The 138394-nt window shown below is 35.7% G+C and overlaps 1 protein-coding gene across 5 annotated transcripts; it reads left to right on the top strand.

Moving 5' to 3' along the window:
* Positions 1-42229: 42229 nt before the first annotated feature.
* GK (glycerol kinase) lies at positions 42230-125593 on the top strand. Of its 5 annotated transcripts, none has more exons than XM_020980053.2 (21): positions 42230-42464; positions 60393-60466; positions 64223-64329; positions 65951-66028; positions 75323-75399; positions 77448-77585; positions 87365-87474; positions 88361-88427; positions 91758-91775; positions 93326-93361; positions 93658-93725; positions 95195-95237; positions 95735-95815; positions 105658-105736; positions 107000-107096; positions 107576-107660; positions 108013-108133; positions 108241-108384; positions 111695-111775; positions 121520-121606; positions 123316-125593. In XM_020980053.2, the coding sequence occupies exons 1-21, from the start codon at positions 42387-42389 to the stop codon at positions 123324-123326; spliced, it is 1680 nt and encodes a 559-aa protein (XP_020835712.1). In that variant the 5' UTR covers positions 42230-42386; the 3' UTR covers positions 123327-125593. The 5 variants fall into 5 exon arrangements, with proteins under 5 accessions (XP_020835712.1, XP_020835711.1, XP_020835715.1 ...); XM_020980052.2 differs by having other exon boundaries at positions 121517-121606; XM_020980056.2 differs by lacking the exon at positions 91758-91775.
* Positions 125594-138394: the final 12801 nt, after the last annotated feature.

Below are 138394 nucleotides of genomic sequence, written 5' to 3'. Positions count from 1 at the left end.
AGGGGTTAAACAAGGATATAAGTGAGGGCCAGTCCATGGGTGTGCTTGTAAAACCATACCAGGAAATTTAGAACTAGGCACTAGGGGCTTTCAGCCCCATCCAAGTCTGAGGTATCTTCCAAAGCCCCTCTTGCATTTGAATCATTCAGGGGAGGTTACAGAGGGCAGTTCATTGAAGGAAGATGTGCTATATGCTTGGTATTTTTATGCAAGCCCTTTCAGAAACTTCTAGGAATGTTACTGTGTTTAGGGTCAAATGGAAACACTTAGGATTAACTGAACCATCTCGTGGAGTTAACCATACAGTATCAGGTCTCCTGGGGGGATGAAACATATTTCTTCTCTAGTGATGGAGATGAAGGAGGCTGGAGTACTCCATTATACCAGATTCCCTTAAAACAACCCACTGTTACCTATGACGAAGAAGAAGATACCTGGGAAATGTCAGGATCCCCATTGCGAGGCCACCCCTCTCTTTTTACGATTAGGAAACACCCTGTTTTCCAAAGATAAGGCCCAGCAAGCACGCTGTGCCCTGAGATCATCAATCCTTTGTGCTCACCCTCTGGATGAACTCAGCTGCAGCAAAATCCCAGAATTGTTTTGTACCAGCACCAGGTGATCCCTAAGCTCAGACAAGCACCTCCAGGAACCATGTTCTGGTCATGAAGCCCTGTTATGAATCAAACTTGTCTCATTGTTGCTTTTACCCCTCCTTGTCATGGCTCCAGCTCACTATGTAGCCATTGCTACGCATATCAAGGTTTGGCCTTACTAAAGCAGGGTCTCTTCCTAGGAGGCTGTGGCCCATGTGTCTAGTTTCCCTCCCCCAATGGAATAAAGAAAGCTTTTTGCTTATGATCACTGTTATCTCTTTGATTTTATTTTGTTCTTATTCTATTTTATTTCTTAGAGTTAGATGTGGTTATGATAACCTGTGTGAGTCCTTTGGTATTTTCAGAGTTAACAGCAGGTGCATAACCTCTATGACTCTGGTCATTTGTTTTCAGACTGAACAGAGCTTACAGTAGACTACAGGGAACTAAAGAAAGTCTTCAGCTCTATCACTACAGTTATTCCTGATCTTGTCAGTATTGTAGACCAGGTATTCTGGCCCAGGGGCTATCAATCTTGTCAATGCTAGTTTTTTTGTTTTGTTTTGTTTTGTTTTCCTATTTCTGTGTCTGGGACTAGTCAGGAACATTTGCTTTTACCTAAGGAGTCCAATATACCTTCACTGTCCTTCCCCAGGGCTATCCAAATTCTCTTTCATGGTGCCACATTACATAGCTTATTCCAAATTATGCCTGGAATCCTTTGGGCTTTCCCCATCCATTGTAATCCCCAAAACTTGACTGAGCTGGTTGGACCCAGGATTTTCTTTGGTTTACTTTCTGACCCCTTGTCTCTCATTTAGGTCGCTACATGAGAAAGAGGCCTCCTTTCCTGAGGGCATTGGTGACATAAATGTTGACTAGGTTACAATGGTAGAAGAGGCACCAGATCAGATGGCAACCCATATGAGAGACAAGGGGTGGGAAATCCAGAGTCTGTTCTGCTCAGTCAAGTTTTAGGGAATACACAGGGCAAGGTAAGTCTAGAGAATTCCAGGCAAAATCCAGAATAAGCTACTGACACTTGGTTCCCTATCATATAAGAAGGAAGCTCAAAGACTTATTGGACTCTTTAGATTTTGGAAAACCCAAATTCCTCACCTGGATATCTTGATGGCCCCCATTTACTGAATCACTCACAAGTAAATGTCTTTCAAGTGGGGCCCAGAAGAGGCTACATTCACAGTAGATGTAAAGCCATCTATCAAACAATCTATTCCCTTGCATCCTCACAACCCTTTAAGGCTCATGTTTCTGGAAGTCTTGTCCATAAAGACCAAGTTGGATAGAGCCTTTGGAAGGAACCAAGGAGTAGCCAGAATAGTCAACTATTACACATCTGGAGCTCCAAGTTCACCATAGCTTGCTTATACTCACTACATTGCTTTGAACAGCAGTTACTTGCCTCTTATGGGCCTTAGGTGCTACTAATCAGATGACACAGGATCAAAAATCACACTTTGTCCAGAATAGCCTATTGTGGGTTGAGAGATACAAAATGGTCCCTCTAGCAAGAAATACTATATTAGAAATCACTCTTCCCTGGGTCTCTCTGGTGTTAGTGCTCTGCACAAACAGGTGGTGACTAGGTAAGGGACTGAGGTCTCTACAGTAGAGCCTTGGAACCCTGCTTTCTCTGCTGACCCCATGAGCAACACCATTTTGTCTGGTTATCTAATGGTTCCATCCACTACAAAAGAGGCATACACAACTGGACTTCAACAGCCACTAATCTGGTAACAAGAGATACCCTAGGCATTAAGGGTACTGGCAAGTCCTTCCAGTTTGTTGAGCTTCAAGCTACATGGCTGATATGTGACAGAGCCTTAAGTGATGGGGCAAAGATCTCCATCTATTCTAGTTCCTATACCAATGGCCTTAGGTCTGGCCAAATGGTCTGAGGCCTGGAAACTGTGGGACTGTACAAGCAAAGGCTCTCTCATTTGGGGTCAGAATCAATGAAGGAATTTTGCTGATCCTTCCCATTGTATAGAGTTGTTTTGAATGTATATCAGCATCCATCAGAAACATACGCTGGACAACCAGGTTGGAGCTGTTACTAGAATAGCAGAAGTTGTGGAATAGGTTCAATGTTATTTTGGATGTTTGGGTAGTGAAACCATACTGTGCTGAACTCAAGACCACATGATCTCCCCACTCACTAAGGACAAGACATCTACTCTTAAACCAAGTTGACCTCAACCTGTCCCCAGTTGACAAAATGGAACTTTCTCATCTCAGGGTAAAAGAGTCATTTGACTGTCCATGTCAGTTGTCCAATCTTAGAAGCCTTATCTGTGACAAATCCTCAGAAAGAGGAAAGGCTCTTTTGTACAATGGTTTCTTGGACCCCCAAGAAGACTTACCTGATGAGAATGGGCTGTTTTGGGACATGGTTCTGGCTGATCTACTCTGGCCCTTCCTCATATGTGTTCCCCAGCACAGACTTGCCTTAACCACAAGATCTTTGCCCCCTCAGAGGACTCCATACATCCTGGAAAAGTAATTTATATTTTCCTCAAATGTCAGATTTCCTTTCTTTGGGATGGTTCAGGGAATGCCTTCACAGAAAGGGCTTAGGGGACCAAGAGGTGGTATTGTTGAGAGGAATCTTGCTTCTTAATAGCAAGGGAAAGGTAAAACTATTGTTATATTACTATGACCCTGATGCAGAAAGAATTGTTACCAAAAGTGCCTATGCAGAAATCCTGATGTTCCTGGAACTAGTTCTGCTGATCATCATCACATCATATCAGGAGATGAAATCTCTGACTATACTAGAGTTGTCATCATTTGTTCTGGGGCTCCAATGTTCCTGATGCTATTCTGGTTCATCATCAGCACTTTGCATTAGGAGAAGTGAACCTCAAAGATGTGACATCAGCCATTACATGGACCAGACTATGAAACTGAGAATCTTCTGAAGGAGTAAGGAAAGCCTTAGAACTCCTGGTTTTGTATTCTTCCACATTTTTGTTTCATTCGTTTCTGTTTCTTCTTTCCATCCGAGGACTGACCTATAAAAGATTTGAGATTTGTTCCTTCCAAAAGTGGGAGGGAAAGCCTAGACTTCACATTTTTATTTTGTTTTGTTTTTGGTTTTGTTTATTTATCTTTTCTTCTTTTCCTTCAGTTGTAAAATGGAGAATTTTTCTAGATCAGCAGTTTTCAAACTTTTTAGTCTCAGGACCCCTTCACATTCTTAAAAATTATTGAGGACCTCAAAGAATTTTTGTTTATATGCATTATATTTGTGAATATTTTATCATATTAGAGATTAAAAACTGATAACTATTTATTGATGAGAATTTTTTAAAAATATGTATTAGTTCATTTAGAGCAATAACAAACACCTTACATGCTGAGAACATATTTTATGAAAAATAACTATTTTTTTAAAATTTGGTGAGGAATGGCATCATTTTATGTATTTTTGCAAATCTATTTGATGTCTGACATAATAGAAGACATCTGGATTTCCTATCGCTTCTTCATTCAATCTGTTTTTATATATTGTTATGATTGAAGAACATGAAGAAAATTCTATCTCTTATAGTTATGTAGTTGGAAAAGGAAGGTGTATTAATATTATTATGAAAATATATTTTACTTCACAAGCCCCCAAAGGTCTCAGGGATCCTAGGAGTCCATGGACTACACTTAAAAACGATTATTCCAGATGATCTCCAAATTCCCTTCTAGCTCTTAATGCTATGTTCTAATACAATATTACTTCTGAATAAAGAATACTTTTCTAGATTGATAGTCCAGGCATAAATCTCTTATCAACAAGTTTCAGTCTTTGAGATCAATTTGCCTCCGTTTGTTAGGATATCTTGTTGACTTTACATGTTACTTTTACTTCGGAAATTTTTCAATAATAGTTAAGACCATGGATTTTATTACTGCTTGCTTTCTTAGAATTTTAATCTCCTGTGACCACCTTTACCATTATTTTTTTTCTTATACCCTAACTTGATATTTGCTTTAAAAGATATAAGTAGGCAATGGAAGAGAGAGAGAGAGAAAGAGAGAGAGAGAGAGAGAGAGAGAGAGAGAGAGAGAGAGAGAGAGTGAGAGAGAGGAGAAAACCCAGAAAACTAACTATCATTGGTTCTTAGCTAATGGATAATATATGTGCTGGTATGTATGGCAGCTCAGTTGGTCAGAAGTACCATGTGAATTAATTTATGGCTCCTGACAAAAGAAAAAGTTAAGAAAGAGATTAGAGTTTATGTTGTGTCTATAGGTAATAGTGCAAAAAGAATCTTGTCCCAAAACCATCTTTTTCTTTCTTAAAGACCAGCCTTAACTGTAAATCACTCTGTTTCTCATTAATTGGCCAACAATAGGTCCCTGGACAAGCCCTACTTGGTCATTGTTTGGGCCCTGATTGACTCAGAATGAATGTAAATAGCAATTGTTTTTATTTTGGCCAGAAAACTTCAGTCTTCCCTCTCCCAAATCGGTTTTGTTTTGTTTTGTTTTGTTTTTACTAGGTAAAAAGACTAATGCTGCCTCATTTCTTATTAAACTTTAATGATGGTCTGTTGAGAGCATGATTGAAGTGTTTAGCCCATCTCTCTAAGACCAAGTCTTTATCACTAATCCATGTGGCTCTGTCAGAACTGAATAGTTGAGATTCACTTCAGGTCTTAGGCTCACAAATAGCCTTCAGGGTATCATAAAAGCCCTTTGGTGGTCAGAAGAAGCAATATAAAGACACTCTCAAGGTCTTTCTTAAGAACTTTGGAATTGATTGTGTGACATGGGAGACACTGGTACAGGACTACCCAGCATGGCATGACCACATAAGAGAAGGGGCTATGTTCTATGAGAAAAGTAGAATTGAAATAGTTAAAAATAAATGCAAGACGCACAAATTCAGAGAATCCAACCCAAATATTCACATGGACTCTTTGTGCCTGACCCATGGTAGAACATTCCAAGCTCTTATTGGTCAGATCAGCCACAGTGGGGCGTTGAAACTTGACTCCATATAGTAGTGTTATTTTGGTCCTCTTCCAGAGGAAGGACAATAACAACCATTAAGCCTTCATCACTGAATGGGCATTGCCTCAGTCAAACTGAGACCTGTTAAAGACCTTAGCTTGAAAAGGCCAAGGTTCCCCACAGCATCCCAGGCCTTTGGAGATGTCTTCAATCCTTGCATTGCTGCATTGCTGAGAAGAGTTAAGTTTATCAATATTAGTCATCGCACAACGTGGCTGTTATTGTGTACAATGTTCTCTTGGTTCTGCTCACTTCACTCAGCATCAGACCATACAAGTCTTTCCAGGTTTTTCTGAAGTCAGCCTGTTCATCATTTCTTATAGCACAATAATATTCCATTATATTCATATACCACAACTTGCTCAGCCATTCCCCAATTGATGGGAATCCTCTCAATTTCCAATTCTTTGCCACCACAAAAAGAGCTACTATGAATATTTTTGTACATGTGGGTCCTTTTCCCATTTGTATGATCTCTTTGGGATATAGCCCTAGAAATGCTATTGCTGGGTCAAAGGGTATGCACATTTTTATAACCCTTTGGGCATAATTCCAAATTTTTTTTCAAAATGGTTGGATCATTTCACAACTCCACCAACAATGCATTAGTGTTCCAATTTTCCTACATCTTCTCCAACACTTATTTTCCTGTTTTGTCATGTTGGCTAATCTGATAGGTGTGATGTGGTACCTCAGAGTTGTTTTGATTTGCATTTCTCTAATCAATAATGATTTAGAGCATTTTTCCATATGACTAGAGATGGCTTTAACTTCTTCATCTGAGAGCTATCTGTTCATATCCTTTGACCATTTATCAATTAATAGTGCTCTATTATTGAACAGAGTTACAATGCTAATTAATTGGGGATAAGGGTAGGGAGGATTAGGGCTGTCTCAGTTGAGTAGGGAAAGAAAAATAATTCTGGTCTAGAAAACATTCTGCAACAAACAAGAGACCAATAATGATGTGCCTAGAACGATTATTTGTGACATCAGTTTAAGCTTACACAAGTAAGCTTATGTGTCTACCTATTTATACATAAACACATATACACATATATTCCTGTTGAATGATTCAATTAGTTCAGTATGTTGTATATGCAGAGAGTTGATCAAAAAAAACACACACACACAAAACCTCCCACAAATTTCCATTTAGTAAAGAATAATCCATGCATTTTGAAATGTATACAAAAATGTCTTCCTTCTAACTCTGTTAATGAGAGAGTTGTGCTGCTAATCATAATCGATGAGCAGGTTCATTTTGGTCATTTAATGGAGATTCCCATTAGAAAATGTGAGGTAAATTTTTGTCCAGTAGGTATCCTCGGCATAATATCCTAGAAATGATTAACATATTTTATATGGGTTTATGTCTCCTGTTTTCATAATCTGTAAAATGCGGTAGGAATGGGCCTTCAACATTATGAATAAGGCTCTATGTGGAAAAAAGTATTGTAAAGGATATTAGAAAAGTATCTGACCATGAAATACATGGGCAGCCACGTAGCAAATACAATGGACAGCACTGGGAGCCATGAAGAGACTATGATAATGACCACCAATAGAAATGTATGAGAGGACATGGAAGAGAGTTCTAGATTGCTAGGCATATATTGGATCATGATCTGTACCACTGGAGAGAATTTCCACATTATTGAGATCATATTAGAGCAGACCTGCACAACATAGGGCCCGCGGTACGCCAATGGATTTTGAGCAGCCCATGAAAAATGTAGAGGATATAAAAGAAAGTAAAGATCTAACGAGTGCTTTATCAATGCCCCACTTAACCTGCCTTCCACTAGTCACTATTGTGCCCATCATGTAACTTTGTGGGTGGGTTGCCACTCTGCGCTCTCTCTTGTTTGTCACATGACCTGTGGCAACCAAACATTGTCAGTCTTTCTCTCGTCTGGGAGGAGCAAGAGTTGTATCTTTTTGGCATGTTTTCAGTTGTTACTAAAAGCAAACAGTAAGATAACCTGAAAAATGTATTAAAACTTGTACAGCTTAGGAAAATAATTTTTTAACATTAATGTGATTTCATTATAAATAAAAATCTTAAGCAATAAATGGAATGAATTGATATTAATTGAAATTTTCCTTTTTAAAAATATAGTTTATTTGCAAAATCATTTAATCATTAATTATACTTTTACTTGGAAAGTGAGCCATTAAAAACCTATCTGTGGCCCAACGAAGTTTAGACTTTTTGGCCCTTACCTACTGCCAAGTGGTGCAGGTCCGATCTATAGGAATAAAATGAGGTGAACTGGACCTCACTTCCAAAGCATCATCAGCATTATCATCAACAACTAAATATTTATTATGTATACTATGCAGTAGGTACTGTGAGAGATCTAAAGAGTTATGTAATGCTGTCTCCTGCTTTCAAGTATCTAAACATTTAATTGGGGTTGAAAAGATAGGACGTGTACATAAAAGAGAAATAGCAACATAAAGCAACATAACGTAGGTGTCAGATAAGGTTATGAAAAAAGGCTGCAGAAAAGTTCAGAAGGAGGAGCTATAATTGGGCTAGATTAATAGAAGAAGACTTTCCAGTGGAAATGATACTCAGACCTTAAAGAGAAGCTAAAAATTAGATAAATGGTGAGGAGGGGAAGTATACTTGAAGGGAGAACAGTTTAAGCAGAAATGGCCAGTAAAAGAAAAGTTAGCCTCCAGGCAGTGCTAAGGGAGTATAGAAGACCTTCCGAAAGCTCCTTCCAGAGTTCAGATTCTTGGATTCTCAGTTTAAAAGCTTACAGGTTTTTCAGTGGCAATTGCTTCTGATCCTACAATAAGTTCAAGTGTTTTGGCGGTATTGATCATTTGCTGTTGCTGTTGTTGTTTCATGGTATCAGTCATGTCTGACTCTAATTTTCTTGGCAAGGATATTCGAGTAGTTTGCCATTTCCTTCTCCAGCTCTTTTTACAGATGAGGGAACTAGGGCAAAGAGGGTTAAGGGACTTGCCCAGGATCACAATCTGGATTTGAACTCAGGTCTTCCTGACTTCAGGCCCAGAACTCTATACCCTGCACCACCTAGCTAACATAGAACAAAGCATATTCTGAAAGCAATTCTTAATGTATTTGAGCTTCTTTCCTTGAAACATAAGTAGCCACTGGGCTGCTTTAAATGGAGCTTCCACACTGCCACGGGTGAGCAAAGTGTTTCCTAGATTAAGTGAATTGTGTATGCCATAGGCAGGAAATTATAGTTTTTTAATGACACAATTTTCTTTGCTCAGACAGAAAAAGAACATAGGATTTGAGGATATATCTCACTCTGTTTGGTTTCATTTCTTCACTAGGATTTGCATAAACCACTTCTCCTAGGCTACCTAATCCAAGAATGCTTCTTCCTTTGCTTTGTCTTTACTCTGCCAAATCATCAGAAAAAAAAAAGTTATTTGGTTTGCACATTTTTGTTCCAGGTAAATGATACACAAAGTAAAAAAAGAACTAGCTCTTCCTAGTATGTGTAGCAGGGCTGGTTCTACGGTATGCAGCTGCTCACATGGCATGATTTATCTTAAAAGCTTTTGTATGCTCAAAAATGCTCATGTTAAAATGCAACTACTTGGGGAAACTGTAAGGATTATTACAATTTACACCCTAGTTAAGAGTTCACGAAAAATACAACTGAGATGCGATATAGGCTTCTGAGGGAGGTAGGAGCACTATGAAGAAAGGGAATGCGTGGCTGACGAGGCGACAAAACCTTTATGAAGAACTTACTATGAAAACCACTGTGTTAATCACCAGGGATAGGAATAGAAAAACAAGACAATCTTTGCAATCAAGGAAATCATTCTAGGTGGCAAGGCAACAAAGGATGATTTGGCTTACTTCACAAATTTGTCAGGAGCCAGCCGTTTGGATAAATAGTAATAATTTAAGTTTTAAGAGTGTATACCTGTGTTCAAAAGAAGGAAGTCTTCTGACTAGGATACCTTGTAACCACTTAGCATTGTAAGGGACTGTATACCGTGACCTGATCAGACCAATTATGAAGCACTGTTTTCGATTCAGGAAGTCTTATTTTAGAAAAAACAATGGTCAACTGGAGAACCTTCAGAACAGAAAGACAAAATGGTGAGAAACCTCAAGACCATGCCATGTAAGAACTACTTGAAGGAACTGAGTATGTTTAGGAAGGTTAAGATAAGACTTGGGAGAGAGAGAGAATGATGGTTTCAAGTATTTGAAGTGCTAGTATAGAAAAGAGAGATCAAATTTGCCTGCTTAGCCCTAGAAGGCGCAAAACTAGGTATGGTAAGTGGAGCTTTCAGAAGTGAAGATGGAAGGGACAGCTAGGCAGCACATTGGATAGGGCACCAGTCCTGAAGTCAGGAGGACCTGAGTTCAAATTTGGCCTCAGACCAAACACTTGACACTTCCTAGTTGTGTGACCCTGGGCAAGTCACTTAACCCCAATTGCCTAAAAAAAATAAATAAATAAAATGAAATAAAGAAGTGAAGATATAGTGTACATATGAGACAATGTGAATTAAATGATGAAAAACAAGAGGGAGAGATTGAAAATGTATTTTATGCATTGAAATTAGTGAAATATAAATAGTAAGAAAGTTTAGTTGTTTGTATTGATGATTAATGCTTCTAATATAGCTTTAATTTAAAAAGATTTTAGGTTCAACATAAGTAAAATCCTCCCCAAAGGTCAAATGAAAAGTATAATGAACTACTTTGGGAGATAATGTATGCCTTCCTTCCTGAAGTCTTTAAGGGAAAGCTAAATGACCATAATTGGATATTATGTAAAAGAGATTCAAGTACAAATTGTACTAGAGGTCTCTGAGATCCTTTCCAACTCTAGTATTCTTTGGTTCTATGAACAGAGATATTGCACTTAATTGAGAGAGTTCTCTAAATCCCAGAAATATCTGCACCAAATACTTTTGCTAAATCATATTCTATGCCAAGTCAACAAAAGGTTTTGGTTTCCTCAGTTTTTGTTTTTTAATGTGATATGAAAATTTGTTAAGGGAAAAGACACTTAAGGGTACTGTGTCCCAGATACCAGATTTACTTTGTCGCACCTTGATAGGGGCAAAAGCTATTCACAATAGAATACTATCGAATATTTATTTTATTATTGATAACAACCTAATCAGATATACAGGATAAAAAATTATGGATAATATTTCTTCAAAGTTTTGGAAAATAATGTAGGAAAAAAGTTCAAAAATAACACCAGAACTCTCAAACTGTAGAGAGCTAAAAGAACTCATGTCTAAATTAAAGATGATCAGATTTTCAGGATCAGTAAGTGGCACTATAATATACAGATGGAAAAACTTTAGGGGAGGTTCTGTTGTGGTCAGTGTATGAGAAAATAAAATGTGGTTATGTACTTAGAATTACGCATGAAAGGAAAAATGACACCTGTTAGTGAAAGAAGACAAGGCATTGGAATATGTTCACTGGTACTACAATGAAACCATTTCTGTTCTCTCTTTTTACTTAGCAGGTTTTTAACCAGTCAGAATTAGGAGATTCGCTTCCTCTTTTAAAGGAAACAATGAGTATATATCATGGCTAAATACTACATTAACTGATAAAACAGATATTTTTGTTGTGAGAAATTGTTATTATACCTATTTCTCTAGAAATAAAGTGCTTATGTTGAACATGATTAATTTTTGTGTCTCTTACATACCTGCCCCAGTCATATATAGCATCAGGAAATTCCTTCTCCTTATTATCATTTGGAGTTTCCCTCCCTAAAAAAAAGTAATAGAATCTCAGATTTGGAAGAAGCTATAGAAGTCATCTAGACTACACAGAACCTGAATAGGAACCCATGATGTCCCTGGAAAGTGAACATGCAATCTCCATTTGAAAGCTTACAATGATGGAGAAACATATTACCTCCCAAAGCTCATTCTACTTTTGTATACTTTTTTTCCACTCTTTTCCCCATCACTAATGCCATCCCAATGTTACTTGGGCCCCTCAACTACAGGCTGGGTCCAAATTATCTTAACTCAGTTTATGTCTACAGTGGACTCTGCCATACGTAGGCATAGGGAAGTGGAACCCCTCAACTCCTATGAAGGTTCCTCAACTCTCTTAGCCCTTAACTCCATTCTACACACAAACACAAACCTCAAATTCCTGCCATTCAACCTCTACTCCAGCCCAAATTCTTACCTTTTACTCCCCAGTTGTCCCTGACCAATTCCTCATATCAGAATTCATGTCCCTGCATATTAAGCTCATCTTCCTCCCCAGACCCTGCCCTAGTGATACAAAGAGCCATCCAGTGACTTGGATCCAAAAAGGGTCAGAAGCAACTCTGCCTAATACTCCAGCTGTGTTTCAAATTTGAATCCCAAATGAACTTTCCACATGAAACACTATTATAAATGGTGATAAGCTCTCTCTCTCTCTCTCTCTCTCTCTCTCTCTCTCTCTCTCTCTCTCGCTCGCTCTCTCTCTCTCTCTCTCCCCCTCTCCCTATATATATCAATATGTATGGACATACATATATGTATATATACATGTGTGCATGTGTGTATATTTATATGCATGTATATGTGAACATAAGTATATATGTGTGTGTGCACACATACACATACCTACACATCAAATAGTCTATGGAGCATATGCCTTGCACTAAGTGACTGACTCACTGTCAGTTACATGTTTTCAAAATAATTTCTGAGGTTCAATCAATTTGTAAACTTTCAAGATGCAACTCATCTACAAGATTAATGTGTCTTAAGACAAAGATGAAATTAAGGAAATCATAATTTTTAATAACCATTATGCATTCTCTGTTTCTTTTTTTGTCCCTCCAAATTCTCCAGTCCTTTTCTGTCTGCTCTCTTTCCAGTTATCTTGTTCTACTTCCAAGCTGGAACCAGGTATACAGCCTCTCTACTATTACCTTACTCCTTTGTGATTCCCAATCACCCACAGCTTACTCTTTGCTCCATGTCTTCCACTTTCTGCTCCAGAATTTTGGTGATAGTTAGGTTTGGATCTTTTTGCAGGTATTTCTGGATCCCTATTTTTTCCTCCTTAATTGTTTCTGCCCTCTAGTGACACTATAAAAAATCACAGAGGGGAAAAAAAAAACCTTTTCCGTTCAATTATGTTCAAAGAAAAGAATGAAAATAGGATTTTAAGGAACTTGAAATGTACAAAGGGCAACAAATAAATTCCTATTCAAAGGAATGAGGGATTGTGTTAGAAATACAGTTTTTTATGGTCTAATTCAGAACAAATCCCTCAATAATATGCACAGATATTTTAGGATTTACTTTCTTAGAAAGACAGGCAACATTGTATTGAACAGAGAGCCAGCTATATAAAGCCAAGAAAACCTTGGTTCAAGCCCTACCTGTGACCCCTACTGATTGTATAATTGAGCAAATCACTTATTCACTCAATGTTCTTTCTAATGGAAGTTTCAGAGAAGGTGTCAACTAGTATTAGTAGAGGAAGTTTCTTCACCAAAGAGTTTCCTGTACCAATGAAATCATAGACCCATTCATCTTGCTAGGGCAAATTCTCAGACCCATTCCTCTGGCTAGGGCAAAATCTCAATTCAGGGATTCTCTTAGATGCCCTATTTAAATATATCCATCAGAGTATTCCAGTGCTACCAGAAAATCTCCATGTTTTCCAATTGTCCTCTCTAGTTTTCCCAGAACAACTTCTTCAGTTAAGAGAAAACCTCTTATCTCCCTTCTTATTCTTTATTCACTCTTTTCTTTCCCCTTATTTGCTCTCATTCGGTTGTAACTACATTTAACAAAAAATACCTCCTGTTAACAGAAGTAAGGTTAAAAGTATTTTTCTTGGATAACATTTATGAAGGAATGTTGGAAAAGGTGAATTAATGATAGGTTCCTAAGGCCTAAATGTTTCCTGAAAAGAACTACAGCTTATGAAATATTTAAATGATAAAGAGCATGTCCAAACAGAGAAGTACATACTTAAATATATAGAAACCCTCAATGTAAGGTAATTAGTTGAGAGACAATATTCAAAGAAAAGAGTGTTGGTTTCAAAGCCAGAAGATGATGACAATAGTTAGATGTGTCACCATGAGCAAGTCATTTAACTTCTCATCTGGATTATAATCTCTGTCATACTTACATTATAGTGATGTTGTTGTTGTTATTGAGTCATTTTAGTCGTATCTGACTCCTGGTGACCCTATCTGGGGCTTTCTTGGCAAAAATACTAGAGTGGTTTGCCATTTCCCTCTCCAGCTCATTTTACAGACAAGGAAACTTGAGGATTCAGTGACTTGTCCAGGGTCACACAGCTAAGTGCCTGAGGCCATATTTGAACTCTTAAACTGTTACGTGAGTGTTATATATAATAGGAGAGTATGCTCTCAGGTCAATGCCTGGCACACAGTAGGCACTTAATAATTGCTTATATAATCTTTGACTCTGATTCTCAACATAAGAAGTGAAAGGTTGCTGATAAAAGAAAGAGCTATATGTTGGTGGAGAACTATGTGATGGTGAAGAAATTTGTCTGGCAGGAGCAGGTGGTGCATGCAAAAGTGCAGATGGAAATGAAAACAGGGGAGGGTCCAACTGGCAAAAATCCTTGAAACCCACAATGAAGGGTTTTAATCTACAAAGGAAATTGGGAGATTTGGGTAGTTACTGGAGGTGGAACGCTTCACTGAAAAGGGGATGGATAAGTGATATTTTTTTTTTAAAGAGTTTCTCACAAATAGAAAGAAGTGACCTCAACAAGGTTTGAAGTTCAGCCTTTCAACTAGGTTAACAAAAACAAATGTTCAACTAATTAGCTACAAGCAGAATTTTAGTCAGCAGTATTAACCTGATTGTAAGATTTCAAATCCTATTTAAAACGGTTGATCCCATATTCAATAGGTATTGCTTACCCGTTCAGCAGCAGGTCATTTGTAATACATGTCAAAGAATGGGTTCCACTCCTGCTTCTGCAGCTGGAAGCCTCTGAGATGGTGGCCCGTAGATTTGCAATTTATTGGCATAAGGGCAATGAGATAACTAGGCTCTTTCTGAAAATTTTAGATGGAAGTGTCCATGGGAAAATAGCTAGAGATCTCCCATGCTGCTAGTTTTAGGAAGGAGGACCCTAGAAGAAATCAGCTTTTGAAGTTGCCAGAGCCTGCACAGCATACGGCCCACGGGCCCCCTGTGAACGCCAAAGGATTTCCCTCAGCCCGAGAAAAATGTAGGGCTGCCACTACACACTCTCTTCTCTTAGTTGCATGACCCACAGCAATTAACAATGGCTAGTGTGTCTCTAGTCTAACTTATCTGCAGCTGGAAGAAGTTTAGCCTATTTCATTTTGACCCCTACTTACCGCCAAGTTGTGCAGGTCTGTCTATGCTATTCCTCTAGGTCAAATACCATCTTTATTTTTTTGTTTTATTTTTATTTTGGTTTTGGTGAGGCAATTGGTGTTAAGTGACTTGCTCAGAGTCACACAGCTAGTGAGTGTTATGTGTCTGAGTCTGGATTTGAACTCAGGTCCTTCTGACGCCAGGGCTGGTGCTCTATCCACTGCATCACCTAGCTGCCCCCAAATACCATCTTTAAACATCAGAACAATAGATATTTCCTCTTAGATAGCACCGTGGATAGAACACTGAGCCTAGAATCAAAAAGACCTGAGTTCAAATCCAACCTTAGATACTTGCTAACTGTGTGACCCTGGGCAAGTCACTTAATCCTGTTTGCCTCAGTTTCCTCATCTCTAAAATGGGCTAGAGAAGGAAATAGTAAACCATTCCAGTATCTGCCAAGAAAATCCCAAATGGTTCACAAAGAGTTGGATACAACCAAACAACAAAAAGTCTTGACAAGATTCCTCACCCACTCTAGCCTAGAGTTTGACCTTGGCTTTTTGCTTCTCAGACTTCACTCCATACTTCCTGTTTTGGATTAGTCACCTCAGCTTAGCCCTACATGTTTAGTTCCATCACTTATGGCCAAAATATGTGCTATGTACTCTGACCCTTTCAATCTGGTAGCCCCCATAGGCCTCAATTGGCCAAATGCCTATCTCACACACACACACACACACACACACACACACACACACACACACACACACTCTCTCTCTCTCTCTCTCTCTCTCTCTCTCTTTCTCTCTCTCTCTCTCTCTCCCCAAGTGCTGACCTTAGAATTAGGGTTATGCAACCAGTTTGGCATTGCTCTGTTTTCAACAACTGTACTTGGAAATTATTACCACTGTTGTCTCTCTGACCCAGCCAAGACTTCACTGTCTTCTCAGGTAGTTATAGATTCAAACTCAACTTGAATTAAACCCTGCTTAACCCTATAACTCCTGGCATTCCTACCTAGCAATGGACAAGGGACAGAAATCTGCGTTTATTAGTAAACCAAAAAGTTTTTTTAAAAGCCAAAACCTGAGTATGTGTTGCAAACATGTTCAATTTAGGGACAGGATTACCTGATAATATGGAAAGAACACTAACTCTGGATTCAAAGGACCTAGATTCAAATCCCATATCTGGCACTTACTACTTTTATGACCTTGGACTAGTCACTCAACTTCTCTGAGTTTTCTTATCTGTAAAATGAGGTGGTTGCATCACATAGCATCTGAGGTTTCTTTTAGCTCGAAACCTACTCAAATCTGATTCTATTATCTTAAATTTTTGTCACAATATATTATAATAGATATATAATATAATGTAATATAATGTAATATAATATAATGATATAATATAATATAATATAATATAATATAATATAATATAATATAATATAATATAATATAATATAATATAATATAATATAATAAATATAATTAATATAATATAATTAATATATAATATAATAGATACAAAATGTTATAAATGTTCTTAGAGAGAAGAGACTGTGCCTAGCTCATTCTGCATGGTTACAAATGGATAATAATCATTATAGTAGCTTCTAATTTATGCATTTGTTTTAGTTAAAGAATGAACTATTCAACTCACGTGAATTTTCCAGAGAGCTGAAGCTTATCCTTTAAGTTCTAAAACTTTTTTAAAAAAATCTTAACTACAAGGGCAGCACCCTTGCTGCAACACCCCAAGATCTGGTTTCAGGAATTATCAGAAAGAGATTGATAAAGCCTCTATAGCCTGAGGTTTACATAGAATTTCCCTTGAATTGCTGAGTTTTGTGGTATCCCTCATGGCATTCATTGCCATTTTGTTCATGCTCTTGAAAAGTGGGAAGAATCAAGTACATGACCAAGGGCTCCATGAGTCCTTTCTCTCCCTCCACCCCACCGCACTCCTACCCCAATGCAATATTTCATGGTAGTACAAAGGACTGCCACCGAAAGACTGATCAGGTCTGAGAGAGCTTAATGATGGACTCAAGCAATAGTTGCCATCAACTGGCAGCGTCCTAATATAATGGCTGCTTCTTTTGGAGAATGTGCTTGACATTTCAATGCATCTAGGGATACATATGAGGGTGCTAAAACAGTCCAAGAAATTCAGCTTGGATAGGTAAAGCTTGTTTCACTATGAAGCCCCAAGACAGCCTACAATGAATGGACATGGCCACCTGAATGAAGAAATTAGTAAGCTATGAAGAAAATTTCAACTCAAATTGTCCCTCTAAATCCTACAAATTTCTCCTAGGCACTGAGAAAGACTACTAACAGCAACATCATTAACTCAAGGAATCACTTGCTTTGGCACAGGGAAGGAGCTAGTAAACCTGAAGTGGTCAATCCTTTTGAGTATTGTAGCCATGCAACAAAGTTCTGGAAGTCTTGAACTTGCTGTAGTCCTTCAACTTGATCAAAGAAGGGAGAGGGAAAAACAAGCCATTGCTGATTCTTTAGTCATCATCAGCTGTTTCTCTCATTTCCCTAGACAAATAGGTAATAGTTCTCAAGTTATTCTCAATTCTTCACTAGGTCTATTTCAGTCTTCATGACAAGTTGCCAGTTTTTTTTTGGAGGAGGAAGGAAAACTTCATTAATAGAAGACTAGCCCCCATGGGTTATCCCTCCTACCCACAAGCACCCAGTAGGTCTACAACCCATCCTGTAAGGAATACGTGCAGCTAGGTAATATTCTCCAAATCAATGACCCATCTCTGGACACATAAAACAAAGCTAAAGTTTATCTACACCTACAAAATTAGTGCAAACAAAATCCAGGCTCAGTGCCAACACATTAAGCTGAGAAAGCTCTGATGGCCAAGAACACATAGAAACCACAATTAGAAATTAGTGGTATCCATCTGCTGGTTCATATAGTCCTTGCCTTGAGATGAATGAAGAGATATCACCTCCTTTGTTTCTACTGATAAGTGAAATTGCCTTACCAGCATGACCCCCATAGAGCACTTATTATTACCTGAAGGGTACAGGTGATCCCATCTCCCTAGAACTAGATGATTGGCCAAATTTTTTAAATAATCACAATTCAACAATATTAGTGCTTGAAGAACTGACATCATATAAGAATAAGTCTTCACAAACACTCTCAGCTTAATTCACCAGTTCTCAAATTGTGGTTCAATATGTATGTCTATTTTGTTTCACAAGTAAGAGGATAGTTATTTATTTATTTGAATGAGTAATTATTGATTGTATTGCTTCCAGCCAGTGAAAATGTTGACTGAGTTTGGGCTCTCACAATGAAATTCAAAGATTTTGATTTACTCCTAGTTGCCAAATTGCCTCAATCAAGACAGTCAATCAACTACCGTTTATTAAGTATATATTATGTACCAGGCATTGTGCTAAACTCTGAGAATACAAAGAAGGGGGAGGGGAGTCCTTGCTCTCAAGGAGTTAACAGTCTAATGGGAGAGACATCACACAAACAATTAAGTACAAACAACACACACACACACACACACACACACACACAAAATGTCAGAGAGAAGATACTAAGGCTAGTAAAGTCTTCTTACAAAAGGGGGATTTTGGTTGAAATTTGAAGGAAGCCAAAGAATCTAGGAGGCAGAGATGAGGGAGAGAGTTCCAGACATGGGGGCCAGCTAGTGAAAGTGCAGAGTAAAGAGATGTATTGTCTTTTGCAAGGAGCATCAAGGAGGCCAATACCCCTGGGTTGTAGAGAACATGAAAGGAAATAAGTTGGTAGAAGACAGGAAAAATAAGAGGGGGCCAGGTAATAAAGGGCTTTGAAAGCTCAAAAGATAATTTTATATTTAATCTTGGAGATAACAAAGTTTATTGGAACTTTATTGAATGAGGGCAAGGGTAGCATAATCAGACCTATACTTCAGAAAGATCACTTTGATAGCTAAGTAGAGGATGGACTAGAGTTGGGAGAGACTTGAGATAGGGAGATCAACTAACAGCACACTATTGTAATAGTCTAGATGTGAGGTGATAAGGGCTTAAACCAAGATGATGCCAGTGTCAGGGGGAGAAGGGAGGGTGTATTCAAGAAGTGTTAAGAAAATAGAAAGGGGGGCAGCTAGGTGGCACAGTGGATAGAGCACCGGCCCTGGATTCAGGAGGGCCTGAGTTCAAATCTGGCCTCAGACACATAACACTTACTAGCTGTGTGACCCTGGGCAAGTCACTCAACCCCATTGCCTTGTCAAAAAAAGAAAAGAAATGGCAGGATTTTTACCACTGATTGGCTTTGGGTGCTGAGAGTGAGGAATGAGGAAAATGACAACTAAGTTGAGAATATGGATGACTGAGAGGATGGTGGTACCCTTAACATAATGGGGAAGTTAGGAAGGGGGGGGGTTGTGGGAAAAGATAATGACTTCAGTTTTTGACATGATGAGTTTAAGATGTCTACAGGACATCCAGTTTGAGATGTTTAAAAGGTAGTTGGAGAGGTAAGACTGTAGGTTGGGAGAGGTTTAAGGCTGGACAAGTAGATCTGAGAGTCATCTGCAGGGAGATAATTGAAACCATCAGAACCGATGAGGTCACCAGAAGAAATAGCTTTGAGGGAGAAGAGGGTATATAGAGCAAGCAGAATATTCTACCTAAAACAAATGTAAAAAGTGTGAGCATCAATAATTCAGGATTCTGCAACTTGTTCTTCCTTAGAGCAGAATAGGGTTTGTATTGACCCTTAGTGATGACACGTGTAACATTTATTTCAATACTTACTTAGAGATTTATGATTTCATCAACATTAAGATTTTTTTCCAGTGATATTTATTTCAATACTTAGAGATTTATGATTTCATCAACATTAAGATTTTTTTCAAGTGATATTTATTTCAATACTTAGAGATTTATGATTTCATCAACATTAAGATTTTTTTCCAGTGATATTTATTTCAATACTTAGAGATTTATGATTTCATCAACATTAAGATTTTTTTCCAGTGACAGTTCATAGACACTCCCACCCTATACACCTCAGTGATAATGACGATGATGATGATGATGATGATAGCATTTATATTGCGCCTACAATGTGCCAGCCACCGTATGTTAAATTCTTTACAAAGACTATCTCATTTGATTCTCCCAACAGCCCTATGAGGTAAATGTTCTTTTTATTCCCATTTTCTGGATGAGGAAACTGGAGCACACAGAGGTTAAGTGACTTGTCAAAGATCACATAGCTAATAAATATCTGGGGCCAGATTTCAACTTCAGTTTTCCCAACTTCAGGCCCAGCACTCTTTTTGCTTTACCAAAAAATGTTTTACCTAGTTGCCAAACATCTGGTGATCAGCCTTTCCAAACTGGTCCTTAAATGACACATACACAATCCATTATTCAATATTTCTAGTTTTGGAACATGGACTTTGGGGCAGCTAGGTGGTGCAGTGGATAGAGCACTGGCCCTGAAGTCAGGAGGACCTGAGTTCAAATCCCGCCTCAGACCAAACACTTGACACTTACTAACTGTGTGACCCTGGGCAAGTCACTTAACCCCAATTGCCTTTAAAAAAAAAAAAGAAAAGAAAGAAAGAAAAGAACATGGACTTTGAGAGCCCAAGGTTCATTTCCATGTCATGCTGAGGCACCAGAGAGTTTCATACGTATGAAGGAGATATCATGGTCTATAACTTGTAAATTTCTTATGAGTAGGCAACATTTCATTCTTTATTATGTGTATCCCTAACACCTAGTAAAATGTGTGTCACTTAAGTGCTAAATGAATGATTGACTAATTAAAATAAAAATTTTTTTCTGTCAAAGGACTCCTAATACAACCAGATTCTTTTTTTGGTCTGGTTTTGTTTCTGGCTTTTCCGTGAGCTTTGGGGATCTATGTAGCCTTCTTCACGTCACTGAACTTGTGATTTGTAATATGGGATAAAAAGCTTCCTCATCTTGTACTTGAGTATTAACATCATTGCCATTTATATGGATTCCAAAGTTGACAGACAGGTTTAACTACAAACACTCTTTTGGAAAAAAAAAATATGTACACACATCCTATTGTGAAATTACTAACTTTCATGCATTTCACAATCTGGTTACATAACCACTAACTCTTTTCCTGATATGTCATCAATGTTATCAAAAGTTTTACCAAGCACAAAAGGTACTTGGTAGGTTTTCTATGTTGATCAAAGTGTCATTTGTATCCCACTAAGAGAATTTATCAAGCCAAATCTTCCTTCCTTTGGAATACAAAGCATGCAGGAAAGAGAGAAAAGAATAAAAGAGACAGTGCACAAATCTATGAATAGCCTTCTCACTAGTTTTCATGGGGAAGTGGAAAGCGATCACCTCTCCTCACCTCTAATCTTTTATAGCTAAGGTGACATGAAGTCCTTAAAGAAGACATCAGACTTTGTCCAATGTGAAATCCCTCATGTATACTCTTAGAACTAAAGAGGCATACAAATGGCTAAGGTCTCATATACACATTTTCTCCATCTGTTTTTGATTACAAAACCATTGCGGAGGCTGTCATCTGACCTCCATAAATTGTCACCTTAAGTTGGGTATGAATCTAGTTCAAAAGAAGAATGATTTTCAGGCAAAGGCCTAAGTTGATTAATCACTCGCATTTACTGAGCAAGTAGGAATATCCATACCAATTTCCAATGTGTTGTTTTCTTTTTTTAAAGGCAAGTGAATTCTCCAACAAGAATGTTCCTTGTATTTGTTTCTAGTCTTCTTTACTATCACCAAATAAAGGGGGCAGGGATAGGAGTGGAGTCCTTTCTTTAAACAGAAACCTTGAGATGAAAGCATTTCCCTTAATCCTAGTCACTTCCCTTCTAGTGAGTTATAAACTCACTCTAGACATCAATTGTAGTATAAGAACTTTTTGGTGAAGTAGAAAGAACCTGCATTGGAAATGAGAGGCTCTGGATTCAAAACCTAGCGCTACCATTTACTACCTATAGGACAGTAAATAAATCATTTAACAATTCTGGCCCTCAGTTTATTTATCTGTAAAATGATGAATAAAAGGACCTCTCAGCTCCCTTCCAGCACAAAATCTAAAACCCCATTTTATTACAGTATGAGAAATCTTAGGGTACATTACAGTGTGGTACATAATGGAAAGACCACTGGATGTTGAATCAGAATTCCAGTTGTCCTGGCTCAGCCTCTAACTACCTATTAACATTGGGCAAGTCATTTAACCTCTCTAGGCTTCAGTTTATTTATAAAATGAAAGAAAGCCAATGTGGTCCCTTCCAACTATGAAATTCAATTATTAATCTATGATTCTGCATGATACATTCCTGTGTACCTAGGAGGTAGTGAAGAATAGTGGAAAAAAATGCTAGACATGGAATTAGGAAACCCTGATTTTGAATTCTGCCTCTGATACTTTCTAGCCGTGTGGCTCTGAGCATAATGTGGTCTAGGGATGTTAGGAACCCCCAAATGCAAGGGTACAGGGTGGGTCTGCCTCAAAAGAATTTGACCACTCAAGCCTTCTTGAGGCTAGTTGGGTGGATGAGATTCCTAGCGAGTTCTGCTAGCAAGGGCTGTAGAGCTGTCCCTGCCGTGACAAGGTCCCAAGACTAGAATGGAGCATAGGCTGCATCCAGGAGACAATGGGTGGACATGGGCTGGTACCCACTGTTTGCTACCAACTGTAGGTGAACAACTTGTAGTCCGGAAGACAAAAATCTGACAGGCAAGTTCAATATGTAGGGCCCAAATACAGGGAGAAGTAAAAGTGATGTCAGAATGAGAGAAAACAAAGAAAGTAAGAATAATTTGCATTTGACATACAGGATTATAAGATCTTGTTACTTCCCCAAGCTTCCACTCCAGTTCCAATTCCTTTAGGAGAATCAGATGCTATTAGGAAGTAACAGCACTTTTGCAGGAAGCAGTTTCAGAAGCCAATACTTTTGCCCCTTGCCCCAAAAGATTTGGGGTACCATTTATTTGAGAGGAGGAAATGATGGGGCTAATGGAACAATGGGACCTATAAAAAAGGGTCTTTGAACTTTCCACAAATTTCAGTAGCCCAGATCCCTGGCTTTTGCCATTTGTCCTGGTGAAACTCAGCTTTCTCATCTGTAAAATGGCAGGAGGTGGGAGGTGGGGAGAAGAGAGCAGCAAAATATCTATTTCACAGGATTGCTATGTGTCATGACTCTTTGGAAATCTGAAAGTCAACAATCAACCATCATTTATTAAGCACTACTATGTGCCATGCCCTATTCTGGGTACTAAGACAGAGACAAAAATGAAACAGTCACTCCTCTGAAGGAGCTTATAAGCTATTGGAGGAGACAGCACTTACATATATAAGTATATAATGAAGAGGAAGAACAACCTTGATGACAAGAATCTCTGGGACAAACATATTTTTCTGAAATCACAAGGACACTTAGGAGATAAAATATCCTAGAATATAAAACATAGCACAGAATTAAAATACAAGATAATTTGAGGAGAGTGGGCACCAGCAACCAAAGGGATCAGGAACAGCTTCATATAAAAGGTGGTATTTCAGGGAAAATGTATCACTCTGAAACTTTCAGCATATTAATATTCTAGTCTCTGGTCTCACATTTAGTATCTTCTGACCTCGATTCAATCCCTAGTCTTCAGTCTATGTCAAATTTTACAGCTCCTGTTCTGAGTAACTCAATATCTTTTTTGGTTCCCCTTTCATATAACTTCCTCACTCAGATTTTCATTCTTTCATTATTTAGGTTCACACTTAAAATCCTAAAGCCTTTTCACCAGTTCTCCTAGCAAAAGCCTTTCTCTCTGATCATTGTTCTCTTCCCTTTAAATCAATTTCTGACCAATCACATAAGCATTCTCAAAATCCCTATTTGCATCAAAAGTATATGAGGTAATTTCTCTGCAATTGAAAAAAGATAAAGCTATGATATACATGTAAATGTGGAAGGAAGTGCTATTCATTATGTCTCTGCCATGTATCTCTAATTAGTGTGTCCTGATGTGGATATGAATGACATGGAGCCCCACAAATTAAAAATATATGCTTTAAAAGTCTTTTCTAATATGCACTTTTATTTGGTTGGTTGAATGTCTAATAACTCTTGGACTAAATCCTGGTAAAGAGAATTAAATTAATAATATAAAATATCCAAAAAAAAAAAGAGAGGCAAGAATATAATTTCAGTATTTTAATTATGTTTTTTCCACTTTAGGATCACAGAATTAATAAACATCCAGTATTTTATCTATTGTGTCATCTAGCTAACCAAAATAAAATGTGCCTAACAGTTGATTTATATACTTTATAAGTTTGTTTGGGGTCAGCTTCTTTGTTCTATAAAGTAGTATATAAAAATAAGTCAAACATTTTGTTTTGTCTTTCTTTCCCTGTTGTCTAAAACAGGGTCCTTTACTTAATAAATATTTAATAAATGTTTGTTACATTAAATTAATCAAGCATTTGTTAAACACTTAGTATGTACCAGACTATGCACTAAGTGCTGAGGATGGAAAGGAAAAGTGAAAACAGTTCTTGCCCTCAAGGAGCTTACATCCTAATGGAGACAAAGTGTAGAAATAGAGGAATGTACCAAAAACAAACAAGCAAACAAAAAACCCAGAAAGTGTAATGGAGGTAACATTAGGGAAGGCACTAACAGCTTAGTTATTGGGAAAGATCTCTAGCAGAAATTGATGCAATTTGAATCCTGAGGGCAAAGAAAGCTTCGAAGATGAGGATGGAGACATTCTAGGTATGGAGAATAGCCACTACAAAGGAAGAAAGATAGGAGATGGAGCATCATAGATGAGGAACAGCAAGTAGGCCAACATGTATAGGCCACTGAAGGCATGGAGGGTGATGCTACATATGAAGACTAGAAAAATAGGAAGAGACAAGGTTGTAAAGAGATTTAAATACCAAATAGAAGATTCTACATTGGATCCTATAGGTAATAGGGAGTCACTGGAGTTTACTGAGAGAAAAAAGAGATAAGGAATTGGGTAAAGAAATGACAAACTTGGCACAGGGGCATGATCTAGTAGGGATGGCCAATATCATTTATCCAGATATCTAGGAGCTCTCTGCCGAAAGCAGGGCAATTAATAACTTCTTTGCTTGTCTTAGTGATGATTTCATCCTTCAGAGGTTGGAGTAACTAACAAGGGGGAAGCTCTTTTCAGTATCTGATTCTCACTAACAGGGAGTATCTGTTTCCTGGAATGAATATGCTGGAGGGAATGACCAGGCCATCCTAGAAATTATCTGACATGCAACCTATATTGTGAGAAAGAAGATTTCAAAGGGTTCAAAGGAAAGGTAGGTAGGAGCCTATGGACTAAAATTCTTCAGAGGAAGTTAACCAGCGATGAATTAGACATGCTCAAGAATGAAATTCTGATGATGCAAAGAGAAACAGTTCCAGTGAGAGGAAAATGGGATTTGTCTTAAAATACCAATTTGGATAAAAATCACCAATCAACTTAGATTTTTTAAAGAAATGAACAGAATATATAAGCAAGCCAGGTAACAGAAGATGAATCTAAGAACATGGCGTGGTTTTGTAAAAATAGCATCAGGAATGAAACTATTTTTGGAATAGTAAAGCTTAGAATGAGTTGAAGCTAGGGATGGGAACTATGGGTAACAAAAAAAGAGGTTTTTTTTCTTTCTTTTTGTTCATTTTTAGCTTTACTGAGAGAAAAGGAAGGATCAAAGATAGGTTCTTCGTGTGGGGTGGGTGGGATGATGTTAACTGACAACAGTGAGAATACTTTATTGTTTAATTCTCTTTTTGCTTCTCTGCAAAGGAGGATGACCTATACACTGGAATGACAGAACAAAAGTAACTAACAGAGAGTTAATACACAAGATAAGTAAAGAAATGGTTAAAAAAAAAAAGAACATAGCTATAGCTATCCTTGATGAATTCAAGTCACTTGACCCAGATGATCTATATCCTTGAGTCCTAAAAGAACTAGATGTGATTGTTGAGCCACTGTCAGTGACATGTAAAAGAGTATGGAAAATGGGAGCAATGCCACCACGATGGGTAAATAAATGTCCAGATTTTCAAAAAAAGGGATGAGGAAATGGTTTACAAACTAGTCCCAGGAGCTTGAATTATTTCCTGGGAAAATTCTGAAACATGGAGATGGTTAGTAAACATCTAGAAAGGGAAGCAGTGATTGCAAAGAACTAGTATGGCTTTATTAGGAACAAGTCATGCCAGATTAACCTCATTTCCATTTTTTAACACAAGTAGATTGAGGAAATGCTGTGGAATTTACTCAGATTTTAGCAAAAATCTTTATAAAGTATTTCATACTATTCTTATAGAGGAGGTAAGACATAGATTAGACAATAATATAATCAGAGGGAACCAGAACTGATTGGATGGCTGGATTAAAAAAAGTATAGCTGTTAATGGTTCAATGTCAATGTGGTATACCCTTGAATACCATCCCTAGGCACACTAGGACATAAATGGTAGTGGGAAACAAAGCACAACTATTCCCATAACAATTTTTCAGTATGGATCAAGGGACCTCTTGTTGCCCTGGTGCATAGCTTTTCTCTTGCTCAAGGGTACTCACCCCAGACCTCTTCCTCAGTGTCCACAAACCTCTCTCTCTCTCTCTCTCTCTCTCTCTCTCTCTCTCTCTCTCTCTCTCTCTCTCTCTCTCTCTCTCCCTATGCCAAATTGGGATGAAAAAATGATTCACTGTAACTTTTTTCTTGGATTTCTCCACCAGGATTCAGTCTGGTATACTTTCTAGGTCTCTGAAGATGTGGAGGATGTTTTGTTTTGTTTTGTTTTTTTGAGGGAGAAAGCTTACTGTATTTCTTCTTGTTACTCTTCCATCTTGGCTTTGCCTTTTATATTATGCTTAAAGACACCATAGATAGAAAAAATACATCAATAATATCTATTTACCAAATGATATACCATCTAAGAATTTAGGGGGACAGTAAATCAAATTACAGGGGAGAAATTAACAGCAAAATCATAATCAATAGGTTCAATGTGTCTCTTTCAAATGTAGACAAATCTAACAAAATGATCATCAAGAAAGAAGCTTAAAACCTAAATAAAATTTTAGAAAAGTAAGACATAATAAATTTTTGGAGATTATTGAATGGAATGAAAAGGAATATGCCTAATTCTCATATTGCATGGTAACTTTAAAAATTGATTATGTGATGGGGCATAAAAACTTTGTAAATAAGTTTAGAGTAGCAGAAATATTAAATACACTCTTTCCTGATCAAAACTTAACAAAATTATAATCAATAAAGGGCCTTTGAAGAAAGGATTCAAATTTGAATTGATTCATTTACTTAAATAATTGAAAAGCCAAAGGAAAAATCATCAAAAAAATAATTTCATTAAATAAAATGATTCTGCAACAATATACCAGAGCCACCTTAGGGGAAAATTTATTTCTAGACACATGCAACAGAAAAAAAGAAAGAATACTTCATTAAATTAGGCACATAACTAAAAAAATTAGAAAAGCAACAAATCAAAGAACCCAACCAAGTACAAGAATAGAAATTGTGAAATTCAATGATAAGCAAAATTAAAAACTAAAATTGGAAGCTATTTTTAAAATAACTAAGTAGGTAAGCCATTAGCTAATCTGAGTTTTTAAAGTAGAAATCAAATTACCAATCCAATAAATGAAAAATGACAAGAAAAGAGGCATAAAGAAAGTTATTAGACAACGTTACCTAATTAATTGTGTCAATAAAGCAAAAATGAAATGAACAAATGCTTAAAAAATATAAACTAACCAAGGTCACACAGCTACTAAGTGTCTGAGGCCAGATCTCAGGAAAATGAGTCTTTCTGACTCCAGGCCCTACAACAGCCTAATAGCAACAATAAAGAGTCAACATTTATTTAGCATTTGTAATTGCAATTGCACTGCAATTTAGCATTGCAAAGTCTGAAAAATCTCAGTAAAAATTTTGGCCCTCCCTTCATACCAGAGAAGTCTGAATTTTTTTCATTTGCTTTTATGGGATGTTTATAGTAACTTATTGTAAAATTTGTTATACAATACTATACATATATTTTGTTCATTTCTGAGTTTCTAAACTTTTTCTGTGTAGTCTGCTGGCCTTCACATGTCCTCTGTGGCTTCTGTAAAACTCCACAAAAATTCCCAATTGACTTCTTATGCCTGCCCGATTTATATCAAAACCACGAAGGGGGAAGTTGTGATGTGAAAGGGATAACTACTTTATCTTCACAATAACACTGTGACATAGGTGCCATTTTTACTTTATTGTATAGATGGGGGAAAAAAATAACTGAGGCTCAGAGAAGATGGGATTTATCCAGGGGCACAAAGCTAGTAAGTGTCTGAAGTAGAATATGAATCCAAATAAAGAATTCAAAGAAAAGTCGGAAGACTTGCATGAAGTTAATTAGAGTAACAAAAAAAAAAAAAGCCAAAAGAATACTATGCAGAACAATGAATGAAGGAAGGAATGAAAAAGCATTTAAGTGCCTAATATGTTCCAAGACCTGTGCTAAACACTGGAGATTGAAATAGAAAAGAAGAGAATAAGACAGAAAAACCTTTCCCTAATGGATAAGTAGTCAAAGAATATGGGAAAAGAAAACCACATTTCTCAAGTAAAAAATTGTCAACTATTAACAAATATATTAAAGAATGGTCCAAATCACTAATTATAAGAGAAACACAAATCAAAACAACCAGTTACCAAATTGGCAAAGATAACAAATCTTCAACTAGTTAATGTTGGAAAGGTAGTACTTATTTACTAACATTCTAGAAATCAATTTGGAATTATGTGAATAAACTGTTTTGATTAAGATGTCCGTACTTTTTGATCCCGAAGTTCCCTTGCTAGTCATATAACCCTAGGAGATCACTGATGAAAAGAAAGGCTATATATACACTAAAATAATTACAGCAGTGCTTTTTGTGGTAACAAAGAATTGTAGACAAAATAAATACCTATTGATTAGGGGATAGTTAAATTGTGGCACATGACTATCATGGACTATTAATGTGCCACAAGAAATAAGAAATATGATGAATATAGTAAAGCACAGAAGTTTTTAATAATTGATGCAGTGAAGTAAGCAGGGCCAAGAAAACAATATGTACAATGCATGTAACAATATAAATTGAAAGAAGTACCATAAAACCATAGAAAATAATGTCACAAAATTATAAAGAATAAACTTGGTCCCAAAGAAGAGTTTTTAAAAAGATACCCTCCCCCTCTTCTTTTGCAGTATTTGGGAGGGAGTCTATTGATGTGGAACATTGCATATATTGCCAGATATATAATTTTTGAGGTATTGATTTTGCTGATTTTTTTCTATTCTTCCTCTTTTTCTTCAAAAAAAAAATGTTATATGCATGAGATGGCCCTCTGGGAAAGGAAGGGGAGGGATGCAAGGATAACTTTAGGCAATATAGAAATAAAATATGTCAATAAATATTTACTTTAAAAAATAAAAGAAATGAAAATCAAGACAATCCCTGATTTCAAGGAACTCACATTCTTGTTGGAGGAGGCAATTAGACTTTTAGGAGAGTTAAGCTACAGGGTAGATAGAAAGGCCTGGTGTAGCCTCTAGGAGGGTGACAAGATCCAGGGAGTATTAGGATGTGCCAGTAGGTCAGAGAGAGGTGCCTGTGGTTCTGGAGAATGAATTGGCAGGACATATGTTAAAGCCCAGCAGAAGGGAACGTTGCTAAGAAGAGCTCTGGGGAAAGAGTTCCCATAGTGCCTGCCCCTCTTGGGCCAGAATGATGGTATCTGAGTCCCATGAACCAGTAGGCTAGCTCAAAGAACAAAGAAATGCAAGGACACTCTAATCAAATACAATGTTATCACCATACTACTGAAGCAAAGGGACTCATTCTTCCCTGGGCCATAAAAGGGAATTCCAATGCTTTGGCCAAAAGCAGGGGTGTGGAAGAGACCCTAGTGAATAATTCAGAGCCTGCTATTGGCTAGGGTGCAGAAAATCCCCGGCCTCCTGTTTTGTTGTTGTTGTTCAGTAATTTCAGTCACGTCCAACTCTTTTATGATTCCATTTGGAGTTTTCTTGGCAATGATACTGGTAACTGAAACGGATCTAAAATCAGAACTTGTTGTTCAGTCGCATCCTACTCTTTATGACCCCACTTGAGGTTTTCTTGACAAAGATAATGAAGTAGTTTGCCATTTCCTTCTCCAGCTCATTTTACAGATGAGGAAACTGAAGAAAACAGGGTTAAGTGAGTTGCCCAGAGTCACACAGTCAGACAGTAAGTGTCTGAAGCCAGATTTGAAATTTTTCTGACTCTAGGTCTGGAGCTCTATCACTGGCCTCCTGTAGCTTTCAGGTATCAACCTTCACCAAAATCATATGAAGGTGAAGTTTGCCCTAGGAAAGGGGAGGCCAATTCCCTAGAATACATGATCCTAAAAGCAGACAGAAGCTGGGGGGAGGTAAGGTGGCCCTCCTGGAGTTTAGCAAGAATATGTGGCACAGGGGCAGCTAGGTGGCACAGTGGATAGAGCACTGGCCCTGAAGTCAGGAGGACCTGAGTTCAAATCCGGCCTCAGACTGAACACTTGACACTTACTAGCTCTGTGACCCTGGGCAAGTCACTTAACCCCAACTGCCCAAAAAGGAAAACAAACAAACAAACAAAAAAGAATGTGTGGCACACCATCAATTGGAGAATGCCAAATGGCTGAACAAGTCGTGGTATATGAATGTAATGGAATACTATTGTTCCATAAGAAATGGTGAGTAGGTAGATTTCAGAAAAACCTGGAAAGACTTATATGAAATGAATAGAACCAAGAAAACATTGTACACAATAACAGACATATTGTGTGATGACCAACCTTGATAGACTCAGCTCTTCTCAGCAATACAATGATCTCTAAGACAATTCCAAAAGATTCATGTTGGAAAATTCTATCCACATCCAGAAAAAGAACTGTGGAGTCTGAATGTAGAATGAAGCATACTATTTTCTCTTTCTTCTTTTTCTTTCTCCTGTTTTTTGCCTTTTGTTCTGATTCTTCTTTCACAACATGACTAATGTGGAAATATGTTTAATATCATTCTACATGTACAGCCTGTATCAGATTGCTTGCCTTCTTGGGGTGAGGGGAGGGAAGGACGGCAGAAAAATTTAGAACTCAAAATCTTAAAAAAGTGAATGTTGAAAACTAAAAATTAATTAATTAATTTAAAAAAAGAATGTGCAGCACATATGACAATAACTCATTGGGCCTTGGAAAAGGGATGTAACAGGGTGAAGGATGGGAGTTGGGGAGGTAAATCAAAGCCAGAGAAAAGGAATGGAAACAGTTGTACCACAGAACCACAGATGGAGAGAGGGGATAGATAGAATACCCTGAGGTATGACACCCTGGGCAAAGCCTTGGTCTTTCAGTCTAGTCAAAATGCTGATCCCTTAATTCCTTCTTTCTGTTAATGTTTCTAAGTTTTCATTCTATTAATGAAAATTAATAATAAATTAAAAAAGCCTACCTAAACAAAAAGACTTAATTAGAGAAAATATTTGCCACTTCAAAAAATACTTGCCACCTCCTTGGGGTGTATGTCTAATACAGGGATCTCTGAGTCAAAGCCTTTGGACATTTTAGTTGATTTTTAAAAAAAGCATAATTTCAAATAACTTTCTATAATGATTGATCAATTTGTAGCTCCACTAACTGTACCTTAATGTACTGGTTTTTCCAACAGCCTCACAATATGGATTCTTTCTATCTTTTATAATTTTATACAATTTGCTACATGTGAGGTAAAACTTGAGAGTTGTTTTGATTTGGATTTCTATATTATTAGTGATTTGGAGCAATCTTTTTTTGTAGTTGTTAATAGTTTTCAATTCTCCTTTTGGGAAATGTTTGCTTATATCCTTTGACTAAAGAATAATATGGTTAGAGCAAAATATTTAAGTTAAAAAGTAGATTCTTGATGAGTTAGTATAAGAGGAACTTAAACAAATGTGAAATGTATAGAGAATTACATAAATAGGATTTTAATAAAAGACATAGAAAGCTAAAATAACTACATTATAAGAAATGTAATGCCATTTGCTTTCCATTCTCCCACTCTTGTGCAATAGGAAAGATTTAAAAATTCAGCAAAACTTACACAGACAATATGTTGAACACTTTCAAATTAATTAAAATGGTCAAATTAATTAATTAAGTTTAATTAAAATTAAAAGTCAAATTGAGGTTCCTGGTGGGAATTCTGGATTTGGGAGCAGATAAGCAAATTAAAAAAGACAATCTTACTTTTCTTTCAAAACCAAGGGAGCTCAGAAGTACCATCTTACTGTGATCTACTAGAAATTCTGCCTCAAAAGCCATCAATGCATTAATTTTCCTTATTGGCATTTTGCTTGTTTTCAAATCCCACTCAGTCACTTAACCCCTCAAAGTCTCAGTTTCTTCATGTATAATGATAATAATGATACTTGTGATGAGGGCAGGGCCCAAGCCAAGATCTTCACCCTTAGCCTCAAAGGGAATCTGACTCACAGGCCCCAGACCCTCATCTCCCTTTGAAAGCCTTAGGCTCCCTTTTGTCTATAGGCCCCAGAAAGGCCTTCCTTTATCTCCTTTTGAAAGTCCTAGCCCCACCTTGATTTTGTGCAGATGCCTTTCAAACTTCTGCCTTCCTGTTCCCTCCATTATCTATTCCCATTGTCTATTCAATCTCTCTGACCTCCCCAATTAGAATTCTTACCTAGACCCTTTCCCCAACCCCCTTCTCTGGCCACCCAAAGTCACTTTAGTATTTAAGATCCACCTTGGCCCTCATTCAGATGCTGAGAATCTCACGCTCAAAAGGCTGAGAACCTCTCATGCCTGTTCGTCTTTACGGGCGTCACCTGGTCAATGTGATTTATCACTAATAAATTTTTCCTCTGGCTGAAGATTTGAGTTGAATTCATTCAGCAGGGCCCGGTACCGTGATCTTGGGGTCCCAGCACCCCAAAACCCCTAGACCTCTTCACTTGTACCTCATAGGGCTGTTGTGAGGAAAGTACTTTGTGAACCTTAAAATGCTCTATCGGTATGAGTTGTTATTATTTTTTTTGTTATGATTTGTTATTGCTACCCCAGGGAATTCAGGAACAGCGTGGGAGATGAAGATTATTTCTGCTCTTTATTGCTTTTACTCAGAGGAGCAGCTCCATTTTTGCCCTATAAAACACCTTTAAGTAAATTTGTTCTGTTCGTTGCCCTTCTGAATGACTATTTTATGTTCAAATGCCTTTGGAGCATCTGACAGTTTTCTGGAATGGAATCTGACACCCCTAGGGAAGATTCTTACTTTTCCCTAGCAGGGATCTGGGGAGGGGTCCAAGCTCCATAATGTCACAGCAAGTGTAGAAGCCTTCTCATTTCTGCTTATTTGGGGCAACACTGTGACAACCTTTCATGATTTTAAGGATGGTTTAGAAATGAAGAAATGTTAAGTCAAATCAATAAGCATTTATTAAACACAGTGTTCACGGAAGTGTGTGTTAAGTACTGGGGATACAAAGAAAGACAAAAACAGCCCCTGCCCTCAAGGAGCTTAGACTTAATGTGAGAGAAAACATGCAAACAAATATGTACAAAGAAGATATATAAAGGATAAATTGGAAATAATCTCAGAAGGAAAGTTTTAACATTAAAGGGAACCAGGACAAGGCTTCTTCTAGAAGGTGGGATTTTAGATATGATTTGAAGGAAGCCAGGGAATCCAAGGGGGTAGAGATGAGGAGAGAGAAAGAGAGAGAGAGAGAGAGAGAGAGAGAGAGAGAGAGAGAGAGAGAGAGAGAGAGAGAGAGAGAGAGAGAGAGAGAGAGAGGAACAGCCAGTGAAGATGTATAAGATTAGGAGATGGTTATGCACAAATAATAGCAAGAAGGCTAATATCACTGGATCACAGAGTAAATGGGGAGTTGGTAAATAAGGTTTAAAGAGACTGGAAAGGTAGGATGGAGGCAGGTTGTGAAAGGGTTTAAAATGCCAAAGTGAAAATTTTCTATTTGATTCTGGAGGTGATAAAGGAGCTATTGGGAGTTTATTTGAATGGGGGTGGGGTGGGGGAGGGGAGGTTGTGATGCAGACTTGAACTCTAGCAAGACCAATTTGATAACTGAGTGGAGGAGGATGCACCAACCAGCAGTATACTGTAATAGTCTAGGCCTGAGGTGATAAGAGCTTGTACTATGGTGGTAGCAATATCAGAGACGAGAAGGGAACATATATAAGACATGCTGAGAAGGTAGAATCAACAGGAATTGGTAACAGATTAGATATAGAGGGTGAGAGAGAGTAGAGTTGAATATGACACTTAGGTTGTGAGCTAATGAACTTGGAAGATGTTTTATTCTAATGCTTCTTAAGTTCAAATTAAAATAACTTCCTACAGTGTCCCTCAAGGATGCCCATAGAGGTTATTGTTTAGTATTAGATTACTTTTTAGTTAAGTCTTAGTTGATTAAGTGGGGAGATGCCCACAGTGAATATTTATATATTTCATTTAATCATCTACCAACAAAAACAGAGTTAACCCTGGAAAAGATTACCCAAACTGAATACAAGAAAACCATATAAACTTTTAAAAAAGTTGTGTGTGAAGGAGGTGTTGAAGGTACTGGAGTTTGGGGGAAATCACTCTTATCTTTTAAAAAAATAATTCTTAGAATTCCTAGCTCCCCATCAGGGAGAAATTTGTCATTGATAGTCCTTCCTTACCTTATACTTAGAAAAAGAGATAATCTTGTCTGCCACACAGCAGAGAATGAAAATGAATATTGTAAGAGCATAGATTTTAAGTTAGAAGGGACCTTAGACTTATAGATTCCAACCCATTCACTTTCCAGAAGTGAAAACTAAGATGATGCTCAAAGGGTTAAGTGGCTTACCCTGAGTCACACAGCTACTAAGTATCTAAGAAAAGATTGAAACCCTTCCTGATTCCAAGTTCAACACTCAATCAATCCTCTGTGCTGTGCTGTGCTGTGCTGTGCTGTTTAATAATAAGGCAGTACTTAGCTATATGTTGCCTCTACTTTAAAACCTAATCAAGTGTTCAGTTAATATTTTCATGTTGGTATCTATCCTAAAACAATACTTGCCTTCAAGAAGCTTATATTCTACTATGTGAAACAAAGTATAAAACAGATTGAAAAATATGGATTGTCAACATGCTATTGTGGTAATAGAAATGTATCTAAAATCAGAAGTTGTTGTTCAGTTGTATCTGACTCTTCATGACCCCATTTGAGATTTTCTTTACAAAGATACTGGAATGATTTGCCATTTTCTTTTCCAGCTCATTTTATAGATGAGGAAAGCAAGACCAATAGGATTAAATGACGTGCCCAGGGTCACACAGCTAGTAAGTGTCTGAGGTCACATTTGAACTCAGGTCTTCTTAACTTAGGTCTGGACCTCTAACTACTGCACCCTCTAGCTGACCCTGAGCAACTAGTCAGAGGACCTGAGTGTAAATCCTAGCTCTGCTACATGCTACCTGTATGTTCTTAGGTAAATCAGATAACCTTTTAGGATCTCTGTTTCTTATCTCAGAAAATTCAGGGGTTGGAGTCATTGATGCCTAAGGCTCCTTCTAATTTTGCATCTATGATTCTATGATTTCTATGTAGCTTGTGACATTATCAACCATTCCCTCAACTCTTTTTCAGTCTCTTTTGCTGCCTTCACCCATTTCTAACTATGGTGGTCCTCTGAGTCCCTTTACTGGGTCATCTTCTCATACTCTATAGTTGCTCTTTCTTACTGATCTTATCTGTTCCCATAGATCCTATGGTTAGCCCTATGTAGACTTCTAAATCTATACATCATTCTTAATGTCTTTCTTAAACTCCAGTTCCACACTGCCAACTACTGTCAGACATATGCACCTGCATGTCCTATGAATATCTCAAACTCAACTTATCCCACATAAAACTTTTCACCTCCCCTCTCTGCCCCTCTCCTCCTTCTCCACATTTGCCTCTTTCTGCTGAAGACATCATCTTTCCAGTTATTTAGTAATGCAACCTCAGGGTCAAACTTTACTCCTTCCTCTCCTTAAATTCCCATAACTAATCAGTTGCAAAGGATTGTCAGATAAGCTAGCCACTTACACACAGTCACTATCCTAGTTCAGGTTCTTATTAATATCAATTCATTATTCTCATATTCTCTCTCTCTCTCTCTCTCTCTCTCTCTCCTCTCTCTCTCTCTCTCTCTCTCTCTCTCTGTCTTTCATTACAATATTCTTCCTGCTTCCGTTCTAATCCACTCTCCATGGAATTGCCAAAATATCTTCCTAAAACAAAAGTCTGACCATATGATTCATGCTCATAAATCTTCAGTGGATTCCTTTTGATTGTAGGATAAAATACCAGTTCTTTGAAACCCTCCACAATTGGGCTCCAAATGTTCTTTTTTACAATTACCATATTCTTCTTTAGTCTTTGTTCCATCTAAATTGGGCCTACTCAGTGTCCCCTGAACTTGGTATTTTATCAACTATTTCCAAGCCTTCACCCAGGCTATCCTCCATGCTTGTTACATAGTCCTTCTTCACCATTTACAATCTCTTGTTTTCAGTCAGTCAGCCAATCAATAAAAATGTATTAACTGCCTGTTCCAGGCATTGTTCCAAGCACTGGAGATTCAATACAATTCACAGAAAGACAATACACAAAAGAAAGCTGGGAGTGGGGAGTGGATGGGCCACAGGGTACCTGGTATGGTTCAGGAGCATGATGTTCAAAGTTGGAACCAAGCAGAAATGAAGAGAATGGAAATTCTTTAAAGATTCCCCTCTATAAAGGGAGGCTTTGGAAAGAATAAGATTTCTGGTGTTGAGCTTATCCTGGCAGAAAGCATAATGTTCACAGACTCAAAATCAAGCAAAGCAGCTCATGGGAAACACTTCGTTTAGAGCTCAGGTTAGTGCCATCTTCTCTGCCTTTCCCAATCTTTCCAGTGGATAATACTTTCTTCTTATTCAGATTACCTTGTTTTCACTTATTTGTGTACATATGATATCTCCTGGTAGTACATAAACACCTAAGGGGCAAGGGTTATTCCATTTCTGTCTTTGTGTCCTAAATGCCTAGTTCAGAGCTTTACATGTAGTAGTTGATTAATAAATTCTAGGAATATAGGAAAGGATGAGCTAGCCTTCTAAATAATGTCTCTTTTGCTTTACTTCTTCCATTCTGTTTTTAGAAAAGCAGTCATAGAGTATCTGCAAGAAGAATTATTTTGTCTACCTTTCCATTTAATTTTGTCTTGAATAAGCAACTACTATCTGTCAGACTCTATTCTAAGTTCTGGTGAAACAATGACAAAAAAAGAAAGAAAGAAAGAAAGAAACAGTTCTTATCCTCAAGGAATTTACCTAATCTTCCCAGGTGGAAATACTTTCTTCCTGTTCAAATTACCTTGTTTTCACTTATTTGTTTGCTTGTGATATCTCCCAGTGGTGTGTAAGCACCTGAGGGGCAGGGATTATTTCATTTCTGTCTTAGTATCCCAAATGTCTGTTATAGACACTTTATATATACTAGGATGAGAAAACATGTACAAAGATACTAAATACAAAATAAAATACAAAGTAAATACAAAATAATTTCTGGTGTGCAGGGAAGTAAGTAACAACTAGTGGGGATTAGGAGATGCCTCTTGTAGCAAGTAGCACTTGAACTGATCATTGAAGGCAGCCAGGAATTTGAAGAGGTAGAGTAGGCATGGAGATGGCCTATGACAAGGCACCAAATTGGGAGATAGAATGCCATGTACAAGGACCAAAAAGTAGTCCAGTTTGTTGAGTGGGGGGAGTATAATGAAATCACTCTAAAAAGTCGGATTGTGAAGAGATTTAAATGTTAAATGGAAGGTGATGTGGAACATGGATTGTTGTGAAAACTGCAAATGAGCAAATCTCAGAATTATTCATCAACTCACTTCTCAAAGATACTACAATTTCTTTTTTTTTTGGCTAGGCAATGGGGTTAAGTGACTTGCCCAGGGTCACATAGCTAGTAAGTATCAAAGGTCAAATCTGAACTCAAGTCCTTCTGACTCCAGAGCTGGTGCTCTATCCACTGTGCCACCTAGCTGCCCCTCCGATTCTTTTCTGAGTTCTGTCTCCTGCTAAACAGGTAATAACTTCTCTCCACCAAAAACTAAAATATATTACTGGTCTAAAAAATGAGCAGTCTGTGACTATTTGAACTTATTGAGTTTGGTTTTTTTTTTAATTGTTGGGATCCTAATATCATAGAACAGGATCTGTATCTGAATCTCAGCTTTGCTACTGGTGACCTTAGGAAAGTCACTGAACCTCCCTGGGTCTCAGTTTTCCTTATCGCTAAAATGTGAGAGTTGGGGTGGATGATTTCTAAAGGTCTTTTTCAATTTTAAATTGATGACTCCCTTCAATTTGCAAATAAGAAAATGGAGGTCAAGACAGATTAAATGGCTTACTCAAAGTCACAAAGATACTTAAAAACAAAATATATAAAAAGTAGATTCAAAATCATTTTTAGTGTGGGGAGGCAGGGATGGCAGTCACAACTGGGAAAGGATGCTATGGAAAAGAGAAGCCTCCTGTAGGAAGTAGCATTTGAACAGAGTTTTAAAAGGAGCAAGGGATTTGAAGAGGCAAAGGTAGGTATGGAGACAGCCTATGAAAAGTCATGGAGGGGAGATAGACTATAATGTTCCAGAATAGCACCAGAGCTAAGATTTCTACCCAAGCTCTCTGACTCCAGGATTTGACATTTTTTCCTTCCAGTATTTCCCAGGACCAAGTAATCATTTTCTATGTAAATCCTACAGTTAAGATCTTTTGAAGTTTGAAAGGTCAAGTTAATCTAATGTTTCTACTTAACCCTCTCCCATTTGGAGGACAAAACTGGAAATATGGAGATATTGGACCCATCATTGCAATATCACACCAAATCTGCCATCTCCAAAGGAAAATTCTGCAATCACACCTGGAAAGTGTAATGAAATTCCCACAGTGAACACTGTTAAAGACATTGAGGTAAGAGAACAAGGGAGGATAAGCAATAAGAAACAGGACCTTTAATTAAATAAACATTTGCCAAGCATTTACTATTGGAAAAGCAAGAGGAAAAAGATGTCAATTAACAGAGAAAGTAGAAACAAACTTTTTTTTTCTTTTGGGGTCAGTCTGGAAGTAGTAATTAATGTGATGGACAGGTGGTGAAGTGGATAGAGCCTGAAGTCAGGAAGATTTGAGTTCAAATGGGACCTCAGAAGCTTACTAGTTATGTGACCCTGGGCAAGTCACCTAACCCCTATTTGCCTCAGTTCCTTATCTGTAAAATCGGGACACACTGGAAAAGGAAATGGCAAACCACTCCAGTAACTTTGCCAAGAAAACTCTATGGACAAAGTCCAAGGAGTCATGTAGAGTCAGACATGACTGAACAACAATTGTGCCAAATGATAGGGATGGAAAGGAAAGCACAAACAGTTCCTGCCCTCCAGGAGCTCACGTTCTAAGGGAGACTTGTGAATACACATACACACATATATACATATATATGTATGTAAACATATACAGGATACATCAAATAGATACAAAGTAACTTTAGAGAGGAAAACAGAAGCTTCCCTCTTGCAGAAGATGCCACTTAAGCCCAATCTTGAAGTAGAATAGAGATTCCAAAATGCACAGATGTGGAATGCAATGCAAAAGTTCCCAAAGAGGAAGGAGATGAAGTATCCTTTACTAGCAACAGCAACTAGGTCAGAGTAAGTGGATCATAGATTTCCTGTATTTTAGGAGTAAAATGTAAGAAGACTGGAAAGGTAGGAAGGCAGGGTCCAGGTTGTGAAGTGTTTTAAATGCCAAAGAACTTTATATCTGATCCTAAAGTTAATAGGGAGACTGTGCAAGTTTATTGAGTAGGGGTAGAAGGTCGTGGCATGTATAGGCCTATTTAGGAAAATCACTTTAGAAGATAAATGGAGGAAGGATTGGAGTAGAAAGAGACTAAGGAGAGAGACAAATCTGAAAACTAGGAGGCTATTGTAGTAGTCCTGGCAAGAGATAATGAGGATCTTCATGAGGGAGGTGGCTATATGAGTTAAGAGAAAGGGATTTATAGGAAATAGATGAAGACAAAGATTTGACAACAAATTGTATTAAATGGAATAAGATTAAGGATCTGAGGATAAACAAAGGATGTGAGTTTATATTCTATAGGGGGAGGTTTGTTGTTCAGTCTTTCAGTTATATGCAACTCCTTGTGTCTTCAATTGTGTGTGTGATCCTTTTACAGTTTTGGCAGAAACAGCATGGCAGAAAAGGGAGTATAGGTTAAAGATCACACAGTTTTTAGACCATCTATAAACATTAACTTTACTGTTTTTGCTGTTCAGTCATGTCCAACTCTTCATGACCCCATTTAGGGTTTTCTTAGCAAAAATACTTAGCAAAGACTGGCCATTTCTTTGTCCAGCTCGTTTTATAGATGAGGAAATTGGGGCAAACAGAGTTAAGTGACTTGCCCATCTAGGGCAAGTGTCTGAGGCCAGATTTGACCTTAAGAAGATGTGTTTTTCTAATCGAGGCCTGGTACTCTATTCACTGTGCCACCTAGCTGCTCCAGCAAGAGATATAAGAATGACTTAAACAGTCAGATGAGTAGAAAATGAGATTCTCTTTTGCCTCCACTACCTTGAAAACCATAGTTAATGGGGGGGAGATTGTTAAGCATTAATAAATGCTTAACATTTATTAAGAAACATTAGCATGTTTCAGATGCTATGCTGAGTACCTTATAAATATTATCTCATTTGATCTTCACAACTATTACAATCCTCATTTTACAGTTGAGGAAACTATAATGCTTAACTCAACTATAAGAGGTCAAGTGACTTTCCCAGGATCATATAGCAAGAAAGTGTCTGAGGCCTTTTTTGAACTGTCAGTCAAACATTTGTTAAATACTAAGACTGAGGTCTTCCTGAGAGAATTAGAGAAGGAAACCTGTAGGGCTTAAATTCTTTGTTTGTTTTTTACTATGGTTTTTATTGATACCTTTTATCAATAAATCACCAAAGGCATTTACACCCTCCAGATTGAACCACACCTTGTGACAAAGAAAAACAATTTAGCAAAATCTATCAGTGTATATGAATTATCTTATATCTTATAGATACTACCTTAATAGCTCCCAACCTGTCTTCTTTTTCGGGAGTGGGAGAGGGGGAGAGGGGGGAATAGAGGAATAGTATGTTTTATTATGTTTTCTGGGACCTTCATCGGTTCTTCTTCTTGGTGAAAGCGTTCATCTTTGAGCACTTTCCTCCTGTCCTCAAAACGCTGAAAAATGTGCTCTGTCTCTGAGAAGACGGCTAAACTGAGTGTGGGAAGGGTTGAGAGCTCATAAATTAGATTATATGGAACACTTTGCAAAGCGTAGAGTGATATACAAATGAAAATTTTTTTTTAAATCATTTTTATTGCTTCAACCTCACAAGTATGCAAGTGGGAAGGATGCGGCTGGCGACCAGCTGCCCTTCCCTAGTTCAGAGTTCACAGAATTGATTTAGGTTAGACGGGGCTTAGGCGTCTGGGAGGTCTCAGCTCCCTGCCCTAGGCAAGTAGCGCAGTTTCCCACGCGTGGACCCCCACAGCGTGGCGGCGAGAACGACTCGTTCTGCACTTTGGGAGCCCAGCAGAGGACGCGTGCAGTCCCGAGCACAGCGGGTGCCTCTGGGTGCGGGTTTCTATTCCCGAGGCCATATGCTCCCTAAGCTAAACGACCCCCCACCGGCCATTCAAAGGGAAACACAGCTCCTTAGCCCCCGGCATCAATCCCCCCCCGCCCCACCAGCCGCTTAGGCGTTTCTCCCGCCCCCCACGCCTCCTCCCCAAAACGCCCCAGCTCCCGCTCTCTTGACGTTTTACAGGAACGCCGGAGCTTTCCCTAGTCCCCGCCCCTCCCCCCACGCCCGCCACGCGATTGGCCAGCCGCGCTGACAGCGCCCCCAGTCACGCCTCCGGCCCGGCGAATTCGGGGCGGCGAGAGGCGGGGCCAGAGTGGAGCGCTACCGCAGGGAGCAGGAGGCTGGGGAGGGGGCGGGGAGAGGACCCAGTGCCGAGGGGTGGGAGGGGGCCTCGTGGATAAAGGGGGCGGTCCCAACCGCGGCCCAGGATTCCACCCGCAGCGGCAGAGGCTGAGAGCTCGCGCCGGCTACGCCGCCGCCTGTGCTCGTCCCTCTCCCCCTGTCGCCCGCCGCCCCCAGTCGCCCGGGAGACGCGCCGCGAGCGCCAGCCGAGTCAGAGCCGGCTTCATGGCAGCCGCGAAGAAGGCGGTGTTGGGGCCGTTGGTGGGGGCCGTTGATCAGGGCACTAGCTCCACGCGCTTTCTGGTGAGCCCCGGGACCCGGGGATGACATGAGGAGGATGCCGGGGCCTGGGGAGGAGGCGGGCGGCCGGGGCGAGGTGGCCTGGGAGGTGGGGAAGCGTGACAGGGACGCGGGGGAGGAAGGGCGAGGGCGCAGGGGCGGCTGCCCTCCTGCTCCCCGCCAGCCACCCCCATGCCACCCCCGGCCCGAGCCTGGGTCAGCCTCAGGCGGCCGAAGGGAAGGGCGTCCCTTGGGCAGGGAGGCGATGACCGTCCTCAGGAGTGTGGCTGCCCCGCGCCTCGAGCCCTCGCACCCTGCTCCTCCGCCCCCAGCCCTGCCCCCGCTTGTTTCTTTCCTGCACGGGCATGACTTGTATAGGACACCCTTCCCGCCGGGGCACGCTCGTGTACGAAAGGGGCCTGGTGAAATAAGACTTCTCACCCCCCCACCCCCCATGCTGCATTGTTGGCTCCAGGAAACACAGAATTACGGGGAACCCGGAATGTGGAAAGGGGGTGTGGATGTGTGGAAGCGGGGAGGAAACTTTGCCCCCGGATCCGAGGTTCTGCGCTGCCTGGGCCACAACGTGTGACCTGCAGGTTGTCCTGCAAGAGGACTTTGCGTGAAGGAAATTTGGCCTCTTGGTCTCTGGATGTCCTTGGGTTGGGGGTGAAAACTGTGTCATTGACTGTGGTAGCCTAATACGGTGCTCCCAGAAGAGGGGTAGAAAGAATCATTATTGCACTGTCATTCTTAACGATAAAAAGGAGTGCTAAGAGAAAAAAATATGAATTTGGTCAGTGGTTATTACTGTGCATTATTTATGTCTGACTTTCTTGTTTTCAGAAAACTCTTGACACTTCGGTTCCATTAGTTTGACTGCTAGGAACAGATGATTTCCCTCTCTACTCGGGACAGCACTACACAAATAAATAAAATAAGTGTTTTATTTAGCGTTTATGACATTTTTATGGTCCTATCCACTCTGAGACTAATCTGAGTTTTTATACAGTAAGGAAATATGCTTTAAATGACCTAAAACTGAACTAGTATCAGTGTTACTAAGTTTATTAAAAAATGAGTTGTTTGAAATTGCTTATTGCTTTTAGTGATATTGTCTGACTACCAGCAAATTAAAATGTTGATATTCACCTTCTTTTAACCTCTCCATTCAGTTTATTTCTTCTACCACAGATGATTTTTTCAATAGATAAATATTAATAGAACTTTTTGTACAGTACTATTTTGCTATGTTATTGGAATTTGCAGTTAGTTTCTTGATTCAAAGATTAGCCTCATTTCTTAATCTCTAGTTTGATCCTAATAGAGAATTTCAGTCCAGTTTTTGTTTGACATATGTGAAAACTACCAACAGATAGTTGTATTGCTTTCCAAATCTCTTCAGTATCCTTTGGGTAATCTAATCTTTGGGTAAGATAAGCTTAATATTCCATTTTTACACATACAGATATAATCCTAATTCATATTTAAATAAGATGTATAAATAACATAAGACTTTCTAGTCAAATGTATATTGAATTGAAATTGTTGGTCAAAACCTGATGGTTTGTCTTCTACAAGGAATGGTTACTAAGTTCATGTTACTCAAGTACAGCATCTCAGTGGTGCATGAATTTGGATTCATCTTTTGTATTCTTAACTAAACTTCCTTCTGTTTGCCTTATTTCTCCATCACTTTTTTTTTGGTGAGGCAGTTGGGGTTAAGTGACTTGCCCAGGGTCACACAGCTAAGTGAGTGTTATTGTCTGAGGTTGGATTTGAACTCAGGTCCTCCTGACTCCCAACGGCCAGTGCTCCATCCACTGTGCCACCTAGCTGCCCCAATTCTAAATATTTTCATCTTAACTGTAAGATGCCATCTGGTATGGTGCTTTGCCGTCTTGTAATGTTTTTGATATAGTTAATGAAGAGTAGAGAATGTAGAGCTCTTATAGAATAATTGATAAGAAGGTGAGGATGGTGCTTAAAAATGATCTTCTGTGCCCCAAACAAGATCCGACTGGTACAGCTACTAAGACATAGTTTCTATATGCTGAATTGTTTTCTTAAAACATATTGAATGACTCTTGAGCTAATTCCCAGAAGTTACTGCATTCAGTGTCCTGTGATGCAATCATGACTCAAAGTATAATTTTTTTTTGAAGTATAATTGTTAATCTCTTCCCCTGTTAAGAATGAAATGAGTAGTGACAATCATGTATGAGGAAGCTTTTAAATTTCTGGTATTTGCCAATCAAAGATTATTGTTTTTATTAATCTACTTGTTGGATTCAGTTAAGAATTTTTGCACTGGTGAAGACTGATGGTAACTGTAAGGTAGTCTAATTTTTCTTATGGGTCAAATGAATTTCACATGTACACAAAGTTCTGTTTTTTTTGTAACAACTCAGGAAATCTTTTTATACTCATTAACTAGATGTGTTTAGCTGAATTACTAAAGAGAAATATAATGATATATAATTTCAGAAAGTTCTTATCTTCCTCAATTTGTTATTCTATTAAGTGAAAAAGAATTAATCTTGGGTCATGTTGCAAATGCTTTTTGTCATGAGAAGGATTTACAACCTTTTTATCTTTAGAGTTAGTATTGGCATGCATCTGTTTGGAGTGCAGAGTATAAACTTCTTGGAAAAGTATTTAGTGTAATAGGTTTTAGGGAGGGACCATTTTGTTGTTGGGACCAGTGGATTCAGTATACATAGGTCGTTGTTTTCAAAACTTCCTCAACTCAGTTTGGTCACTTAATTGTGTGGGGTTTTTTTGTTGTTGTTATTAACCAAGTTCTTCCATTAAATTACTTACCATGGGATAGATTTTTGTGCTCTAAAACTCTAGCATAGTTTACCAACCCGCGAAATGTGTCTATCATTTGAAGATCTACATTATGTTAGAAGCCAGCCTCTTCACCAGGTTGGCTTCAGGGTGAGGAGGTTTTTTTTCCATCATTTCAATTCTTGAAGTCCTAAGTCCTAAGAAGGATTTTCTGCATTGTTAAAGAAAATACACTAAATTACATATGCTTGTAATATCAACATGTAAATATTACTTGTGTTGAGCTTTTCTGAAAAGTATTAGTCAATTTTATTATAATAGTTTGAAGCTTTTTAAGCATTAGCAGATGGGACTGTATGGAGTCATTTGTCATTTTATGGTCACTGATATTTTATGGCTTTGTCGTAATTTTTTTTAACCACTCTATATAGAAAAGTTGACTAGAAATTTTTCTAGTTGCTATTTTGTATAATGGTACTTTTTTTCTGTTCTGGTCATTGTTTCTGTACTTGAATAACCCCCTTCTCTTTCCTTTCTTCCATATTTGTTAAGCATTCTATTTCTATAATCATCTGTTCAGGATTGGAGCATTTGTGCATAGTGAGGTCAAAACTTCATTAAAAAAATTTTAAGTCCTCCACTGTCGCATTCATGGTATATGTTGTCATAATTAAAAGACTCTAAAATTAAGGTAGTATCTCTAGAATTATAAAAGGCTACAGTTGAAGAATCTGTTAATTGGGAGAGCCATCAGGACTAGGCTTAACACATTAGAGTGGAGGTTTATCATATTCATCATGGGTTATTACATTGTCCCTACCATTGTCCTTTATTTTCCTAGAGTAGGATACTGGAAAGATGAATTTTCATTTTTTTTTGAGGGGGTACAGGAAGTAGGGGATGGAGGTAATATTCTAACTATGTATATATACATAGAGGTAAAGAGAGAAAGTTGCAGTAGGGGGAGATGCTTACTTAGAGATTGGGACAGAGGAGAATGGTGCCAAATTTGACAGGAACCAAAGCCTGCTTTAAAATTTTGCCTAGATATCTGTTGATAGATGTGGTTTAGTGTAGGAGGAGTGCTTGCTTAGGAGTTAGGCCATCTAGAACTGGAGCGTTGGTCCTGCCATTACTTAGTAGTGGTATGATTTTAGCTAATGTTTCCTCATCAGAAAAATGGCAATAAAGGAATATAGCCTACCATATGGAATTTTTCTGAAGTTCAAATTGGATACTGTATATAAATTGTAAAGAGCAATAAATATATGGTATTTTTATATGTGGATTCTGTCTACTGAATTTTTGCCTTGAAGAAACTCTTCCTCTCACTCGAATTCCACTCTCATATGGGGTAATTTTTTTTCCTTGAGTATATGTGGGAGAACCAAAACAGGGGGTGAAAAGGCATGAATGTGTCGTGATGGAGAGATTATGCACATTGATGAGTTTATAGATCCATTAAAGTACAGGGGAAGCTCTAGCTTGGCAAGAGCACTGGATGAGGATTTAGAGGATGTAGGTTCCAGTCTCAGCTCTGCATCAATTAGCTATGTTACCATAGGCCAGCCATATAACTTCTCTGGGCCTTACTTTCCTCATTAGTTGTATTATGAAGTTGAACCAGATGATCTAAGGACTCTTCTAGCTCCAAATCTTATTCTAATTATTACTCTTGATAAATCAGTGAATGAAACTGCTATAATACGTCATACAGAGCACAGGCATCATAATCACAGTGAACTATGTTATATAATGGGTTAACTATTTTTCCCTCAGTATGAGAATCTGTTGGAACATAAGTTCCATTGTCATAGTTTTCCAGGATCCAGAGCTACCCTCCATGCCATGATGAGGCTTTGGAGTATGATCTCTGTAGATGTAATGATGCTACATGGCTGTGACTTAGAATGTCATGGTCTTGGAATAGTCAACACTACAAGCAATCTTAAGAAAAATATGAAAAGGTGCATAATTTGCATAAGTGGTCTATAGAATGATATCAGATGTTATCAAGGACATTTTGACCAGAAAAAGAGTTGAGCTATTCATTTTGTGAAAATGAAAAATGGCAGAAGCAAACTAAATGCTACATTGCTACTTCACAAGTACCACTTCACAAGATACAAAAAGAACAGGAGGGAGGCCTCCAGCCTATTTTTTTTTTTATGAAAGATCTATGGAAAGAGATGGAAAAGAATGACTAAGAAGTCATGGAAAAGGGGCAACTAGGTGGCACAGTGAATAGAGCACTGGCCCTGGAGTCAGGAAGACATGAGTTCAAATCTTGCTTCTGACACTTGACACTTACTAGTTGTGTGACCCTGGGCAAGTCATTTAACCCCAATTGCCTTCTTCTCCCCCCCTCCAGCAACAACAGCAAAAGTCATGGAAAGGTTATGATAGGCATTTTTGTTGTAAATACAAACTGATGAAATCACACATTCACCAAAATATCAAGTTAGGAGTTAACTCTATATCAAATATATTTGTAGCTTTCTGGGTTGTAGGCAGATGTAGGCTTTATGTGTTATCTATTTTTGATTGTTTGGGTGTCTCCTTAGTGACATAATGTCTTTTATTTTTTTATAAATTAGCCACATAATGTAGATAAGATAGGTAGGAGTAAGTTTAGAGATTACTCAGTCCCAGTTTACACTTTAGTCTACTAGTGAAAATTTCTAATTATAAAAAGAAACTTGGACAAGGTGATTCCCAAATGTCTCCTAAATCCTAAAATCTTTTAAGTGGTGGCAATAATAGCAATCCATGTCTACTCCCTAGGCTGATAGTATAGAAATTAGACTTTGCACTGTTATTCCTGTCAAGAAGCCAGCCCTGGGCTTTTGGCATCCCGGACCTAAGGTCATTTTTGCTAGAGTGGCAACCTTTCTTGTAGGTGGTCAGGTGATATTTGCATTTTGGCCCCTAGCTTTTCACCTTTGCTGACATTCTAAATTTTCTTGATACTGAACTCCAGCTTGAAGAATCTTGCCTCTTAGGCCTTGTCCTGTTTCTTGATCTGTTTTGATACCAGGATAAAATTATATATGTATAATATGTATATATTATGTACATATATGTATATATGTATAAAGAATAAACTGTCCGATCAAGAACCCAGGGGAATGTAGCTGAAGTTCCCTAACCTTAGCTGGATTGTGGTGCTCTCTAGGGTGGAAGGCACTACTAGTTTGTCGAGTTCTAATTACTTTCAGCACTATTCTGCCTTCCATACTAATTTTGAGATTTGCTCATCTGAGTTCTCTGGATCAAACTTAATACTTCATTCTTTTAAGTTCTAGGTACAATTGAAAAGCTTCCTAATCAAATGGTGTCCAAATTATTATATTATCATTTAGCTTATTAACTTGGTTCTCTTGAAACCTCCCCCTTCACCATGTGCTATCCCAAGGAATAACCATGGAAATAAAAACAGGTACATAAATATGTCAGTCTTCTGATTAAATGAAAACACAGAAGAATCCAACTAAAATTAATCATTTTCAAAGTTTGCCATGTCAATCAACAAGCATTTATTAAACATTGGCTGTGTGTCCTCACCAACTTAATGCTCAAATATTACTTCTAAGCAACTGGCTATGGTATGAAAATATCCCTCCCTCTGATTAGTAGGTAACTTCTTGAGCAAAAGCAGTCTCCAAGCATGTAAATGGCTATATTCCTGACTTATCCTACTTACTGGTGGCATAAAACCAGTACATAAAAAGGTAATTTCTCAAAACATCATCACTCATATCTAATGTTTTTATTCCTGCCTATTTCATTTAGCCCTGACTTTCTGTACTAAATAGAAGTATAACTACATTAATTCTTGCCTTAATGGTATAACTGTTATGTACTAATGAAAAATTTGATAGTTTATTATTTTTAGGTTCTGTTGGTTGGGTTTCTGTAGCATATTAAACAGTGCATACAGAATACTGAATGTTAAAAACATCTCCTCCATCCTTACCATGGTTTAGAAAAATTCAGGACCTTCTTTATGCTATATAAACATTTTTAATGGACATTTTATCTCCTATTCCAGCTCGTTGTCCCTATATATGTGCTTTGTCTTACTTTGAAAAATTCATTGCACTAGAATTAGAGAGCTCTAAAAATAACTTGCTCTCCTGTTAGATCTTTCCTGAAGGAACATATGAAGAACTTGCAATGAATGAATTTAGATTCCCAAAGGCTCTTAAAGGCATCATAGAAGAGGAAGCAGTATTCTCTATTTTGTAGAGGAAGTTAGGTGATTAGAACCAAGAATATTTTGATAAATTTTTTTCTTAGATGTATAACCCACATATTTTGGGTGAGAGTACATTTATGGAGAAAGAAATAACTATTGCTTTAAAGGTTCAAATACTATGGTGAGTTACATCCATTTTAATATAATATTAATAACCCAAATAACAGTTTTTTATGTTCAAGTATATACACACATATGTATGTCTGTGTTTATGTGTGTGTGTGTGTGTGTATCTGTATGAAGTTACCAACTCTAACTTTTTATTTTCATAACATCCATGTTCAAAGAAAAATTGTTGTTGGACTCCATATCTATTTCACTTTGCTGCAAGCCAGGCACATGGTGAATGAATGTGAGTGTATTGCAGTTCTTGAGAACTCTTCATTAGTGGAATGCTATTTTGATTTCAAGTTTTTGATACTGGAAAACCCAGTTCCATGATATGTTATTAGAGGAATCAAAAAGTCAAAGGGTATACACACTTTAATGAATTTTATATTCATAAATTTTTAATTTAAAGATATAGTTCCAAATTGCTTTTCAAAATGATTAGACCATTTTGCAGCTCTGTCAGCAGTGGTTTTCTGTGCTTCTCCTGCTGTGTACCCTTTCTTCTATCTCAGCAATAGTCATTTTCACTTTTTGTCATCTTTCCCAAGTTGATAGGGTTGAGATGGATCCTCAGATTTGTTTTTAATTTTAATTTCTTACTGCTAGTGATTAAAACCTTTTTCATATGATTGTTGATAGCTTGCTTTCCATCTTTTGAAAATTGCTGAATCATATCCATTAATAATTTATTTATTAGAGAATTGTTATTGAGCATATATTTGAACCAATTCCTTTTTTATTAATTTATTTTAAAATTAAATACTAAAGCTTAAATACAAAATAAGAAGAAGCATTGTCATGTGAGAGAGGAATCAAAATATACAGCAATACATTTCCATTTCAAGAAAGCTTATATAGTAAGTACTACACAGGTTCAGAGCTGTCCATATTTTCTTTGCTTCCGTGTAAGTTTTCTTTTCTTTTTTAAAAATTTATTTATTTTTAGTTTTCAACATTCACTTCCATAAGATTTTGAGGTCAATTTTCTCCCCATCTCTCCCCTTCCCCCACCCGAAGACAGCGTGCTTTCTGAATACCCCTTCCCTGAACTTCCCTCCTTTCTATCACTTCCCTCCCTTATATTATCCCTTTCCCCTTCTGTTTTCCTGTAGGGCAGGATAGATTTCTATACCCCATTGCCTGTATATTATATTTCCCAGTTGCATGTGAAAACAGTTTTTAACATTTGTTTTTAAAACTTTGGGTTCTAAATTCTCTCCCTCTCTCCCCACCCACCCTCATTTAGAAGGTAAGCAACTCAATACAGGTTATATACATGTGTAATCATGCAAAACACTTCCGTAGTAGTCATGTTGTGAAAAACTAACCATATTTCCCTTCATCCTATCCCATCTCCCATTTCTTTTATTCTCTCCTTTGACCCTGTCCCTCCTTAAAAGTGTTTGCTTCTGATTACCCTCTCCCCCAGTCTGTCATCCGTTCTATCATCCTCCCCTTTCTTATCTCCTTCCCCCCATTTTCCTGTAGGGTAAGATAGATCCCTCCTTAAGCCAAATCCAGTGAGAGTAAGATTCATTTCTTCTCACCTGCCCCCCTCTTCCCCTCCATGGTAAAATCTTTTTTCTTCCATCTTTTATGTGAGATAATTTACCCCATTCTACCTCTCCTTTTCTACTTCTCTCAGTACAATCCCCTCTCACCCCTTAATTTTTTTTAGATATCATCCCTTCATCTTCAACTCACCCTGTGCCCTCTGTCTATATATATTCCCTCCAACTACCCTAATACTGAGAAAGGTCTCATGAGTTAAATATCATCTTTCCATGTAGGAATGTAAATAGTTCAACTTTAATAAATCCCTGTTTATCATTTCATACTTCTCTTGCATCTTGTATCTGAAAGATTTTCTATTCAGCTCTGGTCTTTTCATCAAAATGCTTGAAAGTCCTCTATTTCATTGAATGTCTGTTTTTCACCCCTGAAGGATTATACTTAGTTTTGCTGAGTAGGTGATTCTTGGTTTTAATCCTAACTCCTTTGACCTCTAGAATATCATATTCCAAGCCCTCTGATCTGTTAATGTAGAAGCTGCCAAATCTTGTGTTATCCTGATTGTGTTTCCACAATAGTTGAATTGTTTCTTTCTGGCAGCTTGTGATATTTTCCCCTTGACCTGGGAACTTTGGAATTTGACTGTAATATTCCTAGGAGTTTTCCTTTGGGGATTTCTTTCAGGAGGTGATTGGTAGATTCTTTCCATTTCTATTTTACCCTCTGGTTCTAGAATATCAAGGCAATTTTCCTTGATAATTTCTTGAAAGATGATGTCTAGGCTCTTTTTGATCATGGCCTTCAGATAGTCTAATAATTTTTAAATTATCTCTTCTGGATCTATTTTCCAGGTCAGTTGTTTTTCCAGTGAGATATTTCACATTATCTTCTATTTTTTTCATTCTTTTGTTTTTGTTCTATAATGTCTTGATTTCTCATAAAGTCACTAGTTTCCAGTTGCTCCATTCTAATTTTTAAGGACTCATTTTCTTCAGTGAGCTTTTGGACTTCTCTTTCCATTTGGCCAATTCTACTTTCTAAAGCATTCTTCTCATTGGCTTTTTGGACCTTGGACCTCTTTTGCCATTTGGGTTAGGCTATTTTTTCCCCCCAAATTTTACAGAACAAATCCTTTTATTTTTTATTTATTGGGGGGGGCAATTGGAGTTAAGTGACTTGCCCACGGTCACACATCTAGTAAGTGTCAAGTGTTTGGTCTGAGGCTTGATTTGAACTCAGGTCCTCCTGACTTCAGGGCCAGTGCTCTATCCACTGCACCACCTAGCTGCCCCTAGACTATTTTTTTAAGGTGTTATTTTCTTCAGTGTGTTTTTGGGTTTCCTTTAGCAAGCTGTTGATTTGTTTTTCATGATTTTTTTTGCATCACTTTCATTTCTCTTTCCAGTTTTTCCTCTACTTCTCTTAATTTGTTTCTCAAAATCCTTTTTGAACTCTTGCATGGCCTGGGACCAATTTATTTTTCTTGGAGGCTTTGGATGTAGGAGCTTTGACTTTGTTGTCTTCAGGTTGTATGTTTTGATCTTTTTGTCACCAAAGTAAGATTCTGTGGTCTGACATTTTTGCTCTATTTGCTCATGTTCCCAGCCAATTACTTGAGTTTTTAACTCTTTGTTAAGGTAGGAGTCTGCTTCCAGCATGGAGAGTGTACTATCCCAAGCTTCACGGGTTTTGTGCAGCTGTTTTCAGAGATACTTTTAGGGACCTGTAAATTTTCGGTTCCTCCAAGTTGGTATGATCTAAGGAGATGTGTGGTGTTTACTCCTTTCCTGGCCTGTGCTCTGGTCTGTGAGTGACCACAAGCACTGTTTTCTGCCTTGAAACTGTGAGGAGGATTGATTCCCTCTCACCCCCCTGCCCTAGGACAACCACCCAGAACTGCAACTCAGATCTAAGCATGGGCAAAGCAAGAGAATGCTGCCTTAGCACCAACGAAGAGATCCCTGCAATCCTCCTCTGTGGGCCAAGAGGTCTGAAGCAGCCGGCACCCTGGGTCTGTGCCAGGACCAAAGGCAGATGGATCTCTTCTCTCACAAAGGTTCACCGAGGTCCAACCGAATTTTCCTAGTGATTTTCTTTTCTTTTCTCTTTTTGCTAGGAAATGGGGTTAATTGACTTGCCCAGGGTCACACAGCTAGTAAGTGTTATGTGTCTGAGGCCAGATTTGAACTCAGGTCCTCCTGAATCCAGGGTGGGTGCTCTATCCACTGCACCACCTAGCTGCCCCATCCTAGTGATTTTCTAAGTTGTCTTTGGCCTTTGTGGGTTGAGAAGTCTAGAAACCCACTGCCTGTCTTTGCCTGCGCAGCCCACATTGAACTGTGCTCCTCTCCCAGACTGGTGTAACAGACCTTTCCAATCAACCTTCTAGGTTGTCTTGGGCTGGAAATTTGTTTCACTCTGGTTTGTTTTTTGTTTTTTGTTTTTGGATTCTACTGCTCTAGAATTTGTTTAGAGCCATTTTTCACAGGTATTTGGAGGAGTTTGGGGGAGAGCTCAAGCAAGTCACTGTTTTTACTCTGCCATCTTGCCATCTTTTGTTTTCTGCTGTGTACTTTTTATTTTGTTCTTTTTTCCCCCTTTCGTCCCCACCCCTTCCTCAAGAAGGCCCCAACTAAGAACAGATATATTTATATGTGTGTGTGTGTGTATAAATATATATATATGTATATGTATATATATATATGTATATATATATGTATATATATATGTATATATATATATCATATATATATATATATATATATATATCATATATATATTTTAAGTCCACCAACTCATTTCCTGCACCAAAACAATATTCTAACTTTATACTATCTAAAACAGTATTGATTAATATGGCCGACATAGTGTAGTTTCCCTATTTTTCTCTTTTGATTAAATCTATTTTAGTTATAACTTTGTCTGAGATCATGATTACTACTCCTCCATTTTTCTCCCTAATAAATTCTACTTCTGATCTTTATTTTATGTTTGTGTGTATCTTTTGTTTCTTATCCCTCCTGACTCCTCGACTTTACTTTTATAACTGCTACCTTGCCCTTCTATTACTTAACCTATACCCCCAAAGATTCCTCCCTTACCCTCTACCCCCTTTCCCCTTACTCTCTTGTTTATATCTGAATTTAGAAGACATTATAGTTTTCCAAATATATATATATATATGTATTATTCACTTTATTCCATTCCATTAATCTAAACACCCTTCTATACTCCCTCTTTATCCTATTCCCTCAACCTCTTAAATAATTTATTACCTTCTAAATGTATATATTATCCTGTCTTTAACCCAGATCTGATATGAGTAGGGTTCCCTTTAAAAATCCCTCTCTTATTCCCCCCATTCCCTTTAACCTTTTATTTCTTTCTGAATTTAGAAGACTTTTATACCCTTCTAAATATGTGTGTGTGTGTGTGTGTGTGTGTGTGTGTGTGTGTGTGTGTGTGCGCGCAGTTCCCTCATTAATTCATTCCCAATGAGAGTAGGGTTCCAGAACTACCAGCCCTCCTTCACCATCTAATTCTTCTGTGTCAGTTCTTCCTCTTGCATCTCATTTGTATAAGATAATTACTCTTTTCCTAAATAGTTTTCCTTTGTAAAATCACTTTATATTCAGGTCTACCCCAGTCTTTCTTTCGAACTACCCAGTTACTGGGTTATTACAGTTGTTGTTGCAATAGACACACATTCTGCATTTCCTCATATAAAAAGTGAATGGTCTGTCCTTGAGTCCCTTGTAATTAGTATTTGATGTGTACCTTATATTTCTCTTGAATCTTGTATGTCAAGTTTTCTATTAAGTTCATTTTTTTTTAAATCCTGAAAGTCTGGCAAGTCATGGAATTTCCATCTTGTTTTTCATTCAGTGTTCAACTCAACTTTGCTGGGCGTGATATTTTTGGCCACAACCCCAGTTCTTTTGCTCTTGGACATAGAGTGTTCCAAGACCTATGGTCTTTTAGTGTTGCTGCTGCTAGTTCTTTGTGATTCTAATTGTATCTTCACCATATTTGAATTATTTTTTTCTTGTTGCTCCTTGAGCTGGGGTTTTGGAATTTGACTATGATATTTCTGTAATTTTTCTCCACAGGTTCTCTTTCAGGTGGGGATTGGTGGATTTTTTTCTATTTCTTTGTCCCTTTCTTGTTCTAGCACTTCAGGACAATTTTCTTTATTTCTTGTATTATATCAAGATTCTTTTTTCAGGGACAGCTAGGTGGTGCAGTGGATAGAGCACCGACCCTGCAGTCAGGAGGACCTGAGTTCAAATCCAGCCTCAGGCCAAACACTTGACATTTACTAGCTGTGTAACCCTGGGCAAGTCACTTAACCCCAATTGCCTAAAAAAAAAAAATTATAGCCCAATTATTCTTATGTTTTCTCTTCCCAATTTATTCTCCAAATCAGTTGTTTTTCTTATAAGATGTTTCACATTTACTTCTATTTTTTCATTCTTTATATTTTGTTTTATTATTTCTTGGTCTCTAACTTCACTGGCTTTTCTTCTTGCCCAGTTCTAATTTTCAAGAAGTTGTTTTCTTTCTTAAGATTGTGGATCTCCTTTTCCAATTGGTTGACTTTCTTTTCATAATCTTTCTTGGATTGTTCTTAATTTTTTTCCTCAATCTCTCTCGCTCTCTCTCTCTCTCTCGCTCTCTCTCGCTCTCTCTCTCCCCCTCTCTGGCAAGGCAGTCATGGTGTAATTTTTTTTTTTTTTAGGCAATTGGGGTTAAGTGACTTGCCCAGGGTCACACAGCTAGTAAGTGTCAAGCGTTTGGTCTGATGTTGAATTTGAACTCATGTCCTCCTGACTTCAGGGCCCACCTACCTGCCTCCAGTGGTGTAATTTTAAATGATCAAAATTGCCCATTTTATTTTCTGTAAGCACTCTTCTCTTCTCTGTAGTTGTGAAAGCTATCACCTTCCCCACTCCTCTATTTGTTTAGATATCTAGATTATGTTTCTATTTAGAGCTTATTATTATATATAATGTGATGCAGATTGAAACCCAATTTATGACAACTTTCCAATTCCACTCCTCCCCAATTTTTTTGAGTTCTTATGTGAAAGAGTGGTTGGATTCTTTGGGTTTATTGAACACTGTAGTATTGTTTCCTTCCAAAAATATTATGTACAAAATCTATTTTACTATTTTTTAAACTAGTCAAAATAATTTTTTAAATTAATTTTGAGTTTTTGAGCTTTTGAGTTTTAAATTTTTCTCTACCTCCCCAAGATGGCGTGCAGTCTGATATAGGCTGTACGTGTATATTCCTATTAAACATATTTTCCCATTAGTCATGTTGTGAGGAGGAATTAGAACCAATAAAAGGAACCACAAGAAGGAGGAAACAAATCAAAACAGAAGGAAAAAAAAGAGCAAATAGTATGCTTCAATCTGCATTCAAACGCCATAGTTCTTTCTTTGGATGTGGATAGATAGCATTTTCCATCATGAGACTTTGTACAAAATAATTTTTGTGTTTTTTTTTTGGTTTGTTTTTTTGGCGAGGCAGTGGGGTTAAGTGACTTTTCTAGGGTCACACAACTAGTAAGTGTTATGTGTCTGAGTCCAGATTTGAACTCAGTCCTCCTGAATCCAGGGCCAGTGCTCTATCCGCTGCACTACCTAGCTGCCCCTGTTCAAAAAAATTTTAATCACTGATTTGTAGTATGGTTTGAGATCTGATCCTTTTTAAGTTCTTCCTTCTCAATTAAAAAAAAATATTGTCCTTGAGAATTTTGACCATTTTTTCTTCAGTTGAATATTTTTTACTGTTTTTTTCTAACTCCAGATAGTAAACTTTGGTAGTTTGATATGGCACTGAATAAATAAGTACATTAGGCAGTGTTATTTTTATTATATAAGTATTGTCTAATCATGAGCACTTAATATCTTCAATTATTTAGGGCCCTTTGTTTCTGTAAAAAGAGTGTTTTATAGGTGTATTCATATAATTCTTTTTTTGTCTCAGTAGCTGGATTCATATATTTTTTTTAAATTCTGTAGTTCTTTTAAATGATAATTCTCTTTCCACCTCTTAGCCAAGCGTTTTGGGCAATGTTTTATATCCTGGGAGATTGCTGAAGTCAGTAATCATTTCAATTAGTTTTTTAGTTGAATTACTGAGTAGACCATTGTATTATCTGCAAAAGAAAAAAAATCTTTTTTGCCTCTGTTTATTGCCCTAATATCTTTTGCTTATTTTATTGTTACAGCTAACTTCTAGAATTTTTTTCAACTGATAGTGATGATTAAGGGTTTTGCCCTTGATCTTATTGGAAGTATTTCTATTGTTCATTACAGATAATGCTATTTCTTCCTTCAAGATATTAAGGAAAGCTCCTATTTAATGTCATGAATGGAAAATATTTGGGTTTAGGTTTGCAAAAAGCCCTTTATGTGTCTTTTGATATAATCATGTGATTTTTATTACTTTACCATAAATTTTATCTGTTATGTTTATATTATTTATAATATTGAACAAATCTCACACTTATTGTGCAAATCCAACCTGGTCATAGTGTAAAATCTTTTCAGTGTGTTGCTGTAGCCTCTCTGCTAATATTTTTATCTGAGATTGGGGTATTTCTGATTCTGTTAGTTATTATCAGTTTTGTTTAAATATGTTTAGACAAAATTGTTTCTAATCGTTTCCTTTATTTCCTCATCATTTGTTATGAAGGATAAGCTCATATTATCTTTTTAAATCCTAATTTTATTAATCAGTTCAGCAGTTTTTTCTTTTTGCTTTTGTTCTTGTTAATCTCATCTTTAATTTTCAAAAAACTAAATAATCTGGGAGATGAAGATTATGAGGGAGAAAATTCAGGCATGGGAGATAGCTAGAGAAAATATACATTTGGAAGGGGGAGTGTCCTTTGAGAGGGGGAACAGTAAAGAGGCCTAGTGTTACCAGATCTCACAGTATGTGGAAAGGAAAGTAAGGTGTAAGAAAGGAAAGGTAAGAATAAGAAGGGGCTGGGTTCTAAAGGGCATTTAAAGACAAGAATAGAATTCCATATTTCATCTTGTTTGTTTGTCCTTCATCTTCAAAGAGGACCATGACATCAGGGAAGTGGTGCCATGATATACAAGTGAATTGATTTAAGTGAGAGAGGGCTGTGCAACGTCACCAGCCTCATTTTTCCGCTTCAGAGCCATCTGGGTTCGGTGGCAAGATATAGATCAAGAAGACTGGAGATGGACCTAGATGCAGTGGGGTAGAAGAGCCAACTAGCAAGTGAAATTCTAGAAATCACTGATGTATAGCCTATGTGTTAAAAGTGACTTACAGGATTGCTATTATATGTGTCATCTATTGCAGATACAGTTCTTGCTCTACTTTCCTAAAGGTGTGATTGTGGTGTGATATTTGTATACTTTTCTTTTGAACCATCCTCAAAAGATGCTGAACTACCCAGATGTAATGTTTAGATTTTTTTTTTTTTACTCTCATTAACATCAGTGTGGTGGTCTGATTTTTTTTTATGCCTGTGAGCTAAAAATTATTAACTCCATGAGCTAAAAATTATTAACTCTTATTGCCTCATCTAAAAGACCTATGTATGATTTATCCATATTTTTTGGGAAATGGAAAAATTTTGGTAGTTGTGATACTATTGTTAGGGAAAAGGTACAGTAAATAGTGCTAGATTTTAAGAAAACACGAAGACCCAACACAAAAACTATAGGTATGAATCTGATTGTTCCTTTTGTTGACCTTGGTTCATTGCAGTGTGATCAATGAAGAAAGGAGGAGTCTGACCTGCTAGCTGCAAAGGCTTTTCAAATGAGATTATTTGTAAAGTGCTTTGCACTTAAAGCTATGCAAATGGTAGGTTGGGGTGGAGGTAGTGATGCTGCTGTTATTACTATTCAAGAGCAAATGTCTAGGATGAGTATAGGATCTCAAGTGTATGGACCAAAATCTTTGGGTTCTGAGTCAGTTTACAAAATAACTAGGAGTGAGACCGTTAGGAAAGTAGAGCCAACAACTGTATCTGCAGTAGATGACTACATATAATTTGCTATTGTATCATATTCATGTAGTAGCAATAACTTTATTTTTTGTTAACTAAATCATAGGATCTTAGGTTTAGATCTAAAGGAAGCAGCAGAGCTCAAATTTAACCCTTCCACAATAAAGATGAGGAAACTAAGGTGCCTACAGAAGTTAAGAAACTTGACTTGGTCACGTGAAATAAATAGCTGAGCCTGGCTTTGAAACCAAGTCCTTTGATATCTGAGTTGAGTGCTCTTTCCATTGTCAATACATTACAATTTTTCACAAAAATAGTATATTTTTAGATTAGTAGATTTGTTTTCAGTATCTGTATATCAATTAAATTTGGCCTTTTTTGGATGCCCTCCTCAATCCAGTCCTGATTTTGGACTGATTTTTGGACATGAGAAAATAGGTGTTTGAGTTCCTGGGTGCCAGTGTTGTCATGGTTGAATAATTTTTTAAAAGAACCATTTAAGATTTTCCCTACTTTTTTGAAATCCTCCTTTCCTTGAGGTATCACATAATTGATTCCTGAAAGTTTTTAAAATTGTTCTGTCTTCAGAATGAATGTCTCATTATATGCATTTGTCAGGTAAAACTGTTCCATTTTATGTCTGTTCTCAGTTTTCAATTTTGTCTGTTGAGGTGATCAACTTAGCTCAGTTGTGCTAAGGTTTTGTAGACTCTTTTCCCCCTCAACTGATTTTGGATCATAATCTTGTACCATTGTCTTCTGTAATAATTTTACAAATAAACTTTTATTGTAAACTGTTGTCTTTGGATACTATATCTCTCTTTTTGGCAAGAAGATCAAGTGTTTTGGTGGCTGAGGTGTTATAGCAATATAGAAGTTATATTTATAACCCTTACAGCATAATACGCTTTAACACTGTCTAATAAATTAAGTATTACTCTTATCCTTGTCATTTGAATTAGAACCTATTTGGTCCCAGTTCTAGGGAGAAAGGGAAAGAAAAAAAAGCCCCTATTTGCCACATATTCCTGTCTCTAATTTTGGTACATTTTAAATGGTTGTAATTAAGCAGTTATTTCTGAGGCCAGATTTAGTCTTTGTATCTTTAAAGGCTGTTTTAAAGATATTCTAAGTGTTGTTCAGCCATGAATTTACAAAAAGCAGTGTTTCTGAAAGTTTACCATATTTTAGCTTGATATATTTGTTCATCTAGTTTGTGATTAACTTCATATTTTAGTATTTATTAACATCTCCCTAATTTTTCAATGTTTTTCAGGTTTTCAATTCAAAAACAGCTGAACTACTTAGTCATCATCAAGTGGAACTAAAACAGAAGTTCCCTAAAGAAGGGTATGCCTCTAATTTAATGGTCATGAAGTTTGCACTTTTTGTAATAATTTTTACAATATTAACTGGCTGTATATTTCATGTTATGCATATTTATAACCACAGTATGAGGAGGTTTGAAGTTCTCAGGGAGAGAGACCCATTTGTTAGTCACTCATTTTTGTTCAATAAAAGATATTTGATAGCTTAGCAATGTTAGACAATATATATGAAAGCACATTGAAAAGTACAAGAAGTGCAATCATAAATGTAGGATTACTGTTTCTAAATACTGTGGAGTTATGTGCAATCTACAGAGTCAATGCAAGTAGCACTGTATAATTAGAATCCTATTTCATTAACATATTTGTAACATTGAATTCTGAATAATAAGATTTCCATTCTTTATTTTTTCATAGTTATTTACTTAGATACACATCTTATCTCTAACATTAGACCTCTTTCAGGGCAAGAACATTATTTTCAGAAATTATTATCTTTGTATTTCCTACAACCTCTAGAACAATACTGTACAAGATAGCTATTCAACAAATGTTTGTGTGAATGAATAAATATGTGGTTTCTATGTTCAGTTGAACAGGTCATAGTTCATTCAACTTTAGTTCCGCAAACATTTATTAAATGCTTACTCTGGGATCCATGGTCCTAGGTGGCATGGATACAAAAGACAAAATGAAATAACTTTTTTTAAGTACCTTAAATTCTGCTGGGAGGTTACATAGGTAAATAAATACTAGATAATTTAAAGAGGGAGAGAACAATAATAATTGGGAGAAATCATGAAGAAGGTGGTATTTAAAATGAGCTTGAGATAGAAACTGAGAGATAGAGATACCATTCTAGGTATGGAAAGTAACAAATTCTTCATGTGAGATGTGCAGTGCTGAATTTGGCAAATAACTAGTAATCCAGTTTGACTAGAAGGTGTGAAAGACAATTATATAAAATATATCGGCAAAGGTAAATTGGACCCAGATTCTGAAGGGTCTAAAATGCCAGGCTAAGTTTGCATTTGATCCTTGAGACCATAGGGAGCATCTGAAAATAGTGAGTATCAGAGCAAGGATTTGAACCCAGGTGATATACCACCACTATCCTTCTAGGTACCCAGGCCCACAGCTTTGGAGTCATTCTTGACTCTTCACTATCTCTTATTCAGTCAGTTGCCAAGTCTGTGATTCTTTCTCTACAAAGTCACTCTTATCAGTCCCTTTTTTTCTCCATTCACAGGACCACCCCCAACCAATTCAGATTCTCATCATTTCTCATTTTATTACTGAAATAATCTCCTAAGGCTACTCCCACCTCTCCTATGCATCTTTCATAACAGCTGCAAAAATTATATATATGTATACATATATACATATATACATATATATGTGTGTGTGTGTGTGTGTGTGTGTGTTTATAGGTGCTCTGAAACTTTTTTATTTTTTAAAAAAGACAATAGTAATTTATATCGTTAAACAAACCAGAAAGCTGAACAACCTACTTCCCAAACCCTAATGCTGAGCACAGGTACTGGCCAGGGAAGGTGGTCCATGTCTCCACACTGCTTCCCTTGCCTGACTCTCTGGGATGCTATGGACCCTGGGACCCTGTCCTTCAGTGAGGCTGCCCCCCAAGTCTCTGCCTGAGGAGTGAATTCCAGTCATCTCTTTAGAAAGGTAATTAAAAAGGGCCCTTCCGGTCTAGTCTTCTCCTAAGCCTGGGAACAAAAGTGATATTCTTAAAGTACCACCTCTCTCCTCAAGAAGCTACAGTGATAAAATAAAACTTGGGCAATTAAAGTCCTTCACAGTTTGACTTTGACCCACATTTCTAAACTGATTTCTTGTAACTCCCTTTCATATACTTTTTATTCCAGCCAAACTGGTCAACGTGCTTTTTTCCCCTCCATATGTATTTCATCTCTCACACCTGTGCCTTTGCATAGGTTATCCTTCTGTCTTGAATGCTTTGTTTTTCCTTACCTTTGTCTCTTGGAATTTCTGTCTCTCTTCAAGGCTCTGTTCAAGTGCCACCTCCTACTTCCTGATTCCCTCTTACTCATCACTGCCAGTTTGTGTTCTCCCCTTCCCACCCAAGGTCATGAATGTTGAACTGGCAGTTTTGAATTTTTGTTTTTGTTATGTGCTTTTTTGGTTTACAAATTCCTTGTAGTTTCTATATAAAGTAGGTAGTACAGTTATAGTTATCTCTGTTTTACAGAAGAGGAAACAAAAGCTTAGGTTAACTGGATAGCTCAAGGTCACATACAATTAGTAAGTGTCAAAATATAGCTTTATAATGAAGATCTCTTTTGGTTCCAAGTCTGGCATTCTTTCCACTACATCATGGTACTTTGCTGATCTAAGTACAACAGATTCTATTGAATGAGGGCTCCTGGAAGGGAATAAAAAGATAAAGTGATAGGTTTTATTTAGCAAAAATATTATCCTTTTGAGCGCAGTGTTTATGTATAGTAATTGTATTTTGCATATAGTATCAAATACAGTGCTCTTAATAAAATTTTGTATGATTTTCAAACATTGGGATATGAAGTTTTTGTAGATTACTACTAGTACACAATTCAGCTGCTCTCCTACCTCTTTAAATGTTGTGGCAACAGGTTTCCATTTTAATGAGATTTGATAGCTGGCAATTTTGATACCCTTTTGAGTTTGTTAAATTGTAACAGGCAGAAAGATGAAATAGAATCATGCTGTAATTGAATTAAGAGCTACAAATGATTGATTCTTTTGTAATGTGTATTACTTTATGCAGAAAAAAATAGTACATTTACTTTTATACACTGTTTGTGACATCATTCTATATTTCCTTGTACTGAGATCTCTTTCAACAATAGTGTTCCTTGAATGTATGTTATTTTTAAATTTTATTTTTAGAAATCTACATGATAGTTTTTGCTTATCAATATAAAGCAGAATTTCTTTTTCCTCAAGAATCAAATTTTCAGTGTATTTAGGAATAACAAGAAATCATCTTTAAACATCTGTTGAATTCTCACAGGCTTTATTGGCTTTTTGGGCAAGGAATTACTTCCTTTTATTATCAGACTAATGAACTAAGTTTCAAAATAGGTAGTATATATAATTTGTGTATTTCTTTTTTTGCTTTGAAATTAGGAATGTACTTGTATGGAAAAATCAGTTTTTCTGTTTAATTTCTTTAGTTTATTGGATGTATTTTGCCTTAATCACAAATTCTGAGTATCAGAAACTGCTTTGATCCTGATTATGGGTCTTAAGATGAATCACACTGGTGTGCTGGTAAATTTTTAACAACTGGATATCTTGGGCAGGGTTGGGGGAGGGGGATGTATTCACAATATACTTTTAAGTTTAGTTGACATTATTAATATTTTCTGTTACTTTCTTAAATCTTGACAATTAACAAAAAATAAATGAACCTCTTGATTTGTAATATTTGCCAATTTCCAAAGTTTAAATGCTCAAACTGAAAAATTAACACTTTGCCAGTTCAGGCTGTCTCCAGCACACACCTGGAGTCAAGTCACTCTGTAGCCTTACTTAATATTGTGAGAACCAATGGGTTTTATGTCAAAGCCTTGGTCTTATATGTTATCAAAGCACTTTTCCCCTTATATCCAGTTAGTTATTAAAAACTATAAATTTCCTGAATATTTGTGCATGTGGTACCCTTGTTAAAGTGAACTGATTTTTTTCCAACCCCTTACTCAGTTTTATTTGTTACAGATTTCTACATAAATAATCAGATGTGTTTTTATGTTCAAAGATGGGTGGAGCAAGATCCTAAGGAGATTCTGCAGTCTGTCTATGAATGTATAGAAAGAACTTGTGAGAAACTTAGCCAGCTGAATATTGACATTTCTGCTATCAAAGGTATTCTTTTGGGGGTTTGAAAATGGGTGGAATAAGTCTTAACTCATCAAAAATTATTTCAATTTGATATGCTTACATTCCATCAATAACAGTAATAGGAAATTCAAAGTTTTCTACAATGGTAAAGTGAATTGCATCACTTAAAAAGCTCTGTTACAAAAAAAATTCCAGTTGACCATGATTATTTGTATGATCATTTGCACAGTTCTAATTTTTTTCTTTTACAAAGAATTCATCTCAGTTTTTTCATTGAAACAGCTTTAATTAGGTTATTAATATAATTTGGTTTGAGGTCTAAATTAGAAAAAGACTTTATTCTCTGACTGCCAAACACATTTCTTCCCCCACTGGAAATTTTTTTTATTTTTTGTATCCAAATACTTCCTTGCTGTTTTCTTCAGTTGCTATTAAATCCTCTCCATCTGAGACACACGATTTATTCATCTTGCTTTGTCTATTAAAATTTAATTTTATCAAAATAATTTTTATTGATACCCTCTTTATATTAGTCATTTCCTGATTTAAGATGCTTCTTGCTCTTTGAGCCCTTCCTTTTAAGAGTTAAGCAAAATGAACCAACAAAGTAACCACATGTGTGCAGTATACATAATGTTCCTGATCTATAGTTCTCTTGTATTAAAAATTAGAATTCCCTTTTATTATTATGAACTTGACAAACATCAACAAGCATGAATACTTCCTTATGCAAAGGAGAACAAAAAAAAGAGGACTACATGTGAAGCCATGAATTTCCTGTATGTTCCAGACTTAATATGATAGATCTAACACTGTTAGAATTCTTTGCAGTAATATGTAAAATTTTTTGTTCTAGTACCACAAGTCATTGTCTGAAGGTTCTTTACTGGATATGGCAATAATACAGATGGTATAGCAGTGTGTTTCAGGATATTTTCTCACTTTTCCCCTTTCTCACTTTCAGCTAAAGTACTCCATTCCTCTCAATTCTTATGGAATTTTTGTTCAACTAACATTTATTAGTTGCTACTTATTTACTATATGACATATATAAAGACAAAAAAATAAAATAATCTCTGCTCTCAAGGAGCTTATCTCTGAAAGACATTTTTATTTCTTTTGGAGATTTCTAGCCAATAATGAGGAGGTCATAGATCCCTGAAGCTAACGTGATTCCTCCTCCATTTCCAAGTGGCCAGGCCTTGTGAGGCCTCTGGAGGGTAGCTTATTTAGTCAAACCCAAGTCCTGGGCTATATTTCAAAAGTAAGTTTTTGATACAGTGACACCAAACAAATCTTTGCTAGGTTCAATATGTGATTAGTTACAGTCACCACCATCCAGGGTAAGTTGTGATGGAAAGCCAGCAAAACTGGCTTCTGTCCTTCACTTGGGATTTACCTGAACTCATTTTTAGCATATAATATAATAGAATCCTAGATTTATAAGTGGGATAAGGACCTCAAAAGTCATCAAATGCTATTTTATGGATGATGAAACTGAGGCATGAAAATGAGCTGAACAGATTTGCTAAGGGACATATGTGTAAAAGGGGAGGTCTCTGTGCTGAAATTAGGTTTAAAATATACTTTTTGCCAATTTTCTGTTTGTGTTTTTATACTATCATCTGTTTAATTTTCTTACAAGCTATTGGCGTGAGCAATCAGAGGGAAACTACAGTGGTTTGGGACAAATATACTGGAGAACCCCTCTACAATGCTGTTGGTAAGGTACTAAGTATATTGTTTTAGTTAATATGCACGTGTGTGTATATATATATATATAATACAGATATTTATGTATAATGTATGTATAATATAGATATATGTAATAAACAATTCATTTTTTCTACATTTATATTATGAGGTAAAGGAAACAAGTTAAATATTAAATTGTGATAGGTAGTAACCCCACTCATCTTGTAATTATATTGTTTAAAGAAAAAATTCAATATCTTATTTATTAAAACCATGTAAACCTCATTCTTATGTATTTACTCTTCAGTTTTAGCATTTTAATCAGTTATAATTTAGGTAGCATCAATCAGTAAAAATTGGAAAAAAACCCCTATATAATCTTGGTATGGGGAATTGACAAAAATATTAAATCACTGTGAAAATATAGGGTTATAATTTTTTTTTAATAATACAGGCATTCTCTTGTAATGGCACTGTTAAACATCATAATCACTTTTTACCATGTCATCATAGCCTGTTCCTCAACCTTCCTCAGCAGTGCTTTGCTCCATGAGCCAGTCTGCTTAGTTATTCCTGTGTACTACTGCCCCCTTGGTTTCAGAAAGGATTAGGCATGACATTTCTGCAGTCATCAATATAGAAATTTAGATAGTGATTTCCTGACTGGGTTCAGTTTGTAGTGTTTTAAGTGTGTTTCTCAATTATTTGTTTAGTTTTGGATCATTTATTTATTTATTTGTTTTGGAAACCAGAATGTACTGAGGGACAGGAGGTTTATTCTTTTCTTCTTTATTATAGGAAATAAAAAAACTGTAAAAATCCTTCTAGCTTCTCATACAAATCTGTGTCTGTTAAATAGAAGTTAGACAGCCCAAATACCTGATTTGTATTTATTTGGCTGTAATCCTATTCACTGTAAATGATTATCAGTGTGCTTTGGTACTAGCTGGTGCTGATAACCACTATAGTTTGCTAGGGAAAAAAGATCGTTTCTAGGCTGCAGCAGCTCATAATATTTATACTCTTAAAGTGATAGCACAGTATGATTTTCCTGGTCCTATCACTAGAAGTAACATATTTGTGGAGAAAATATGGAGAAATTGTAAGAATATGTATGATATGCAATTTGTACTATTTCCATTTTAGAGTTACTTTAGTGAGTATGCGAGTATAGTTTAAATAGTAATGCTGGTAGCATATGAGATGGACCAAAATGGTAAGTCCTTTTTAGAGTTGTAAAATTGCTATAAATGTTTGCACACATATAGTTTTTAAAAAATTAATAACCAAATTTTAAAAGATTTCCAGTTAAAGGTATTGTAGTTGCTAAGGGATATACTTGGAAACAAGACAATCCCTTAAAAAGGTTTTCATTTTATTTTGAACCATGATGTTAGCACATATGAAACAGTCATTAAGCACTCATCTGGATCACTAAATACAATAGAAGTTAAAGATAAGGAAGAGATCAATATGGAGCACATGACCCTGAGACAAAAAGAATATGGGGTTGGCATGTTACATGCCAATCATTTAGGATGTGGAATGATTTGGCAAGAAGGTTCAAAATTATATACAAATACAATACTTTTCAGAGATGGAAACAGCAAAGGAAAATATTAATATGTGGACATTAATGCATGGGGTATCTTGTTCTGGTAGTTATATATATGGTACCTTTGTTAAAAATCCTATTGTAAGTCTAGGATTAGCTACTTATTTTAAATTTGAGTTGTGTCTTCAGAATTTTTGTTTTGTTGAAAGATTAAATTTTTTTTGAAATCTAAATGGTAAATTATTAATCATTAATTTTTTTTTAAAGAGGCATGATGGTATAATAGAAAAAGTGGTCACTGGAGTTAGAGGATCTATTTTCAAATCTTGATTCTGCCACTAAACTATGAGACCTTGAGGAAGTCACTTAATTTGAGTTTCCTTATCTGTAAAATGAAGACATTTGGACTTGGTTTCTTCCATCTTCTAAATCTGTGATACTATGGTATTTATTTTGGTTTATAACCTGTTTTGAAAATTAATTTAATAAAATAGTGTAAGCATTGTGTGTATAATTCTATTAAATATCATTCTTTCTGATTACCAAGCTCTTTATCATTGAATTGCTTAAAAAATTGTACTTGTTAAAGGGGAAATACAGAATTGGACGTTCTGATCTATTTCGTGTTTCATGTTTCAACTTCTCATTAGCTCTTCTTCATTTCAGAAAGAAATTTGGTATTCTTTGGGTCCATTTTGAGAGCTAGGCTTGTGTTTTGTATAATTGCTTCCTAATATTGGACCAGGACAAGTGACAGTCTTTGTCAAGTTTTCATTAGTTTACTGTAACAAGCTGTAAAGTTTAACCTCTGGACTGATATAAACTGCTGGACTTCTGAACTTCTCCGAAACTTTACCTTAATTTTTTCTTGATTCATCTTGATTTTTCTCTCTTCTCTCTAATTGTATTTAAACTTTTTATTTTAAGGTTATCTTCTCTGCCTTTTTCATAAGATTTCCTTCCTCTCCATCTCCCACATTTCATCAGTACAAATAAAGATTCCCTTGTCCCCCAGATACCACAAGAAACTTAGGAATTTTTAATTGTGCCATAGAAAGGTAAGAAGATGGTGGACACAATCGTAAAAGTAAGGGAGAAGGGTGAATCAATGATTCAGTGGTCATTAACATGCCCAGAATTTTCATGTTCATTTTCACATTCCTCTGCATCAATCAGCCTCAAGAATCAGACATATTAAAAACAGCAAAACTAATTTTGTCTATTTTATGGGATCCTAGAACTACAGATTTAGAAATAGAAGGGACCATAAAAGTTATCTAATCAAACTCTTTTTAAAGATGTGGAAATTCAGGCCCACAGAGGCTTAAGCAACTTGCCATTAGTCACATAGATACTAAGTAGCTGGGCTGGGATTCCAGCCCAAATTCAATACCCATTCTACTTTTTCCTCAGCATTCTCTCTTTAATTCTCCCCCCTACTTCCTTAATCTGTTTCCTACTAGATTTGTTTGATTGGCAGATGTGACAATGCAAAAGTTATAGAAACTTCATTCAGTTGTTGCCACATATAAACAGAGCTGGTTACTAAGTAAAAATAATACCTTTGTAAGTTTTTCAGCAGTTTCAATTCCCAGAGAGTCAGGAATGACTGAATAGACTTCCAATGTATAAAATTTTACCCAGAATATTCACTTAGCCCTAAAATTTTCTTGCTGTGTATATAACTTGTCATTAAAAAAAAAACTCCCAAAAGCCAACTTCTTTTGTCAGATGTTTGGCTTTGTTTGCTATGGTCTCAAACACTGCTTACTAGTTTGTAAAGGAGTTATAACCTGTATTAATGAAGTACCTACACTGATGAAATTATAGTTTCTTGAACCACTCACGGAGTTTGATTTGGTAGCCCCAAATAGATAAATACTCTTGATTTAGTGTATTGAATCTTGAAAGGTCTTTACTACATTGTGTGGAGTATTACAGTTCAGAAATTTGAGGCAAAAGCTCTGAATCAGAGGTTCCTGAATTTATTTGGCCTACTGCCCCCTTTTAAAAAAAAATTAGTCGGTGCCCCCGTAGAAGTCTACTTTCTTTAAGTCTTTAACTTTTTTTTATAAATTTGCATGATTTCCAAAAAATGTAAAATTTATTTTTAAAAAATGACACATCTTAAAATTAATAATTTATTGTAAACTTTTTTTTCCTGCTTTGAGATTTTGATGATGTAATATTGTATCATGTAAGTGTATAGTATGATGTTATAAGCAAGTCATTACGTGCACATTCCCTCTGATGCATGGACACACATGGCTCACTTGCCAGCACTTGCTTGTTAAGACCACTGATTGATTATAACTTGCATTTTTATGTGTTTATTTGGAAAATAATGTAATCACTATGACTTTAACCACAACAAATGAAACATGTGTGTGAAGGGTTTTTAACAATTTTCTTCCCTTTTCTTCTATACTTCCACCACCCTCTTATTTTTATTCAGTGCCCCCCAGTTGCACCCGAGGCTACTACTGCTCTCCTCACCATTGTTCTAGCGCCCCCTCCAGCCTACTTTGGGAACCTCTGCAAATCATTCTTTTTACCTTTTTTTGCACAACTAGTTAACCAGTGATTACACCTGGCATAGTCATCAGATTAGGGCAAAGGAAACTTTGTGTTGCTTTCTCTCTCTCTCTCTCTCTCTCTCTCTCTCTCTCTCTCTCTCTCTCTCTCTAATGCTTGAAGTGGGACTGTGCTGTAAGTGTTGATATCAAAGGAAATGATAAGGAATACAAATATTGAGAGAGACACAGGGCTAACTTTGGAATCAGGGAGACTGGGGTTCAAATCCTATTTCTGATGTATCTTGTGTGACCTTGGATAAGCCACTTCCTGGTGCCTGCAGGCAACTCTCTAAGATTTTAGGTTGCTGAGTTGTTGATCTACCTTGATAGGAGTTCCCACACTAGAAATTCCCTACACTGAGGAAAACACTCCCCCCCAAAACTTACCAAGTTTCTTTGACTTACATGTTTAGCTCTATCAGCTTGTATGTTATATTGCACTTAAAATTTTTTTGTGTGTGATGAGTTGGATAAGATGGACACTGACGTTCCTTGCGATGCATAAATTCTATGAATTATAATTCTCTTTCAATGCCATATATACCTCAGCCTTAAATTTGGTCCTAGTGTAAAAGTATTGCATGCTTTGATTCCAGGGAAAATTTTTTTATTCAATTAGAAAAGTAGTTTTTGTTTTGAATTTGTAATATCTGATCTTTAACTGTACTACTTGCCTATTCAAGAAATGTCCCTCTTCATCAATTTACAATCACAACAAAAACATACTTTGAATATGTTTATTCAGTCTTTCTAATGCATATATAAAAGTAAATTATCTATAAGTATTACAAGCCATAGACTAATTCTAGTTTTTCTAAGGACATTTAGACACTTAAGAAATGAAGAATAATTTGAAATTATTTGAATTATTTGAAAATTTTCTACTCAGCTCTGCTTTATTTGAGAAAATGAGCACAGGTGAATACCATGTGAAGTAATAAGGCTTCCCTTCCTATTCCTGTACTTGTTTGATCTAATTAAGCATTTCCAAGGACCACTTATGTAGGCTAAAGAGTTGCTTGTTTTTCGATGATAGGAAACTAAGAAATGACTTTATCTTTTGGCAATAGGAAACATACATTGATTGTCTAGATTGTTGCCATTGTCTCACCTACGGAAGAAGTATGTTACAAGTCGTAATTTCATTGGTGTGGGAACTCCCTCTGTCTTCACATATTACACAACTTAGTGTGTTACAGAGTTGCCTGAGTCTCAGCAAGATTATAACTCCCTGATAGTCACATAATTAACTAATAACTGTTTAAAGGCAATATTTAAACTCTGAGTCAGTTTTTTTGACTCCCAAAGTTCAGCATACTATCCATTGTGTCATGCATTCTCTCCTTGTAATGAAAATAGATTGTCTATGATTATGTTAACAGTTATACAATCTTTTACTTCCTTATCTTCATCTTCAGAGGCTGCTGACAAGTTATCTTCTTATATGAGAACATTATTTCTAAGAGTATTCTTGCATCAATATATTGTCCATATATTTTATTGCCATTTATTTTCCTTCCTATTATAAACAATTGAATTCATTCAGTTCATTTTAAAAGATATAAATGCCCGCTAATTTAAAGTTTTATGCTTTATGCATTGCAAACTACTGTTTAAAGATTTCAAATAATTTCCTCTGCACCTGTGCCACTAAGTGATATACTGCAACCATGTACATACACGAAAGAAAATACAAAATATATGTTCCAATATATCATTAGCTACTAATTAAGACTGTTATGGTGTCTCATCCAATTTTGTCCTTCTGTCACATATTTTTAGAAAATTTGCATGGCATTCTTTGTTGGCACACCCTGCAGGACTTTAATGCCTTCCTTAGTTTTAGTGTATTCTTTTTACTTTGACTAGTACTTCTAGCCTTACTAGAAAAATTCATTCTTAAAGAATGAATCAAGCAATCTGATATAAGTTATACATGTGCAATTATGGAAACATATTTCCACATTAGTCATGTTGTGAAAGAAGAAACAGAACAAAAGGGGAGAGCCACACACACAAAAAAGTGAAAATAATAGCTTCGATCTACATTCAGACTCCATAGTTCTTTCTCTGGATGTGGATAGCATCTTCCTACGTGAGTCTTTCGGAATTGTCTTGGATCTGTTGTATTGTTGAAAAAAGCTAAGTCAATCGTAGTCGATCATCGCACAATGTTGCTGTTACTGTGCACAATGTTCTGGTTCTGTTCACTTCACTCAGAATCAGTTCATGTAAGTCTTTCCAGGTTTTTCTGAGATCTACCTGTTCATCATTTCTTATAGCACAATAGTATTCCATTACATTCATATACCACAACTTGCTGAGCCATTCCCCAATTGATGGGCATTCCCTCAATTTCCAATTCTTTGCCACCACGAAAAGAGCTGCAATAAATATTTTTGTACATGTGGGAAACACGTAGTTTCTCCTTTTTTATGATCTTTTTGGAATACTGCAATTGTATTTTCACTGACAGGAGCTAATCAAGCCCATTTCTTGTGCTTATCTCTCATCATTTATGAAGACATACATTTGCCTTATTTCGTAAGGAAAGTTATATCCCTCCTAGGACCACAAAGACGCTGGTCCCAGTCAGCAGTTGGAAGGGCCGTTAAACAGGCGAGATTGTGCTTCTCCATTTTTTCTCCAAGTTTTACCCATTTTCCTTTCTTCTCTCTCTCTATATGTAAATTTACCTTAGTTAATTCTTCTATGAACAACTTACTCAACTACTAATTCTGTAGGTGAGGGGCAGGCAAGCTCTTGGGCCCCAAATCTGGCCCAGGCTAGCTAGAATTGCCATTATTTCTTCTGATGCTCTAGCCGCTCCAGTTTCTCCTGGCCCTTCAGTTCCTGTTGCTATTGTTCCCTCTGGTTCTTAGGTCCAGCTGCTGTTACTTCTTCAGGTATTGGTGCTGTGGCTGTTGCTAGTTTATTTGTTTGTTTTCTGATCTTCATTGTGGCTGGCTCTGGATCTGCTTTTTCTTTAAAAAAAAAAATCGACCTACTCAATGGTATAGAAGCACTTTGCTCTCAGTTTTTCAACTTGGGTTCTTCTCATTGTTTTAGTCTATTTCACTTCCATTTTTTGGTGAATTTTGCTTTTCCATTCAAGTCTCTTCCATGATTGAAAAGCAGCAACAACAACAACATCCGTTTCTGATTTCTTGCAGAGTTCTAATTCAATGAATATTTGCACATCTATGAAGTATACCAAGCACTATACCAAATAATGTCTTTTTCTCTCGATAGCTCTACCAATTCTTTCTCATTCTCTTTTCTAACATGTTGATACAAAAATCAAATATCATTGCAGCCTTCTATAATGCTGATAGCTATGTTCTTTTTGGTGAAAAATTACCTTTCTGGATCCCACTACTCTTGGTTAGCACAGAGTAATTGGGAAGGCAGGCTCAAAAGACTTAGATCATAAAGTAGTCCTTGTTGAGGAACAACACTGTTGTCCAGTGAATGAGGAAATCTAGAATCCACCTGAGGTCCAGAATTTCATTAAAGGAAGCAGCAAGAACTTCCAGAACCTTGAAGATCATAGTCTAGAAAGAATTTTTAAGTCATTAAGTGATAGAACTGTACCTTGATAGTCTTGAAATTTATTTCCTTGTTCTCTAAGTATTCCATTGATCACTGAAGGAAGTAATATCTATATATAGGAATCTAGCCAATAGGAAAAGTTCACATGCCACACTGTTTACATAGCTTAGTGTCAAAATCATTGGGCAGTTTTCATAAACTGCTACTATAGTACTACAGTTTCTTGGACATGGAATTTGTGATCATGTCCATGATCATGTTCCCTATTTTTGTAAAAACTTATATTTATAGGTACGTTATACTGTTGTTTCCTTTCTCATACACTGGAAAACCTGTGAAAAGAGTCCCTAAATCCCATTATAATTTAATAGGAAGTAAGAGTACTGTCAAAGTTAATCACCAGTTCTTAGATTACTTTTTAAAAAGTAATTTAAGGGGACTAATTAGAGTACCTCATAGGAAATAATGGATTTTTAAAGGAACTGAAAAATAAAGGTTGCTACACTTAATCAAACTAGTTATCAGTTAATACTCAAATGTATTTTAGGTAGCTTGTAGTATCTCCTTCCCTGGAGTCTTTTAGAGAGGAATATGCAATCGTTTCACTAGGATGTTGCCCTTATTAGGATGATAGTGTTAGCAATATGTACAATATGTATGACTTAGTATCATAAAAGGTGGAAGAGATCTTAGAGATCAGTGAGTCCAATCCCTTGTAAGGGAAACTCACATTCCCTGTTTACTATATACCATACTACCTCTTAAAGTATGTACTTTAAGTATATACTTCAAGGTATATTATGATTATAGTGGGTGTCCTAAAAAGAAATGTTGACTGAGCAGGAGTCTTGTATGATAAAAGTAATGGGAAGTAATTGTAAAACTTCAATGAAACTAGAATAGCTTGGGGAATTGCTTTATGCAACTTCTGGTTACCTTTCATGAACCAAAGTAGAGGTGCCTCTGACCAAAGTGAGATTTTTGTTTAGTGAAAATGATTTTGCTGTCTGAAAACATGAATAACTTCTAAATTTTAATTATTTTTGATTTGGCTAGTAAAAAGGAACGATCTTTGACTCTCATAATGATAATTCTGAATGTATGTGGTTTAATGGGTCAGGAGACCAGTAGACTCAAGAATATTTAATATTTGAAAGAATGAATGGCATGTTTCCTTTTCTAAGTCCACTAGAGTGATCCTTAGGAACAAGAATTCAGAAAGGAATTTTGTAGCACTCCATGCAATACTTAGTTGTTGATACTTTGTACAAGGCATTAACCAGTAGCCAAACTGGACTGCTTAGCTTTTTGCATTTTTAAAATTGGTATAAATTCATTGTAGCTATAAGACATGTTCCATCTTTATTTTTAACCAAAAAAGACTGACAAATATAAAAATATTATTTGGGACCTAATATATCAATCTCCTAACTTGAGACTGTAAATGTATATGAAAACCTTAAAATAATAATTCTTCATAAAATGTCTCCATTCTGACATATTTCCTTAATAAATTTCTGATTCTTTAGGAATTTTTGTAATTTTGAGATTTCTGTAATTTCTAGAAACTAATCAGTATACTACTTTGGACATTGATCAAGAAAATGATATTTCATATGTATTATATTTTGATTTGTAGTGTGGCTTGATCTAAGAACCCAGGGTACAGTTGAAACGCTAAGTAAAAGAATTCCAGGAAACAATAATTTTGTAAAGGTAAGGGGTGTTTACGTGTGTATCTTTTGCAAAATGTATATTGCTTGAAATGAAGATTCACAAATTTAATTAAGAGCATTTCTTTATAGATATCCTTTTATGTATCATCTCTTGTCTGAAATAATACAAGATGTTGCAACAGTTTATGCTACTAATGCTTAAAACTTAGACTTTAGTGACACCTTGTGTGTAGTAGAAGAGGTAAGTTCCCCCAAAGATGTTTTTCCAAAGGTATCGAAGGCCAGGTCAAACTTAGTCAAAGCCTTACTATATTTGCTGATCATTTGGAGAACAGAAAACTCTAACATATGAAAGATTAACATACTAAAGGAGACCTGAATCTAGTTCTGATGACTTGAACTGTATACCCCACTATGGAAATTCTCTACATCTGATCACTCAATTCCTGTTTTCCTCTGTAACTGATTGGGGGGAAGAGCATCTAGGGGTTTTGATTAGGCCTGGAATCTTTTGGTTTCAATGTTTTGGTTGCCTTGCTCTAGGCAGGGCAAGGAAGCAGGGAGGTTAGAAGGATTTTAATCCTTTTGTCGGATTCCTCTTGTTATTTTTCTGTTTCTGTCTTCCTGAGATATCTGCAAAATAACTATTATTTTATATATTCTTCACCAAAGGGTAGATGTGACCTTGCCAGCTTAGACTTGAGAAAATAGCATTGTTTCCCCACAGATTAAGTTCTGACCTTCAGTCAATTTAACCTAATGACAACCTTTTATTGTTCAGTGGCAATCTTTGGCATTTTCCTTGGTTCCGTGTTCCATTATTAGGGCTCATAATCAGGGTAGGCAGTTTTCTCCTTAAAAGGAAAAAAAAAGGGCCCTAGATGGGCCAAATGTGTATGAGTGAAGTTCTGTTACTCTCGGGTTGACTATGATTCTTTAGCTTAGAAACTGCTTTTTGCCCCAGCTCCTAAAGTTAATATTAACCACCCCCTTTCAAAAGACAAAAGTTTTTTTTTGTCCTCATTTTCAGAATCTTTTGCATTTTCTCCCTGAGTCATGAGACTGAAAAAATGGTGTGTATCACCTTGCTTCTCCCCTCTCCTAACCTTGTTAAAATCTCCTATAGGATTTCCCACCTATGATTCTTTGCCAACAAAATTGCCCCAATAAGTATTTTTGTCATGTTTTTGAACATTTTTTTTCCCAAATAAAATTCAGGTGCTAGAATGCTAAAATGCTAGAATGAAAGCATCTTGATTTAAAAATTGCATTTCTGTAAAATCCATTAGATTTGTTTACATCTTACACTGAAGCATAACATTATGAAGTAAAGGGTAATTTGAAGTGATTTGGTCAAGTGGCCAAAAACACCCTTTATGTATTTCACAATGTTGAGATAGTACATGGAAATCATAAAAGAGATGGACCTCAGTCTTCAGTAAGACAGACAAGTATATATGTTTAACATAAAAAAAAGCCATAATTTTTATCTCTCTCTGTTAAAGACAGGGTATTTAATAACCTTGTTCACGGAAGTAAACGGTTTTATATAGAGTAAATTGTTTATACCACTTATCACCTATTCAATATTGTTTAAGGCACTTAGCATATAATAAGTGCTATACACTCTAATATCACATTTTCTTGTTATGATCATAAATTCATTTTGCAAATTAACCATATAAAATTAAATCAATGTTAGTTTCATAAAATATATGACATTTTGCAAATTAGCTACAATAAATCACAAATCAAAATGTTAGTTTCATGAAATACATGACAAGAACATTTGTAATTATTGGTAATTCCAAAAGAAACATAGACACAAATAACAAGTGCTTACTTTCAAGATTATTTAAAGCTAATATCCATTTAATTTTTTTTCTTTACCTTACAACGTGGATGATCTTTGAACTACAAATGTCATTATAACCTTTGTTCATGAGCATGCTTTCTTACCTGTGCATGAAGTGGAAAAACCAATTTTTTACTGTTGTTTTAGTGAGATGGATTATTTACTCTTTCTATGGGATTTTTTTTTACTGTTCTAAAAGGATCATGCTAATTGATTTTTCTCAAATTTTACAGTCCAAGACTGGTCTTCCACTTAGCACTTATTTTAGTGCTGTGAAACTTCACTGGATCTTAGAGAATGTGAGAAAAGTTAAAAAAGCGGTTGAAGAAGAAAGAGCTCTTTTTGGTACCATTGATTCATGGCTTATCTGGGTATGTTTTTATATGCAAAATGTACATAGAATTGGAGGGAAACTTTTTGGCTATTCAGAATTTCATCTTATAAGATTTTATGTTCTGTTTTTTAAAATAGTTATTTACTAGGCATGATACATGCCTAATTTATTTTAAATATTTTAGGCACTTAACTAACCTTTGTAAAGTCCTCCTTTGATGCTTATATCATGGCACATATGAAGGTGATTATGCTCTTGTGCTCTGTGCTTTAGAATAGAGTAAGTTTTAACAAATTGTACCAGTCCATCAGCAAGTATTTATTAAGTGCCTGCTGTATGCCCAAAAGATACAAGTACAAAGAAGGAAGCATTCCCTGCTTGTAGGCAGTCTTCTAGGCTGTCCTTGGAGAAGCAAATAATGGAGTTAGAAAGGTTGGTGTTGTCTTGCATTCAAATGCAACAAGAATCATAAGACATAAGTCATGTGGCAGCTTAAGATAAGCGTTTCAGAAAGTAAGCTGTGAAAATAATGGCAGCTAATGTTTTTATTAATGCCAACACAACCTCATCCTTAGGATTCCTCAACGTAAAATGAGGGGAGTTGGACTCAATGACCTCTAATGTCCCCTGTCACTCTAAATCTGATTGTCTGTTGCATATGATAAGACAGTAGAGAAATTCTATGAAAAACTTGAAAGGGTCCAGTTCAAATCAATACATACTTTAATACTTGCTAACTTTAATGGAAAGGTGGGAATAAGTGTGGACAGTGAGAAGTTTCTTGCTAATATAGTTTAGAAGCAAGAAACGAGAAACCAAAGCTTTGTAGACTATATAGAAGAATTACCTGAATATATATCATGAAAACTTTCTTAAAGGAAAATCAGGAAGCCCTGGATATGACCAAAAATGAAAATCTATTTTAGTTCAGCAGGTAAGATGAGTCAGTAATGTGCCTACTCTGAATGAGTTGTGTACCACTGAGAACAAATTTGTTAGAATAAACATCTAAATAAACATCAAATTGGAAGAAATAATGAAAATGAGAAAATGTGTGTCCATCCTGACCTATTTAACCAAAATATTGATGCTGAAAAAGGGAGGTAGATGAAAGACCGTATTGACATAAATTATCACCATGTTTGAAGGATATTTAGCTGATGAAAATCATTGCCTATAGTGTGATCAAGAAAGTCTACCAGAACTTCAGCCAACAGATTTCCTTCCCATGCAAAGAGATGGCTTCCAAATGCAATATTAGTTTAAAAATATAAACTTGTTTGCAAAATCTTAGAAATAGGGTAGTAGAATATTGAATAATATCTCCTCATAAAAGCAGTGGAACATATTGAAGGGAAAATAGTACAGAATAGTAATATTTGGATGGCTAATGACTAACTAAGCGAAGTAAATCCTAAGGGCATTTAAATGTGAAGTTGGAAGGGTAATGGCCAAAAAAATGGAAAGAGCAAAGAGCTTTTACACATTCTTGCAGCTAACTCTCTTCATTCACATTTGGATTCTATATAACAATTGTACATAGGCTGCATAAAGAAGTTGGAAATGGGCCTGAAGAAAAAACAAATATGGGGAAATATAGCCAGGCTAGACCAAATGTGAAAAGAGTCTTTGCTAGAGATGGCATAGTTGTGAGGACATTGAGGGACTGATTCATAAGATATCTAAAAGAGGGCAACCACAGAGGCTTGAGGGGAAAACTTAGAGCTTATTACCAGAATAAAGTGACTGCACAACATCAGTAATTTCAACTCACAAATCTCTACAAAATTTTTTGTGATCTATAATGATGTACCCAAGCATCAAGTGAAGTTTTGATGGAAAACATGAGAAGGGAAGAAGGGAACAGAAGAAATTTTCCACATGTGTCCTCTTTTAGATCCCCTGTCCTGACAGTCACATGTTTTACTGAAAGGTGTAGCAAGTAACTACAAGGGCCCACTATTCATTTGATGGAGTAGAGCAGCATGTTCTCTTTAAGTTCCTCCTCCAACAAGGTAAATCCCATGCTATATCAAAATCATACACAATTCTTTAAAAGATACAACAGAAAAACAACTTCATTCTTCTTTCTATAATAGTACATGAGGATATTTTCCACCACCATAGAGGATATCTGTAACGAAGTCCAAATAAAGAGTTTTCCCTGTCGTTGGTGAGATCTTCCAGATACCTCTGTTTGTGAATCACATTGTCATCAGTACAGCAAGCACAAGAACTTTCTAAATGAAATCTACAGCCAGTGAAGAGTTTGGCTTGAATAAAATCAAGCAAGACCAAATGGATAAAGTATTCTTATTGTTTAAACCAGGGCTTCTTAAACTTTTTACACTTGTGATCCCTTCAGCACCATATAGGGTTGTGACCCACAGTTTAAGAAGTGCTGGACCATGATATGCAATTAGATGGATATACATCTTGGACAGATACTGTTTATGGAGATGTAGAGAGTCCAGAATTGAATATAGAGTCCTATGTAGACTCCTGGGAAAAGAGGAGAAGGATAGGAAGGACCAACTTCCCTTGGAAGGCATAGCTATCAATCAGAGTTAGATTACCCAGTTGCTTAGCAGAAGAGGCTGTGGTCTGTGTCAAGCTTATTGACATGTATCCCTTGACATGTGACACTTAAGCCTAGGTTTTGGTGGAGCATTCCACCTTTACTTCCCCTTTACTTTAGCCTTCTATATTTTGTTCTTGTGAAATTCACAGAATATACCTCTGTATATGTATGTGTATCTTCCATATATTTGTATGTGTGTGTGTGTGTGTGTATGTGTATGCATATATAACTAACTGTATATCAGTGTATCAAGTACAAAACAATATATAGTAGTTATAGCTTAGCACACAGAGATACCTACCACACAGTAGGCATTTATAAATGTTTATTTTTTTTAATTTCTTTTTAGTTTTCGACATTCACTTTCATAAGCTTTTGAGTTTTACATTTTCTCCCCCTCTTTTCCCTCCTCTCTCCCCAAGATGGTGTGCAATCTGATATATGCTCTACATATACATTCTTATTAAACATATTTTCACATTAGTCATGTTGTAAAGGAGAATTAGAACCAATAGGAGGAACCACAAGAAAGAAGAAACAAAACAAAATAAAACAAACAAACAAAAAAAGAAAGCGAGTAGTATGCTTCAATCTGCATTCAGACCCCATAGTTCTTTTTCTGGATGTGAATTTAAATCCTTGTATTGCTAAGAAGAGCTAAGTCTATCAAAGTTAGTCATCCCACAGTGTAGCTGTTACTGTGTACAATGTTCCATTTCTGCTCACTTCACTCAGTATCAATTCATATAAGTCCTTCCAGGTTTTTCTGAAGTATGCCTGCTGATCATTTCTTATATAGCACAATAGTATTCCATTATATTCGTGTACCACAACTTGTTCAGCCATTCCCTAATTGATGAGCATCCCCTCAATTTCCAATTCTTGGCCATGACAAAAAGAGCTGCTGTGAATATTTGTATGTGTGGGTCTGTTTCCATTTTTTTGATCTCTTTAGATACAGCCCTAGAAGTGGTATTGCTGGGTCAATGAGTATGCACATTTTTATAGCCCTTTGGGCATAGTTCCAAATTGCTCTCCAGGATGGTTGGATCAGTTCACAACTCCACCAGCAATGTATTAGTGTTGCACTTCTCCCACATCTTCTCCAGCATTTATAATTTTCCTGTTAGCCAATCTGATTGGTTGTGATGTGGAGTTGTTTTGATTTACATTTTGCTAATCAATTGTGATTTATAACATTTTTCATATGATTATAGATAGCTTTAATTTCTTCATCTGAAAACTGTCTATTAATATCCTTTGACTATTTATCAATTGGGGAATGACTTGTATTTTTATAAATTTGATTCAGTTCTCTATTTTAGAAATGAGACTTTTATCAGAGACACTGGTTGTAAAAGTTCTTTTCTAATTTTCTGCTTCCCTCCTAATCTTGGTCGCATTGCTTTGTTTATGCAAAAACTTTTCAATTTAATGTAATCAAAAATGTCCATTTTGCATTTCATAATTTTCTCTATCTCTTGTTTGGTCATAAATTCTTCTGTTCTCCATAAATCGACAGGTAAACTATTTTTTGCTCTCCTAATTTGCTTATGGTATCACCTTTATATCTAAACCACATACCCATTTTGACTTTATTTTGGTATATGGTATAAGATGTCGGTCTATGCCCAGTTTCTGCCATACTGTTTTCCATTTTTCCCAGCAGTTTTTGTCAAATAATGAGTTCTTATCTCAGAAGTTCTGGGGCCTTTGGCTTTATCAAACAGTAGTTTAGTAGTCATTCATTGTTGTATCTTATATATCTAACCTGTTCCACTGATCTACCGCTCTATTTCTTAGCCAGTATTAGGTAGTTTTGATGATTGCTGCTTTGTAATACAATTTAAGATCTGGTATGGCTAGGCCACCTTCCCTATCATTTCTTTTCATTAGTTCCTTTGATATTCTGGACCTTTTGTTCTTCCAGATAAATTTTATTATTTTTTCTAACTCTATAAAATATTTTTTTGGTAGTTTGATTGGTATGGCGTTCAATAAGTAAATTAATTTAGGAAGAATTGTCATTTTTGTTATATTATCTCGGCCTACCCATGAGCAACTGATGTTTTTCCAATTATATAAATGTTTATTGATTGACATGACTCATTTGTAGAATTACTGGTTTAAAAAATCAGCTGCGTAAATAAATAATGTATAAAAGCATAAAATTGCCTTTGTTGGAATTTATATTTTCAACTTCTTTAATCAAAATTAGAGAAAATTTGTAATTACTAGCTAATTTCCTTTGAATGGTTTTATCATTCATTTTACCATTAACATTTGAGTTTTCTTATTCAGTCCTCCAATCTTTAGGAAATACTATAAAACTTAAATTTAATTTAATTTAAAATTTGGCAACAGGAACCAGCTAATGGAGAAGGTGGCTACAACTTTGGAAGTTTCTTTTCTTACCTTTTTGCTCTAAGTCCACCTACAGATGAGAGCAAAAATGCTAAAATACATGAGAGAGTACCCAAAAAATGCTTGTTTTCTTGAATCAAAAGCAGTTCCAGGGAAGGATGAAAATTGTGTGTGTGTGTGTGTGTGTGTGTGTGTGTGTGTGTGTGTGTGTGTGAGAGAGAGAGAGAGAGAGAGAATTAATTTGAAAATCTGTAAGATGTAGTTTCCTACTGCCTGCTCCCAAGAAACAAAAGCCCTTTGTCTTTATATAAACAATTGTCCTTCCTATCAACATTTAACCTACTGTCCTGTATCTGTCCCTTTCTTTTGACTTGGTCACCACCCTTTATTACATTTCCCCTGAACTATTGCAATAGCTTCCTAATTGGTTTCCTTGTGTCTTCCAATCTGTGCTCCACACAACAGTGGCAAAAGTGATATTCCTAAAGTGCAGGTTTGACCAAATCACTGCCTGGTCAATAAGCTCCAGTGATTCTCTGTTGCCTAGAATCAAACACAAATCTTGTTCTGACCAACCTTTCTGGGCTTATCATACATTACTTCCTTTTTCACATTATATAGTCCAGCCAAAGTGGCCTTATTGTTTTTCCTAATGTGTCCATCTGTCCATCTCTCATCTCTGTGCTTTTCCATATCTTAAATGGGCTTCTTCAATCACCAGTTTCCTTCAGCATTCAGTCCAGAATGAATTTTCTGAATGAAGCCTTTCCTGTTCAGTCTAGTTGCTAGAACCTTCCTTTTAAATTACCTTGTGTCTAGTTTTTTACAAACCTTAATACCTTGTGTTATCTTACCTGGCTAGATTGTGTAGGGATTTTGTTTAATTTTTGTTTTTGTATAAGTGAATAATGATTCCTATAATGTTAATATATAGTGTGCATATTGTTATATATACTTATTTTCACAAAATTAAAACTTTATTTTAGATCCTTACCAACTTAACTCATTTCTGTATCTGTCCTTCAAAAAACCAAAACAAAAATGAATAAAAGGTAGGGGGGAAAAAGTCTTGTATTCCAAAAGGTTATTTTTATCTTATCTCATTTAAATACTTTCCAGTCAGTACCAGAGTTCTTTTATAAAAGGTTTCCTTTAAAAGAAGTCATTCTAAAAAGGGAGGAAGATGTGTGTAAGGGTAAGGACCAGAGAATACAAATTATATTTGGAAGACAAAATAGATTAGCCTGGTTAGAGTAGTGGGAGAAAAGCTTGAAAATGCCAGAAATCCAAGGATTAATACTTAGTTATAGCCAGGCCCAAGAGGAGCCAGGGTCACATTTGATAAAAGGGTAGAAACTAGCAGAGCTCCAAACAAATACACAGGGGTTGGGAAACACTAAAGTCAAAGTCAAAATAACGGGGGTGAAGAGGTCATCAAAAGGGTAAGCTCTAGTGAAAGCTAATAAGCCAAATGGGAATGTTAAAAAAAAAATATTGGCAATAGAATTGAGAGGATGTAAAAAGCCAATGGTGAGCTGGAATTAGAAGTGCTTTAGAAGTAGTTTTGTCTAAATCATAAGAAATTTGTTTGCTTCACAAAGTGGTCGTTGAACAGCTTATTTTTACCAGGGATATAACAATTGTTAGTCATGCCCATTCCTACCTTCATTTAAAAGGGGTTAGAATCTGATTCTCAGTGCAAAAAAAGATTGGATTTTTTTTTTACCCTGTGGGCCAACAGTAGAAAGTGACATAGGTTTGTGTATCTAGCGGTGGAAGGATTTTCAGAGGTCCCCTATAATAATCAAAGCACTTTTGGAGGAGACAAGACAGGCAGCATTATTTAAAGGATGGATTAGAATCATGAAACCTTTCTTTGGCTAGAGAGGCTAGTTAAAATATTGCATGGATTAGGCATGAAGCTTGAAGGTCTGAAGTAGGATGGTGGCAATAGTAACAGAAATGGAAAAGAAGGATATTTAAGAGTCATTGCAAAGAAGAGAATGAATATTGATAATAAAACGTCAACATCAGAAGACTATCCTATAACTAAGGAATAGGGACAGGACCTGTGATTCCATTAGTATAGGGAACTCTTAAGGGAGGAAACTCCTACCAAAATTGATTAGCACACCATTGACAACTTAGTAATCAGTATACGTCAGAGGTAGGACTTAAACCCAGGGCTTTCTGGCTTGAATGTTAGGTTTTTTTGTTTGTGTGTTTGTTTTATTTTGTTTTGGCTGAGGCAGTTGGGGTTAAGTGACTTGCCAAGGGTCACACAGCTAGCAAGTGTTATGTTATGTGTCTGAGGCCGGATTTGAACTTGGGTCCTCCTGCATCCAGAGCCAGTGCTCTATCCACTGCGCCAGCTAGCTGCCCAAACATTAGTTCTTGATGAGCCACAATGCCTCTCATGGCAATTTCTATGTACCGCCATATTAGATATATTATGAATAAGACGGATAAAGGCAGGGAGTTTTACTTTTGTTTTTTGTGTCTCCAGTGCTTAGCACAGTGCCTAGCAGAGAAAAGGCACTTAAATGCTTATTGGTTTATTGATTGATAAGGTTTTTTTCCACTTTTAAATGAGTTTGTTTTTATTAATCTCAATAGTATACATTCAAACAACAGTAGTATATAAATAGTAATAGTAATGTATAATATATATTTGTTTATTTACATATATGTTTAAGGGATATTATTTATGTGGTATACAGAAGGCATGTTTCCCTATTCCTTATACTGACTCCTTAAATGACTTGGTCCCTTTACAATGGCATTACCACCCTCCGAGGGGTCCATCCAAGTATAAGAGGTTGAGAACTACCGTGGTTGGATTAGATGATTTCTGAGATCCTTTCTAGCTCTAAGTGCTTCCTTTCCTTTGAGATTCAACTCAGGAATCAGCTCCTCAATGAAACCTTCATTGACCACCTTTCCCTACCTCCCCCCAAATGATAATCAATTAGTTAATTAACAGACATTTAAAAAAATTTTTTTTCACTAGTTTTCTCTTGTTTCATTTTTGTATATTTTGAATTTAATGTGTTAGTTCCAACACTGCCCTCCAAATCTCTGTCCCCTTCCAAATTTCCTTCTGATATCTTCTGTTTATTTTTCTTTTTTCGTCCATTAATTTATTTATTTTTAGTTTTCAACATTCTCTTCCACAGGATTTTGAGTACCAAATTTTCTCCCCATCTCGTCCCTCCCCAAACCCCAAGACAGTGTATCACTTTAATAAGTTTTGCAAAGCACTTTAAATACATAATTTGATCCTCACACCAACCTTGTGAAATAGGTACAAGGTGAGAAAACGGATTCAGAGAAATTGTGGCTTTGTAATTTTCCATGACCATGAAGTTAGTAAGTGCTAGATGCAGTATTTAAACCCAGGTTTCCTCTGACTAAAAGTTTCCACTATTCATATTGCCTCTTATGGTTGAGGAGTTCTGTAACATAACATCTATCTCTTGTGGTTGGAATGCTTTAATTTTATTCCATTCAAAAGGATATAAACATGGAGTCTCTTTCCTGACTGTCAGATGTTTGAGATGGAATTTTTTTTCCCCATATATAGTAGAACTTCAATTAGAGCCCACTGAAGTATAATTTTCTTTATGTAATCTTTTAGGAGAGGCAAATTACAAAAACAAAACAAACAAAAATTAAAAAAAAATCCCCAGAGACTTGGGATTGATTAAGCAGTTTAAAATTTAAATATCAGTTGTTTAGAATGGAATGATATGTTTTTTTCCATATGTTTTTAAACTTCTATTAATTAGAACCCAGTAAAGTAGAATTTTCTTTAATTTTTGTTTAAGAGAGAAACAAATAGGAAAAGCTGATATCTGGAATTGATTCTAAAACTAATTTCTAGGCTGTGTCTGAGTCAAATTCTGACAAATTCTTGACATTACATTATATTCAAATGATATTTAGTATAAGGATCCCAGGTTACTGAAATGTCTTAAATTATCAAAGAAATTCAATTAGATTCTATTTACTAAGTCAAGCAAATGATTAGATTCTATTTACTAAGTCAAGAAAATGAGTTGATAAGTACCGTATTTCATGGCATAATTGTTGCAGGTTTTGTGACAAATTTTGAAAAAAGTCATGTGCAACCATCGTTGTGTGCCAGTATTACTTGTCTTTTTGTTTCCTCCAGTCTCCACCAACTTTTCACTCACTGAAAACTCTGCATCTCTGTTTCCATGCTGTTCAGCAAACAAAATCACTTTCAGCTTGAAGCCTGCAGAATAGTTTTTATATTTACCCATAATCAGAAAGAAATGCTTTTCACGTTAATGTATCACTGGCAGACAAATGCAAGTCTTACCATATCATGTGACTTACTCATGGCAGTTTCCCCCTGCCTGCCTGCTCCCTTTGCATCTACAACTCTTCATTGGATTGAGTGACAGTACTGCAGTGCTCTAAAGAAACCATGCAAGTTGGCTTTTGGAAATATACAATGCACAGGCACTGAGAAATCTAGGTTCATATAGGTCACAATGTGCTAGAGATAAATGCATATCCATATGGTGAATACATTGTTCCTCTGTTTACTTTTTAAGTGGCGTGACAAACAGCAACAATTACGTGATGAAAGATTATAAACCAATTTTTGGACTGAAAAAAATAAAACAACACGATGCAATGATTATGTGGCAAAATATGGTATTAGGAATTTTCAGTTAATGTGTTTTCTCTTTAACCTGCCATTAACCAGAAAATTCAGTAACAATATTTTGTTGGTTAATTCAAGTCTTAGGTAGCAATAATTCTGATTAAATACTTCTTAAAGAAATCTCAATAAAACCACAAATAATAAGAAGCAATTTTTTTCTTTCTATTCTTTCCAGAGTTTGACGGGAGGGCCTAACGGAGGTGTCCATTGCACAGATGTAACAAATGCCAGTAGGACAATGCTTTTCAACATTCATTCTTTAGAATGGGATGTAGAACTGTGCGAGTGAGTACTACTTGGGGTTTAATTTAAAGTATACTTTTTATAATTACTTGCAAAGATGTACTTTTGCCATATTTATAATTTATTGGTTCCAGTGTTTAATTAGTAGGATATGCTTGTTATATGAGCGTATTATCTAATTATGGGTCTATAAATATAAAGTACTACGTAGTGACCACTTTTTAGGGAAGATTCTTTTAGTATAGTACGTGAATCTGTGTTCCTTTTAAATATTTGTTTTGAAGATGAAGTAATAAATACCTAATAATGTATAATGATAATAGTTCATTTCTGTGTAGCACTTTATAATTCACAAAGTACTCACAACAATGCTGTGCTATGGAAGAGTGCATGTGTTTTTAATCTCATTTTGTAGTTAAGGAAACTGAGGCACAGAAAGGTTAAATAAACTTCCCAAAGCCACATAGTGAGGCAACTAGGTGGCACTGACCTGAAGTTGGGAAGACCTGAATTTCATTCTGGCCTCAGATACTTACTAGCTGTGTGACCCTGGGCAAGCTACTTAACCTCCTTTGGCCTCAGTTTCCTCTACTGTAAAATGAGGATCATAACAGCATCTTCCTCACAGGGTGTTGTGAGGATCAAATGAGATAATATTTGTAAAGTGCTTAGCACAGTGCCTGGCACATAGTAGGCCCTATATACATGCTTACTCCCTTCCCCTTCCCCTAGTGAATGACATGACCAGAACTGTGCTATGAGATACTGTCTTTTGACTAATCTTGGGACCTTCAAACCATGCGTGGTTCATTCCTTACTGTACAACTTTGTGTTCAAATACATTCCATATTTTCTAGTTTTTAGGTAAAGTGTTGCCAAGTATTAAGTTAACAATGACATACACCCCTAAATATTTCATTGTTTTTAGGTTTTTTGAGATTCCTATGACAATACTTCCAAATATCCGGAGTTCTTCTGAGATCTATGGTCTAATGGTAAATAATAATTTTTAAACACATTATTCTGGATTTGAAAGCCAAATTTAGCTAAATCAAGTTGAACCAATTTAAGGGATTTGTAAAAATTTTAGTTACTCCTTTTGGGTAGTGTATGAGTAGCAATGGCAAACTGATGAGTTTAGTAAAAGCCTACTACCAAATCATTTTGATAAGTAATTCATAAATTTTAAATGGCCATGATGAATATAGATCCTAAACCTTTTCATAGCGTTACTATAATTGTAAAAGATGCTATGAAAACTTTTGGTAGTTAGCTTTTGGATTTTATTTCTCTAATTCAAATAACTTAAACGATTGTGGTCACTTTTCCTAAATGACAAGAGGGAGTTGTCACACTGTAAGAATGCTTTTCTCCAGGCACTTTTAAGTGGACAACTCCAAGTTATGTATTGTGAACTTAGTAGATCTGGACAAAACATTCACCAAAAATTAATGTCAGAGTTCTTTGATTTGTAACATAATTTAATTGATCATCTTATTTATTAAATGCCTACTATGTGCAAAGTATTGTGGTAAGCCTTAAGGGAGATTTAGAAAAGGCAGTCACTATTCTCATGGAGCTTACAGATTAATAGAGGGATAAGACATAAACACAGATTATTCTAGTACATTAGAGAGTTGTAAAAACAGTGCTTTGTGAGGTTCAAAGTATGAGAGGGGATTACTGACCTAGGGCAATTATGGAAGACTTAAGGTAGGAAGGAGCCTTTTGAATATGATACGTAGGAATGCAACAGGTGAAGAAGGGGGGGAGTATGTTCTAGACATAGGGAACATTGCAAGACATTGCAAGAGATATTTTGCGGGACAGTTCAAGTGAAAGAAAAGGGCCTTATGGGAGGACCTTGAATGCCAAGGCAAATAAATTTGAACTTTATTTGATAGGCAGTGAGAATTTTTTGAGTAGAGAAATCAATAATAGATCTCTTCACTAAGAAGAGTATTCTGGCCTGAATATGTTGGAAATATTTGAGAACAGAGAGAAGAGATGAGAGAACCTTAAAGAGGAGTGATTGTGGCAGGAAGAATAAATGGGTGGTGGTGCAGAAGCAAGAGATGTTGCAGGGGTATAATCAATTGACCTTATAGCTGGATATAATCATAGGATTAAGAAGAGAAGAATCAAAGGTAACCCCTGGGTTTTGAATGTGAGAAACCAAGTAAATGATGCTTGCCAGAAGTAAAAATAGGAAACAGAAGGTTTAAGAAAAACGACAACAAACAAACAGATTGTATTTTACATATGTCTTTATGTTGGCATCCCATGTGAAGATGCCCTGGAAGCAAGCAGAGATACAGATGTGGAGCTCAAAAGCGAGATGAGGACTGAAAATGAAGATTAGAGATGGCTATAGAAGCCATAGGAGTGAATAAGATAGTCAAGGAAGAAAGAGTAGAGAAGGTCAAGAAGAGCTAAGGAAAGATCATTAGGAATCACTCATTACAATTCAAGACACAAAGACAAACAAAGCAGTTTTATAATTGTCATGTTAAATTTGACAAATACTTTTTGAAAAGTATACAATGTACTTAAGTTCTCAGTTTCTTATATAGTCTTTTCTGTTCTTTGTATAAATATATTGAAATGTTCGTGCTTAATTCACAGTAGAGATATTTTAACTTTTCCTTGATTGTTGGATGAAAACAATTACCTGAGGCTTTTTTACAAAAAGGTATTTGAGAGACTATTATATTTGGAGGCAGATTTTTTTTTAAAGGAGGTCCGGTAGAGACGAAAGGTCCCTCACTGCTGGTGCAAGGTCCTGGAAGAAGAGAGGTGAACTGGATGTTGGACACAGGAAAGAACGGTTATCCTTAGTGAAGAATAGGTGTGCAGTCTGTGCCCAGATGGGAGATAATGGATGGTGATTCTAGGAATTTCTTAGGATTATAGAAGGGCAGATAAGGGAATTGATGTCAGATGACATCAGTTTTCTCAGTGAGGTGGGAGGCAAGTTCATCTAAGTTTGAGGGAATTGAAGGTATAGCAAGAAATGAGAAGAGAAAGACAAATTTTAGAACAGTTGTTATCGAGAACACTAGAAAGTTGATAAGAGTAGAGTAGAAGGATTTTCTAGCAGCAGAAAGGCTTGTGTACTGTAAAGGTGTGTGAAATTGGTTTGACTTTCTCTATTGACACATGGTAGTGTTGAAAGTGAAATGGAGAAATTGGATGGCTGGAGTTGTCCAGAGATAAGGATTCATGAATCTGGAAACACAGATCAATTAGGAATTATAAAATGGCCAAGACACATTAAAATTGCAAACTCTGAGATTAAGACTGAGTATGGAGGCAGATGAATCCAGAAGAGGAGAGATTAGCTGAGAGAATAAGTGAGAGAGAGTGTATGTGTGTTTATGGAGCGAGACGGTAGAGAAGTGTCAAGAGAGGAAGAGATGGAAGGACAAAAGGTTGTAGTCAGAATATAATTCCCAAGTTTTGGATTTCTAAAAATGGTGTAATTCATTTTTACAGATTATGAAGTCAAATCAACAAGCATTTATTTGCCTGGAACTAGGCATACAAAGATAACAATGAAATGGTCTCTGATCTCAGGAAGCTTACATTCTAGGGAGGAGTGACTGTTTACTATGTACAACATGTGCAGAGATAGATGTATGCACAAAATAAGTTTAAGATACTGTGGAAAGGCAGCTGTAGCAACTGGCGAGAGCAGGAAAGGTCTCAAATGGGAGGCAGCATTTAAGCTGAGTTTCAAAGGATACCAGGAACTCTTTAAGAGGTAGAGGGGAAGGAGTCTGTTAACCCCATGGAGAACAGCCTGAGCAGAGAGCATGGAGAACATAGATAGTGTTATTATTGAGGAAGAGCCGGGGTTCAACCAGTTTGGCCCAACCCATCAGCAATGACATTGTTTTCATTGTTGAAGTTTTGTTGAAGTCTTCCGTTACAAAAACCTGAAATTCAATTTAGAGGTGGAATACAATTATGATTGTAAGAAATAATTAAAACATTTCATGCCATTTGAAACTACTCACAGTTTTACTTTAATAGTGAGTTGAAATCCTAAGTTAAGTAGATTTTAAAAAGACATTACGTATGTGTATAAATCTCTGGGGGAAGCAGGAAGAGTATATAGCTGTTAAAAATGCTAATTGCTTATCTATGTACTATTTATGAAATTATAGAGGAACTGTCACTGAAACAATCAAAAGTCAAATACATAAAACTATACGCATGAGAAATAGTTTCACAGAAAGGTTGAACAACATTTAGATTAGCTAATTTTTCTTTTGCATTTGAAATGTGTCTCTATCCCTTTTCTCCCTTCTTGCTGGCTGTAGAAAATCTCTCATAGCCTGGTGAGTAGGTCATCCAACAATTATCTTCCCCATCCATCCACTTGGTAAAGATAACAGTGTATTTCCACTTATTTTAGGAAGACAAATATGTTTATGAAATAATTGGGGTGTGTCTAGAATTTTGCTTGAGCAAAATTGCAATGAATTGTACTCAGGGATTTTTTAACCAATCTTGAGTATTTAAGGGGTTGTTTTTGTTGCTCTCCCTAAGTTTAAAGGATTAAGAGTCATTCTGAAATAAATGATTATCTGTAGCTTCCTATTGAGATTCAGAACATAAATTATAAATGCTTTGGTTATCGGAATAATATTATAAAAATCAAAAGTTGTTATTTTTCCTTTTTTTTTTTACATTGGATGTAAGTTGCGTCTGGATGCCTTAAATAATTTTACTTGTTATTTAATGATATCTGATATTTACCTGATAATTAATTTTACCTGAATTTTGTATACAACATCTAAGATGTGCTAGTTGGAAATACACTGTCACTTTCTATGCATGCTTCACCAAAGTTAGATTCTTGTAGTCCACAAGAGAATCACCCCAACAGAACATATTAGCTTTTAGGAAGCAGAATTTTTCTGATATTATTTACTGATAGTAAGATTTTTTTTGTTATTGTTTTCTTCTTTGTTTTTTTTAACCTTTATTAAATTCACATCTCATTATTGAAGTATAGAGGCATTACTTTTATTTTTAAATGACAGCTCTTTAGTTAACCAACAAGAGTGATCCAAGTAGCATTTCTTATATTCCTGTTCCTAAGATTTTATCAAATTTGTGATTGGGCATGTTGAAAATAAATGAAACTAAAGTTTGGTAAAGTGCCAAGTCATTCACCATACAGTTCAATTTAAAATCCTGGTTTGGTTTTTGGCTATATTTATAAGATAGCAAGCTACCATGTGGTCAAATAATATATAACATTTCAGTCAACTTCTGGAAACAGTTTTTAAATTATTATCTTAAAAGTTGGAACAATGAGTTGGATATAAATTCTTAAAAGTAAATAACATATCAAACTGGTTTAGCAAATGTTTGCGTATTTACTGAAGCTGTTTATTATAGACCCAACATTTTGTAAATGTTTTAGAATATTGACTTTTTAAGTGCAATTTATTTGTTGATAATGGTATTAACCATGTGATGAAATCATAGAATCCTATAATTTTAGATCTGTAGAGAACTTTATAGGTAACTTAGTCTCACCTTCTCATTTTAAAGTGAGGAAAGTGAGGCCTAGAGTAGTTAAGTGACTTGCCCAAGATCACTCAGATAATTTTCATGGAACTAGGACTAGCACTGAGATAAAGTGAAAGTTTGAGTCTCATTTTAGTGTTTTCTCCACTCTGCCATACCATGGTATTGCTATTGTTGTAGGTGTTCTTTTAGGACATACAACCTATGTAGTCAGAGCACTTTGCTTTGTCTTGTCTGCCTGTGCACAAGAGCATGTGGCTTTTTTATGTCAATCCTTTTGTAACACATTAATAAGGTAAATAATTTTAAATTATATCCTAATTATATTGTATTTTTTGTATTTCATTAGAAAGCTGGGGCCTTGGAAGGTGTACCATTATCAGGGGTGAGTTTTGTGCTGAATATTTTATTTTACCTTTCCTTTGATAAACCTTTTCTGCAGTTAAACTCTTATCCCATCTAGACTCTACAAAAGTAATGAACAGCAAAATTTAAGAATTTTTCTTGTCTTACCCTCCTGTGTTCATATTCTTTATCAGTTAATGGTAGTATTATTGAATAATAAAATGGAAAGGCTTTTTTATCCCTTTAATTTTTTGTGTAAATGGTCTTCTAGGAATTGTTTACATTTTTTCCATTGGTGGCATTTTGTTACCCTTATTTATACATTTGTGCTTTTAGTGCTTGGGAGACCAGTCTGCTGCTTTAGTTGGACAAATGTGTTTCCAAGATGGACAAGCCAAAAATACGTAAGTTGTGGGAACGGAACTTAAAACTTGATTGTAGTCGAGTTTGGAGTTTGTTTGTTGTTGTTTGGCACTTTAAGCTTTGAAGTGTGTAGATATTGAAAGTAGTCAACTCAGCATCTTTAACATAAGAATGTTCAAATTCTTTTGTCTTCTTCTTGATCTGTACCTTAGAAAGTATATTATGAATAATGAGCCCATTGCTGTGATTTAATTAGTATAGGCAACTCCACCAATACAAAGAAAGAGCTTGTCTGCAGTTTATAGTCTTAGAGAGTTTTTTTGAGGTTCAATGATTTGTTCTTGGTCAAATATCTATTATATATCAGAGGCAGGCCTTAAAAAAGCTCTTCCTGATGACAAGACTGTGGTAAGCTGCCTCTGATACTATAAGTATCCTAAAAATTCATGAATACCTTTAAAGATATTAATTAACTATGGGGATTAAAATTATTCAGTTGGAAGTAGTAAGTTCACAAGTAGAAATCAAACACCAACAAATCCTTTAAAAATCTAGATTTAATAATTCATTAAGATTTATCAAAAAGTGACTTATAAAACTGATTCTCATTCTTAATTAATTCTCATTGATTTTGAAGTCTTGTGCTTTTAAAAAAATTACTTCTGTTTACTAATATATTAAAACCACTTTCATCATTGACTTTAGGTTTCAATTAGCTTCCCCTGATTTCTATTTGCATCCTTTTCACTTTATTAGCTTCCTAATGTAGTTGAAGGCCACTTGTCAATGTGAAAGAATCAGGCTTGGGCTGGAGTTTTGAAGTTAATACTGACAGATATTAGCTGCCACCCAAGATAGAACTATCTTGACCCTTTTCTGTTTCTGTTTGAATGTGCTATAATATTACTGAACAAAGTATTTCTCAAATACCTTACCCTAATTGTTTCTCCAAGATCCAGGTGGCCACAGTTGCAAGGAGCCTGGGTTAACTCAAAAATGCACTAATGCTAGAACCCAGAGAAGTAGTTTTACTGCTGAATAAATTTACTGCTAATAATGTTTGTGCTATTTGAATTGGCAGCCAAAAAAATCCCTTTGTGATTGATACTTTGTTGTCATTCAGTAACATAAATGGCATAGATACCACCTCAGATTGTGGTTAATAAGGTTGTTAATATTTATTTGTTTGTTTTTGGTAGTTGATATTTAAACACAGTATTCCTTTGACAAAGAAGTTAGAAGTAGCCTTTAGGAAATTTATCTCAAAAATATATTACAAAAAATGATAGTTGTGTTTTTCACCGGGTTCTCCTGGCTTTTCCCCTAAGTTGATCTTCAAAACTTTTTTTTTCACTAAAAGATATATGATGATTTAGAACTTTAGAACATAGCAAAGGCTTTAATAAAAAAAAATATTGTGCCAATAAATGAAATGTTGGTTCGGGTAACTTGTTGGAATTTGTCTTAAGTAAAATTACTGTATTATACTTTTCCTTTTCACTAACTATAGGTATGGAACAGGCTGTTTCCTACTATGTAATACTGGGCAAAAGGTTAGTTTTTTTTCTTCTTTATTATCAGGGCCTCATTTTACTTGTGAAAGCAATAAACTGTTAAACATAATTTGTTGTAAGCTTTTTAAATGTTTGGATCTATTTTTAGGTATAAGTAAATAACATTTTAAGGTGTTGAATCTAGTCAAACATGAAAAATCATAAAATTTAACTTGGGAAGAGCAAGCATTTATGTACATATATTTTTTATGTGTTGAAAAGCTAGAAGGTAAGGGGCAATGATCCTTTATTGAAACTGATATAAATAAATAAATTGAAATAAATGATTTTACTTATAATGCATTATTTATAATATTGGTTTCCTAGCCAAAAGTAAGCTTAGTGTGAGGAAAGCATACATCTACATGTATTTGGGTATGTGTTTGTGTATGTGTGTGTATAAACGTAACATATGTTTGTGTGTATAAATATAATTTTCACCATTCCTTTAAAAAAAATAATATTCTTTAACCTTAAAATATTTCTGTTTTGTCTAGTGCGTTTTTTCTGATCATGGCCTTCTTACCACAGTGGCTTACAAACTGGGCAGAGACAAGCCAGTATGCTATGCATTGGAAGTAAGTTTATTTTCACAAACTTTGATAATATTATTTATCAAAACTTTGAAACATACAGTGATTTCTAAAATCTTACCCCAAAATCTTAGTGAATAATTTTGGAATGTTGATGTCTGCTATAAGTAAGGATTTTTGAAAGTTAGCCAAAACAAAAAAAAAAGGTGGCTCTTGACATAGTGCTCTATGCTCCAAGGAAAATCCCTGCAGAGACAGGGCAGTTCTTCTTACTTGTTTCCTTGTGATAATCAACTTACTATAGTACTTAGTAATTTAAGATGTGGAGAAGGAAATCAAGAAACTTCAAAGAGCCAACACACAAACAAGTGCTTTCTCCAAGTATATTTAATTCATAGTAGAAAAAATTAGAGAGCAGACCTGAGTACTTGGGTATGCTAAGCTCTTATTCTACACACTGCCACAGATATGTTAAAAACAAAACAAAACATGTTTTTTTTAAAAAAAAACACTGACTTTTAAAAAAAAATTCAAATGGTTTCTTCATGAATTACTCTTAAATTCAATATTGTTTTATTAAGTGATTTATGCAACTGACCTAGAAAAAATTGACATCTTATACTGTGCCACCTATATCCAATCTAAAATTTTAGAAATTACCACTATTTTAAATACTTTATAATTTGCAATCATTTCCTAGGTGTGTAAGAGCTTTAATATGTATTTCATATATTTTCTTTTTGCCACATTTTATATAGTGTAATGTTTTCATGTACATGGTAACTCTGTTGAAAAGTTTGTTCTCTCCAGTGCACTCTATGTCCCTACACATTTTTCATGGGCTACCTGAAATCCTTTGGCAGGCTACAAGCAGCCATAGCTTGTGCAGGCCTGGTATAGATTATATTGATACTTTAGAATAAATTGTAGTTGTTCACTTATTCTCATGCTCACATGTACACTTTTTTACTTCTATTCAATTGTTTTCTTCCCCCCATATGTTGTGCCTGTTCAGTACACAAATCAACAGTAGAATAACTAAATTTTCTTTGTAAGGGACCTTAGTGGCTAGTCATCTGGTCTGATCTCTATGCAATCTCTTACTTCCAGTCAAGCAAGGAACCCACCACCTCCTAAGGGAGCCCATTCTACTTCTGCACACTTCTGATTATTAGAACATTTTTGCTAACATCAATCCTAAATTTCCTGTTTGTAACTTATGCTCGTTTGTCTAGGTCCTGTCCTTAGGAGCCAAATAGACCAAGTCTAATCCCTTTTCCATGACAGCCACCTTCATGTTTATTTTTTTATTTTTTTAAATTAATTTATTTTGATTTATCAACAATCATTTCCATAAGCTTTTGAGTTTTAAATTTTTCTCCCCTTCCCACCTCCCTCCCCAAGACAGAGTGCAATCTAATACAGGCTATACATATACATTCCTATTAAACATATTTTCATGTTAGTCATGTTGTAAGGAAGAATTAGAACCAATAAAAGGAACCATAAGAAAGAGGAAACAACCAAAATTTATGCATATTTCAATGGCAAAATGGCTTCTATTTTTCCCCTTCATTGATCTTCACCCAAATGTTTGACATGCTGCCCTCTTATGGTTGTTGCTCTTTTTACTTAAACTATTTCTTTTGAATAAGGTGTAAATAGAATTTCATCCTACTAAGTCACAGTGATATGTCTAAGGTCAAATTTGCTTCCTCACATTATGACCTCTAGTTCCTATTGTTTGTTGCATAAATTTTAGGCATTAGTGTATAGACTTTTGAGTGTCTATGAGCTTTAGTTCTTGCCTTTCCTGTCATGGATTTTTTCTACTGTAAACTTAGTTGGCTCCTAGTGACTTGCTGATGTTAGATACAGATGTCACAAAGTCAGTGAAGTTTCTGCAAAATTTCCCCCCTTTCCTCCATACTAATATAGATTCTCATTTTTTTTTAAGACTTGTCAGTGTTTACATCTAACCTAAGCACCTCTTTAAGATGTTTATTTAATCTTTTTATACCTTTTGGTAATATAACTACTGCTCTACATTTACTTTTCTTTTTTGTACTAATTTCTTTGTTTCACCAGTTTGTTTTTCTTAACACCTTACTTTACCTGTATTAAGCTTATCAATTGTTTGCTTACCTTTTCTTTCTTGCCTAGCAAAATGACCTTCTCGAGTCCCTCTCTTCTGATCTTTATTCTTTGTGATCATATTTGATCTGGTTTGTTTTTTTTTTTAACAGAAGCCATTGACAGAATCTGAAGCTGGATATTGTTCTGTCTCAAATTTCTCCAAAGCTCAGTCTCTATTTCTTCACTATTCATTTTCTTATTTTGTTCAGGTTTTCTCTCTTTTCCCTATTTTTCGGTGGAAGTTGGAAGTGAAATTCTCCCATCATTGAAATCTTTTCTGCTACAGTGAAGGCAAATAGTTACCTATCTTGGCTTTATTGGACACTTGGTTTGGGAGAGTGAGATAGCAAATATCTTTTATTTTTAGTTTTCGTTATTAGAAAAGTACTTACTTTAGCGAGCTGAAATCTTCCTACTTCTACTTTCCATCCATTGGCTGTACAGACTATACAGAATGAGCTTATTACCTCTTCTACAAAACAGTCCTACAGATATTAGAAGAGCTTTCTTCCTTTTTGCATGATCCCCCCAAATTCTACCTTTTCTGTGCTAAATACCTTGAATTCCTTCAATCACTTTGAATTTGAGTTACCTTACAATCATGGTTACCTTCTTCTGGATGTGTTCTAGTTGTCATTGCCCCTCTTAAAATGTAGTGCCTAGTATATGAAATGGGACTATTACCTGCCTCAGTCTGATTTATATTTATTTTATATGCAGCTTAATACTACATAAACTTTATTTGTTGTTGTTCAGTCTTGTCTAGTTCCTTATGACCCCACTTAGGGTTTTCTTGGCAAAGATACTGGAGTGGCTTGCCATTTCCTTCTCCAGCTCATTTTACAGATGAGAAAACTGAAGCAAACAGGGTTAAGTGACTTGCTCAAATTAAGTGACTAGCTTACCCAGCTAGTAAGTGTCTCAGACCAGATTTGAACTCAGGAAGTCTTTCTGACTCCAGTGCTAGCACTCTATCCACAGCACCACCTAGCTGTCCTATAAGCTTTATTAGAAACTGCTTAATACTGTTGGCTTATACTGAATTTGTGGGTAAACTGCAAAATCGAGGGTTTTTTTTTCCATGTGACCTACTGTTGAGGATCCTGTACTCTATCCTGTACTTGTGCAATTGATTACTTGAACCAAAATGGTTAGTTAAATTTTTGTTTAAATTTTATCTAATAAGCTCATAATTTCAGCTTGTGGAAAACTTTTGATTCTCTCATCAAATATATTATATGTCTTTCCTAGCTTTGTACCATCAGGAAATTTCATAAACATTTTAAATCTTTGATTTATTGGTAACACACACACCAAAAAAAAAAAGAGCTCTTTGGCATTAATTTGCTTATCTTAAAAATGAGGTAACATCTTTTCCACTTCTAAAATTATTTGACAGGACAAAGGATAGAGTTCTCTCTCTAGATTGGTATTGATCCATTAATCAAATGTTAAATAGTTGTTCATTTAGCTAAAACTTCATCTAACTGATTATCCATCCTACATTTTCTTATCTAAAAGCTCTGTCAAATGCATCAATGAAAGTTAATAGAAAATTGGTTATATCTATAGCATTCCAATTTTCTACCAATTTAATAACCCATTTTGTCCAGGTTTCCTGTGTTAGAGTACAGGGCTTATTTTCTTTTATAGGTTTTCAAAGAGCATTTTCTTTATTAATCCAATTTAATATTTTGAGAGATGTCATTACACTGCATAGTTTCCGAAATATGATGACGGAATCAAAGATTTTTCAGGAGTCGTGTATTTTGTTCATAGTGGATGCTTAATAAATGTTTGTGAATTGAAAGTAAATTCACTTCACTTAAGATGTAGCATGGTGTGTTAGCACTACGCTGGGCTGAGCTAAATTTGCCATTAGCTAGTTGTGTGGCTTTGCACAAATTACTTAATCTCTCTGTGTCTTCGTATCTTTATCAACTTGAGGAACTTGGACTAGAAAATAATATCCCTTCTAGCTTAGATTATTCCTAAGCCTTTGTATGTCTTCAGAAGATTTAGGATACAAATAACCTAAGTGCATTATTTATCCATTTTAAAACTTTATAGTTTATTGATTTAAACCTTGATAGTTGATTAGTTCTATCTCTGGAGTAAGAATTTCATACATTTTCTATAGTGTTTAACATTTTTATTCCTTAATATTTCTTTAAAATTTGCAGGAGGGCACATTATTTTATTCTAGAATCTAATAAGTAAAGCTCACAAATCTCCCTCCATGGTTTTACAATCCCACAGTTGTCATCTTCCCAGACTGGAAAGTTTTTTTTTTCTTTTAAACCTAAGTATTACAAATTTTTCTATCTGTTGCTAAAATTAGTTGTTATTTCTTTCTTGAATTACTGAAACTAGAATTGTACTCAGTATTCTCGGTTTCTAATACCTTTTGTAAAGTTAGGGTGTTTATTATTTTCTGCACCTTTCCTGATACTCTCAAAGTAGCACATTAGGTGAATCTCTGCAGCAGGCAGAATTCATTTACTTAGATCCTTTCTGAGATGTCCTTTAGTCAAATCCATTATAGAATCACTTTTTTTTTTAGATCATTTAGTTCAGCCACCTCATTTAACAGATGAGGAAACTGAGACCCAGAGTAGTTAACTGACTTCCCCCAGGTGGTTTTGGATTCTTTTTCTCTAAATGTATTTTACTTCATACGGTCATTGGCTTCAGCATTAGTTAATGATGGTTTGTTGAGAATACTCTGGAAGTCTTCAGCTCATCTCTCTAGCATCATGTCTGTCACTGATGAGTGTGGCTCCATCTTCGCTGAGTAGTTGAGATATATCAAGTCTTTGGTCTTTGGTGCATAAATAGTCCTCAGGGTATTATAGAAGCACTTTAGATTATTTTACTGTTGGCATAAAACTGCCTTCTTACTGAGCCAAGAATTGTGCATCTCTCTAAGCTTCACTTATCCTCTACTACTTTTTTTTTCTTTTTGCTGAGGCAGTTGAGGTTAAGTGACTTGTACAGGGTCACACAGCTAGTAAGTGTCAAGTGTCTGAGGCCAGATTTGAACTCAGGTCCTCCTGGCTCCCAGGCCAGAGTTCTTTCCACTGCACCACCTAGGTGCCCCAGTCCTCTACTTTTGATCGAGTTAACTGCTGCCTTCTTGGATACAGATGAGCTGTCCTGCTCCTGTGGAGTTTCATTCTCATTTCTCATTTAGCAGCTTCTGAATTTCCCCATCATTTTCATCAAATCAGTCCTGATGTTTGTGAGTGTTCTGGTCCAGATAAGCAAATGCAGTGCTGTACACCAAGTCTCTGAAAGCTGCCTACTTCTTTTCTTCTCCATCAGTCCTGTATGCTGACTCAGCTTTCCCTCCAGGTCAGCAATAAACTGTTCACTCATGGAGAAGCACTCTAATCTCTCTATTGATACTGTCACCAATGGTACAGGCCCATATCACCTCATGCTTGGACTATTGTAGTAGTTTACTGCTTGATCTACCTCTCCAGAAGTGAGGAGGAGAACTCTCCTCATTGCAATCCATCTTCCATTCAGCTGCCAGTGATTTTGCTAGAGTGACCATGTGTCTCTGTCTCTGTTTCTCTCTTACACACACACACACACACACACACACACACACACACACACACACTCATCTCCCCCCCCCCAACTCTAGTGGCTCCCTATCACCTCCAGCATCAAATTCAAAATCTTCTGGTGTTGAAAGTACTTCATAATTTACCCCACTCCTACCTTTCCAGTCTTCTTACATTTTACTCAGTGGTTTCCTGGCTGTTCCACAAATAAGACACTCCATCTCTCAGCTCTGGACCTTTTTTCTGGTTGCCCCTTATGCCCAGAATGAACTTTCTCTTCTACTCCAACTACCGAACTCCCTGGCCTCCATAAGTCCCAACTAAAATCATATCTTTTACAGGCAGCTTTTTCCAACCCCTCTTATTTCTCTCAATTTATTCCCTTGTTATTCCCCTGTTATATATTCCTCTGTTAAGTTTTTCCTGTATTAGCTTGTTTATAACTATTTGTTTGCTTGTTGTCTGCTGCATTAGAACATGAGCTCCTTGAAGGCAGGGACTATCTTTTGCCACTTTTTGTATCCCCAGAACTTCGCACAGTGCCTGCCATATAGTAAGTAGGTGCTTAATAAACATTTATTGATTGACTGACTGAAATAAGTTACCCAAGTAGTATTTAATAGCAGGGCCAGAATATTAACTTGTCTTCTGATGCCAGATTTGTCATTCTTTCCACCATACCAATCAGTATTGAAATATATGCCATCCAGTCTGGTATTTTCAAGCTTGTTGATTGGAAAAGAAAATTTGGTGGTAGCATTCACCCTGTCTTATAGATTAAAGATTCAGTGATTCTTATCTCATTGTCAGAACTGTTTTGATCGAATGAATTTGACTTTAAATGAAAAAAGAGGCAGCCAGTTGAATTTTTTAATATTGTATTTGGAGTTCCTTACAAGGTAATACTAAATTTGTTTTTCACTCTCCTAAGAGAGATTCATTCAGATCACAAATTTGTGTATATGTATGGGTATCTGTTTGTGTGTGTGTGTGTGTGTGTGTGTGTGTGTGTGTGTGTGTGTGTGTGTGTGCAAAAGAGAGTCCTCTTCCTCTCTTCAGAGATGGGAATTGAATCCATGGAAGATGATAAGATATTAGATAACTAGATATTAGATAGTCTCTCTTAGAAATTGTAGCAAGAGAAAAGGGGAAAGAGCCCAAAGGGACCTTCATCGAAGAGGATAGGAGATGGATGATGATCCAGCAAAGAATCCTGAAAAGGAGTGATAACGTGTAGGAGGAATATCAGGCAGTAGCAGTGGGGCCTTAACATTACCTTTGAGAAAGCATTTTCAATAGAGTTATGGGGTGAGTCACTACTAAGGTTGGAGAAGTAAAATGAATTGTGAGTAAATAGAAATATAAATGATTTTTTTTTCTAGGAATTTGGTGTTAAAAGTGAGAAGGTTATAGGATGATAACTCCAGGATACAGCAGGGTAAAAGTGAAAGGGCTTTTTTTCCCTAATGTTATAGAAACCATGATTCAGAAGAAATGATTACAAATCATCTTCTGACAGGTGATGGATTCAAGATGCAGAATGAGTCATATTTTTGGATATGACCAATTCAGGAATTTGTTTTGCTTGACTTTTGCATATTCATTACAAAAGTTTGATTTTCCAATGAGCATAGTGATGAGGGAGAGAAAATTAATTTCTGCTAATGGAAAATTAATTAAAATGTGATAGATGAGTATTTGTAGGCAATTGAGAAAAAGCCAATAGATAAGGAGAGACTTAATATATTTATCATAAAGGCAATGAGTGATGGGGCAAGGTTCTAGGGGAGATAAGATAGAGGACAAAAGTAGAGTAATTGATATTGACAAGAAGAGCCACCTGCATCTCAAAGGTAAGGAGAAGACGATAAAAAGAATAAGTTGGGAGCTTGAGAAGAGAAGATCTAGAATTTTTTTTTAACTGCTTAGGGCAGTTGAAATCAAGGATCAATAAAAGTTATGCCCTATGGCAATGAGAGTCCAAATGATTTTTGTTGTTGTTCAGTCATTTTCTGTTGTATCTGACTCTCATGACCCCATTTGGGTTTTTCATGGCAAAGATACTAGTAATTTGCTATTTCCTTTTCTCACTCGTTTTAGACATGAGCAAACTGAGGCAAACAGGGTTAAGAGACTGGCCCAGGGTCACACAGTTAGTAATTGCTAAGGCTAGATTTAAACTCAAGAAGATACTGTTCCTGACTCCAGGCCCTGTGCTCTATCGCAAATTTGTAGTAGACACAGTTGACAGGATTATATAATGGTAGTTGAGGAGTAGAAGAAGGCAAATAGTGAGGGTGATTGAGGATGCTCAATGCATAAATGAGAAGGAGGAAGGAGAGGAAGTGGCAAGAGATTCAAGCATGGAAGATAGTATATTATTTAATTTGTCAGGTTGGTTGGTCAAGACTATGGAGAGAAAATGATGAGAGATCTGAGGTGATGGACTGGGAGAACAGAAAGGAATGGAGTAACTGGTGGTTTCTATAAGTCTGTAAATCAACTCTTATTTTTGTCCCTGCTCTCAAAGAGCTAACATTCTCATTGGGAAGGCAATGTGCAAAAATTAGGAGCAAGACAGAGGAAGAGTTAGAAGGAAAGGAATGTGGTGAGAGAGGAGAATAGGAGTTCAGTAGCAGTTATGAGCAGTGGTGAGATAAAAGGAGGACACCAGCATGTGTATTAAGGTCCCTAAATGTGAAAGGTTTTTGTTGTTGTTGTTGTTGTTGTTGGGGGAGAGCACTTAGGAGAGAAAGACCAGCCACTTGGAAACTAGTAGATCATAGCAACAAGAATAGAGACTGACCTCAAAGGAGAAGAGTTGGTGAGTGATGGCAGAAGAAGGGTCCAAAAACTTCAGTGGAAATAAAGAGTATAGGACAGAAGGAAGAAGAGGCAGCATGTTAAAGGGCATGAGAAGTAGAATGATTAGTCCAGGGGAAGGTGACCGGAAATGTTAAATTTTCCAGAGAGCAAGGCTTTTGTAAGATAAGATGTAAAAAGTATGAAAAGATAACCAGGATGAAGGGACGTTGAATGATTTCAGTAGGAATTAAAGGGCATAATGGAGGAAGAAGACTGGAGAATAGTAGAATTGAGCTAGGTGGAAAATACAGTACAAGGGAAGTGGTTGCAGAAAGCATATTAAAACTGAATTACTGAGTGTTAGATGTAAATAACATGCATAAAATATATTAACAAATTTATAACTTAGCTATGTAGCTCTTTTGTTAGGCATAGTCTTTTTTTTCTTTAGCTTTTAGGTCATTATACCTTCTCCACTTGATTTAAAATAGACCCCTTCTAAGAAGTGTAAATCAGTTGGTATTTAATTATATTAGTAAAAATTCATGGAACAGAACTCTTAATAGATAATAGTTGTGACAATAAATTTATAAAATTCTTGAAACATATGTTTACTTGAAAGTTGACCTGTAAATGTCATAATTAATGAATTTGCTGTTATTTTGAACAAAAAACTACCCCTAAAAGGTGCATATATTTATTTACATGTAAGCATGTGTACATGAAACATACACATACAACACGGTGACTTTAAACATATCTTCAGTTTTCAAAAACAGACAAAAAAATTACCCTATATTCAGACAAAGTAACAAAGGTGTATGCTATAACTCTATACGATGAAAATTTATCTTATTGACTTCCCTTTGCTAATACACATAATGTATATGATCTGTATATTCATTTCAGATGTTTTTAAAACCAGTCGTGTCCTACTCTTCCTGACTCCATTTGGGGTTTCTTGACAAAGATAGTAGAGAGGTTTTCCATTTTCTTCTCCAGCTCATTTTACAAATGAGGAAACTGAGGCAAACAGGTTAAGGGTCTTGTCCAGGGTCACACAACTAGTAAGTGTCAGAGGCCAGATTTGAACTCGGGAAGGTGAATCTTCCTGACTCTGGGCCCAGCGACGCTATCCATTGTACCACCTAGCTAAGATATAGATATAGATATATAAATATAGATATATAGATATATAAGAATAAGATACATAGATATGTACACACATATGTACATATACATGCAATAGTTATGTCAATTTTCTTTTACTAGTTCAGTGAATTTACAGATAGCCTCCACAGTGGGGTGATAGTGATAAACTTCTCTTCCTGGACTGTAAGAATAAATTCCATTTAAGATTTTTTTTCCCCTTAGGGATCTGTTGCTATAGCTGGTGCTGTTGTTCGCTGGCTAAGAGACAATCTTGGTATTTTAAAGTCTTCAGAGGAAATTGGTGAGTGTGGTTTTGTTTTTTGTGTTTTGGTAGTCCTGAAATGTTAGAAAATCTGAATCAGGATCATAGATTTAGAGCTGGAAGTAGTAGAGTAGTCATGTAGTGTAGTCATCTAGTCCATCATTTTAGAAATGAGGAAACCAAGGCCTAATCGATAGATAGGAGGCAGCAGAGGCAGGATTTAAAACCAGGCCTGAGAAGCACACACCCAGCATTTTTCTACCATACTGCAGGACATCCATAAACATTTTGTTATAAATGTTTATGTTAACGTTATTCCAAGCCTTGGATAGATATGTATACATTCATACAAGTATATATCGTATATGATGCACAGCCACCAATTGTTTATTTCCACATATATAATTATATGGGGGTTAATTCTGTTCCATTAAATTGACATCAGTTTAATCCAAGTTGAGATTTGAAAAGCATGAAAATGAAATGTTTCATAAAATCTTATAATGAGCAAAAATTATTAATCTGTGGTTGTTGAATTGTTGATGGGCTATAAACTCTAAACTCAAAAGTTTATTGTAATTACAATTCAAAGATTTCCAAAAAGAAGCAATATTCCAAAAGCTCAAGGCTCAAAGAGCCTAAATAATGCTGATTAAACCTACAGCTTTTTGTTCTGTCTTTGAATAATAAGTTTTTAAAAATTTTCATTACTCTCCTCACATTAGCCTTATCAGTGTACAAAAGCTCTAGTCTGTTGCTGGTCACTGTGTTAGTGTAAGCCTGGGCTTCAAAGGTTATATATCAGGGGAGGACCAACTAGCCAAATACAGTAGCTGATAAATTCTTTGGGAATTTGGGAAACCCACAAAACAAACTTTTGATAAACCTATGTATGCTTCAATCCATTTTTTGAGTTTGATGGAGGAATGTGATATCCAAAAGTGTGTTGCTGGTCAAATGACTGACAAGTGAAAAAAATAAATATAACTAGGGCCCACTTCACTCACTAACTTACGAAGTAGAAGGAACAATCCAGGCTATTGAAGACGAAAGTGGAACTACCTAATACTTTACCTTTTACTTCTGTAGTATCATTTTTATCTGGAGTGGGGTTGGAGGCCAGGGTTACGTTGTTAGATAGAATAGTAGTTATTTAAAATTCTCTAAAATAAAGAGAATATCTTTTGCTGTACTAGTAGGAGACAAAAAATCTTTGTCCTAGTTACATTAGGGCAGGAAGCAACACTAAACAGTTATCTTTTTCTATGTATTATTTTAAGATTTTTTTTCTTCCCATATTAGAAAAGCTTGCTAACGAGGTGGGCACTTCCTATGGCTGCTATTTTGTTCCAGCATTCTCAGGATTATATGCACCATACTGGGAGCCTAGTGCAAGAGGGTATGGATAAAAATACAATATAGTTATTTCTGTCTTGATGCTTTTATTGAATTGCTTTAATGTCATAGCTCCCTCATTTTAAAGATATTTTAAGTAATTTGAGGGAAACTTTTCAAACCTTTTTCAGACCTAGGGGTAATGTAATTCTAGGACTTCCCAGTACTAAGGACATGCAAATCATTTAACAAGAGCTTCTTGTTAAATTTTGTTTCAATATCTTTGATTCCTCATGTTTGTGGAGAAATTATATAATCTGGGACATTGTCTAAACTAGAGTAGTTTAATGTTTCTTTATTTCATAGATATAAAACTAGGGTATGTAAGAAATGTTACTTCTTCAGTGCTATCCCAGTATACTCTCCTCATGAAATTCAACCCCTGCTACTCTACCCCCCAAAAAATTGCCTGTTCTGGAAATTTTCAGTTAGATGAGACAATCTTCTAATACTCTGATTTTCACAACTTCTGTTTGTTTTCAGGATTATTTGTGGCCTTACTCAGTTCACCAATAAACAGCATATTGCCTTTGCTGCATTAGAAGCTGTTTGTTTCCAAACAAGAGAGGTAAAAAAAAAATCAGGCCCAGGTTTATCATATTTTCTTTACTTCTTGCTATTTAATGAAGGCATAGTGTATATACGTGTATATATTGCATATGTATATAAAAAGCTGTGAAAGCAGCAGATTTGCCCTGAATTGTTTTCTTTAAGCTAATACTACAACTAGTTTGTACAATTGATGGGATTAGTAGGGAAGAGTAGATAATTTCTGTACAGATATTTGAGATTGACCTATATTTTCAACTTTAATTCCTATCTCTAGAAATAAAATAAAAATTTTTCTCTATGAATACTACAAAGCTTATTTACAATATATCTGATACTGTATTTTAATTAGAAAATTATATTGATTTAAGATTTTGGATGCCATGAATAAAGACTGTGGAATTCCACTCAGCCATTTGCAAGTAGATGGAGGAATGACCAACAATAAAATTCTCATGCAACTTCAAGCAGATATTCTTTGTATACCAGTAGGTTAGTAAACATTTATGCCCCAAAATTGATAGGAACAAAAATTGTAAATTTGAAAGCTATTTTAAGTATATTTAATGCTTATACTGATTTGCATTTTTTCACCTTAGTAAAGCCTTCAATGCCTGAAACAACAGCACTGGGTGCTGCCATGGCGGCAGGTGCTGCAGAAGGAGTTGGGGTTTGGAGTCTTGACCCTGAAGATTTATCAGCCGTCACAATGGAACGGTTTGAACCTCAGATCAATGAAGAAGGTAAAGACAAACTCTTTTAAAGAGTATTCTTTAAAGCAGAGGTGTGAAAGCTGCGACAAATTTCCCCAAGTGTGCCCAACTAGACTAAAATGTAATTGGGAAATGTTTAACAAAACAAAAATTCTGTACAATATGGATGTTAATTTGTGGTTCTCAATAAGTCAATAGGTGGCTCACAAGGAATCCATCCATTTCTGAGCTTGATACTACTGCTTTAAAATATGTACATTTGTTTTGTAGTAGACACTTATATTTATGTAAACTATATATAGATACATGGGATCTTATTGATATCAATTTGCATTTTTTACACTGTATAATTACAAGCATTATACATCATCTTGTGTGTATGTTTATGTATACATGCCCACAATCTCATTTGACCTTCACAACAACCGTACATGTAGTAGCGAGTGTCATCCCTATTTTATTAGGTCACACAGTTAGCCAGTGGCAGAGCCAAGACTCAAATCTCACATTTTCTGACTTCAAGTTCAGTGATTTTAACTACTTCCATAATGGGAATAGCAAATCTTACTATTACATCAATCAGTAAACATTAAGTGCCTACTATGTGCCAAGAACTGTGCTAAGCATTATGTTTCTTGACTGTTTTTTTTTCCTACTCTACTTCAGCAAAACTGAGGTGCACTCAATAGTTTAGGATGGATTGGGTGTTTTTGTTTTTAGCCTTATAAAAATATTTGGCTTTTCAGTATTAGAGCACTGTTCTTCATACAAGATATATTTTAAAAGCATCCTTCCAAATATATTGATTGATTTCAGACTCATTCATCCATGGTGTCTTAACTCTATGCCCTCTGATACTAATAGCACATATTATGAAATAATTGTGAGGTTAAGGATGTTTTCTGGGACTGGGGGACAGCAGCAAAAAAGAGTAGAAGTAACTATACCATTATTTGTCCTCATCAACACCTGCTTTAATAAATGGAGCTAAGCCACAGACACTTATATGTGAGAGATATTTTAAGTAATATTGGGAGAGTAGTGTGGCAAACAATTAGATTCAACTCTCAGTACAAGGAAAATACAGTAAGAAAAGTTCTGTACACTTAGAAAATAACAGTTGTTTTCAAATCAGTCTCATTATGTATATTTATTACAATTTGCTTTGTGCTTTACATATCTGAATAGTTCAGATATGCCCAGTTTTGCTGGGGCCAAAACAAAATTTTGTAGAAGCTTTCAGGAGTTTATAAAATCCACAACTTGTAGAGTAAAACTACATGGGATTATGAAATATTTAGCTAGGTGGCTTTCTGACTAAAATGTATTCTAATTAAAGTCTAATTATTGGTGATGAAAATGTTTTATCAGTGCATTTTGTTTTGACACAACAATTACTTCCCAGTAATTTCCTCTCCATAGTACCCACCCTTTTAAAATGAGTTATGATAGATTTATTTTTACAGCCTATTGTATCTAGGAAATTGAGGGCAATAAAGTAATAGAGTAGCTTGAATTCTATCTCCAGAAGAATCTCCTTATAGCCAGTTTTATAGAGCCCAAGGTCCAATGTATGTGCAGCACTGAAAGCAAAGTGCCTGCCCGACTCTTCAGAGTGTATCCAGTTTAAAAGGAAGTTCTTTATTTAAATTACCTATAGTTCACATGAATAAGCAGACTTATAAGGAAGATGCATGAAAAATGTAGTAGAATTCACAAGAGTTGGCAGCAACGGGAGATGCAGAGAGGGAGAGGCAAACTGATGGAGAGACCTGGGTACCTGAAACAGTAGTAGGAAAATTTTAGGGAGAAAAGCTTGTTTATGGAGGAAAGTAGTAAGTTCCATTTGGGACATGTTGAAATTTAAAATTTTAGATGGAATTTTCCCCAAACATTTGGTGTGATGTGGATTAGGAAAAAGATTAGGGAGATTCACATGAAGTGGGAATTCATCTGTATAGAGGTAGATTATATTTGATTCCATGGCAGATGGCAAAATCATTAACATGTCATGCTAGAACTTAGATCAAATAGAGATTATGATTGAAGCTCAATTAATTAGATAACTAAATTCATGTAGCCCATACAATCATCAGTCTGAGATCATTCGTTAAATGCCCATAATGTTTATAGCACTGTGCTGGGCAATGGAAAAGAAAAATTGAAACAGTTTCCACCTTCCTTTAGCATAGATTTTTAGTCATGCAAGTTATTACTGAAAATATTAGACATCCTCAAAACTGAGCTGATTCAAATGAGGGCCAGCTAGGTGGCTCAGTGTCAGGCCTGGAGTCAGGAAGACTCCTCTTTGTGAGTTCAAATTTGGCCTCAGACACTGACTAGCTGTGTGACCCTGTGAATTCCTCATCTGTAAAATGATCTGGAGATGGAAATGACAAACCCAGCATCTTTGTCCAGAAAATCCCAAAAGGAGTCACAAAGAGTTAGACTCAACTCAAACTACTGAACAACATGTTCCTGTCCTTATGCCTAGAAAAGGAGATGGGTTATTCATATTGAGAGAGAAAGATAGCAGATGGATAACTCAGGATTAAGTTGGTAGTAAAATGGTCTAAAGGAAGGGCTCAAACTTAGTGGTTAGATACTTCCTTGAGAATTTTTTTTAAAAGAAATGGACAGGAATTACATAAGAGTCAATCAACAAGCATTTATTAAGTGCTTATTATGTGCCAGGCACTATGCTAAGTGTAGGGAATACAGATAGAAAGAGAAAGACAGCTTCTGAGCTCAAGGAGCTTACATGACTGAAAAACAACTGAACAATATTTCAAATGAGTGGTGTAAATCCTGAAGCCAAAATGTTTTCTATAGTAATGAATTACTCAGATTATAATAATGCCAGTAGAAAGTCAATATACATGTATTTTTCCTTTAATATAAATTGAGAAACTTTTCCTAGTGCAGAAAAGCCAGTATCATGCTGTCTGAAAAACAAGCTTCAAAATGAACTTTTGCTTAGCTTTCAACAACGTTAGAGTGAATTCCAAAACTTTACACTGTGTATTGATTGCAATCTCAAATAACTTTACAGGCAATTTATGCAATTTATGGCTTCCAGATTCTCCTCTGGAGAGAAAAAAAGAAAGTATTATTTGAAGTTCCAGCATTAAGGGCATAAATAAATATTTTTCTTTTTAAATATTGCATTGTGATAATAAACCTTTTTCTCTATTAAAAAAGCAAGCTTGATAAATGATTATAGTTTATAACAGAAGTACCAGTTTATCATTTATGATAATTTGGCCAGAATAAAGGGAAATCTTGGTGGTTTATGGCTAAAACATCACAGTAAAAGTTAAATTTTCCTTTTTGATTCTAGAAAGTGAATTTCGTTATGCCACTTGGAAAAAAGCTGTGCAGAAATCAATGGGCTGGGCTACAGGACAGCCTTCTGCAAATGGTAAAGTTAACTATTGCCACTATTAATACTGATTACGATTTATTCAAAAGTAACTTAATAGGTTTAGCAAATATTTGTCAAAGAAGAATGCTTTGTTACTGAAGAGGAAAAGTTAGTGTTTTAGATTTTCCTAATTTTTTTCTTAAATATAAAAACGTTATAAAGATTAACTAAACTTAAGTGTTTTACCATATCAGTCAATATTTTACTACTCCTATTACAGAGAAAAATAATTAGTGATACATTTTTAAAAGAAAAAAGGTAAAATTCACGAACTTCATTTTTTAAAATCCTTATTACCATTTTTTTTTTTACTGATGTGGGTCTGACATGAATGAAGTAAAATGATTTGATGTATTATACTACACTGCAATTTCAGAATATTTTTCATAAAGGAGAGCAAACAATTTCCTAGACCACTTAAACAGATTTTGGCAGGCATAACTTAGTTGGAAAATAATTTCTTCCCTTTTAATTTCCAAAGAAATCTCAAATGGGAAAGTTACTAAATGTCAGGGTGCCTTTAAGTAGGTTCTGAATACCTAAAGCAAACCATTTACAGACAATCCTTTAAGTTTAATAGTTCCTTATTTTCAAAGTGATATTCAGAGCATACAGAAATAAACTAATCATTAAGAAAATTTAGTAAAAGTAGTATGAACACATTCTGTTCATATTCCAAAACAGAAGCTTTTACACTTCATAGTAGAGATGGTAAATAAATAGCACAGGATTTCACATTTATCTTTTCCCCTGCTTAAAAGTATTTTTTTTTCTGATTACATGTAAAGATAAGTTTTCAACATTAACTTTTATAAGATTTTTATAAGAATTTTTTTCTCCATCCCCTCCCTTCCTTGGTCCTTCCCCTCCCCCCTCCTTAAGCCAGCAAGCAATCTGATACATGATGTACAATCATGTTGAACATATTTCCACATTAGTCTTGTTGTGAAAGAAGAATCAGAACAAAAGGGAAAAACCATGAGAAAGAAAAAAGTGAAAATAGTCTGCTTTGTCTGCATTCAGACTCCATAGTTCTTCTGGATGAGGATAGGATTTTTCCATAGGATTTATCTTTTAAAAAGACTCTTTCATGAAGTGATTTTTAAATTTTTTGTGTGTGTTATGGACTCCTTGGCAGTTGAAGAAATCTTTGGACTCTTACTCTGCTGAAATACAATAATTAGTTGTTAGGGGTTTTTTTTAAGTTCATGAGCCCAAGGTTCAGAAATCTTCCCTTGCTGTATTGCCATTGTTAACTCTATTCATTTTGGTAGTGTCTGATGTGAAATACTTCTTGCATTTTTATCCTTGAATCCTTCTTTTCACTGTGTCATCCAGAAAGGGTTCATTTGAATCCATTTTTTTCCTTCAAATTAATTTAATTTTACCATTTCTTTAAATTTTAAATTCTGATAATAAGCTTTCTGTATTAAGGCAGTGGCAATGCCAATTTTGATGCTATTGAATATTAATAATCATTCACTGAATGTGTGTTATAAGCTTAGGCTTTGGGCTGCATAAAAGAGTGTAAGGCATTGCCCTTAGACGCAAATAACTTAATCTACTTTTCATTTATTGTTCTAGGAAGTTTATTTGTGTGTAACTTCTTTGTTTTTACCTAAATAGAACTCACTCATGGTCTTTAATGAGCACTATCCTTTTTATGTCCCACAGTTCTTATATTAGCATGAGAGGACAAGATAATAAATAGTCATGTAGTTTAAGTGTTGGAGATTACAGCTGCCAAGAAAAATGTCTCCAATTTTGTGTTCAAAACCTTTATTTAAGACAAAAATTATTGCTTAATATGGTCGGTTCTGCTTGTCAGTATTCCAGGTGGTATAACAGTTAAATTTCTTGAGTTTATTTTGTTTTTTAAACTGCAAGTTGTTGGGGGGATTTTTTAATGCCATATAGCAGATTAAGATAAAATTTATAAAACTGTTTTGGAATGAACATATAGTTTCTTCTTTTTTATTAATTAATTAATTAAATTTGTTTATTTTTAGTTTTTAACATTCACTTCTATAAGAGTTTGAGTTGCAGATTTTCTCACCATCTCTCCCCTCTCCCTACTCCAAGATGGCATGCAATTTGATATAGGCTCTACATATACATTCATATTGAACTTATTTTCATATTAGTCATGTTGTAAAGAAAAATTAGAACTAATGGGAGAAACCATGAGAAGGAAGAAACAAACAAAAAAAGAAAAAAAGAGAGCAAATAATATGCTTTGATCTTTATTCAGACTGCATATATTATTTTTCTGGATGTGTGGATAGCATTTTCCATCATGTGTTCTTTGGAGTTGTCTTGCATCTTTGCATTGCTAAGAAGAGTCTATCAAAGTTAGTCATTGCACATTGTGGCTGTTATTGTGTACATCATTCTCCTGAGTCTGCTCACTTCACTCAACATCAGTTCATATAAGTCCAGGTTTTTCTGAAATCTACCTATTCATCATTTCTTATAGTATTATTATAGTATGGAATACAGTAGTATTCCATTACATTTATATACCACAAGTTGTTCAACTATTCCCCAGCTGATGGGCATTCCCTCGATTCCCAACCCTTTGCCACCACAAAAAGAGCTGCTATAAATTTTTGTATATGTGGGTCTTTTTCCCATTGATCTGATCTCTTTGAGGTACAGACCTAGAAGTGATATTGCTGGGTCAAAAGGTACACACAGTTTTATAGCCGTTGGGCATAGTACCAAATTGCTCTTCAAGATGGTTGGATCAGTTCACAACTCCACCAACAATGCATTCATGTTCCAATTTTCCACATCTTCTCCAGCCAATCTGATAGGTGTGATACGGTACCTCAGAATTGTTTTGGCATGCATTTCTCTAATCAATAGTGATTCAGAACATTTTTTTCATGTGACTATAGATAGCTTTAACTTCTTCTTCTGAAAACTGCCTGTTTATATCCTTTCACCATTTATCAATTCCTTCCTATCAATGCTTGCCTCCTGATCTTGGTTGCATTGGCTTTGTGTAAAAACTTTTCAATTTAATGTAATAATTTTGTATTTCATAATGTTCTCTATCTCTTGTTTGGTCATAAATCCTTCTGTTCTCCATAAATCTGACAGTTAAACTATTTCTTGCTCTTCCAGTTTGCTTATAGTATCAGCTTTTATAGCTAAATCGTGTACCCATCTTGATTTTATTTTGGTATATGATATAAGATGTTGGTCTATGCCTGGTTTCTGCCATATTATTTTCCAGTTTTCCTAGCAGTTTTTATCTTCAATGTTTTAATAGGAATGGGTGTTGTATTTTGTCAGAAGCTTTATCTACATCTGTTGAGATAATCAAATAGTTTCTGTAAGTTTGTTGTTATGGTCAATTATGCTGATAGTTTTATTGAACCAGCCCTGCCTTCCTGGTGTAAATCCTACCTGGTCATAGTGTATTATTCTTGTGATAAGTTGCCGTAATCTTTTTGCTAGTATTTTTATTTAAAATTTTTGCATCTATATTCATTAGGGAAATTGGTCTATAATTTTCTTTTTCTGTTTTGACTCCTTCTGGTTTAGGTATCAGAACCATATTTATGTCATAAAAAGAATTTGATAGGACTCCTTCACCTGTCTTCCCAAATAGTCTATATAGTATTTGAATCAATTGTTCTTTAAATGTTTGATATAATTCACTTATAAATCCATCTGGTCCTGGAGTTTTTTTCCTAGAGAGTTCATTTATGACTTGTTCAATTTCTTTTTTTAAAATGGGATTAGTTAAGCATTTTACTTCCTCTTTCTGTTAATCTGACAATTTATATTTTTGTAAATATTCATCCATTTCACTAAGTTGTCGAATTTATTGGCATACAGTTGGGCAAAATAGCTCCTAATTATTGTTTTAATTTCCTCTTTATTGGTGGTGAATTCATTGTTACCATTTTTGATACTGTTAATTTGTTTTTCTTTTTTTTAATCAAATTAACCAAAGGTTCATCTATTTTTTTTCATAAAACCAGCTCTTAGTTTTATTTATTAGTTCAATAGTTTTCTTAATTTCAGTTTTATTAATCTCTCCTTTGTTTTTCAGAATTTCTAATTTGGTATATAATGGGGATTTTTTAATTGTTCTTTTTTTAGCTTTTTTTAGTTGCATGCCCAATTCATGTACCTCCTCTTTCTCTATTTGATTCATGCAAGCATTTAGAGATAAAAAATTTCCCCTAAGAACCACTTTTGCTGTATCCTATAAGTTTAATTATGTTGTCTCTTTATTGTCATTCTCTTATATGAAGTTATTGATTGTTTCTATGATTTATTGTTTGACCCACTTATTCTTTACGATTAGGTTATTTAGTTTCCAATTAATTTTTAGTTTTATCTTTCCATGGTCCTTTTTCTTTTTTTATTGCATCATGTTCTGAAAAGGATGCATTTAATATTTCTGCCTTTCTGTATTGGCTTGTGAGGTTTTTATGTCCTAATACATGACCGATTTTTGTGTTGGTGCCATGTACTACTGAGAAAAAGATGTATTCCTTTGTATCCTCATTCAGTTTTCTCCAGAGGGCTACCATATCAAACTTTTCTAAATTTCTATTCCCCTCCTTAACTTTCTTGCTTATTTTGTGGTTAGTTATATCTAGTTCAGAGAAGAGGAGATTGAGGTCCCCCAACCTTTTGCTGTTCATTTCTTCCTGTAACTCCTATAACTTCTTCTATAAGACTTTGGATGCTGTACCACTTGCTGCATATGTGTTCAGTAATGATACTACTTCAGTGCTCATGGTGCCTTTTAGCAGGATGTAATTTCTTTCCTTTTCTCTTTTAATTAGATCTATTTTTGCTTTTGTTTTGTCTGAGATCAGGATGCTACTCCTTTTTTTACTTCAGCTGAGCATAATATATTCTAGTCTAGCCTTTTACCTTTACTCTGTGTGTACTCCCCTGTTTCAAATGTGTTTCTTGTAAATAACAAATTGTAGGATTAGGGTTTTTAATCTATTCTGCTATTCCCTTCTCTTTTATGGGAGAGTTCATTCCATTCACATTCACAGTTATGATTACTATCTGTGTCTTTCTCTCCATCCTGTCCCCTCCCTCCCATTTATGCTTTTCTTTCTCCTTTCTCCCTGTCCCTCCTCACTAGAGTTTTGCTTTTGACCACTGCCTCCCTCAGTCTGCCCTGCCTTCTATTCCCCTTTCCCCCTTACTACTTTTTCCCTGCCTTATATCCCCCCTCCCTTTTCTTTCCCCTTTCTCTTCCTACTTCCTATAGGGTAAATTAAATTTCTATACCTGAGTATGTTATTCCCTCCTTGAGCCAAGTGTGATGAGAATAAAGTTCAAACAATGCTCATCTTCCTCCCTTCTTTCCTTCTAATGTAATTTGATGTCTTTATGCCTCTTTGTGTGATGTAATTTACCCTTTTCTGTTTCCTCCTCTCCTCTTCTCCCATTATAATCCCTTTTCACCACTTAGGTTTTTTAATCTTCACATCAAAGTCACCTTAAACCCACCTCCTCTGTCTATATATATTCCTTCTAAGTGTTGTAATAAAGATACAATTCTCAAGAGTTTGTAAGTATCATCTTCCCATGTAGGGATGTAAACAGTTTGCCCTTATTGGATAACATGTTTTTTTTTCCCCCTTTTCCAATTTACCTTTTTACACCCCTCTTGAGTCTTGTATTTGAAGATCAAATTTTCTGTTAAGCTCTGGTCTTTCATTAGGAAAGTCTGGAAGTCACCTATTTCCATCTCCTCCCCCTGAAACATTATGCTCAATTTTGCTGGGTATTTAATACTTGGTTGTAATTCAAGCTCCTTTGCCTTACGGAATATCATATTCCAAGCCCTCTGATTTTTTAATATAGAAGCTGCAAGGTCCTGTGTAATCCGGACCGTTGCATGATATTTGAATTGTTTCTTTCTGGCTGCTTGCAGGATTTTGTCTTTGACCTGTTAATTCTGGAATTTGGTACAATATTCCTTGGTGTTTTCAATTTGGAACCTTTTGAAGGAGGTGATTGGTGGGTTCTTTTGATGACTATTTTACGCTCTGGTTCTAGGGCCTCAGGGCAGTTTGCCTTGATGATTTCTTGAAAGATGCTGTCCAGACTCTTTTTTTGATCATGCCTTTCAGGTAGACCAATAATCCTTAAATTATCTCTCCTGGATCTCTTTTCTAGGTCAGTTGTTTTTCCAGTGAGGTATTTTATGTTTTCTTCTATTTTTTTCATTTTTTTGCTTTTGTTTGACTGATTCTTCATGTCTCATAGAGTCATTAGCTTCCACTTGCCCAATTCTAATTTTTAATGAATTGTTTTCTTCAGTTAGCTTTTGTACCTCCTTTTCCATTTGGCCAATTCTACTTTTTAAGGAGTTTTTTTCTTCAGTGTCCTTTTTTTCCATTTTTGTCATTTGTATTTTTAAAGGTATTGTTCAGTTTTTCTTCTGCCTCTGTTATTTGACTTTTAAAATCTTTCTTGAGCTCTTCTAAGAAGGCTATTTTGTCTTGAGACCAGTTCACATTTTTCTTTGAGGTTTCTGGTGTGGGTATATTGACAGTGTTTCCTCTCCTGAATTTGTGTTTTGAGCTTTCTTTTCACCAAGATACTTCTCTGTGGTTATTGTTTTTCTGTGTTGCTTCTTGCTCATGTTGTTTGCCTTTTTTCTGGCTTTTAAAGCTGCTCTTTGCTTCTGGGGCACCGGAGGCACTGTCACAGGCTTCTTGTGCTGGGGGATAGCGGCCTGATGACTAGTTTTGTGTTCTGGGGCCTCAGATGTTGGCATCTGGAGGCTGGAAGTGTCTAGTAGTTTACTTGGTGTTGAGCTGGAGCTGGTGGTGGTAGCTGTTGTGTGCCTGGTGTTGGTGCTTCCCTGCTTCGCCACCCTGGGGCTCAGGATCTGCAACCTGTTTGCTAAGGTGGGGCTTGCCACTGGCTTGCCAGGATGCCTCCTGTCCTCTACTCAAACCCTTCAGCTTCAACAAGAAGGACCTTTCCCATTAATCCCCCTACCCTCCTAAGATAAAAGACTTGGTGTACCTTGTCTTTTTGCTGCCTCCACTATTCCAGGTTTTTTCCTGGAGCGATGTTCTGGATTTTTCAACATCAGTAAGGGAGTGTGGGAGCCACTTAATGCTTAGTCTGCCATCTGGGCTCCTGGAAGTCAAAATAGGTGATTTTCAAACGTTCATCTGTGGGCTGTTAGCTCTAGGAGCAGTGGCTGCTGCTGCCGATTCCCATAGCCTGTTCGTGATTTGCTAGAGCCAGGCCCAGACTGTGCTGCCCTTCCACCCAGGTCTAACAGACCTTTCCTACTGACCTTCTAAGTTGTCTTTGGTGTTTGTGGGTTGAGAAGTCTGGAAACTGCCATAGTAATTGAGTCCCTCGAGGCCTTCTCTGGGTTTGCTGGGGCCAGGTCTGTGCTTGTGTCACGTGCACTAGACTGTGCTCTTCTCTCAGCTTGGTGCAACAGACCCTTCCTGTTGACTTTCCAGGTTGTCTTAGGATGGAAATCTGCCTCACTCTGTCTCTTCGTGGGTTATGCCATTCTCAAATTTGTTCAGATTCACTTTTTAAAGGTACTTGAAGGTGTTTGAGAGAGAGCTCAGGCAAGTCCCTGCTTTCACTCCACCCTCTTGGCTCTGCCTCTATGAACATATATACTTTTAGTTAGCACTTTTTTCTGGGCAAAGTCTCTAGATGTATGACAGATTCAGAATGAGAATCCTTAGCAAAGTACGAAATGTTTCCCTTCTAAACCATGATAATACCTACTTATACAGGTGGAATCCTGTTTGGCTTGGAAGGGCATTCAAGCTAGTATCTAGCTGTAGAAATTTGAAACAGTTTTATAATATAGGGTGATTATATGCTAGATAACTTTCTAATTTGTCAAACTGTATTTTGCCATTAATGCCTTTCCTATGTCAAATCCTTCTGGTGAAACTGCCTTTGAATTTATTTTGATTTCCATCATAGAATTTGACAAGGTTTTCAAAACATTGTGGAGGTGATTCTTTTTGAAGTAAAGTGGAAGAGAAGAAGAGTATTTGGTAGTCTTTCCTGACTTGCTGTTGTTCCAGTGTTGATTTCTCAGATCTTGGAAGATAATAAATAACACAAGGCACTGTGAACTACTTTATAAACTACTATACCATACTACGTAAAACACATCACAAATTTTGATGACTTTGAATTAACCCAGGCACTTTTTACTATACATACTTCTAGGGCAGGCACAAATAGCAAGAAGAATATGCTAAACAAATCTCCAGAAATTCACCAAAGCAGCATTTTGAAACAAATATTTAATTTATCCAGAATATTTAATTTGTTGTAAATATATTCAAGTGCAAATGTTCTCCCTTGCCAAAACAATAACCTCCTCCTTAAAAAGATTTGCCACTAAATGAGAGACTTACTAGGTTGGCCAAAGAATGACAAATTTTTTTTTTAGCCACAGTAGCTCCTTTACATCATCTACTAAGTTATAGAGAGGAGGAGTAATCAGTATTGTCAAGAAATTATTCACATAGGAGATCACAAGCTTTTGAAGTATCAAAATACATGGAGATTTGTGAACGCATGAATGTCTTACAATTCCTTCACCAGACAAATTTATTGTATCTAATGCTTGAAACATGATTGGGTTGTAGAGATGTTTATAGTTTTTTGAGACAGGACAAACAGGAGCACATTGTAAAGCACACTAAGACAGGATTCTCCTTCTGTAAAAGTAATTTGTCTCATATGATCCTGTTACTGTGTTGTTTTAAATTGTCTATCTCAGCTTTTCATGAATTGGCAGTTATTTTTCCCTTGAGATTTTAATCTATTGCTTTATCTACTAATATCTCTCGTTAAGATGGGGGTGGGAGAATATTGCTCTGTTAAGGCAAAGAAATTAGCATTTAGTGCACAAATAATTTTTTTATATTTCCTTCTGCTTTACATACTTCTATCTAACTTCTTTATAATAGTGAAATCTGCAAATGGCATTTAAAAAAAAAGTCAAGCTAATCTGATCAGGTGAGATTTCCTCATTGTCTGGGGAAGAGTAACATTTTTATCTGTTTAAATTATTGTTTTTGTTACCCAAGTTAAAGGTGATTTTAACATTACCAAATTTCTCAGGGAATTGCAGAACCTTCCACTTAGGTTGTCTATTTAAGCAATCATATCTATTTTTCAGTGTTCTATATTGATATTTCAATTAGTAGCAATTAATTCTCCTGAATATTCAAATCCTATTTAATATACATTTAAAAAGAAAGTCTTAATATCCAGAAAATAAACCAGAAAATAAGGTTTGGTGTCCATTTTCAGTAAGCTAATATAACTCTTCCCTGGAATCCAAAGAATTGCTAATCTGAGAGTGATTCAAGCTTTTTTTTTTTTGGAGGGGGGCGGGGACTTGTATCACTCATTTAAGTATGCTCTATAGTTCAGCAGCAAAGCTAAACTTATAATTTCAACTCCCCCAAAATTCTTTTTGGATTTGCCTAGCTCATATGAAGTATGTTCTTGGCTTACTTATTGTTGCATGCTTATGTATTGTTTGCCAACTGTCATAAGCTTTCAATATTGATTATATTTTTGATTTAATATAACCTTGCTAGCTTTTGAAAGTATACTATATTATTTTGTGACTCTTGTTTTGCTATTCATGTGATTCTTAACACAAATTTGCACTTTTTAATGTGTCTCTCTTTTGGTTTGCTTTACTGGAATTCCCTCTTCCTTGGATGACAGCAGGTGACCCTAATATCTTCTGTAGTGTGCCATTGGGCTTTTTTATAGTGACTAGCATGGTAATGTTAATCGGAGCAAGGTACATCTCAGGTTAGTTATTATTTGAATTAGAAAATTTTACGAGGTAGCTTAAATGTATTTGTTTGTGATAACTCAACAGAAAAGGTTTTTAGTACTTTTTGGTATTTGAGTATAGAAGAACCTAGAAAATAGATCTTAGATCTGTGTAGTTAGACTTTCTAGGGAAAGTCAGAAGAAGAGAGAAACAGCTTAAATACAATTTTAAAGGAGAGAAGATTATACTTTGGGGGCAAAGAGACATGCATCCCAATATCATAAACAGAAACCAAGCAAAATTGAATCTTATTAATTCTATAAAATGAAATTCAGGGTGATTGCTGAAAGTTAGTATCTAATTTTATGAGGAAAATATTGGTATATTTGAGAATCAGTTTTTTTTTTTATAGATGTCAAAACCTTGCTAAAGGAAATCACTGAAAAGTCCTTTAAGTATGCTGGGTCACTGTTATAGTAATCCCAAATGTGAGGTGGTGTTTCTTCTTAATTATAACCACTTATTTTGCCCAAATTCCTTCTGGCTAAAAGCTGAAAGACTATATCACTGCAGTATCTTTTGCAAGTGAAAATTGATCTATGGATTCAAGATACATGGTAAACACTGCTGACGTAAACATTAGTAATGTCTTTTTAAAGCTGTTAATAATAGCTGACTCTCCTCATCCTGACTTTCATAACAATAATGAATCAACAATAAATAATAATCTTAAAATAGCACTACTGTTAACTGTGATTTGATTATTTTTCTCATACCAATAGTCATGATGTGTTTCCTTAATCCTTTAGCCTCTTAAATTGTGAATGAGAAATTTTAAGTTTTGGAAATATAATCAGCTCATCACTGTATTTAAACTTAAAGTAGAATTATTTAAATTAGCATTAGGTAAGGAAAAAAAAACATTTTAAGCTTTATATTTGAATTTAAAAAAATGCCTTCATGGTATCATTCTAAGTGACTCTTTCCAAAGCAATTTATTCCATTTAATTATTGAGAAAATTGTAAATAAGTTGCACTTGCATTTAGGAGGCAAAGATTATATTACATGTTTCCCAGATTCAATATACACTTAGATTGTCTTGCTTCTATGGCAGTAATTAATACCCTAGCCCCTTTTACCTTATTAGAGGTTTTGTGAAAGTATCTGAATGTTTTTGAGGGAGCTCTCTAAACTTAATTTGATGCACCTTTAGGAACAATTCCATTGTTATTAGTAACTGTATAGTGTAATAGAAAAAGAAATTAAGAAAAAATGCTGAGGAGTAATTGTGCCTATCTTCCATCTAATATCAAAGTATTATATTTTGTAATATAAATTTTAATATTTTAAGATCTTATAATTTGTGGAAGATTAAGATTCATAGCACCTCTTCAAAGTCTGAATTAGGTTACCAAAACAAATATGGTCACAGTCTTCATATCTTCAGTTTTAGTGACATCATTATTATAGTCACATCACATATATTTGAAACCAGAGATAACATCAGTGACTGATTATTATTAAATGCAATGTGAAGTGCTTTAAGAGTAGCTATTAACTTCATTCAATTTGCATGAAATTTTTGTGTAGTCGAGTTTAATTTACATTGCCTTCTGTTTTTGCTATTAGAAAACAAAAAAATGTTTTAGTATATACTAAGTATATACTAACTTCATTATAATTGTTTAGCTCTTGAATGTTAAGTATTATTGACTTTTTTTGTTTTTTTGTTTTCTGTTTTAGGTGTTCCATAAGTACCTGAATATATTCCATGGACTCCTCGGAGGCAGTCTATTTTTTATGTTCCAAGAGAATCTAGCAATTCTTTCTCTTAATGTGTTATACTACCTAATAGAACTTTATTTTTATTTATAAGCCACATGCTGCATGTCCCATAAGAACCCTATGGGTAGTCTTGTGGCTTGAATTAAAGAAAACACAGCAGAAAGAACTATAGAAACACATAGTGTATTTCTTTTTAACATCGGCAATTAAGGTTGGGCTGGTTCTTTAAGGACAGTGAAGACCCTCAGTTATTTTTATCATCTTGCCTTCTTCCCCTCAAGATCTAAGAAAAACTAAGTTTCCATTTATGATGATTTCTCAAACATTTTCAAATGCTGATGGATTAGGAATTTTATACTCTGTGACTGCAAGTACTCAATTGAGATACTCCTATACTGCTTTAAAAAAAAGAGGGTACATTTTTGTCATTGGTCACCAAAGAACTTCTTTGCTATGTGGTAGGAAGGCCAAAGGCTCTATACTTGAACAATTCTTAATTCTAAAAAAGGGGAAATTTAACAATAGCGTAGTTTCAATATTTTCCTATAAATTATTTCACCAAACTGAATTTCTTCAGTTACTTAAATATTCTCACCAATGTAACTAAAATCTCCAGTATTTTCCTGGCTGTTATAGGGAAGGACATTTTCTTCCTTTTTGTCTCCTTTTCTTTCACCTCTCCTTTTTTTGTTTTTTTACTTTGTATGGCCACAGATTGTACATATACGGTGTAGCACCTAAAAATAGTCAAAATGGGTTTGAGTTTTAAGTGAACTACCATGTACACAAATATTTTGGGGATAATGACTATGTACATTATGGGAGAGTTGTTATGCACATTAATTTCCAGGAGGTACTTTTTTCTTGAAGAGTTAACAACATTTATAATTGAAATACATGTTCCAAGTCAGTAGATGAAGACACACCCTATTCTGGATTCAACTGTGTCATACTTTTTTAACTTAGATGTCATAATTGGATAAATGCTGAATATTGTTTTAATTTACAAGTATTGGTCCAAATAAAGACTTTTATCTGACTCAATTTTAGCTATATTGGGAATCATTATTTAAAAAAAAAACCTGAAGAAAAAAAATTAATTTGGACAGAAAGTCAAAACATTTCATTAGGTCCAAATGTGTTACCAACTTCACAGTATATAGTAATTTTTACTTTGGAAGACAGAATTATTCCTGTTTAATGTCTTTTAAAGATTTCATCTAGTCTTTCTTGAAGCTAATTAAAACCATCTTAAAATTAATTTAACTGTGTTTCTTCTTTAATGACAATGAGAAAATATTTAGTACCAATATAGACAATGAATTTCCATACAACATATTTAACTTAACTGTATTTTTATAATCGAGTACAATGAATTCTAAGAATGTGGTTTTAAATAATGTTCACTCTTACATGCACTTTTCCTTCATTGAATATGTATAAGGATATTTGCATGTTTGAGGACAGAGAAGTAAGTAATTCTGCCTCTACTACTAGACATGCCCATAATTCTTGGATGTACCTTTTTGTGCAAAATTTTTTTCTTGTAAATAAAATCCAAAATATTAATAATCTAGTTAATAAGCAAGACCTGTTTTTATGTTTGTATTGAGATTTGTTTGCAAAACAGCATAAAAAAGGGGGTGACCAATAAAATGTGATTTTTTTTCCACAGTGTTTTCTGTATCTGAATCTTAACTATTTACTGGTCTATTGCTAACATGTTTCCCATTTTACTTGGATGAATCTTGGATGGTTACAAGCCATGTGAAAAATTTTTTTGAAGCTTTTACTTGTCGCTAAATATTACCTCCCAATTCATCATTTGATGCTCAAAACAAAGCTTTTGAAAATCAAATGTAGAAATAATTTCATTATCCTACCTTTTAAAAATTGATGGTACTTATTTACAGTTCTGATCATGCTGCTCTCCCACCTATTTAACTTGTTACTGTGATTGTTCCAGTTCTGACAGGTGATATCAGTGATGCTATCGTAGTAAGTTACTGTGAAATTATCATTTTGGGGGAGATGGGAAGAGGGAAAGCTACTTTAACACAATTACATTTCTACCAAGGTAGGTTGAATTAATTGTAAATAATAATGAAAAAAATGCTGTTCAAATTATTTTTAGCACCTTGTGAATTTTTCTATGAATTACATGATTTATAATTTCTATTTGAGATTGTACACAGTGATATCAAAATATGACTAATAAATGTACTTTTAAAAATTGTCCCCATAGTTCTTACTTGCACTTTTCATTTACAGAAAAGAATCTGGTTCAACATTTTAGAATACCTATGTTCTTAAATATATATGTGTGTGTCTGTATGTATATGTATATATGTATGTATATATGTGTATATATATATATATATATATATATATATATATATATATATATAATATACACACACATACACATACCTAAAGAAATGTGACATTCAGATTTCCTAATTATATAGCAATCATTTTGGTTATATAAGCAGGCATACTCTGAAGGTCTTATTAACTGAAGAAGCTGTTTGTGGAAATGGTGAGGAACTAATAGTCCTAGTAAGAAAAAAGCTACATGATCTCAATTCCCCACTTTTAGGAAAAATACATTGACTGTAAAAGGATTTCGCGTGCCTAATCACATATGCAAATACAATTAATATAAGCTCCAACTTTTCTGTATTATGAGATTATAAGAAGCCTCTTGACAGTTTCTTTGCACTGAAATATTATTGTCATGAATAGAAAACAGGCTAGCAAACATCTCTATTAAACAATGGTCAACTTTTCATTTCTGTAATGATTGCTTTCAGTTTTTAAATATTTTTAAAAGAATATTGAGTTGTAGATATTTTTTCAGTCATCTTAATAAGACTAAATAATGATGGAATTTAAAAGCTATTTTAACACTTTGAGCAAGAATGAATAAGGATGAAATTTAGTATACACTTTGAATTTTTGGTTGAGAAAGCATTCTGCAAACATGTAAAATATTTTACCACATTGGAGCTGTAACATTTCTGTCAAAGAATACTGTGTAATTCATTCGAACAAATTAGACTTTCATAATTTGTGTTCAACTAATTCCAACATTAAATGCTCAATAAGCAATTTGTCCATTGCCCCAAATTGTCCATTCTGTCCCATATTCAAATTAAATGAAATTATAATTCTATTTAATCTTCAAAAACATAAAAGTTCAGGATGGAGATGTTAAATATTTGGAACCTAAGTTGTGTAACTGGGCCAATATCTTTAAATACCATTTAAAAAATATTAAACATTAATTTTTGGTTTTCAACATTCACTTCCACAAGATTTTGAGTTCTGGATTTTCTCCCCTTCTCATCCTTGCCCCCACCCCAAGATGGCATTAATTCTGAATACCCCTTCCTCCTAACCTGCCCTCCCTTCTATCACCCCCCCCTTCTCTTGTCCCTTCTATTTTCTGTTTTCCTGTAAGGCAGGATAGATTACTATACCCCCACTGTTAAATACCGTTTTTCAAAAACCACAAGAAGTAAAATAACTAAAATTAGTTAAGCCAACAGAGAAGCATTTATGGCATTGCAGGGTGAAATAGTCAGCAACCTCAAAAGCTTATGTAGTCATTTTTAAAGTTGGTTATTTGTAGATGATGGACAGATTTCAGAGGACTTTCATAAAATGTCAGATTAACTTCTGATAAAACTAAATTTAGTTTATTGGGGGGAGAGAAGTTAATAAATTAACTTCATTTTTCACTAAAGATTTTATTCAGGTACTGATAAGGAAGTAGGTGCCTTGTGGCAAAGGAAGCAGCCTTGGAGTCAGGAAGCTTAGATTGGAGTCCCACGTTTGGAGAATAGTCAACAGTGAATAGTCAGTAAATATTTGTTAAAAGCCTACATTCCAGGCACTGGGCTAAGCTCTAAGGGGTTCAAGTGGGATTACTGATGAAAAAGACAGCTCCTGTACTCAGGGAGCTTACAATCTAGTAGTGGAAGACAATACACAAAAGTGAAAGGAGGGAGAGGGTGGCACAGAGTAGAGAAGTCCAAATGAGTGCATCCTAGTGGGAAATGAGATCTCTCCTGTGCTCCCTCCTTAAATGAAGCTTGAAGAGTTCATAGCTCCACCCTCTAACTGGAGGGGTAGAGGGTACTGATGAAGTGATTATGAGATTTTTAATGATAGGGTTCCTGAGGGCATACAAATTGCAAAGTGAGTGCAGCCAGGTGGGAAATGAGGAGGGACATGATGCCCTGGACAAGTCCTCTAACCTTACAATGCCCCAGACAAATCTCTAGGACTATGTATTTCAAAAGAGTTGCTGATTTACATTAGTAGAAGAAGTTTCCTTATGAGAGTTCTCAAGTATGGACCACCTTCCCACCCACACCCCCTTACCCCTGCCCTTGAGTTTCTTACACTTGTGATAGGTGTAATGAAACAAAGTCATCCTCCTTTTCATCAGTCTTAAGGAAAGGCTTTTAACTTTTTATAGGTGGTTCAAAATTCAAAGATTTTGTATTTGTGAATTTGCCTTCTTGGTCAAATTTATTTCTAACCCTGGAAACAATACTTTGATGCTTTCATGGTCATTCATGAGCAACAAAAAATTTGAGTCACCTGCATGTGTTCCCAGCTCAGGTTGAAGAAGTTACGCTGTTCTCTTTTGTTTCAGCTTTCATGCTGTAAACAAGTGTCCTTTTTACGGTATTTTTTTTTTTGCATTTTGATGCTTCTTTTTGGTGATTTCTTTATTTAAAATGGCTCTTGAGCATAGTACTGAAGAAGCCTGTGATGAATTTTATGGGGAAAATATATGTGTTAGATAAACTTCATTCAGGCATGAGTTATAATGCTGATGGTCTTCAGTTCAATGTTAATGAATCAACAGTACAATACATCCAGAAAAAAGAAGAGGAAATTCACTGATCACTCTAAAGTGCTAAAGTAAATACTGTGACCAGAGGTTAACAGAAACCTAACCCTTTTGTTTGTGACAACTCTATAGACCATGACTACCCTGAATGATGAGATAGATTGTATGCTATTAAATATTTTATCTAAGATTTTCTGCTGCCCATTAAAATAATATAGTCACCTACAAATGACTGCTGAAACTCTGTGACCTCAATTTGACTTTAATGGAAACTTAAAATTTTTGCAATACTTGAATGCTAGGAAGACAAACAGAAAATACGCCATGATGGATGAACTGAATGATTGATACTGGATCATGAAAAAAAGACAAAATGAATCAACTCTGATTTTGTTTTATCTTTGCATGAGAAGCATAAAGCATTTGAGACACAGGACAAATGAGATGATTAGAAAACATCTAGCCACCCTAATTCAAGTCCCTAAATACTTAGGAAATAATGAATACTGAGTGATCTCTGAAAAATTGTGGAGAATATAAGAGGTATGCAGGATTGGAGATTGGCAAATGTCTGAATATTCCAAAAAAGAAACGGGGTTAAAGCTGGCAAGCCAAACCATGATACCATTTCCTGGAAAATTCCAGAATATATTGTAATGGAATAGTGTGAACATTTAGTAAAGGGAGTAATCCCTACTAAAAGCCATCTTAACTTTCATGAAGAATGCCAGTGTAATCTCATTTCCTTTTTTTTATATGATGCTAGATACTGGGTTAACCAGTAACACCAGGTTAAGGACCCCTGCTGTAGATGTTAGTATAACTAGATTATAGCAAAGCATTTGACAAAGATACTCTTATAATCCTTGTGAACAAGATGGAGAGATATGGGAAACTCTGAATGAAAGCTTGGATGTACACTAGTTGAAAATATTACAGAAGTAATTTGTGACTGGTTGAAAGAATGGGTCCCCAAAATAGTCATTAATGGGATATGGTCAACTTGGATGGAAATCTCTAGTGGAATGCCTTGGGATCTGTCTTTGCCTCTCTGATAGACAACATTTTAACTAGTGACTTTGGATGAAGGGATAGAGAACTTTGACAAATAAGATGACCATGGCATAGATGGCATGTTAGATGCCAAAGGCAGGATTGAATGAGATTTTGATTAGAATGGTGGCCCAGCCTTTTTGAAACCAAGTATAAGATGAGATAGCTGGCTCTTCAGTGGTTAATGTGAAAAAAATTTAATAGAATGTTAGATTTAATATCAAGAAGGCATGAGTTTGAATCTTAACTCAGATACTTATAAACGTGTGAACCTGGGCAAATCACTTAAACACTCCTAGCCTAAGTTTTTTCATCTGTAAAATGGATAAAATAACACTACCTCCTAGGGTTTTCATGAGGATCAAATGAGTTAACATAAAGTGCCTTGCAAATCTCTGAAACACTATATGTTCTGCTTCCTAAGTGGGATGTCTCCAAGGATCTGCTTTTTTTTTTCTTTTTGTTTTTTCTTTCTATACACCTCTCTTGATAATCTCATGAACTTCCTTGGAGTCAATTATCATCCATAGACAAATGACTCGTAGATGTACATATTTAGCCCTCATCTCTCTCTTAAACTTCACATTACCAATTGCCAGTTGAACATCTTCTGAGGTCCATGATGTTCTTTCTTTTAGGCATCTCAAACTTAAGCACTTGCAAAACACCTCACTACCTCCCCTGAAAACTGCCCCTCCTTTAAATTTCACTATTTCTGTTGATGATAGCAACATCTTTCCAATTACTAAAGTTTTTGGTCTCAATGAGTTATCTTTAATTATTTCATCTTAATTACTCCATCCCATACATAATCTGTTGTCAAGTCTTTCTAATTTTACTTCTATTATCTTTCATATCTTTTCCTCTCTCTATACTAATGTGTTTATCACCAATGTTCAAGCTTTAATCACATTTTACAATAGTCTTTTAATTGATCTCTGTGTTTACAATCTCTGCCCTCTGGAATCTATTCATTTGTCCAACCAGCATTTATTAAATGCAAAGCACCATGCTAGGCAGAGGGGATGAAAAAAAAAATCACCTGCCTTCAGGGAATTTATATTTTATTGGGAAGATAAAACATATACACAAATCAATATAAAAGTAATGTACAAAGCAAATACAAAATAATCTTATCCAGATGGATAAGGGAAAGCCTCACGCAGGAGGTGGGTGGCTCTTACTCTAACCATTTAATGAAATTAGGTATTTCAGGGTGGGGAAGGGCAAGAAAAAAGACATACTAGGTATGGGGACAACCTGTGCAAAGCCCTTGAGATTAGAAAGGAAATTCAGTACAGCAAACAGTATTTAGACTAGTATATCTGGAAAATAGAGTACATGAGATGGAGTATCATAAACTTAAATTACATAGAACTGCCAAAGTAATCTTTGTGAAGAAGAAGTCCAACCTTGCCACTCCACTGCTCAAGAACATTCAGTGGCTTCTTATTTTCTCAAGGACAAAATACAAATTCCTCAACTCAGCATTTAAAGCACTTAACCATCTAGTTCTGACCTACCTTGCTGGATGTATTTCATATTATTCCCCCTTTCACATACTTTATTCTAAACAAACTGGCCTATTTAACTGTTTCCCAAATTTGACATTCCTTTTCCCACCTCCATGTCTTTGTACAGGCTGCCCCCCAACCATGCCTGAAATACACTGTCTCTTTCCACCTCTTCAAATACTTGACTTCCTTCAAGGTCCTGGCTTAGGTGCTGCCTCTAGAAGTTAGTGCTTTTTCCCTCCTCAAACTATTTTATGTTTATCAGTCTGTATATTAAATATAAACCCCTTGAAGGCAAAAATCTGTTTCATTTCTGCCTTTTTATTTCCATTGCTTAGCATATTCCGTTCTCCAAAATGTGCATAGTAAATGCTTGTTGAACTGAATTTTCTTACACAAACACATGCAATTTTCTCCCTAATTCATTTTCCCGCACCCAAAACCTTCTTTTCAACCTTTACACATTTAGTTGATCATTCTTTTTCTGTTCAGAGAGGAGGGGAAAAGTTCATTCAATTCTGTTGCTTAAAGAACTTAGTCATAAAAAATTAACACATGCTATTAAATTTGCTGAAATTTATCAATGTGTTTATTAATGTGTTCTGTTCATTTCTGGTAGCTAGGAAGCATGTTCTGAATTCTGTGCATGAGCATATGCACCTATACCAAACACACTGCCCATCATTGCAAATTAATGGATTATGTTTGTATTTACACCATGCCCTTAATATAACAGTTTATTAGCAAACATCTTTTCACCATTAGGGCCTGTTTACAAGTCAGCACTTCTGTGTCTGGCAAAGTGATTCAAATCTATCTACTTAAATGCATGTCATTTTGGGGGAAAAGGAACCACTATACAGGAAAAACAGTTGAGAGATTATAGAAGCTGAGTTCATTAAATTAAATAATCTAAATTTAGAAAAGACATAAAAGGATAATCATTAACTTCTGTTTCAAAAATATTTAGTGATTCAAACTGATTTCATTGTGGTAACTACATAAATGTCCTAAGTGAGCCCAGCTTATTTTGTTCCTTACTTATAAATTTTACTTTATAAAATTCCTAACCTCCAAAAATCTCCCCAGTGTCACTTCAAATTTTAAGCTATTCATTCTGACTTAAGTAAAATCAGAAAAGTGAACTGTTCTTTATTATTTTGAATTTGAAGTCAGAGTAAACATTTTTATGACTATGAAATCCAGAATAATTTGATATGATACTAGCTGCTAATAAAAATTAAAACACTGGATAAATATAATTCATTTCTCCATAACACCCTTATCAGGAATATAGTGTAAATATTATTATTCCCATTTGATAGAGGAGGAAACTGAAACCTAAACTGTTAAATACTTAAGGTCAAAAGATTTTAATCCCGAGTCTCCTAACTGCAGGAAGTTTCAATGCCATGCTATTTTTAGAAAATATATTTAAATGTCCATGAAAGAAAAGGCAATAGAAAATGAAGCAGTGGTGAAGTTACCCAGATAATTAATCTAATAATATAAGGCTTTACATACCTTAAAGCATTGTATAATTGTGAATTATTCTTATTCTCACCTATCATTATTATTCAATAGTACTATACATTGATTTCACTAAATCATAATTCAATTCTTTGTTGTTTTTGTACCGTTTTAATGTGGTTTTTTTGGTACTGCTTTAATATAAATTCAACTTAACTATTTAGGGCCTAATTATCTAGTTTGTGAATTATCCAGGTCCCCCAGTTCTCTGAACCAAGAAGCTTTTTGTTTATTTCACTGATGCCAATATACACTTTCTTAGGCATAGGGTATGAAGCTGACATTTTGCTGTTATAGAAAATTTCCAGATTAGAAAACTCCCTCTACCAGTGCAGAATAGCACCTTTTCTGGAATTTTGAGTTTTTAGAGAATTGTCTAGGGCACTTAGATGTTATGGACTTGCCCAGGGTCACATGAGCCACCTCATGTCACCAGGTGGATTTGAAGCCAGTTCTCTACTCACGGGACCATGCTGCCTGTTGTCAATTTCTAATGAAAGTGAAATTAAGAAATTTCATGTTTCATTAAGAAATACTGTTAAGAAGTCTCCGTTTATTGCTTACTGAAAGAGAAGGATGGCTATCAAAACGTTTAGGCAAATGAGTACTAAGGATATTTAAGTAATTTGTCCAAGAGCATGTAAAGTTTGAACCCAAATCCTTTTGTATTCAGAGCAAATGCTTTTCCCACTGTTGCACACTGCATCCCACCGCCACCCTATGCATACAGCCTCTGCAGCTTCCAATTCCAGTCTTTTTCTTTCTTGATTCTGCTTGAAACTAAATTCTTAAAGAATAGCATTAAATTTTCATTAATTCAGTTTTGAGGTAGTAGGAGGCTGCTTCTTTTTCTTTGCATGTAAGCATTGCAAAACACTCTGATACCAATATTAAACAAGAGCAATATTGATGAACACTTTGCTTAACTGTCTTTTCTAACTTTTGTTTCAAATTTCTATACCCTCATTTTTTTTGTTTATATATATATACATTAGTTGAGTCTGAAATCTTTTGAAGTCTGCCAAAGGCTCTATTGAACCTGTGAGAGTCACAATTAAGTAGGTTTCAAAAACTAGATTATCCTCTAATATTTGATTTTACATTAGGAATATGTGTGTCTATATGTAATTTTTTTTAATACGCACATATGTACATACATATATATGATGTACAAACATATTTCAGCCACCAGGTGGTGCTGTTTTCCACCTTAAGGCTTTTTGTTTCATCCTATGGTCCCCTCCACTTCTATGTCTTTTCCTGTGAGTTTCACATTTATTATTATCAAAGTTGCTACCTTGCTTAGTTTTCGGAAGCCAACAGTATTCAAGTGATCATTAAGTGTTTGGGTGTTGCCACAACGCTCTTGTGGCCCTTGAACACATATAACTCTATTAATGCCAGTTGGAAAGACGTGTATGAAAGCAACTCTCAAGACAGAGATAGAATGCGGTGGGATGAGTAGTACTCCAACAATTTGCTTGATTTCCTGATTTTGTTTTCCCTTGACAACTCTTGAGCTCTTTAGAAAATTAAAAATGACCATTTTCTTCATCATTGGCAGTTAGATTTTTTTCTTAGTGTTCAAGAGCCAACTAAAAGACTGAAAAAACTGAAGTTCATTTAACTATTTCCCCAAAGTAATATACAATAATATATACATATATAAAAATAATACATAACAATATAGGTTTGTAGTCAATGAGAAATTAATGCTTCTTCCTATTTATAGTCTCTCTTTTATAAAATACTTAATATTTATTCTTGCATATTTAGAAGAACAACAAAGTCATAGTTTTATCACCAATTTTGGCTTATATAGGCACAGGACTTGATATTTTTTTTCACTTGGAAAATTCAGTCAAGTAATCTGTGGTCATTCAGTAAATATGGCTAAAGATGATACTTAGTTCTGTATTCATGAAATAGATGTACTGCTTAATTAGTGACTGAATATTTGTCTTAGATTATATGGAATTCCTATGCCATGTTTTAAGAGAAAAAAGATATTGAATAGTTCAGCTTTCTCTACTATAGATACAAGGCTTTCTTTAAAATAAAATTCTTAAATATATCAATTTTTAAACTTTATTGTTAGAATTTTTCTCACATGTCCTCAAAATAAGAATGTCCTCCTCCCACCCCATCTTCACTGTAATTTAACACTTATCCCAGGGTGAATGTTATTTTGAGGGTAAAGAAAGCTATGCTTAGCCTTATGAAAAATGGTTTAAAGGAAGATGTTCCAATTAGAAACACCACTAAGAGCTGCCCTATCCATCTAAACTAATCTCTCCTTGGCCCTCAGTTTCATGTATAATTTAATTAAATCCTAGCAAACTGCTAGAACATAATACTAAAGAGATAGAGAATACTTTGGAAAGTAAGCAATGATCACAAAGAGTCAGCATAGCTTCATCAAGAAGAGACCTTGCCAAATAACCCTATTTCCCTTACTGAGTTATTGGATTGTAGCAGGCCTTGTCCTGGATCCTCTTCTTTTCCCCTGCTATTCTATTTTGCTTTTTTTTATCTCATCAGCTTCTATAGATTCAATTATCGCTATGCAGATGATTCTCAGATATATTTATCTAGCCTTAATTTCTCTCCTGACCTCCATTTTTGCATCTGCATCAGCCAATAGGACATCACAAAATGGATGTCTCATAGACTTCATGACCACAACATGTTCAAAACTGAAATCATTACACCTTTTCTCCAGCCCTCTCTTCCTACCTTCCCTCTTACTGTTGAAGGCATCACCTCCCACCAGCCCTGTCACTCAAGTTCACAACCTAGATGCCATTCTTGACTATTCTTTCTCCCTCTCTTCCATATGCAATCTGTTGCCAAGTCCTGCCAATTCTGTTTTCACAGTATATTCCACATATGTTACTTTTTCATTTTGAATACTGCCATTATTATGATACGGTCCCAGAATAGTAGCTCTTCACTTTCCCATTACTATCTTAATTGATTTCAATGACTCCCAACTTTTACAGACACTACTCTGGTTGTACCATGGGTACCATGGGTGGATAGATATCAACATTTGTCCCATCCTAAAAAAAAACTGCTTCAGATCCTAATAGAGGATAGGCCCTCGGCCATTAAATCCTACAAAATTATTTTTAAAATGAATGCTCTTTAAAAAAAATCTATGACCTGTGATAATCTTCAGTTTTACCATATTAAGAGCACTTTTTTATTGAAAACAATGATAATTCACAATAAAATAATTACGAAAAGTAAATTATAGAATATTTTTTAAAGAAAATGTTTTTTACATGTAGTAGAATAAACCAAGATGCTTATATTTTACAGTCCTGAATTTGTAAACTGCCTTCATATACATTCTTTCATTTGAGCTTTTTAAGAATCCCCTGAAGGGAGCCAAGATGTCGGAGTAAGTGGTAAGTTGCTCTTACCCTCCCTTATTAACCCCTGAAAGTCCAGAAAATATTGCCCCAGGAAAAACCCTGGAACAGCTGAACCAGAAGAAAGATGGGGTGTAGCTTGAGGAAAGGCTCCTCTTACTTTGGGGAAAGGGGAGCAGTACAGAATGGGAGGTGTCCCAGCAAGCTAGTGGAAAGCCCCACCTCAGCACACCGGGAGGAGATCCTGAAAACCAGGTGGTAGAGCAGGCAAACACCAACACCTGGGCCTCCAAGTGCCTCAGTGAGGGCGGGGGAACTGGTGGAAACCAGCTTGGAAAACCACCAGGTGCCTCGGCATTCTACAGGAACCAGCTCTCCCAGTGCCCGTTTTACAGATGAAGCTAAGGCTTTGAGAGACCATAATTTGCTCAAGAACTCACAGCTAAAATGGAAGAACAATTCACAAAAGATATCCATCATAATATTGTATCACAAATATTGAACTCACTTAACATAAGGGAATTGCCTAGGACCCATAAAAATCTCATATTTCTTCAATACTTGATTTTTAAGTTATTCATTTTAAAACTAAATTGTTGTTGTTCAGTCATGTCCACCTCTTGTCCATGGGGTTTTCTTGGCAAAGTATACTGGAATGGTTTGCCATTTCCTTCTCCAATTTGTCCTCATTTTATAGATGAGGAATTAAGGCAAATAGGAGTTAAGTAACTTGCCCAGGGCAGTAAGTATTAAGACTGGATTTGAACTCATCTTCCTAACTTCAAGCACAGCTCTATATCCACTTTACCACTTAGCTGCCCTAAAACTAAATTACCCTTCCTTAGAAGAACCTTATGATTTTTTCAGAGGAGGAAATTATTTTGAACTTTAAAATGAAACTTTATATGATTTCTGTTGAGTAACTTATGAAATCTGGATGAAGTAGTGTATAATTAAGGAGTTAGAAATCTTATTGTATAGTTCCTTCAATATAGCCCTTTCTTCAATGTAGCCTTTTAAGTTGTCTTGTTAATGAAAAATTTAGGGATAAGTGCCAAGATTTAGTAACAAGTGTGGGTGCTAAAAGCACACAAAAAAGAATGACTTAAAAGTAGCACTCCTAAGTGAGCAACATTTCCAGTTGGCAGAGTAATAAAAAACTGTATTTTGAAACTTATATACCTCATAAGAGAAAGTGATAACATTTATCTACATGCATGTATATGTACATATATATATATAATATATATATACACACATCACACATACACACATAAGTATATACATATATGTATGTAATATACAATAGGCATACATGTATATGCATTATATACACATACATATAGATGTAAACATACACATACACATACACATATACATATACATACACATACACATACACATACACATATACATATACATATACATATACATATACATATACATATACATATACATATACATATACATATACATATACATATACATATACATATACATATACATATACATATACATAGTTAGCCTAGGGTTAAAAATAATCAGTCTAGATTTTGGAGAAAAGATGTCCTTCATCCAATTCTTCCTTTCTTTGCTTTAACCAAGCTATCTATCAATTTAAAGGAATGATCACTACCCCCAGAGGAAGCATTTCTATAACCAAAAGCAACAGCATTGCTTGTCATCCCTGTCTTCTGGTGGAAAGTCCATGAGTAGATTGGAGTAGTGGCAGAATAACCATCTGTGTATGTTGTTTACTATGTTCCTTTGAGGGACAATTTCATTTTTATCTTTGGCACATAGTAGGTGCTCAGTAAATTTCTGTTGATTGGCTAATGAACCATTTCTATTTTCATGGATGGTGTTTACTCCTTCACCTCTACTTCTTAGAATTCCTACCTTCCTTTGAAGCACAGCTCATTCCACATTCTAAATAAAGACTATACTGGTCTCCATTTGATAATGCTCTTTCTATAGAAATTATTTTGTAAACATTTTGTTTAAAATTTTTTCATGTTCATGTTGTTTCTCCAGAAGTGTTGCCAGCAATCAAATAGTGCACCAAATGTGAGTGTGAAATAAAGACGTGGGCCAGGCAGGCCAGTGAAGAACTGAGCCAGTTTATTCGTCTGAGGGTATAGGATATATAGAAAAAATCTAGCCTAACTTCAAAGACTCATCCCCAGGAGACACTCCCCAAAACATCTGCTGAGTACATGACAACATACATTTCCTCATTATCAGGGTTCCTAAATTGGGTTGCATTCTCCAAGGCTTTCCCATGTACCTTGGCACTACCTGCATAGAGGAGTGGTGTATAAATCTAAGGCTGAAAGAGCAGGGAGGAATGTTTCAAGGACCTCCCTTGCATGGGAAATTGTGGAGCCAACTTCCTAATAATGTGAGCCCTAGAGGTCAAGACCAGGCGAGAGTCAAACCCTGTCCTGGATCTTAAACCCAGATCGGACTCCTTTAGGGCTGGCCCTCACACATCCCCCTTTCTGTTTTAGCAAGTAGCTTGAGGCAATGAACATCCGTTCCTAACACTCTGACCCTTGATTTAATCAAGGTGACAATGCAAGGAATAATGAAACATAATATGATGAATAACACTGTCCAAGAAAATGCATGAATCTCGCCTAAGCTGTGGTGAGTGTATCTTAAGAGGCAGGGAAGGAGGAAACACAAAATTGACA

This window comes from Phascolarctos cinereus, unplaced genomic scaffold (genome assembly GCF_003287225.1).
Source record: "Phascolarctos cinereus isolate Bilbo 61053 unplaced genomic scaffold, phaCin_HiC Scaffold_726;HRSCAF=1367, whole genome shotgun sequence".
In the NCBI taxonomy this organism is placed as follows: Eukaryota; Metazoa; Chordata; class Mammalia; order Diprotodontia; family Phascolarctidae; genus Phascolarctos; species Phascolarctos cinereus.
Note: the sequence above shows the minus strand (reverse complement) of the source record. Positions and strands in the feature narration are given on the sequence as shown.

Bases quoted from the DNA above. Each gene is read 5' to 3' on its own strand.
- GK (XM_020980052.2), top strand. From the start codon at position 42,387: ATGGCAGCCGCGAAGAAGGCGGTGTTGGGGCCGTTGGTGGGGGCCGTT. The intron at 87,475-88,360 runs GTGAGTACTACT...CATTGTTTTTAG, and splicing joins TGGGATGTAGAACTGTGCGA to GTTTTTTGAGATTCCTATGA. The intron at 111,776-121,516 runs GTAAAGTTAACT...CTTGGATGACAG, and splicing joins AGGACAGCCTTCTGCAAATG to CAGGTGACCCTAATATCTTC.